The following is a 144,179-nucleotide window of genomic DNA, read 5'->3' as shown; positions in this document are numbered from 1 at the left end:
GTTCCCTGGGCTCTATCTAAGACTCTATAAATGTTTTACTTAGTAAGTTTATTTGTTCAGAAACTTAAGGCATCCAAGACCCAGAGGTACCAGTCTCTCTAAGAACATCAACCAGGTCATTCCTCTTCCCCATAAGGTCAACCCCCCTTCCCAGCACAAAGAAGCTAAAATGGTCATTGTTCAGATATCCCTGAAGACTGGGAGAGTGATCAGATGAGAGGGAGGAGGTGTAGCTGAGAAATTACGATTTGGCAAATGATTATGACTACTGACTCAATATACAGATATTTCTTTGTAGTTTCTGGTCTATTGGAATAGTTAGAGGGAAATACCTGAAATTGTTGAGCCTGTGATCCTGTGCCTTGATCTTTGATAATGACTGTAAAACCATGTAGCTTTTGTCATGTGACTATAAAGACCTTGTGACTGACACTCCCATTGCCCAGCGTATGGATAAATGAGTAATAATATAAAGACAAATATATATATATATATATATAATGGGTGGTGGTGGTTAAAGGGTATAGGATGTTTTAGGTGTTCTTTTTATTTTTATTTCTTTATTTGGAGTAATGAAAATGTTTTAAAATCGATTGTGGTGTTGAATGTACAACTATGTGATGATGCTGTGAACCACTGATTTTATTTTGCTGGTTTGAAACTGTTGTGTACCCCCAAAAAGCCATGTTCCTTAATATTCATTCAATATTGCTGGGTGGGATCTTTTTTATTATTTCCATGGAGATGAGACTCACCCAGTGGGTGGGACCTGTTGATTAGGTTTTCCATGGAGATGTGTCTCCATCCATTCAAAGTGGGGTCACTTACTAGAGTCTTTTAAGAGGGAACCATTTTGGAAAAACCTTCAGAACCCACACAACCAGAGACCTTTGGAGATACAGAAAGAAAACATCCCTGGGGAATCCTTATGAAACAAGAAGCCAGGAGAGAAAGCTAGCTGATGTTGCTATGCGCCTTTCCAGCTGACAGAGGTGTTCAGAAGCCAAAGACCCCAGCAGATGCCAGCCAGGAAACTTCCTAGCTGACAGAGGTGTTCCAGACAACATCAGCCTTTCTTGAATGAAGGTAACCTCCTATTAGTGCCTTAATTTGGACATTTTCATGGCATTAGGACTGTAAACTTGCAACTTAATAAATTCCCTTTTTAAAAGCTGTTCTTGGCGGTGCAATGGTGGCTCAGTGGCAGAATTCATGCTGGAGACCTGGATTCCATTCTCGGTGCCTGCCCATGCCAAAAAAAAAAAAAAAAAAAAAAGAGCTGTTCTGTTTCTGGTATATTGCATTCTGGCAGCTTTAACAAACTAAAATATTACTTTGGATGGTTTATATGGTATGTGAATATATCTCAATAAAATTGCATTAGAAAAAGATCTTGTCAGGAGCAGGATGTTCCAGGATAAGGGGACAGACAGCATATAAGTGAGGAATAGCTTGGTATAACTGTGCTCTGTAAGGTGCTGTAATTCTGGAGGGTAAAGATCAAGGAGAGGGGAGGTGAAGTAGAGAAGTAAGTGGAACAAGATCATGAAGGATCCTGCATGCTCCATGATGTTGAGGTTTTTCTGTTCTCTGCCAGAGTCATAGGGGTTAGACCAACTTTTTCTATAAAGGGCCAGATGGTAAATATGTTAGGCTCTGTGGACGACAATCTCCCTGACTGTTTGTCTATCCCTCTATCTAAACAACCCTTTATGTGTGTGTGTGTGTGCTGGTTTAAAACCATTATGTACCCCAGAAAAGCCATGTTCTTTTAATAATTCTTGTGGGTATATACTTATTTTGGGTGGGACCTTTTGATTAAGTTATTTCCATGGAGATGTGAACCCACCCAACTCAAGAAGGGTCTTAATCCTCTTTACTGGAGTCCTTTGTGAGAGGATAAAAAGATGGTAAAAGCTGAGAAAGCCTCGAGATAATTTCGAGAGAAAAAAAATACCCGGAGACATTTTGGAGAGAGATATACATACAGAGCCCAGAGAGAGAGAGAAACACCCCAGAGACCCTAAGAGTGGACTTGTAGTGGACACAGAGGGCTCAGAGAGGTGTCCCCAGAGAAGCAAATAAGGATCCGCAGAAGCTAACAGTCAAAGCCCCTGGAATCAGAAGCTGAAAGCAATGCAACTCGGGAGTGAAGGACGAGCAGATGCCAGCCACATGCCTTCCCATGTGACAGAGGAACCCTGGAGGCCATTGGCCTTTCTTTGGAGTCAGTGTATCTTCCTCTTGATGCCTTAATCTGGACATTTTCATGGCCTTAGGACTGTTCATTTTTAATCTCATAAATCCTATTTGCAAAAGCCAACCCATTTCTGGTATATTGCATTCTGGCAGCTTTAGCAAACTGAAACAACATGTAAACACACTCTTAGCTTGCAGGTTGGATTTGGCTCACAGTCACAATTTGCTGACTTCTATGGGCAATGGGAAGCTGTTGGAAAATTTTCAGCAAGAAATGACATGGCTGGAGTCAAGAATTAGGAGAGGACCCTGGTGGCAGGCGGTATGGGGACACTTAGGTGGGAGGGGATAATACCAAGGAGAAAACCTCTTAGGAGGTGATTCTGAGAGTCCAGGGGGAAATGGGGAGGACTAAGAGCAGAGTCATGGCAACGATGGTGCTGCTTGAGAGCTGGTGAATGAGCAGGTGATATTCCTTCCTTTTCATCTCTTATCCCCCAGTTCCTTGGGACAGTTGTCTTGTCCCCTTGGGGTGGCTTGCAGGAGTGGAGGTGCATGGGCTGAGGTCCCCTCTGTCTAGGTTCTTTCTAACTCCTGCAGGACCCCTCCCTGGTGAGCAGCCCCAAATCCTCTGATCCTCAGATTCCCCAGTTCAGTATGCCCGACCAGCCTGGGGTCCCTCTGCAGCCAGTGGCGGAGCCATGTTCACAGCTCAGCTCGCCTGACCCTCACTCAGTCTTCATCCTGGGATGTGCTGACTCCCTCTCAAGCATCTTATTTTATCTTTAAAATAAGCATTTTCACATCTACTAACTCCATGTCTGGGCATTCATTTCTAACTTTATTCTCACAGGCCAGGGTGCTAGGCAGTTCAAGGGTTATGCTTCTTACCCCTTTTCTTTTGTTGACAACCAGGGACAGTTTCCTGTTTCAGGTGTAAAAGACAGGGCAGGGGGAAAAGGGATTCTGGCTAAGGTATAAGTCACGTCTTATCTCTGGCTCAGCACTGATTACATCCTCCCCTACTTGTGGGAAAAGGGCTACCTCCCAAAAGACAATTTGTGTACATAGTCTGAGTGCTTTTTGTCACTTAGATTTCTTATGCTATTTATTGACCCATTTCCCTTTTATCCTGGGTCCATCTCTCCTTCCATTATCTGTTAGCCCTGGATTCTGTAAGAGCCTCTTTCATCTCTCCAGGGTTATCTTTCTCCCCCTAGGAGATGAATACTTTTTTTGAAGTTTTTCTTGCAGTTCCCAGGGTAAAATTCTTGCCCTTTTCACTTTTGTCTCCTTCTCAAATACTTTCTTGCTATTTCTTGAATTACTTTCTCAATAGTGAATTGTTCCTTTTGATGAGCATTTGTTTTTTAAGACTTCTGTGATGAAAAAGGTTTTCTACTTTCCTCTTCTGTGTTATTTTACTTGATAAAAAAATTGTACTGTTGAATTTGGGGATGTAGTTGGGGTCAACAGGGGTGCAGGTTCTATTATATCATATCTGGCCTTCGTTTGGGGGCAGGATTACTGTTACGTACATGATGCGGAATGACTTTCTCCATAGAGAATCCTCTCTCTTTTTACCACAGTTGGATTAGTCAGTGGTTCTGTTCTCTGGACCTTTTTTTTTTTTAGTAATAGTCATCATTGTTTGTGTTGTGTGCTTTGTTTCACTTGTATTATTTATCAATCGGTTTATGACTCCCTCTAAAACCTAAGGGTCTCATATTTGATCTGGGGCCTTACACTCTTCACCTGAGACCACACACGTATGCCAATAGACCTTTTGGGCTCTCCAAGTAAGTACCAAATCTGATCATTTCTTTCATGTCTCCATGGGTGGCAGCAGCATCTGGGAAGGGCACAGTAGGGTTAAGGTTAATAAGGGTTCTCATGGTTTGGAGCTAACACTGACCCGGTGTTTACCAACTGCCAGATACTGTGCTAGGCCATTTATTTGAATTACTTCATTTAGTCCTCACGGAAATCCTTGAGCTACAGACTTTTCAGTCATTCCATTTTGCAGATGAGGAAAGAGACTTAGAGAGTTCAAAGAATTTACCCAAGATTAGAAGACGGCTGGGGGTTCAGCTGTTCTTTGCAGAGCATTTGTTATCAATCTGGGTCACCATAGAGATGGGCAGACAGATAAATAGATAGATGCATTTTTTTTTTTAACATGGGCTGACACCAGGAATCGAACCCAGGTCTCCGGCATGGCAGGTGGAAATTCTGCCACTGAACACTGTCACACCGCCCTAGATGCATTTTATTTAGGCATCATTAAAGGATTTATCCAGGCACATGAATATTAGTGACATGCTTGGATATGTTCTGGTTTGTGTGCTCACCACCCACTGCTCCCAAATGTAGTTCAGGATTTTCCCTGTTTCTGGAGTTCAGCTTCCCTTTGAAGAGACAGTGACCCCCAGATGGCGCCTATGTGGAACCAGCGGCCAGGGCTAACATCCCCATAAGACCTGGGAGGCACTGGGCTGGGGCCCGTGTTATTTTTAGGAGCCTGCAACAATGTAATTTTCTTTGAAAATCAGAAAAATAAATGAACATTGAAATTGAAGCAATGCTTTAATATGTACTATTAATATATTTATCTTTATACCAATGCAGTCGTAAAATATAATGTTATTTATACATTAAAGGAAGAGGCCCACAGAGGTTGTGTGCCCAGAGCCCATGGAAGTCATGCTATGGCCTTGCCAGCAATAGCCTTCTCTAGAACCCAGACAGGGCTCAGGCATGCCTGCTTTCATTTCCACATTCAGTCTCTTCCTTGTGCAGAGTGGGGAAGAAAGAGAAGGGCTTAGGAGTCAGAGCAGTATGTTGGGGCCTTTAAATTGGATGTTGTCTATCTCCCCTGAGCCTCCCTTTCCTCCCTAGCAAGAGGGGATTCCTGCCAATTGATGCTCAAATGAGACAACGTAGGTGGAACTATGAAGACAAAGTGCCCAGGTGTCAGTCAACTGCCATCTCCCACCCTTTTCTGCTTCTTGCAATTGTCCCCTAGTTGTAAGCAATACCTGAAATTCAGAGCACTCAGAAAAATGGTATATGGGTGTGTGTATTTCTCTGTGTGTGTGTGTGTGTGTGTGTGTGATTAATCAAAACATGGCATTTTTAGAGCAACCTAAAGAAAAGCACACCTTATTTTCAGATAGCATTGAACTCTGCCCATGCATTTTTTTTTTTTTTTGGTATGTTGTATGATGGGGCACATTTTATTATTTTTCCATGTGAGTATCTCGTTATTGCAGCACCATTTGTTGAATTTTTCTTTGTTTGTTTTGCTTGCTTGTTTATTTTTGGGGAAGTACATGGGCTGGGAATCGAACCTGTGTCCCCCATATGGCAGGCACGAATTCTACCGTACCCCCTCTGCCCATGCATTTTTAATGCAATTGTATTGAGATATGTTCACATACTATATAATCATCCAAAATGTACAATCACAGTATCATCATTTATTTGTGCATTCATCACCACAATCAATTTTTGAACATTTTCATTACTCCAAAAAAAAAAAAGAAAAATGAAAAAGAACACCCCAAACATCCCATATCCTTTAACTCCCTTACTATTTATTTATTTATTTTTTGTCCTTATTTTCTTAGTCATCTGTCCATACACTGGATAAAGGGAGTGTTAGCCACATAATTTCCGCAATCACACAGTCACACCATAAAAGTTATATAATTATATAATTGTCTTCAAAAATCAAGACTACTGGATTACAGTTCAACAGTTTCAGGTATTTCATGCTAGCTGTTCTAATCTACTAAAAACCAAAAAGGGATATCTATATAATGAATAAAAATAATCTCCAGAATGACCTCTTGACTTTATTTGAAATCTCTCAGCCACTGAAACTTTATTTTCTTTCATTTCTCTTCCCTCCTTTGGTCAAGAAGTCTTCCTCACTCCCACAATGCCAGGGCCAGACTCATTCCCTGAAGTCATGACCCATGTTGTTAGGGAGATATTCAGCCCTGGGAGTCATGTCCCATGCAGCAGGGAGGGCAGTGAGTTCACCTGCCAAGTTAGCTTAGAGGGAGAGGCCACATCTGAGCAACAAAAAAGGGTTCTCTGGGGGTGACTCTAAGGCATAATTCTCAGTAGGCTTAGCTTCTCCTTTGCAGGAATGAATTTCATAAGGGCAAGTCCCATGATTGAAAGCCTGGCCTATTAAATTGGTAGTCCTCAATGCTTGCAAGGATATCAGGTATTCCCCAGGTGGGGAAATTTAATATTTCCACATTTTCCCCCAGTCCCTCAAGGGGGTTTTGCAAATACATTTTTATTCTCTACTGAAATTACTCTGCCCATGCATTTTTTTACCGTTGACTTTGAACAGCTATCTGGGGTAGTGTGTTTGGATGTATTAAATAAATGGGCTCTAAAGACTGCCTAGGTTTGAATTTTGATTAATCTCTTATACCTTTGTGATTTTGGGAAACGAATGAAGCTCTCTGGGCTTTGGTTTCCTCATCTGTGAAGTGGAATAGTCATTGTCACTGCCCTTACTGAGTTGTTTTGAGATTAAATGAGTAAATGCAACTTGAGCTCTTGGAATAGAGCTTAGCATGTGCTGAGCTCAGTAAATCTAAGTGATAGCATTACTGTTATGAAGGAGGATTAGAAAGTAGGCTGTTTTCAGATCTGGGCTCGTCTGTCTTTTCCCCAGTATATATCTAGGGATTCTTTTTATTTTTTTATATTTTTATTGTAAACAACAAACAAACATACAAACATTCTTGACATGCAGACATTCTATACATGGTATACAATCAGTGGTTCACCATATCATCACATAGTTGTGTATTTATCACTATGATCATTTTTTTTTAACATTTGCATCTCTCCAGCAAAACAAATAAAAAAGAAAAAAGAAAAACTCATATATACCATACCCCTTACCTGGCCTCTCATTGACCACTAGGATTTCCATCTACTCAATTTGTTTTAATCTTTGTTCCCCCTATTATTTGTTTATTTTTGTCCATATTATTTTTTCTGTTTGAGATCTCTCAGCCATTGATATTTTATTTTTTACTAGTTTAACTTGTTTTGAACTTATTTATTGTATAGTATAACATATATACAAAGCAAAGAAATAAGAAAAGTAGTAGTTTTCAAAGTACTCTTCAAAAAATGGTTACAGGATGTTCTAGTTTGCTGGCTGCCAGAATGCAATATACCAGAAATAGAATGGCTTTTAAAAGGGGAATTTTAGAAGTTGGCATTTTTCAATTCTAAGGCTGAGAAAATGTCCCAATTAAACAAGTCTATAGAAATGTCCAATCTAAGTCATCCAGGAAAAGATACCTTGGTTCAAGAAGGCCGATGAAGTTCAGGGTTTATCTCTCAAGTGGAAGGGCACATGGTGAGCACAGTCATAGTTTCTCTCTCATCTGGAAGGGCACATGATGAACACGGCATCATCTGCTAGCTTCTTTTCCTGGCTTCTTTTCATGAAGCACCCCAGGAGGCATTTTCCTTCTTCATCTCCAAAGGTCGCTGGCTGGTGGACTCTGCTTCTCGTAGCTATGTCGTTCTGCTCTGCTCTCTCTGAATCTCCAAAATGTTTCCTCTTTTACAGGACTCCAGAAACCAATCAAGACCCACCCTAATGGATGGAGACATGTCGTCACCCAATCCAGTTTAACAACTACTCTCGATTACATCACATCTCCAGGAAGATGATCTAATTACAGTTTCAAACATACAATACTGAATAGGGATTAGAAGAAACAGCTGCCTTTACAAAATGAGATTAGGATTAAAACATGGCTTTTCTAGGGTACATACATCCTTTCAAACCAGCACACAGGATAAATCCCAGAGTTTGTCATGAGCTACCATATGATCCTCTCGTAGTTTTCCTTCTAGCTGCTCCAGTATATAGGAGGCTAGCTAGATTTTTTTGTCATAATTGACTTTTTTCCCCTTCTTTTTTTTTTTTGTGAACAACATATTTACAAAAAAGCTATAAATTTCCAAGCACAGAACTACAATTAGTTGTAGAATATATTCCAGACTTTGACGTGGGTTACAATTTCACAATTTTAGGTATTTATTTCTAGCTGCTCTAAAATACTGGAGACTAAAAGAGATAACAGTTTAATGATTCAACATTCATATTCATTTGTTAAGTCCTATCTTCTATGTATAATTCCACCATCACCTTTGATCTTTCCATACCTCTCATTGGGGTTATTTGGGCAATGGCAATTCTAAATTTTTGATATTGGAAGGGTGTGTCACTAATATGGGGTAGGGAGATGGAACTATATGATGATAGAGAGGCTGGGCTAGGTTTCAGGACTTTCCTGGACCAGGGACCCATCTGGAGTTTGTAGGTTTCTGGCAAGTTACTCTAGTGCTTAGAACCCTTGTGGAATCTTATACATTGCCCTAGGTGTTCTTTAGGATTGGCTGGAATGGTCTTAGTGGGGGGTTGGCAGGTTATGGTAGATAGCAAGGTCTACTTGAAGCTTGCATAAGAGCAATCTCCAGAGTAGCCTCTCAACACTATTTGAACTTTCTCTGCCACTGATATTTTATTAATTATACTTCTTTTCCCCCATTTGGTCAGGATGGAATTGTTGATCCCATGGTACCAGATCTGGATTCATTCCTCACGACAGTGTTCCTTTTTGTAGCAGCACAGCCTTCATTCATAAGTATTCACCATCGTTCGCCATTCTACTTCTCCGTCAGTGCATTCTTTAGCTGCCTACGACCCCTTTTAATCTTATTCATCTTCAATATGGTAATATTACTTCTAGACTTACTAGAGAATCACCTTTGCTCCTGTCTATTCCCTTACAATGGAGTTTAACCTCGTTAGCTACGGTCCACCCATCTCTAGCTTCTATGTATCTCTAAGTCCCCTATATTCTATGTTATAAGTCTCTGATTATACCTTTATGATGGTCATAAAAGTGGAATGATACAGTACCTGACCTTTTGTGTCTGGCTAATTTCGCTCAGCATTATGTCCTCAAGGCTCATCCATCTTATCATGTCCTTCAGGATATCATTTTGTCTTACTGCTGCATAATATTCCATCAAATGTATATACCACATTTTGTTGATCCACTCATTTGTTGATGGGCACTTGGTTTGTTTCCATCTTTTGGTGATTGTGAATAATGCTACTATGAACATTGATGTGCAAATGTCTGTGTCATTGCTTTCAGCTCTTCTGGGTGTATACCAAATAGTGCTTTTGCTGGGTCATAGGGCAGGTCGATATTTAGTTTCCTATGAACCACCAGACAGTCTTCCACAATGGCTGCACCATTGTACATTCCCACTAGCAGTGCATAAGTGTACCAGTTTCTCCACATCCTCTCCAACATTTATAGTTTCCTGATTATTTAATAGTAGCCATTCTTATATGTGTGAGGTGGTATCTCATTGTAGTCTTGATCAGCATTTCCTTTATAGCCAGTGAAAATGAGCATCTCTTTATGTGCTTTTGAGCCATCTGTATTTGCTCTTCAGAAAAATGCCTATTCGTATCTTTAGCCCATTTTATAACTGGATTGTTTGTCCTTTTGTTGTTGAGTTGTATAATTTCTTTGTATATACAGGAAATCAAACCTTTGTCTGATATGTGATTTCCAAATATTTTCTCTCATTGAATTGACTGTCTCTTCACCTTTTTGACAAAGTCTTTTGAGGTGCAAAAGCATTTGATTTTGAGGAGTTCCCATTTATCTATTTTTTCTTTTGTTGCTTGTGCTTTGGGTGTAGTTTAGGAAGCTACCTCCTATTACTAAGTCTTGAAGATGTTTCCCTACATTTTCTTCTAGAAGCTTTATGGTGCTAGTTCTTATATTTAGGTGTTTGATCCACTTTGAGTTAATTTTTGTGTAGGGTGTAAGGTAGGGGTCCTCTTTCTTTCTCTTGGCTATTGATATCCACTTCTTCCATGCCCAATTATTGAAAAGACTATTTTGTCCCAGTTGAGAGGATTATCCATATTTTTTACTCATCTGTTATCTAGGGATTCTTTGCTTTCTGCATCTGTGGTTTACTCACCACATTTGAGATACCAACTTCTGCCTACTCTGCCTGTGTCCTCTCTTGTTATTTATTTTAAATGTCCCAGACCCTTTTGGAGAACTTGAGTCTAAAGATTAGGATTTCAGTGCTGTGGGCCATGAGAACTAAACCTAACTTGGAAAGATTAGAACAAATTGGGATTTTAGGCTGGTTTTACCACAGAGGCCATGGGGTTAAAGTAGAGAGTTCGCCAATGGATAGGGACCATTCAACCAGATCTTATACCATTGTTATTATCTTCTCCATCTTCAGTGCCTTTTCCTCAGCAGAGTGCCAGTGTGGCTTTTGGTTGCAGGCACAGAACAAGAATCTGGCTGATGCAAACAAAAGGGGATTTATGGAGATGTGACCATGGAAGGAGGGGAGTGGGAAATAGCAAGGGACAGAGTTCACAGAATTAATGGGGTATGCTCCTTGGAGATGGTCAGGATCCTCCGACACGCTGAGATGGGAAGTAGGAGGATGGACAACTATCTTAGAATTAGAACAGCCTGGGGGCATGGGCCCATTTCCCCGGCTGTTGCTGCTACAGTGACCTGGCAGAACTCCCTGTCCTTCCTTGTGATTCGGAGTCTTGAGAGTGGGTCCTGTTGGCTGAGCTTGAAGCATCACCAGACCTCTGCATCCTCCAAGCTTTGGCTTTTGAGGTATGAAGCCACACCTGTGGTCCCCCCATGCTCAAAGTTCATAAACCCACAAGAAGGGGAAAGGATGCTGAGATGCCCCCAAAACTAAGAGTCGCTATAGCTGGTCAAACTCATCATGCCATGGCAGGTTTAAACAAAGGCAGTTGTTTCCTTCTACTCAATGAGTCTGAGGGGCAGAGGCCTTTTGCATCTTCTTATTAGTTGTTTCCCTCCACTGATTAACTGGGTTTGGTGATGACATTAAGGAATTGTGTGCACCATCCCATGCCTTAAACCTCTCCTTTAGACAGAGATGATCCCAGATCTGAAGACCTGCTGAAAATTGTTCTTAAGCTCTCAGGTTCTCAACCCATCATTCAATAATCTTCACACTGATGAAACGAATCCATTATATTGAGTAAAAATGCCTTCAGCCATAGTTTAAGAGATGCCCTTTTCTAGAGTTATTGAAGATGAAGCCTTCTTAAAAAAAATCGATTTCTGGTTATTAACACATGATCTGGTTGCCTCAGGATGGCAACTGGAATTAAGAGAGAGAACCAGAGGTAGCAGTGAGCCATCCAACCAGAGGATGGAGGAGGACAGAGGAGTCAGTCTCTTCTGTCTCCATAGGTGTGCAGCTGCGCCGGACAGGAGAAAGTGCAGAGATTCTTGCCCCTTACCTGTCCCCACCCCTAAAGCAAGCCCTGGATTGTGGTTGGGCAGGGGGATCCTGGGCCCTCTCTCTGGAGCCTGCTGATGAGGGTTTGCTGGCTACTTTACTCTTCCTGGAAAGAACTCCAGGCTCTGGAGAAAGCGTGAATACTGGCTTTGTTCTGATAGGCTACTTTTCAGTCTGTCTCTACCCCAGAGCAGCTATGGCCTGAGTTTAAGGTATTTCCCAGAAGAGCAGGGTGGTCTAGTCCAGCTCTCCAGGTCCAGAGCTGTCCCGAGGACCCACATGAAGGAAGCTGAGAGCTCTAGGTTAGAAGGCCAAGGAAAGGAGGTCCTTGAGTTCAGCTACCTCACACTTCTAGGAGATGCTACAGGGCTTTTCCTGAAGTTTACATTTTAAATCTAGTTTGTTAGTGAACACTATTCTTTTCAAGCAGAAGGAGGATTTTTGAAATCATCACATCTAATGTCCATTTCACAGATATGGAGCTAGCAACCAGAGGGATTTGCTCAAGATCATACATTTAGTGACTCCCAAAGCAGGACTTGAAACTCCGGTCCTCTAACTCCCAACCCAGTGCTCGCCACATGGAGACATTAACTTGATGATGCTTAGCTTGCTCCTCTTCTTTTTCGTCATCGAATAATCTGCTTGTCAGCAAACTCTTCTAGCACATTCCTCCTCTGTCTACTGCAGCTCTAGATGGCAACTGGCTCTTTTCTCTTTGAGATGGCACATCTCTTAGCTATAACATTGCCTCTCCTAACTAGGACTTTTTAAAATTAGAAGTTATAATTTTAAAAATGTTTACATTTTCATTCTAGTCCTGCTAAAAACTTCTTAATAATTTTAGATATGTCTTTTCCAGGTGAAGTTTCTTTTCCCAGGTACTGAGATATATAAACTGTTTCTTATAAACATAAAATATACTGGACACAAGGGTGGCAAATGAGCTATCAGCTTCCTTTCTGTGTACTCTGTAAAGGCCATGCTGTCTCTAGGGCTCCCTCAAATGCTCGTGGCCCAGGATGACTCCTTAGCCCGGAAGCTTCTCTCTCCCACCTACTCACTGAGAGCAGCTGCCACCAGAACACCGGAGCAGCCCACCCCCATACTGGCCTGATTCTCTTTGGTTCTGAGTCTAGGGAAACAAATGGAAGCCAGAAGGCATCTGCAGCTGGGGCCGTAATTTGGGTGGCGTCAAAGTCAGGGGATTGGATTTTACTGAGTACCTGAGTTTGCCAGGGCTGCTACAAGCACCACAGGAGGCTGGGCTTAAACAACAGGAATCATTTTGTTCCATGATTTTGACAACTAGAAGTCCAGCATCAAGGTCTAGCAAGTCATGCTTTCTCTGAAGATTGTGGTGTTTTGGGAACGGCTCAATGTACATGGTGATCCATCTCTGTCTCCTCTACTGGCTTCTCCTTCTGTGTCCAATTTCCCAAGGCCTCCAGCCATTTTGGACTAAGACCCACCCTGGGTTCAGTTTGGCCATGCCTTACCTAAGAACTATTTCAAAGATCCTACTTGCAAGTGAGTTCACATCCACCACACTTGGGGTTAGGACTTGGGGACATGGTCAATACATAGCACTGAGGGTTAAAAAGTGATGGGTAGGGCAGTGCAACAGTGGCTCAGCAGGTAGAGTTCTCGCCTGCCATGCCAGAGACCTGGGTTCGATTTCTGGTGCCTGCCCATGCCAAAAAAAATAAAATGTGTAGACAGAGGGTATGCTTATGTATGTATAGATACCCCTTTCTGTTTCTGGTGTATTGGAGTAGCTAGAGGGAAATGCCTGAAACTGTTGACTGTGTTCCAGTAGCCTTGATTCTTGAAGACAAATGTATAACTATATGGCTTTTACGGTGTGACTGTGTGATTGTGAAAACCTTGTGACAGACATTCCCTTTTATCCAGTATATGGACAGATGAGTAAGAAAAAAAAGATATAAAATAAGTAAATAATGGGGGAAGTAGGGGGCATGGGATGCTTTGGGTGTTCTTTTTTACTTTTATTTTTATTGTTTTTGGAGAAATGAAAATGTTCAAATATTGTGATGATGAGTGCACAACTATACGATGATATTGTGGACCATTGATTATATACTTCAGATGACTTTATGGTATGTGAATATATCGCAATAAAATTGCATTACAAAAAAAGTGATGTGTAGAGCTAGCTGACTAATAATGTAGCTTGGCCTAGAGGCCTGCATCCTGAGTAAGACATTTGATTATGGAGCAATCAGAGACTTCTGTCGGTGGGGGTTGGCTCCTGGGATATGGAGGTGCTTGAGAAACTAGCTGAAAACCAATGAATGGAGTTCAGGTATTTCCAGGAATGCATATTTAATATGCCAGTTTTGGTTGAGAAGTGAATAAATATAGCGTATGTGAATGAATGAAGCACTTAGCCAGAGTTTTTCTCAATTGGCAGAGAGTTTGTGGTGTATGTGAGCTTGGAGCTGTTGGGAAATGTGAAAACAAGGAATCCTTTGTGGCGAATTGAGAACACCCGGGGATACCTTCTGTGCATCACACAAGCCTCAGCATCATCGCTCTGAATTCAACACATAGATTGTTTTATTTCCCTGAATTTTTTTTTTTAAACTAACTTGACATGGCCCTTTGACTTAATTTTAGACCTCAATTTCATGGCCAAAGCACACATCCTGGAGAAATAGTTACCTTTTCTTTCCCTAAAACAAGGACAACAACAGTATACGGGCTAAATCTTGTATTTATAAAATGACATTTCCATGTCTGCCATGGGAGTTTCTTTCTTCATCAGGCAGTTATAAAAAAGAGGAAGATAAAAACAAATGAGAAGAAATGGGAGCCATTTAAGTAAAGAATAACTTCCTTTTCATTAGCTAACATGAAACCAGGTATCATATTTATATGAATAGTGTGGAAAATATTTAACCTATTCATAAAGGTTAAGTAACTAACTGATAAGCTTTGTCAGGGAAGTCTCTTTAAAGGCTCCCATTAAATTCAAACCATGCCTGGCAATTTTTCAAATTTTCAATACAGAACCATTAGGACACTGGAAAGAAGTCCGAGAAACAGAAGGAAGTTCTAGTGAACAAAAACAGTTTTTCATTGCAAAAATTGTTGCTACTTCTACATCAGGGCAACAGTGTGAGTCAAAAAGTCAAAATTTCAGCACCTATGGGAAAACCTTGATACAATTTAGTCTTCAGTAAAGGCTAAGATAAATTCCTTCAGCAGCTGGCTGGAGGAAATAAAAGGGGCAAGCTATTTTAGCTGAGGCTCTTTCTCTATAAATACATAAGAAGTGATTAGAGTAGTGAGGTTACGAGCGTGAAGGAACTCTGGGGATGCATGCAGAACTTCTGGAAGACTGGAAAAACCATTCTAGGGATGAAGATTAGATAATAATACCTTTGTGGATTTCCCGTTAAAATAGGGAGACATACAATTTATCCTCCAAATCAGGACACGTTTGGAAGTGAAAGCGACGATATTGATAACTGCCAGGATGACAGGCCCAAACCAGGACTGTCATGGGAAACCCGGAACACGTGGTCACTCTGTGTTTATCTAGTGCCTGATGCATATGGTAGGTATTTGATAAACACACAGGATGGAATGACTGTTTTTCTCATCTCCTCTCTCTCTCTCCACCAGTGAGTCTTCTGCGTTATCAGTTATCTTTCTAAATCACAAATATGATTGTTACTTTCCTCTTAAGAACTGTTGTTGCCTTCTCAACCTCACAACTATTGACCTTTGGGGGCCCAGGTAATAACACTTTTGGGGCCTGTCCTGTGCATCGTAGGATGGTTAGCTGCATCCCTGGCCTCTATCAGTTCTTACATCTAAAAAGGTCTCCAGACCTCAGCAGCTATTTCGTGGGGGGCATGATCTCCCCTGGTTGAGAACCACGGGCCCACAGGATCAAGTCCAAATTCAGTTACCATGCCATTCACGGTCTTGGCCTCCTGTGCCTTCAGCACTTGATTAGTCACGGGAAGCCGGCTGCAGAGAGACCAGTGCACAGTGGGTGCAACTGGGCGTCATGGACCTGAACTTTCACTCACTTCACAGCCCTGTGGGGTTGACCGCGTTGGGGAGGCAGCTTTCCTCCTGTCCGCTGTGTAGGAGCCGGGCAGGCGGAGGCCATGCCATCCTCAGCACTGCATTTCCCAGATGGCCCTGGAGTCACCTCTGGTGACCCTGATGGAAGGAGACAGAGAAGGCAGGGGTGATGGAGACAGTGGGGCCAGGAGCCTCCACATGTTCCTGGCTGGAATTCTGTTACTGGGCAGGCTTGCCCACTAGGGGGGCTGGAAGCAGAGCCTACCTGTGTGCCCAGGTGAGAGGGCAGAATGTGGACAGCTGAGGACACCCTGGGCCCATCTGCTGCCGGTTTATCAATTCAGCAGCATTCTGTCAAGGCTCAGCTCAGATGCCCCTCCCGGAACTAAATTTCCCAGTCTCCCTGATCTGACCTCTTTCACGCCCGTGGGTTGTGCTAAACTTAGTCTGCATTCTAATGTCACTAGTTATGGCATAAAAAGCCGTATTTCCCGTTAACAGCCCAGACAGTTCCAGGTATGTGGTGGGGATTCTCTCTATATTTGTTGGGGAAGCAAAACGAATGGAAACATTTAAGTATGTATTTGTTATTTTATGAGAATGCCTCGAGGACTCACTGATTTTGTTTTTCCTTTGATCTGGAAATCTACACTGATTCAAAGGTGAGACAAGATTATTTGCAAATCTTGCAGAGCACCGAGTATCACCTGAGGCCTTCTCTTTCTTTTCGTGCCTTCTCTCCCGTTCTCCCCGAGGCTGGGGTCCACGGCAGTCCCCGGGTGGTGTCTGCAGACTGGCTCTTCCTCGGGCTTTTCCCATCCTGACACCCTTCCCTCCACACCCAAGTCCCTGTGGACTTAATTCTCCCCAGGGAGATCTGCGTTAAAAAAAGAGCCGATTGTTAATCCCAAAGAATCAGGGACTAGTTAATCATACTGGGGAGGAATTGAAGCGCTGATATAGAAAAGAGCTATCCTCTTAAAGTCTTTTTTTCACCTACATTTGCAATTCAACATTTTTAGCACACCCAATAAAAACTGATATTTTAATGGGAAAAAAATGTCTGCCATGTGTAAATTCTAGAAAATTTTGCCGAAAATGGGAAACTCGGTACCTTAGAAGTGATGTCTCCCTTTCAATCCTGGTTATATAATTGCCAAGGGAAACAGGAGTAAGCCAGGCATGCCTTTGGTGCTTGGTGCTGTTATTAAACAAAACGGGGTAAAAGTGAAAGTGTTTCTGCAGCAAATGTTCAGGGGGTTTGAGCGCCCAAGGCCGTAACCACACCAGCATTTCCTTTTTCAGATCAAGCAGAATTTGGTCCCAAAACATGAATGTAACAGGAGTATTTCTGGTCTTTTTTTTTTGTTTTTTTTCCCTCGAATCCACCGGAGGGTTCCCATGGAACTTTCTGGCAAACCTAGCCCATATACTGCACCTACCAGACCGGGGAGCATTCGGCACCCCTGCCCACCATACTTACTTGGGCAATTCCAGCCCTCACTTTCTCCTCTGCTCAGATGAGAAGCGAAGCTCACAACTGCAGACCGTGTTACAGACGGGACTGATGCAAACCAGCGCTCCCCATAGGTCAGACCATGGGGGAGCCACACGGTTTTCGTCAAGAGACCAGCTACTAGCCGAAAAGGTTTTGATGCTATTGCTAGTCAGACATTAGTAACTAGATCCTGGTCTGGGTTATGCCAACTCTGTAATTACACTGCTGCAGTGGTAACCCCAACCCCCGAGCCAGGGGCAATTTAGAAATTCTAGATCTCTGTTCCTTTTTCCCCTTTGCTTTAATGTTCATTTTTGCTGCTTCTCCATCTTGTCCTTCAAACCTATCATTTTCCTCCATTCCTTCTCACCCTTGGCTCCTACTCTCTGTGACCCTCTGTTCCAAAAGGACAAAGGCATCTTGTGGCCCCTTATCCTGAGAAACTGCGGGCACACGTTGATTCTGGGGGGTGTCTGCTGCTCGGCGGGGGTGTCACTGATTTGCCTGCGGGATGGAAGGTGAACGCGTGGCTTTTTATCCTGCTCAGGCTGCAGAGGTTAGTGTCTCTTTTCTAAGTCAAGGACCACACTGGAGATTCCTTTCTTGAGCTCCTGAGTGCCTTCTGAGTCTGTAACCTTTGTGTACTTGGAGTCCCTTTGATATAGAATTATTGATTCAATTTTAAAACCAAAGCCAGGGCTTCCAGGGTGAAAAATTTCTGGCCTCGCTTGATTTTAAAATCATGTTCTCTATTTTCTTCCCCCACCTGCCCCAATTCTCTTTTTTTTCTCCCTCCCCCTATCTTCCCTCGCCCCCGCTGCCCCTCAACCTCCTTCCCCTTTAAGCTATATTTTGGGATAGTTAAAAAAAAAAAAGAAAACAACCTTTTAAGTATACCTTGAAATCTTACATTTTCATTTCAGCTGAAAGTCATCCAAACCATATGCATTTCAGTTGAGCAACTCCTCCAGCTGGCCCTGTTCTGAGAAAGACCCTTTTTTATACCTGACCAAAATTTTCAGATAGGCTGGAATTATTTTGATTTCTCCAAAGTCTTTAAAGGGATCCACTGAAACCAAATTCCAGATTATTCTTTCCCATGGTGCACTGGCCGTGGTTGTTTCATTCTAGCAAATGTGGTAACACTTCTCCTCTGGAATTGTTCTTCCTCCCTCCCTCCCTCCTTCCTCTTTTTTCCTCCCTCCCTTCATTCCACTTTCCTTCCCTCCCTCCTCTCCCTCCCTCCCTTTTCTCTCCCTTTTTCCCTCCCTCCTTCTTCCCCTCCCTTCCATCCTTTTTCCCTCCCTCCCTCCCTCCCTTTTCCTCCCTGATTTTCCTTCCACGGCCCCTCATTTCATGTTGCTCTGCCTGGGTGGACTCTCATGAACACGAGCCCTCTGCTGAGAAGTCAGCCCGGAGGCTCTGACTCCTGGTGGGCAGGGCAGCCAAAGTGTCCTTCAGGGACAGCTGTTTTCCATTTCAGGAGACACAACATTGTGGCTTTGTTGATTGTCTTTTCACCTCGAGATTCGCTTTTACTCCCGGTTGAAACATAACCAACCGTTTTCACGCAGGCTCTGCTGCCCCGGCCTGCCCTCCAGCTGTAGCCCTGCGTGAGAGCTGCCCGCTGAGGCGACCCCCGCCCGGGGGGGTGGACATTCAGGCCATCGCACTCAGGCTCACTGGTGAGGACAGCTGGTTGATTGGATTATTTCTAAATGGCTTTTCAAATCTTCAGAGAGGGGCGTGGGCACTGCAGATTGTCAGCACCTGGTCCCCAGCCCAGAGATAAAGCCCAAATCCACAGGGGTCCTGGGAGTGGCCATCTTAGAGGGTGTACCTTGGACACCAGCCACAGGCCCCAGGCTCAGTGGGGCTGCCCCTTTGTGCTGAATGTAACTGATTCTTGCCTATTTTAAGTGAAAACATCCCAGGATGGGGAAGCTGATTCCGAGAGTGGAATGCTTTGTAGTTCCTGGTGCTTGGGTGGCAGAACTGGAGTGTTAATAAATGAGAGTGCTACCTCAAGTCCATGGTTTTCTGCTCCTAGGTTGCATTTCCTCAGGGGGCCTAATGCAAAAGAGCTTCATATTTTTCCTGTAAGCAACTGGATCAAAAGGAAGCAGTGCTGTCCACGCTGTGCACACGCCAAATTGGGTTGTACATGTATTAACTCTTGGATAGTCTCAATCACCATGAGATTCTCAGGTATATCCACACATATCTCTATGTTTATATTTATATAGATACACATATATATGTGTAATAGAGGTATACAAGAAGGTTATAAATATACAACCTCTCTGTAATGTATACAAATCTCTGAGGATGTTTTTATAGGCCGGTGTATTTAGTCTGCTTCTGCAACTTCCTGCAAGGGAAAAGTCAGATGCCAAGGTCTCCACTTGCCCATCTCTAAGATGAAGCTGGTCACAGGTGTGCTCTGCGGGGAGCATGTCTGTGTTGGACCATTGTACCCCCTTCTGCAGCACTGGTCCCCAGATGTGGGTGACTCTCACATCAGACACAGATCAGGGCCTGCTCTTCCACCCAGGTCTCCCAAGAGAGCCTAGGGTGGAGGGAACTCTGGTTTCCATGGCACTTGTGGTTTGTAGAGCACTCTCTTGAGCTCATTCCCACTACCCCCAGAACACTTCATAGAGCTCCTGGAGGGATGAGACAGAGCTTGGAGGGTGTTCCATTGAAGTCTGGAAACCAGGATGCCTGGTAGAGATATTTCATTTGAAGAGACAAGCAAAAGGTAATTTCACAAGATTCTTTAAGTATATGATGGAGAGCAGGCATTGAGTCTGTTTCTCCATTGATACTGAGTGTAGAAAAATAGAAATGGTTTGCTAGGGAGGCAGTAAAACATCTTTTGCTGTGTAGAATTGTAAGAATTTTAGGTCCAGTCTATGGTTTAGAAGAGGCTCTGACTAAGGCGGAAATTTGAACACATACCCTCTTTCCCAGCCCCACAGTCCTTTTAGTCCAAAGAATTAAAGCTTTTAAAATAAGCCAGATGGATACTTGACTTGATAAAAATGGAAATGAAGTTTCAAAAACAAATTACAAACAGACTGGTATTTAAAAGTCAATTTCATAATCCCATGAAAATTCTCCTATATTTCTCTTAATCTAGGAAATGACAGTAATATTAAAATTTGTTTGGCTATTGCTCTGGTATGAGTATGTGGTCATTTATGGAATTAGTTATAAAAATAGATAGTAGATGTGGCAATACTTTGACAGTTAAGAAGTCCCACCAAAAGATAAAGATCTTTACTTTTAGAAATCACGTTCTTTGACTTGGCCATTCTATGTAACTAAACCATCAAATAAATGACACTCATCCTTTCCACCTAGAGAGTACATTCTGCCCAAACAATGGATGAAGCATTCCCTTCCCTCTGCTTGTCTTGTTGAGACTTATTGAACCAAACTTTCTCTTAAGTCATCTTTCCTATGGATTCTTGGGTAAAGTTTTTTTCATCACAGTTCCTTTGCCTCCTTTTTATAGGGAGCCCTGTTCTGAGATCAAAGACAACCTCTAGCCATTTATAAGAAAAGGGGGTGGGGTGGGAGAGGGGTGCTAGGTTAAGAGTAGTTCTAACCTTTCCAATCTTCCTGGAATCTCTGACCCCTGTGGCATCAGCTGGGACAAGGAGCAGCTCCCAGGTGTGGGGAGAGGGATGTGGCACTCACTTCGCAGCACCGCTCTCTATCCAGAGACTGGTCCATGATTCCCAAAGCTGGCTGAGCCCACATGGATGCCAGGGCCCTACAAACTACTCCAACTGTCCCCAGCAGCTGTAACAGCATGGGGAACCACTGATCTAGGCTCCTTCATTTCTTCCTCTTCCCTACAGATATATTCACGCATCTCCAGACAAGCATTTGGTTAATCCCAACCACCATGTGTTCTTGGTGAAGAATGAAGGAGAAATTTACAAGAATGAGAAGACTTCCATTAAATTCTTTGGGGAAAGATTTGTCCTTCTTGTACTATTCTCAGGGAGATTTCGGGAGAAAACATGGAGTCAGGGCTCTGGAGTAAAAGGAAGGAAAAGATGAACTTTTATTGCTTATCAGTTTAAAGTGAAAAAACTTGATATTTTGACTACTTCCCCGCGCCTCCCCCCCGCCTCCAAGAGCTGTATCAAGCCATTTTTAGGAAGGTGGATGGTTGGTTTGGGGGGGACAATGAAAAATTTGACATCTCCATGCTATTTCGGTAGAGTGAGAGGTCCACGCATGCTTAGTCTGCTGAGGGTTGTCTTTTTTTCTAATTTGGCTTCACTTGGGTCTGTGACTCTTCACTGGTGATGAGAAGATAATATTTATTCAAAGCTCATTTGTAAACTTCATTGTCTGGACTCTAAACTGCTGTTGTGTCCTTACAGACAGCGACCCAGAGCCTCTGGTTTCTTCCTGAAGCATTTCGAAAGGGATCAGGTTGGGAAACGTCCCCATTAGGGACTCCTCCCCCCACCCCCAACCCCCCAGCCACCCGCTCTTTTTTGGGTCAACTGTGTGCTCTCGCTTTGAAAAGCAAATCCTTATCCGGGACGCCTGGCTGCTGATAAGGGGCGCTGCACGAGGTGGCCCGCTGGTTTGTTTAGAATTCGCAGTGGAATCTTTTCCCCCATGCGGGTTACTGTCGGCGACTGCTATTTACAACGCCCCCTCTGAAGGTTCCTAAGGTTCCTACGTTTCTCAGATGCACGTCCTCAATCCTAGTAAACATCCAGCTTAAATCCCAGCCTTCGTTGCGGGAAAGCAAAGCCCACCTTTGCGTATGTCATGTAAAGGACAGCGACGATGCTTGTGGTCTTGATTTCTAAACTCCCCCGTGGCTTTTTTTTTTTTTTTTTTTTTTTTGTCGTGAGAAGAGACATTTTGCTCCGATTGCCATAACCTCTTTATGGGTCTCTCTGATGGATGGTTATTTTTTTGGCAGGCTCGAGATAAGCCCGGGTCAAGGAAACAGCTTGCACTTGTCTCTTCAAGCCTAGCTCGTCCTTGCCATATCATTTCATTATTTCCTTTCCTGTTATCTTCAAACATTCCCTCAAAGCAGAGCCTGGTGAGAACAGGAGGGTTGGCAAAGTTCTGGCAAGGAGATTGTTTTCCTTCATGTTCTAAAAGGGACGCTTTTCCTCCCTCCCCGCCCCTCCCATTCCACCCCCAACCTTTCATTTTTTATTACCGCCTCCTGGGGCCCTCTCCAAAGCTGATGGAAAAAAAAGCTAAGCAGTCCTTTCCCTGGTTCAAGAAGGGTCTCTAAGAGGTTTCTAATCAGCTCACTGTCAGCCTGCTTCCTCTGATCAGCTTAAATAGGTCCACTTGAAGTTCACAACTGCCAAGACGCGTGTTCAGATCGAAAGCTTTGGAAGCATTTGAGAAGCATTTAGGAACTTGTGTCCGAGATTATCCAGGAGGCTGGGGGTGGGGTGGGGGGAGGGCGTTCTAGTTCAACAGAGCCTTTCTTCTTGATTAAATGAACTCTTCCCACTAACAGGATGAGGAATTTCCATTCCACGAGCTGATCTCTCTTCTCCCTTCCTCCCTCCCTCTCTCACCCACCGTCAAAATGTAAACTTGACTCCAGGGTCCTCAGCCGGAGCTCAGCTTTTGTGAATGGAGTACCCTGAAAGCTGATCATAAACGTCTTGGTAGAGCGGAAACTTTTAACCTCTCAGGGATGGTCTTCTGTCTTATTTCCTACATGAAAAACACACACACACACATGCACATACACACACACACACAGACACAAACTCCGAGATAGGTTATCTCTGGCCTCTGTGGACGTGTAGGGTGGAGAGTGTCTCTGGCTGCCCAGTTCCAGTTTCTATCCGAGCTTTCCCTGCTCTGTGTTCAGGAAAGAATGGCATTGTTAAACATTAGCCCCTGACGTGAGTGTGTCCATTTCAGCAAAATTAATAAGAGAGAGCATTTTTCTTCCCTCCACATCACCCCTGTCAGTAATTAACATCGCCTTTCATTACTCAACTTGAAAGCCGTCGTCATGGGGCAACCCTCTGACCTTGCCCTGGCTTTGTTTGGCTGTGGCCTCAGCCTGGGAGAGACCTAAACACAGACAAAAAAAAAAAGAAAGAAAAAATCCCCAGACGCTTAGGGACGTGCCCCCAAAGGATCGTGTCACGAATGTCTCCTGTGGGCCTCCATGGGAGACTGCCGAGTGGAATCAGACCCAGACCTTGATGGAAAGGAAACTGGGAGAAGACGTAAGAAGGGGTTTGTTGAACACAAGGTTTATGTGACACAGACAGAGCTGGCTACTGAGGACAAAGGGTTTCGAGAAGTTTGGGGAGCCGGGCAGAGGGGGCCATGGAGCTGGGGTCTGGGGCCACGGCGGAGGAGGTGACGTTTGAGGGGAGCATAAAAATGGTGTTCAGAGCCAAAAAGGGATGTGAAGCGTCAAATGAGCTTTCCTTATTCTTTAGAGAAAGGGGGAAACAACATTTTTGTAGGGAATACATATGTTTAGGACCCAAGAGGGAATGTCTCCCCTTTCTGCTGGGTCATTTCCATGTGAGTTTGACCGGCAAGGTGTTAGGGGCTGGACTTTTAATTATGGTACCTGATTCTAGAGTAGCTAATGCCCCCAGGTGTGTGTAAAATATTTCATTATTTTCTATGTCAGGTTTACAGCCCAGGAGGATTCTTGATCACAGAAGGAGAAATGTCACTTTATGGGGAGCCAATTTAGGCTCCACGTTCTGCATTTCCTTCGCCAGGAACCACCAGAGTAAAATGGCCAGCAGGACAAATCTAAATGCCAATAACAGGGGACAGATTGAATAAATTATGGCACAGCACATGATGGGATCTAATTGCAACTGTGAAGGCGCAGATATTTTATGGTTTGTGAAAATACAAAAATGGTCGTGATTTTTGGGGGAAGCATAAAAATATATACATTGGAAAGTAGAGACTAAAAGTATAAACACTAAAATGATAGCGTGATTACTAGTGGGTGCTGGAATAACATGTGATTTGAATTTTTCCTCTTTGTAATTCTTAGTATTTTCCAAACAGTTACATGTAGTATTTTTGTCAGTATGTAAAATGCTATCGAAAAATAAAGATGTGGAGGGAAATAAAGTACTTCTTTACTAAGGTGAAACTTTAAAAACAGATGATGAGAGGGTACTGTCCCTCATCCCCGATGCTCATTGAATAGTCAGTTTAAAAAAAGAGGAGGGAAAAAAACATACTCTGAAATCAGAACCAAATACAGGAGTCTGTTTTAAATAGCAATGACTGTCATTCAATAAGCTGGATGGGAGACTTCCCTTTTAGTTTTGTTTTTTGAAAATTTATCAGTTGATTCTTTTAGGAATTTTTGTATTGAAGGAATCATTTCTTTCTCTGCCTCTGATGGGTTTTAGTTTCTAGTAGTTTCCCTGAATTATTCAAGGGTCAAAAACCCGCAGCAAAGCTTGTCCCTTTTATTTTTTTCTCGTAAATCCTTTGTTATTGTCCTCTAGCTCAAGCCTAACTATATAAAAATTTAAAGGTCAGTTATTCACTAATTCACCTTCACAAACATCAGTAAACCTCTTTATTTTTATCTCTTGTTCTGTAGTTTCCTTTTGCTCAAGTTACACAAATCAGATAAGCTTATTTATTTCACAATTGGCGGTAAGTGTGGAAAGTTGCTCAAATTGTGATGCAGCGCAGTGGCAGGTCCTGAGAGAGGAAATAGCTTCTGCTTTCATTCAAATCCTGTCCCTGATCATTTGCAATGGAAAGCTAAGCTGAGGGTAGGAGTGGGGGGCAGTGGAGAGGGAAAGGGACTGCAGAGAAAGAGAATAATGCAATCTCTTACTTTAGGTTAACATCACTTCTCAGCTTTGTTTGGCGTTTTGGGTCACTGAAATCTCAAAAATGTGAGGATTCCCTAATTGTGGAAACAGCCATTCCCACGGGGGTCCCCTCCCACAGACCTAGGTCATTTTTGACATCTGAGTCACTCCGAACTGTGGGGCAGAGGCATATAAACAGAATGAGAACGCCGTTTGCCATAAGCACGCAACTTTTACAATGACCTAAGTCCTTGGAAGCAGGCCCCTCCCCTTTTTCTCCCTAAAATGCTCAGGGAAATACAAAAAGGAACTCAAGAAAATGCTTCTGTCTTCATAATGAAGGGATTCGAGGTCTCCGTTTGCTGTGGCTTGACAAGAGCTCAGCTGCTTGCTGGGAAGTCAGAGGTCACTAGGACAGAAGGAAAGCTCTAGAAGCAAGGAAGCTGGTAGCTGATTTGAAGCAACCTGGTCCAGCCTGGCCCTAGGCTGGAGGTGGAGTGAGGGGGGAGGGAGGGAGGGGAGGGGGGAGAGGGAGCGGCCGTGGTGGGGGCAGAGTGATTGGCCTTGTTTGGGAGTCGCAGGAGTTTTCTGATCTGTTTTGCACCAACAAAGTGTCCTGGATGTTTAGAGATGTATTTTCTCCACTCATTTCTTTGTCTTGTTTCCCAGGATTTCATGCAATTTTATAGGAAATACAGATTAAAAATGTAAACAAAAACAGAATCAGGTATATGGGAGAGAAGAATACAGATTTGCTGTGGTTGATCAAAAAGGTTACCGCTGCACTTTCTGGCACAAAAAAAGAAAAAAAAAAGATGGAGGTGTGGGAAGGATACAGAAACTTGCTGTTTCTTGCATAGTGATTGTCCTTTGTGAGAAAAAAGCACATGGCCACCGGGAAAGCAAAGCCTTGCCTAGTAAAGACATTTCATTTCAATGCCTTATTTGACAGACACTGAGAAATGTGGCTGAAAATGTACTCAAGAAGTTCATCTAAGTACTTGACTTTACTTGTCCACTTTTTGGCTCACCTAGCCATAAAATCTTGGTTGTTAAAATTTATTCACACATATCTCCACCCTCTAGCTTCTCCTACAAGGATTAGCAATCTAAAAGTCAATAATTTTGTCTGTATACCTACAACAGACAAATAGAATTGCACAGACATTAGTAATCTGGTGTACTCTCAATCAATAAATTAGAAGTAAATTTAAAAATGTCTTGAAAATATTTTAATTACAATAGCGAAAAATATCTAAAAATAAACCTAGTAGGAAAAAATGATACAATTTTATTGAAGGACAGAAGAAAATCTGAAATGAAGAGATACATAACATGTTCTTGGATGGGGAGACCTAAAAATATGAACTTGCCAGTTCCCCCTTAAATAGTCTAGTAATTAAATGCAATTCCTGAGAAAAATTATAACAGGATATTGTAAGAAACTTGCCAAGCTAATTTGCCAGATTATACAGAATAGAAAATCCACAAGGTTAATTGATCAAAAGATTATTGAAAAAGAGTTGACAGTGTTAAGAGATTTGAAATCAAAGCATATTTTAAAGTGGTAGTAATTAAAACAGTGTCCTAAACAGGGAATGGAGAAATCAATCAACAGAACAGAATGGCCTATAAATGGAGCCATGCAACTGTACAGGGGAATGCAATGTCTAACACAGCACATCCAATCATGAGGAAGTGATGATCTAGTCAGTGAATAGCACTGGGAGAGAAACAAAAAGAAAATTTCAATCTCACAGCAAATATAAAAATATCTCATATAATTAGAGAGCTAAATCTGAGGGGGAATATCTATAAATGTATTTGGAAAAGTTAAAAAACTTTTAAAAATAATTTTTAGATGGGCAATGTCTTTTTAAGCAGGATGCAAAACAAATCATAGAGTATAATTTTTTTAAAGTTATATTTAAAAATATGTATGAAATAAAATATATTCTATATTTTATATAAAAATAATAGTGATGTAAAATATAAAATGTGAACAATAGCTTTAGACAAAATATTTGCAAGCTTCATGATAAATAAGTGTTTTCAGCTGTAATATCCTAAAGAGCCCATACAAGTAAATTTAAAAGAAGGAAAACAGTGGAAGATGGGCAAAAATATACAAAATAACGCAGTCGAATAACAATGACAAAATTACATATCAAAAGATGCTTAATCTCAGTAAATAGTGAACAAAAATCAAAGTAACAGTGATAATGTAAAAAATCCTACTACATCCAAAGCTGGGGGAGCATGAGATGGGAGAGCCCGTTGGTGGTTAATTCAGCAGTTTCTATCAAAAGTAAAAATTCTTCGAGCCATCCCTTCCACTTCTAGATTTCTGTCTGAGAGAATTCTTTGCACATGTGTACAAAGAGGCACCTATAAGGATTTTCAATGCAGAATTTTTATAAATAGCAAACCATTAGAAACAGTTTAAGTGTCCATCTTTAGGGAAACAAATTGTGATCCAACCAATACTACATAACAATAGGGCAGCAGTCAAGGGTAATGAGGTAGGTCTATGGTACTGGCCTAGAAAGGTGTATCTATTTTATGTGCAAAAGTAAGCACTGAACAATACGTACGGTTTAGCTTATGCGGTTGGTATAAATCACACCTCTTGTGTGTGAGTGTGTGCACGCACGTAGATGGATATACACAACTACACAGGAAAAAAGGTCTGGAAATGTCACACCCAAACTAGTTCATTGTGGCCACCATGTGGGGAGGGGCTGCAGTTGGGGATGGGATACAGGCCACTCTTTTGTGTATTCAGCACACTTCTGTACCAGGTGGACATTTTCAAGAATTCATTCATTACTACTTAAGTAACTGAATGTTGTTTTCAAAAACGCAACATATAACTAGCTGGTGAGTGTTTTTCATAAAGATGGCATTCTATTCAGATTCGAAATAAGGTAGAAGGCCTCAGAAATGCATAGTCATCGGGGTAGAGGGAGCCTGACTCCCCTTCTAGAAAGGAGGATTTATTTCCCTAAATTGCACAACCTCTCCCTTCCCAGTAAGGGTGAGGAAGGCTCCTCGGAGACTTGCTAAGAAGCTCTGTAGAAATGGAGCAGGGGGCGGGGATCAGGAGAGCAGAGACAGCCTTAAACCCAATGCGTGGACCTTACATTTCGGCCGATGTTTTTACTTCCGCACAAGGTAAGCTGATATTAGAAAATCTGACGTGTCCTCCCCTCCTCTGCTCTTCTCCGGGTTAGGCAGTCGTAGGAAGCAGGCAGAGAGGAAAGGGATTTGGACTATTCACCCAGAGCGGTTAGTTCCTGGTTGATTGGCAGCTGGCTAGTTGAATTTCATTCTCCAAAAAAAAAAAAAAAAAAAAAAATCTCTTAGGTGGCCTGGTGCGTAAATCAATATCTGACAAACTTCTCCCTCCCCAAAATGTGTAATGCTCCCAAAATGAGACACGTCTGTAGGCCACTTGGGTATCTTTGTTTGAATGACCTTCTTTTTTTTTTCCTTCCTGACCTGTTCTCTCCACACTGTATATCAAAAACCAGAAGCTTTTATTTCCCCCCTGTAGGAAATTCATTTGTGTTTTACTCATTCCGCGGAACCCCTGCTTCGGTGTCCTAAGCGGAAGAAAGAGTTTAGTGTATAAAAAATGGCCCTTGAACAAAGATCACCAAAACAAACAGCCCGCTCTTCCTCCAGCCCCCACCCTCCCCGCCGGGGTGTTTCTCTTACGGCTTACCCACAGTCATTAAAAAGCAGAGAATTAGCTGATCCAATATCCAATAAAGTCACAGTTGATTTATGTCCCTGTGAAAATGCTTACCCAAACCCTTCCAAATGAATTTTTAAATAAATGCTTTTGCAGGGGAGTGTGTGTGTGTGTGTGTGTGTAATGGGGAACTTCCTTTAAACATATTGAAATGCCTGTCACAGTTTTAGGGGAATTATATACAGATACAACATCATGATACCAATTGTATATCAGAGAGAAAAGCATTCTTCTTACATTAGAACAAAGCTCTGGGCAGCAGCTATCTCTCATTATTCTAACTTGAATGGTCCCTGCCTTGCAGGACTGATTCCTGCACGCTGTGTAGGTCTCATGAGTCAGTCAACGGAGAGGCTGCAGCGCCTTCCCACAGAAGGTGGGCCTGTGACCCAAGCAGGCTAGAAAGAAGCTGCTTTCAGAGACTAATATGGGATGCTGAGAGGGAGTGGTCTCTGCAAGTGCAGAGCCGCGGGGGGTCATCTTTCTCACAACTGGGGTCACCTCTTGGACTTCCCAATGATCTGAACCATAAATTTCCTCTCATGCTTAGCTAGTTTGAGTCTATGCTGTTGAATGACTACAGTGACTGGTCGTTCCTGAAGGGCCCCTAGAGCTCTGTGCTAATTTGCAGGTTCTGCATTTCACACTGGAATCCAGGGTTGTCTTCTGCTTTCTAATGCTGCTGAGGGAGGAGGGCAACCAGGCACCAGAGCCTGACGGCCATGACCCAGGGCAGAGGGAGGCTGGTCCTGGGCTGAGACTGTGAGATACAGGCCATGACACTTCACATGCAGGCCAGCAGCACTGGTGGAACGTATGGGAAGGTGTGTGGGGAAAACAGGGGATGGGATGTATTGCTGACGTCCCTTTCAGCTGGAGCTGGTCTTAATCAGAACTGCTCCGCCCTCCCCCGCCCCAGCAGCAATGCAATCCTCCCTCAGCTTAAAGTATTTAAAATGTTTTACAACTTCCCTTTGCCCTCTCCTCTTCCAGTCTTGCTCTTCCCTCCTTATCTATTCTTTCCTAGACTTAAAAAGCCAGACAAACAAACCTCAATGGTATAGGGTTTCTTTTCCCTTTCCTGCCCTGGCCAGCTGGAAGCACATTTCTTAGCATACTTACCCCATCCAATTCTCTCTGCATCTGCCGCTAGCCTTGCCTTTCTTTCCGTGTCTCTCTCCCTCCCCCTCCCCCTATGTCCCTAACTCCTACCCTTTTCTCTGTTTTTCTCTCTTCCATCTCTATCTCCATCCCTTGCATCACACCCCTTCCCTTCTATGTATGTTATAATAAAATACAGGATCTGAAAACCCAGGCTATTTTATCTTCAAACTTTGCAGACAGCAACCTGTTTTGCTCCAAGAGAAATGAAATGTTTTCTTATCATTTCAATTGCCATACTCCTCTGCATCTTCTCAAAAGCATTTTCCAGAGTAAAAACAAAAAACATGCATGATTCTATTTGTTTTGACTTTTCAACCATGGGCAGCAAGTATAACTTTTTTCCCTTTTGAGGAATCATTGTTAACTTCATCCAGTTTTGAACCTATCCACATGCTTTTCTTAAGTAAGAGAGCTAGATTTTCCCTTAAAAGTTCTATTTTTTCAAGAGGGTGGGGAGTGGGGGCGGGGAAGACATCCCCTTATGGATGCCGGCCAATGGGGCAGACTCTCTGGGTTCTGCTTTTTAAGGTTATAGCATTATGGCTTTTGTTTGAGGATGCAAAAGATGGTGGGAATAGAGTTTCTTTCCTCAGCCAAAAACTGTTTTGACCGATTGTCTATGCAGGTACCCGTTATCCATCCATTCCTTCACTATTTGAACCATAATTTATTAAGTGACTCTGTAAGGGGAAGGCTGTGTTCTAGACACTGGGGGTACTGAGAGGTCCCCCCCCCCCAACTCCTGGAGCACATACCCTTCTTGGGGGAGAAATCAGATGACAAGTAAATGAACCCAATGTTTGCAGGTGGTGGCATGCACTGTGAAGACAGCCAAACCAGGTGATAGGTTCAGGGTATGGAGTGGGAGGGTGGCTTAGATGGGATGCTCAGGAGAGCCTCTCTGCCCAGGGAAAAGCAGGTACCCTGAGTCTCAGAAGAGAACCGGAACATTTGCGTATGTTTATTTGGGTGGGGGATAGATTGGAGAGAAGATCAGGAGTCTTTGGAAAAAATTTTCCCAAAGGTGTTAGAGTGAATTTTACTTTGTTTTATCAAATGCTCTCTTCCTCACTTTAAACATCATTTTCTTACTACTGATGGCTCCACGTGCAGGGGCTCTCTTTGCTGCGGGGCGGTTTACCTTGAAGAGACTACAGTGTGTTCATAGGTCACTTGAATGAGTTTTCTGCCCGAGGCCAAGTTGATGTGACTTTTAAGAAAGTAAAACCAAAATTGAGTCTTTCTCATAGTTGATAGTTAAATATTATGCAAGGATATAGATGATTTGAACAGCACAATTAACAAGAAATATGAAATTATATATATATTTTATATATATATAACTGTACCTAGCTCTACTGGAAAATACACATTCTATTTAAGCACATGTGGACTAGTTCAAATTAAGTACTTAATAGACTATAAAATAAGTCTTACAAATTTCAAAGTCTCTAGCCACAATGCAAATGAACTAGAAATGAATAGCAAATGAATAATAGTATGATTCACAAGAGCCAAAAAAGTGGAAACAACCCAAATGCCCATGCCAATGAATGGATAAACAAAATGTGATATATGTGTACAATGAAATATTATTCAGCCATAAAAAAGAATGAAGTACTGATAAATGCTACAGCATGGGCAAACTTTGAAACTACTAAGCTAAGTCAAGGAAGCCAGACACAAAATGCCATATACTGTATGATTTTATTTACATGAAGTGTTCAGAATAGTCAGATCCATAGAAACAGAAAATAGATAGGCCATTGCTAGGGACTGGGGCAGGAAGGGATTAGGAGTGACTACTGGGTACAGGGTTCTTTGAGGTGTGTGTGATGAAAGTGTTCTGCAATTAGATAGTGGTGATGGTTGTACAACTTTGTGAATGTACTAAAATCTGCTGTAGTATATAATTAAAAACATGAATTTAGTATGTGAATTATATCTCAATTGAAAAAAAATCTAGGCAGGCCTTGCCCCTTCAAGATGGAAAAGTGAGACAATTTAGGGTTCCATTCTCTCACAGAATCTTTGAATAACCAGCAAGAACTGTTTATTCATTGGCCAGCTTGAGAACTAAAATATCTTTCTCAAAGTAAGGGACTACAGTAAGGACAGGGTGAGAGCTGAATAGAACTTTAACATTCCATGATTTTTGTGGCACCCTGGCGGACCTTTCCCCCTGCCCGCACAGCTCCATGCAGAGCAGGCCCATGTTTTCAGTGTGGGCCTCTGGTCCCAGCTCTGGAGGGAGCAGAGTAACCCTCATGTACATACTGGGAGCATGTATATCTGTCCCAATCTGTCTGGTAGTGGCCTGAGGGACTCACTGTCTCAGAACTTGCCCTACATGTAGAAGTCAGTTCACTGAGGGTCTCCTGCAGATCAGTGTAGGGAGAACAATCAAGTTGTCCTGCCTGAGGTAAGAGATTGCTGGCTGTTGGACGTATAGTGCAATGTCCCAGAATGATGAGGAAACTTTCCTAAGGAAGACAAGACATTTGTGTTTGTATAAATAGGAGAATTCCTAGGGCCACACATATGTGTCCAAGACAAGACACATGCACAGAAAGGAAGGGCGGGGGTGTGGTGGGGGATGCTATACTCTGGCCTAGAGCTATTCTCTAAACTCAGGCCTGGATAAGTTCTGAAGGAGAGCACTCACACAGGTCAATCTGCAAAGACTGGGAAAGGTTTTTCATTTTTCATTTTATTTTGTTAACTCTAGGCATTCAAGAAAAGCTAGATACAAGTTTAAGGAACAGTTGCCTCAGAGTCTAGCTTCTGGTGATAGCATATCAAAAAAGTCAAAATGTCCAGGTTTCAACAAAAGATTAGAAGACATATAAAGAAACAGGAGGTGATGGCCTAGGCAAGTGAGAAAGTTAAAGCATTAGAAACCATCAATGAGGATGACTAGATTTGGAACTACTGCCCAAAGACATTTAAAAAATGTTCCTAAATATGCTCAAAAAGTTAAAGGAAAACATGGACAAAGAACTAAAGGAAATCAGGAAAATGATTAAAGACCACAAAGAGAATATCTATATAGAGATGGAAATTATGAAAAAGACCCACACAGCTGAAGATAACAGTAAAATAAATAAAAAATTCCTTAGAGGTGTTCAACAGCAGATTGGAGCTGGCAGAAGAAAGAACCAATGAACTTGAAGATAAGACAATTGAAATCATTCGGTCTGAAGAGCAGAAAGAGGGAAAAAATAAGAAAAACGAACAAAGCCAGAGGAACCTGTGGGACACATCAAACGTACCAATGTATATATTGTGGGAGTCCCAGAAGGAAAAGAAGGAGAAAGGGAAAGAAAGAATATTCAAAGAAATAATAGCAGAAAACTTCCTGAATTAATGAAAAACATGAATATACACATTAAAAACACTCATTGAATAGCAAACAGGAGAAACCCAAGTAGACCCACCCCATGGCATATCATATTCAAACTGTTGAATGCTGAAGATAAAGAGATAGGTTTGAAAGCGACAAGAGAGAAGCAACATGTTACAAACAAGGGAGTGGCAATAAGATTAAGTGCCAATTTTTCATCAAAAACCATGGACGCAAGAAGGGAGTTGGATGATACATTTACAGTACTGAAAACAAAAAAATTGCTAACCAAGATTTCTATATCCAGCCAAACTGTCTTTCAAAATATGAGCCAGAGAGTAAATCATTCTCAAATAAATAAAAGCTGAGGGAGTTCATCACCACTAGACAGGCCCTAAAAGAGATGGTAAAGAGAGAAATGCGTATTGAAAGGAAAGGGCAATAAACAAAATGGTTGAAGCCACATGAAGAAATAAAGGTCTCCAGTAAGAGTAATCATGGGGGTAGATATAAATGCCAGTACTATTGTATTTTTTTGTTTGCTATTTCACTTTTAACATCCTACAGGATCTGAAGGCATAAAATACAATGAGAAATCAGTGGTGGACTAATAACATATAAACAGGTAATTTGTGACAAGAATGATAGAAAGGTGAGGGGACTGAGGGGTATAGGAACATAGTTTTGTATACTATTGAAGTTGGTATCTAAGCAGATGAGATTGTTACAGATTTAGGATGTTAAATTTAAACTCCCTGATAACTACAAGGAAAATTTCAGAGGATATGCAAGATCTTGAAAGCAGAAATCACAGTACTGAGAGTAATGGTTGCCAAGGGGTAGTGGGAGGGCAAATGGGGAAGTAATGGAAAATGGTATAGGACTTCTGTTTGGGGAGAGGGGAAAGTTTTAGAAATGGAAGGTGGTGAGGGTTCCACCATATAGTGAGTGTAATTAATCCCACCAACGATAATGCTTGGGAGGGGGCGAGATGGGAAAGTTTGTGTTGTTGTATGTTCCCACAATAAAAAAAAAAAGAAAAGAAAAGAAAGAGCCACTTAAGAGACCATGACAATTAAAGGCAGTACATGATCCTGGATGGAATCTAACAAGGGAGGAGAGAAGGCTTAAAAAGACATTACTGGGGGGCCAGTGCAAGGGTAGTTCAGTGGTAGAATTCTTGCCTGCTATGCAGGAGACTCAGGTTCCATTCCTGGCTCATGCACTTCCCCAAACTAACCAACAGGCAAACAAGCAAACAAAACTTCAACCAATGGTGCTGCAATAATGGGATTCTCACATGGAACAAGAACGAAATGTGACCCTACCATACAGCATACAGCATACACACACAAAAAGACTATTGGGACATATGAAAAAATGGGAATAAAGACTGTAAGTTTTATATCAGTGTTAAATTTCTTGAACTTGATAGCTGCACTTAAGGTGCACACATAAGTGACTATCCTCTTCTTAGGAAATGTAAATGACACTATTAAGTATTCAAGGAGCATGATGTATTTAACCTACACTCATGTGTTCAGAAAATTGATTGACAAATAGAAGGATTGACAGAGGGATTGATAGATTGGTGGATAGACAGAATGATATGGCAAAGGTAGAAAAATGTTAAAATTGATGAATCTTGGTATCTGGGAGACAGGGCTATGTTGGAATTCTCTGAATGGCATTTGTATTATTTTTGTAACTGCTTTGTAAGTTTGAAAGTATTTCAAAATAAAAAGTTTAAAATTAAAAAAGTACCTTGGCAGGCATGATAAAGTAATGGCTCCTAAAATTTCCAGTCTTATGTGCTCATATTAGAAAAGAAGAAAGGCTCACAAAAAATGATGCACACATCCATCTTAAGAAGATAGAAAGCGACAAACAACTGAATAGGCCCAGGAAGACTAAGAAGGAAAGAAATAATAAAATAAGAGCAGAAATAAATGTCATAGAAAACAAAGACACAGGATTACCAAAGCCAAAAGCTGCTTAAAATGACTAACTTCTAGCAAGAAAAAGGAGAGAAGTCCCTAACAATATCAGGATGAATGAAGTTTGTGACTAGAGATGCCCAGAGATTAAATTTTAAGGGACCATTACAGTCAGTTAGATGCCGATATAGTTACATATTTAGTTGAAATTGAGAAATTTCTAGAAAAATATAAATGATTAAAATGGACTTAAGAAGTAATGCAAAGCTGAAGGTCTGGTAATTCTTAAAGAATTTGAATCAGTAGTTAAAAATCTCACAAATAAACATGAGTCCCAGATGTTTTGAAAGCTAGTGTTCATTATATATTTAAGACACAGAGGGTTCCAAACTTACGCAAACTCTTTCAGACAGCAGAAAAAGAGAGCACACATCTCATTCATATGTGAGACTAATATATTCTTGATTCCCAAAGCAGACAAGGACATTTAAAAGGAAGAGAAATCCCAGACTAATCTTACTCATAAATCTAGAGGCAAAAATCCTAAGTAAAGTAAAATATTAGAAAACTAGAGCCAGCAATGACCCAGGAGGGCTTATTTCTGGCATGATTAATTTAACATTCAAAAACGTATTAATGTAATCCATCACATTGATGGTTGAAAGAAGAAAAATAGTTGAAAGGAGACAGAAAAAGATACGATGAAATTTGTCAACTATTCGTGATAAAAACCATAGCAAGCTAGGTTAAGGATGGAATTTGCTTTACCTACAGCAAACAGCTTATTAGTGGAGAATCATAAAAAGCAATACCCTTTAAATTACAAAAGAGACAAGGGTGGCTGTACTGACCACTGCTAACCAACATTGCCCTGGAGTGCAAACCTGTGCAATGAGACAGGCTGTAAAAAGCATAAGGGTCAGAAAAGAAGAAAAGGAAACATCAGCATTTGCAGATGATATGATTACCTACATAGAAAATGGAGAAGAATCTCTGAATGATGAGAAATTTCACACACTACCATGTGGTCAGGATCTCTTTGGGAAACAGGTGTCCTCTTCAAATGCACAGTTCAATGACTGGGAAGGGACAGGTGGGGTTATGGGAAGCCAACAAAGACAGTGAAGTCTCCATTAATGGCACTAGAGGGTCCCTAGGCACCAGAGGCCAAGGATGGGGAGTGCAGTGGGTCAGGAGAACCTGGAGAGAGTTGCGGTTGTAAGAAAGGGCTGCAGATGAAGCTGTGGTCCAGTAAAGGAGCACTGGTCAAGCCAGCTGGCTGCCTGGAAGGGGGGTCAGGGGACTCACTCCTCCTGCCCTCGAAGCTTCTGCTGGTGATTTCTGTCTTGTTCTGTGACTTGCCTGTTCAAAATTCTTTACCCTATAGTGCTTGTCTTTTCCTTATTAATTTGTTATATATATATATATATACACCAATCCTTTGCCAGTATATGTATGTTGTACGTGTTCTTTTATATATATTATATACAAAAAACAAAAAGATTAAACAAACAGAATAGATCAGAAGGAGAAAAGGCATCCAGTTTAACTTCGTTTCCATATATTATGATCATTCCTTGTAAATCTTATTTCCTTCGTGTTATGTCTCCAGGTATTTAACTATCTTTACAACATTTCCAGACCATTTATCTTTCCCACTGCCTAGACCTGGGTCTGTAGCATAGTAGACACTCAATAAGTAGCTTTTATTATTGAATGAAGCAACCAAATAACCAAATGCAAAAAGGCTCAGTTTCTCCAGTAGTTAAAAACACTGTAAATCAAAGCAAGATTTCATTTTTATTAAAAAAATTAATTAAATTAAAAAATCCAGGTTAGTGTTTGGAAGCATGTGAGTGATTCTTTGTTCACATATTATTGGTGAGAATGTAAAATATAAATGGTGGCTAATTTGGCAAGTCCTAAATAAAGTCTTTTCCTTGATGTAGAAGGTCTACTTGTAAGAGTTTATTATCATAAAATGGGCACAGATGTATGTAATAATTCAAATTATTACAGTATATAATACCATTGCAAAAAAAGGTCCACATTTGACAATAAGGATTTGGTTAGATAAGCTATGGTACACACGTACATATAATGCAATAGTATCGAACTATTAAAGTGGTGTAAAATACATGATGAAATAAAATATTTATGACATTTTTTAGTAAAAATCAGGTTAAAACTCTACATATAGAATGATTCCATTTTGAAAGATATGCATATTTATATATAGACAAAGGATAGAAACGATATACATAGCCCCTCACTCATAAGAGATGCTAAATAAATAAAGGACTAGTAAATGAATAAAGTAGTGTTACCAAAATGGTAACTATGGTTACTTTTGTGCTAAAATTATTGTGGATGACAATAATTTCTTCTTCTTTTTTTTTTTACATATACATACCCCCCTCTAATATCTTAAGTAACGCTCATGTATCACAGTCACAGTAATGAAAGGATCTGAATGATTACAATTAAAAGCAGGCACTACTATCTATATATAACCGCCCTGTTTTGCATCACACGGAGTACAATGCCACCATTTAGGAGTTTATTGAATGTCTTTGAAGGAGAGGGTGATGGTAAAATCTGCTTCTTTCCAAGCTTCTTCGATATTGGTTTATTTCGCTATCCTGTAAAAGAAATGATTATGTGCTCCTGCCCTGATCCAAAAATGCCTGCTTTAGGGTAGCACTTGGCCAAAATGTAACCAGTTGGCCCTATGGCTGGTCTCTGTTGTCTGGAACTGCCCGCCTGCCTCAGCCAGGAAGAGAGGCCAGGCAGGCTCAGGGCTCCAGCTCTGGATTTGCACCTAAAGGCTGCAAAGGGCCTCTAGGACTGCGAGTTTCAACCCAAGATCCCAAAGGTGATGGGTCTCAACCACTTCCAGCTGCTGAGCATGAGAAAGTGCTCACTGGGCTACGCTCAGCAGTGGGTCTTGCTTATGTCACTTACAAACTTTTGCTTTAGGTCCTACATTTTCTTAAACTCTCTAATGTGGCTGTTCTTCTAACCACCTGGCTCTGTCTTTCCAGATCTGATTTCTATTAATGTAGCTATTATTGTTTTTAAATGTATTTAACAGCAAGACTTAAAGCAATGTTTGATTCTTGTTGAGAATCATGTTGGTAGAAACATTTCTCTTCTATTAGAGATACGTAGCAGGAAACTGAGCAAATCCTTCTGGATCTCAAGGTCAGTCTCGCTTTTCCTACAATGTCCTATGCACATCCTTGGGTGCAGCCTTCCTTCTGGAGCTTTTGTGGGTTTCAGGCAGGACCAAGTAGTCCCACATCACCCACAGGTTTCATGCTTATTAGTTCCACTATAATTTGAGCCTCCCAGCAACTTACTTAGGAAGAGAAGGAGGAAAGGACAGGGGCTCTGAGATGCTCAAGATCCCTGATTGTCTTGAGTGATAGGAATTTACGAACCTGAAAGGGCATTATTGTTACACGGTTTGCTAAAATATGCTGAAGGTTGGAGAACCATCAAACGCTTCTGCCTTTGAAGGGTTGCACTTGTTCTAAAAATATCTCAGAAAACTTGACTTTCCTTTGATGCTTTTAGAATATCCTCCCTGGGACTTAGAATGAATCCCTAATTTGAAAGCCAAACTGAAGTGAACCCTTGGAATCCAGTGATAAATTCAAATCGGTGCCTAACAAATGCCTTTTGGAAGATCTACGAATGTTCTGTTATTTGCATAGGCATGGAATGATTTTGGACACGATGGAAAGAGAACTGCTGTAGACAGCCTGGGGAAAAGCACAAGCTGAAAAACACATTTGTCTTACAGGAAATACTAAAAACATGAGCCAGAAAACAGCACCAACACCAGTGGCCAAGCACCCCGTAATAACTTGCTTTGGTGAGTGTCAGGAGGAAGAAGTTGGAGTCTTGAGGGATCCTGGTCATCCATGATAATAATCCAGGATAAGCACTGCATGGGTCCATGGGGAAGGGAGACCTTTCCAGTGGGTTTTGTTTTAAGAACCTAACATTTAACAGATTAGCCTAGTAACATGTGTTGAAGCACAGGTCTTATGGTGTGGTCTCATATCTTTGCAGGCCCATGGGGGAACACAATTAAAGCCAGTTCAATTAAACTACGACCAGGTCCTGCTGAGATCATCCAGTGAGGAAGCATTGGAAATGAGAAGGCCTGGAGACGTGGTGACACACAGTTGATTATCTTTAGATGCCTAAAGAAGTGGTGCTAAGGAATTACATGTCTCTGCTCACGGAATTGAGGACGGCAGCATGAATTGAATTCTTCACTTTTCCTTTCTAAAGCCAGGGCCATGTTTTACTTCCGGTGGTTATTGATGTCTATTGAAAAAGACCCCACAGTTGCTTGGCCAATCTGGAAGATAGGAGCTCGGGTTTTGCCTGTAGGCAGATATTTACAGCCACATCTGGCTTTGCTTTGCCATATTGTTAACCTCCCTTTTCCCTGCTACATTTGTTTTCTTTTTATTAAATTTCCCGTCTGGATCCTTGCGTCTGCATTTCTAATGTCAACAACTGCTTTTATCACAGATAATAACTTCCTTTTACAAAAAGGCTGTATCATCCTACATGCATTTCAAATTACATTTTATGAACAAACACTGAAATACAGTATTTGGCAGTATGTGCAATTGAGTATATTTATAGTAATCTAAAGCTAAGCTAGAGGAGCCAGGAGCCAAGTGGGTTGGAGTTCTCTTAATAATCTATTTCTTGACAGTGTTGTGATTTCTCACCAGAACTTAATTAAGTTCACGTTGGGTTGTTTATGAAGTAAATTATGTGGTATGCCCAAACATGCCATAAAAGCAATTATCAAAACATCAGCAATTCTTTAAAGCTTCAGAGCCTTCACAACCGAGACCATTAAAAGTTCCCAAATTGGTTGTTTGTCAACAGACAGGCTGGAATAAAATTATGAGAAAAGACTGAGGAATTAGAAGAAAACCTGGCTTTTGCCAGTCTCCCAGGTTCCATTACCTTGATGGGATTAAACCAGTTCTGGGGTTTTTGGTGTTTTGCCTGATTTATTGTTTTCTCATGGTTGGAAGTTGGGACACAGAAAGGCTCTGGATTCGAGTTCTGAGCTCTGCCACTTACTTGTGGCTTATTCAAATCTGTCTGATCCTTGTTGACCATTTGAACAGAAGTCGGGGATATGTAGGGAGTTAGTTGTCAAACTGAAATTAAATTTTGTTTCTTGTCCCTATTACTAAAGGTATTGAGTGTTTATTTTATATTACATTTCACCTAGTGAACAATCCTTTATAGCCTTGCAAGGCCACCTTCATTTCACATTGAAAACCGAGCAAATGATGGAGAGTTAAAGTTGAAAACTTAAATGATGACTTTTCTGACCCTTCTAGTTTTGAAATGGAGCCCAGCTGGGTGATGATCATGTGGCAAAAGTACACAGTTGGCAAAACTGATTACATGGTTTCGGATTGATAGAATAATAGTTTAAAATTCGGGCTTCTATTTTCATTGGTTTCTCCATTGTGTGAAATTTGTGGAAAAAATGTTTGGGTACGTGACACCGGACTGCTGCAGCTTCAAACACCAGTTCTATTTAAGATGAATTGTACCTCGAGGGGGTTATATTATAGAGCTTGGACTTAAGTTTCAACAGTGATCAGGTTAGTTCTCAAACCAGTTTGAGTGGGAATAGTTTTTAATTTTAAGGTCTCATAAATAAGAATTGGTTGTATCACTCAGTGGTACATTTTTACCAGTCTGTCAACCACCCAGAACTACTCAGAACACAATGGCTGGAGTCTTAATAATTTCTTTTATTGTTTATTCAGGGTAAATCTTTACTGGGGTAGGCTGGTGGCTGTTTGCAAGATAATTGTACAATGTTTACTGTAATGAAGGCTTGCAACAGTGACAGAATGTTTATTCACCCAGAACTCAATCTCTAAGGGAGAAATATCTTTGTTCTGTTCCATTGCATTTGTAAGGTACCTTCTTATCTCTGCTTAGCTTCTTCTACACCACAAAATAACCTAGTTAATGAACTTTATGGAATATTCATTTCAAACAGAGTTCTGAGTTGGGTATTGTAAGGAGAAACAAACAAACAAGCAGACAAAATAGATGCAGCCTATTCCTTCAAGTTTCTACCACCTAGTAGGAAAAGGCAAAGAAGCACATGTGAAAATACATAAAAATACATACCTCAAAAAACAGCACCTACCCACCAAACCACATATGTAAATGTTGTTGGGTGCTAGATTGGAAAATTTAAATCAATCAGGTGAATCAGGAAAGAAATTTGATAGAAGGAAGGCTTAAAAAAAAACAAAAAATATTATAGGGACATTGTTGAAGGAAACCTACAGGTGAAGGTATGATGCATGAATAAATCAATGTTTTAACTAAGAGTTTATTCAGTAACTGTAGTTGCTGATTGAACTTGATTTAATACCCCTGAAGATGCTCCAAGTTCAGCAGCTAAAGTAGCAGGTGCTGCAGTGTCTAGGTGCCTGGTTGCTGAGGTGACTGTGAAATCTCATGTTGGCCTGAATCTGTCTGGACTCAAAACTTTCTTTTCTACTACTGGGGAACTGTAGGGAATATAGAGTCATGAGCCTTGGGGTGACCCAAGCATCTCCAAAGAAGAAGCTGGCTCTTGACTGCTTGCTTAGCCCAGACTAAGAATCTCAGCAAGAGTTATTCTTCAGCTGTTGGAAGTTAATCATCTTGGAAAACAACCAAGCAAGAGAGAAAAGGCAAGTTGGTGACCAGTAGGTCAGGGATGGGGGGCAAAGGACACACTCCCCAGCAGGTCCTGCTAGTTGTTCCTCTCAACGTCACTGGACAATTTCCATAAACTACAAATTAGGGTTTATGTACATGGAAGGATCCCCGCAATTGGACGTAGCTTCAAAGGCCTTCTGTGATCCCCATCACTCACCACATACCTGAACTTTGGCAATTAGTTACTCATGTGAACTTCAATTTCTTCAGCCGCCCAGCTCCTGGGGTTGTTGCAAGCTTCAGTGGAGATGGTTTATTTCCTTTCAAAAAATAGTTTTTGTGGAAACTCAGGTGCTCCTGGGAACGTGTGTATAATTAGAGTCAGAGAGATGAACAAGGCATAGAATTGGTCATGAGCTAAAGGACACAGGCTAGTGGGGGAGACAGAAGCTCAACAAATTCTAACTGTCCCATGCAGGAGCACAGGAGGAATTGGCCGACTCTGTTTTGAGATGACAATGTGTATTAAAACACTTTGCAAGACCAGACATGAAACACTGTTAATGTACAGACTGTCCACATATGTTGATTTCATCAGGTTATTTTACGGTTATAAGAATGATTCTCAGCATCAGGGAGAAGATGGAAAATTTTCAACTCAGATGATGCCTATATTCTGGCAGGGATTTGTGATGAATCTATAGAAACAGTTATGGTAAACCCACTCTGCTGTTTTAGATCAAAACTTGACCCTAGCTGTGTTCAATCCAAGAACTACCCAGAGGAGAGTTGCGGGGTGGGGTGGGGGTGGGGGGGGACTCTATCCTTTTAAAGTAATCACGGTATAGCTTTTGAGTTTCTTACAGTGTCTCCTTTAGCTGGGTCTGGTGCTAAACCCAGCAGGAACACAGAGGTTGGTTCTTGAATTAGAAGTCTGAAACAAGGTCTGGGAAGTAGGAAGGAACCAACATTTGTGTCGTCATTTTCTCACACACACACACGTATACACATCCCTTGCCAAGGTATCCATTAGTGAAATGGTATCAGATAATAGCTGCAAGGGGAAAGACTCAGATCACCTGGATCCTTTGGTCAATCATCCAACAGGAAGACTTATTAATTTAGAAAGTGGATGCTCAACTATGGGCTGGTTGGCTCTTTCCTCTTTCGCAGAGATACCCTGAACTCACTGGGAGCATTTCCTAGGATGGGTCATAGATTGGTCTTCAGTGAGCATGTTCTAAAGACTGTGCAGCAACAATATTGGGGTCAAGGATACTCAGGGCAGCAACGAGGGCCGTGACAAGTGTCTCTCATCCTGCCTGGGAAGAACTGAGAAGTTGTGGCTGGGTTCTGATGGGAAGTGAAGACACTACTGCTGGCAGCAGAGGGACAATAATAATGAAAGCTTATTTGGAATTTTCTGTTGTTCCTGAGCTCTCCTGCTGGGACAGAATGTGGGCTAAATTTACACTCCCATATTAATGAAAACAAAACAAAACAAACAAACAAACAAAATGCACAGGGGAGGCCAAGCAGTACAGCATGGAGAAAATAAGAAAGCAGGGTGATCAAACAGTGTTCTCTCTCAGAGCTGCTGCCATCTCATCAGCCTCATTTAATTATGGAGGCAGCAAATGAGCCACTGCCAAAGTAAACGGTTCTGGGCACAGACAGGGCTTCTTGAAAAGGGTTACATTTATCTGCGCGAAGAGCTTCTCAGAGAAATGTGGAATGACTTACTGCCGGAACCTGAGGCCTTGGAAAACCACGTCCACTCAATCTGGAGCTTGTTTATGGGAAAGTCTGCGGATCCTGTTCCTTCAAACATTTTGGTCGGTGCTCACACTGCTTTGCCTACTGATTGAACAGATGTAGAAGCTGGTTTCCTATAACCGAGAACCAAAGGACCCTCAGATATATCTCCTGGAGATGGAGTTGTACTGCCCTTCTTTTTTGTTACCACCACCCTGAAGTATAAATGATTTTTCCAATCCTTTCAGTGGGGAATTTTTAAAAACTTTTAAAAAATTGTTAACTATAACATATATACAAGGAAAAGGAAGAAAAAGCAATGATTTTCAAATACAGTTTAACAAGTAGTCACAGAACAGATTGCAGAGTCTATAATGGGCTACCATTCTATTTTTTCAGATTTTCCTTCTAGCTGCTCCAAAACACTGGAGGCTAGAAGAAATACTTGTCTTTCTTTTTCTAGAAAAATGACATATATACAAAAATGCAATACATTTCAAAGCATAGCACAGCAATTAGTTGTAGAACAGATTTCAGAGTTTGGTATGGGTTACAATTCCACAATTTTAGGTTTTTGCTTCTAGCTGCTCTGAGATATTGAAGACTAAGAGAAAGATCAGTACAGTGATTCAGCAATCATACTCATTTGTTAAACCCGACCTTCTCTGTATAACTCTCAGTGGGGAATTTTGATACCAGGTGAAGAGTGTTCACCATCATCATTGGGAAGAGACGCAATTAGACCTTTCTCTACTTGCCTGTTTTAGTCAAATTCAGGGCAAGACTCTTGGAACCCATTCCCTGGGTTCTACACTTTTGCAGGTGCTGTAGGGTTTTGGGGAGCCCACGCTTGAGGTGAGAGAGGCAAGACAGACACATAAGTGCCTAGTCTGAACTTTACCTTTGGAAATGTGCTCCTTCCCCTCAATTATTAGTGTTTTTAAAAAATCTTCCATATCATGTGTGATGTATACATGGAGGAGATTTGTTCCTAATGATTAATGGAATTGAGGGATGCCATTTTATGATAGCTTTTTAAGGCAGATCCACTGAGAGATTATTTTTATTCCATAAAGTTAGTTCTTAATTTATTAAAAAATTTATTGTAAGGACACATATACAACTCAAAATTTTCCGCTGTAACCACTTTCAAGTGTATAAATTTGGTGGTATTGATTACATTCATAATATTGTGTTACTGTTACCAACATCCATTATCAAAACTCTTTTTACCCCCTTTGCATCCTTAAGCAATAACTACCCTTTCCCCTTACCCCCTGGCTTCTAGTAACCTCTCATCTACTCTTTGGGTCTATGACTTTGCTAATTTTGGGTATTTGATATAAATGAGGTCACACAGTATTTTTCTTTTTGTGTCTGGCTTATTTCACTCAATGTGGTGTCTTCAAGTTTCATCCATTTTGTTGCACCCATAAAATGAATTTTAAAGTGATAGTTACCTTTTCCTTCAGAAGTTGGATAAAATCAACTCTCATATTCTCTGTTGGACCTGGGCAGAGTTCATGGGATGAAAATGGAGTGTATTTACTTGCTTTACTTTGTGGTTTTTGCTTTAATGATTAAATAATTTTTCATGACTTGAAAGCCCCAAATTGGTTGACTGTGAGTAGTTAAGTGTTTATCTCTCATGGCTCCTTGGTACATCCTACTGCCTTTGTATGCATTTGAGTGGTGGAAAGAAGTCATCTGTGGGAGGGCATATGTTAACCCCATGACCTACTGGAATTTTGTTTTGCTCGAGTTTCTGAGGTTAGTCCAAGCAAACACATGTACAGTCTTGAGATGACTGTGTATAAACTAAAATATCTTTTGTCAAAATTGTTGATAATGTCCTTCAGACAAAAGCCTAAAACAGTGAGTTTCTTAAAATTTTAAGGGGAATTAAAGTGCTTTTGTGCTGCTTCCCATTTCCCCCTTTGTCCTTTTAAGTTAGGTAGGGTGGAGGTCCTTCCCTTTGCCCAACTTAAGTGCATTATATGGTCGTTTGCTGCAAAGAGACACAGTAGTCTGAAAACTCTAAAGTGCTTTGTGTTTCTGCTCATACTTAAATATTCCAAGATAAGCATTAATTTGGTCAGCCTATCAACTATTGCACATGGCAACATAAAGTAGAAATATTGGGTTTCAAATGAATTATATAAGCTAAATTTTCTATATGTCTATGAATCTAATTAGCAGACTAAGATACAAAAAGTGTTGAGCAAACTGTTTCCTTGGGGGAAGATATTAGATATAACTTTTAAAATCGAACTAATACTGTTCCCTACTAACTTTTTTTTTTTTTTTGGTAGCACAATATCTGTATTTCCAGGATTTACTGTTCATACTTTAGGGTAGGGAAGAATTTATTTAAATGAAAAGAAAGACTAACTACCAACTATTCTAGAAATCACATTGTGGTAGATTGAGTTATGTACCCCAAGTTACACATGTTCTGATGTTATTTTTAGGTAAAGTGTGGGCCAACTGAATCAGAGCGGATCTTAATCTGGATTACTGGAAGCCTTAGAAGGAGCCAGTTGTCAGAAGTCAGCAGCCATCTGGAAAGGAGAGGACATCGCCATGTTATGGGAAAACCAGGGAACCCCAAGAATTGCCATCAGCCAGCATCAGAATGATTTTTGGGGAGAAAGCAAGCTTTGCTGATATTTTCATGCTGGATGGTTGGCATCTGAACTTGTGAGTCAGTAAACGCTTGTTGTTTAAGCTAACCCCTTGGGTGGTATTTGTCAGAGCAGCACAGAAAAATATGACCCATGTACATAGATTGTTGCTAATGGCTGGCTTCAGTATTTGAAAAATAATTTAGAAAAGTTTTTAAGTATGCTCTCTCCATATCAATTGTTAATTACAACAGTCGGAGCCATATTGTCTACGACAATCTTATTCTTTATAAATCATATGGAAATCTGAGGCTTTGTTGATAAAACCAAGGCACATTTTCAAAGTGGGCAGTGGAAGGGCACTGTCCACTTGTAAAGGTTCAGCTGGACTTAGGAACCCCTATTCTAAGCCTTAGAATCCCCTTTTCTCCTGGGATTTCTCTCAACAAAGTTGTTGTGAAGCTTCCTTGTAGATCTTCACACTAAAATGAATCTGCCTAACTCACTGGGACAACCAGCAGAATCACTCAGAATTCCTTGCTTTGTCTCTATCATTTTGTAGATTATATTTTTGGGAGTACTATGTCTTCCATAGGTTTTCTTCAAGTTAAAGCAAACTGCTGCCAGAAAGAAATGGCCCCTTCTTTGTAATTTTGTAGCCCCAGGGTGCTGTTTTAGCACCAGTGCAGAATATACAATTCCATCCTTTGTTCTCTGACTACATTCTTTTGCTCCTCAATTACAGCAATTTTCTACTTCATATTTATAGTTACTTGTCTACTTGCCTTTTCCTCTACCATATTGTAACATCTTCAGGATAGACACCGTTTCTTATTCGGTTTCAAATCTTCCATAGTATGACCTCAATGCTTTAACATAGTGATGTAATGAATTTTGTTGAATCCCAGGTTGAACTAAAAGTAGTTGCTTTCTCACATTCAGAAAGGGTGCATTTATAGTCTCTCTATTAACAGAGGGGACCACTCAGGGCTTGGGGTCCAGAGAATGATGCCACATGTTTCTTCTCTGCTTGGTTTAGGTTACCGCCCATACTGAACACAGTCCACCTTGTACTGGCACTCAAAAGTCCTCTACTGGATTCCCACCCTTTGCAGAATTACCTGTCTGTCCTTCCTCCTGGGCACTGCTGCTGTTCCTTGTTCTTGAGACCTGTTCTTAGCTGCATCGATAGAGTAGTACAGTCTTCAAATTGGACCACTAAAATAAAGCCCACAGGTATTTTTATTTTTCCTTTTGTTAACGCTGGTAAGCTACAACAGAAGAGCTTTGAAGCAATATTATGCCAAATGGCTTGATCTCTACTGGGAAGAAAATGGGAAGAATAAATAATAAACATGATAAGCAAATTATATAGAAAGTTAGAAGGTAATGAGGGCTTTGCAAAACAACAACAACAATAAAGAAAAGAGAAAGTGTGGGGGCAGTGTAAGGAGAGTGGAGTAGGGGAGGTACAGGGTGAGGAAACAGCAAGTTTAATCAGGGCATAGAGAATTGGTTGGTGAGAATGGGAGGTTTGAGCAAAGACTTGACAGGGGAGAGGGAGAAGCCACGTGGACCTTGGAGGGAAGAGTGTTCAGGCAAAGCGAGTGCTTCAGTTTTCTCAAGCTGATGAAATGCAATTGTTCTAGTTTGCTAGCTGCTGGAATGCAATATACCAGAAACAGAATGACTTTTAAAAAGGGGTATTTAATAAGTTGCTCGTTCACAGTTCTAAGGCCGAGAAAATGTCCCAATTAAAACAAGTCTATAGAAATGTCTAATCTAAGGCATCCAGGTAAAGATACCTTGGTTCAAGAAGGCTGATGAAGTTCAGGGTTTCTCTCTCAAGTGAGAAGGCACATGGCGAACACGGTTAGGGCTTCTCTCTCGGCTAGAAGGGCACATGGTGAATACGTCATCTGCTAGCTTTCTCTCCTGGCTTCTGGTTTCATGAAACTCCCTCGGAGGCATTTTCCTTCTTCATCTCCAAAGGTCACTGGCTCGTGGACTCTCTCTGCTTCGTGGTGCTGCAGCATTCTCTGCTCTCTCTGAATCTCCCATTCTCCAAAACGTTTCCTCTTTTATAGGACTCCAATAAACCATTCAAGACCCACCCAAATGGGTGGGACATGTCGTCACCTAATCCAGCTTAACAACCACTCTTGACTAAATCACATCATGTAGGGAGATGATCTGATTACAGTTTCAAACATACAGTATTGAATAGGTATTATTCCACTTTTATGAAATGGGATTTTGATTAAAACATGATTTTTCTAGGGGGCATACATCCCTTTAAACCAGCACAGCAATATACCAGAAATGAACTTGCTTGTCTTAAAAAAATATTTTTATTGACAAATCTTCACACACATGTAGTCCATACATGGTGTACAATCAGTGGCTCACACTATCATCACACAGTTGTGTATTCATCACCATGATCATTTTTAGAACATTAGCATCACTCCAGAAAAGAAAATAACAAGCATACCTTTCCCTCTCTTGACCACTAGTATTTCAATCTACCCAATTTATTTTACTCCTTAATCCCCCTATTATTTATTTTTTATCCATATTGTGTTACTCACCTGTCCATATCCTGGCTAAAAGGAGGGTCAGACACAAGGTTTTCATAATCACACAGTCACATTGCAAAAGCTATATCTTTATACAATCATCTTCAAGAATCAAAGGTATGGAACACAGCTCTACAATTTCAAGTACTTCCTTCCAGCCACTCCTATACAGCATAAACTTAAAAGGAATACGTATATCATGCATAAGAATAACCTCTAAGATAACCTCTTAACTCTGTTTGAAATATCTCAGCCACTAAAACTTTATTTTGTCTCATTTCTCTCTTCCCCCTTTTGGTCAAGAAGGCTTTCTCAATCCCATGATGCTGGGTACCAGCTCATCCTGGAGTTCTCTCCCATGTTGCTAGGGAGCTTTATACCCCTGGGAGGTATGTTTTATGTAGGGGGGAAGGCAGTGAGTTCACCTACCGAACTGAGAGAGAGAGAGAGAGAGAGAGAGAGAGAGAGAGAGAGAGAGACAACATCTGAGCAACAAAAGAGGTTTTCTGTGAGTGACTCTTAGACATATTATAAGTAAACTTAGCTTATTCTTTGCAGGAATAAGTTTCATAGGGCAAACCCCAAGATCAAGGGCTCAGCCTATTGAGTTGGTTGTCCCCACTGTATGCAAGAATATCAGGAATTCTCCAAGTGGAGAAGTTAAATATTTCCTTCTTTCTCCCCAGTTCCCCAAGGGAACTTTGCAAATAGTTCTTTAATCACTGCCCAAATTACTCTGGGATATATCAGGGCATCACACTAACCTGGACAAACCAATAAGCTCTCACACCCTATTCAAGATTCCATGTACTCATGGTGTTCAACTAAACTGACTACACAAGTTAAATTAGGTAATGTGCCACCCCAAATATATATTTTGCACCAAATAAACATCTCTCCCTTTGGTCTCACACAGAAGTTGAAGTTTTAAAATATGAATGATATCATCCTTTCCCCTGTGTTCTGATCTACCCCAGTCCTATTCAGATCAGCTTCCTTCATATCTTCAGTAGAAGTCTGATCCCTTTTTCAACTTTTTAAACAGTTCCTGTATGGGGTACTGCTGACTTTCATAGCTTCGGAGCTCTAATTCTGAGCTGCAGGTATTACATAAATACCCAAAGTTTACCAGAAATGGATTTGCTTTTAACAACAGGGATTTATTGGCTTAAAAATTTACAGTTCTAAGGCCATGAGAATGTCCAATTAAGGCATCAACAGGCAATACTTTCTCTGAAGACAAGGTTACAGGTGAGCTTGGGCTCCTCGATCAGTGAGGCACATGGCAACGTCTGCTGGTCTTTCTTTCTTGGGTTTTGTTGCTTCAGCTTCTGGCTTCTCCATCTGTGGCTTTTGCTGTAAATTCTCTGGGTGTTTCCCTGAATTTCTATCATCTTAAAAAGGACTTCAGTAGGAGGATTAAAATCCTCCTTGGGGTAGACTCAAGTGAAATCACCTAATCAAAAGGTCCTACCTATCATAGGTTTGCAGGAATGGATTATATACATAATATAATATTAGGTACTATCATAATGTAAATATTATGAGATTTATTAAAGGAATTTGCTCACATGATTGTGGGGATTGGCAAGTCTGAATGTCATCAGGCAGGCTGCAAGCTGGGAACTCCCCTGAAGGTTTTTGATGAATTCCCAGGAGAAGCTAGATGGCTGAAAGAGAAATAAAAATCCTTCATTTTCACTGCTGAAATCATCAGTTCTCCCTTTCAGGCCTTCAACTGATTGAATGAGACTCTCTCATTGCTGAAGGCCATTTCCTTTGTTGATTGTAGATGTCATCAGCCATAGATGCAATCAGCTGCTTGATAATTTAAATCCATGAAATATCCTGACAGTAACTGTCAGACCAGTACTTGCTTGACCAAACAACTGGATATCATAACCTGGCCAGGTTGATGCATGCACTTAACCATCACAGTTATATCTTACTATGGTTAATATTATGGGAAAAAGAACAGCTCTTCAGAAATCTTTTCATATCTTAAACTCAGAGTTTCTGGGCCTGGAATCTAATCCATCACATTTTACTACTTGAGTGAAGCCTTGCCCCCCAAATCACAGGATGCCAAGGGAGCCTAGGAAAGTACAGCAGAGGTCACTGTGTTCTGCTCAAGACGGCAACTCCAGGAGTCATCCCTAGCTCTTCTTTTGCACCCTGGTATGAACACTGTCCACCCTTTCTTGGTAACTGCAAATTTCCTAACAGAGCTAGCTGTGTCCACACCCCACAGGGCACCCAACACAACCGCATGAATGACTTTTAAGGTGAGGTCAAATCCTGTTACCCCTCCATGAAATCCCTGTGCTCCCAGTGCTCTGTGTTGGGTTGCCCGGGACTTGGCCAGCTCTGCTTTGTTGCCTGGGTGTGTCCTTCCCAACCCTGCTTCTCCCTGTCTTTTCAGAGGCATCAGGTCTGCACCATGGTCTGAAAGCCTTTCTTACCCAACTCTGATCTACGTCTTCATCTTTCACAAATGTCACCTGCATTCAACCTCTGTATGCCCAACTGCATCATGGCAGCTGCTTCCTGAAGGCCCCCACCTTATACAGTGGTACTAAAAGCTGTCCAAGAAAGAGGTGGTAAGAGGGTTTGGGGACCGGATCACTCACTCAACAGGCAATGAGGATCCCATCCTGGATGAGGATGACCCTGTGGAGCAGGGATAATTTTTGGCACCAGGCACTTATACAGTTGTTAAAACCTTCCCCACTACACTTCACTGCAGGGGAAAGTTGTGGCTGGAGAGATGATTCAGGCATCTGAAAAGTCAGAGGCAAACAACTTTACAGGAACAATGGAATTGGCTGGTTGTTAGTAAGTTGCATTGATTTCCTGCAGTGGGATAATGGAAAGCTGTGTGCAGTTAATCAACAATTGGAAACTAAGTGTGAAGCCCAGAGGGCCTCTTGGAGAGCTTTCGAAGAGGCCAGCATCTACCATAGTCAGAGAATAGAAAAAGCAGAACAAACTCAAGATTTAGTAGTCTTTCTAACTTCAAAGGTGGTTGAATCATTTATGTCAGGTTCTGTGCCCTGGCCAGGAGATGGGAAAGGGACACTGGGTCAGTGGCTCCAAGTATTTTGACTTCCCAGACTTCTCTGAACCCTCAGAATGTGTGGAGGTGACTTAGGGCTCCCTATTAACAGCTAGGACACTTCAGAGTCTTCTCCTCACAGATAAGAAGGGTCTCCTCAGAATGCCCATTACCTTTCTTGGTTTCTAGGCCAAGAACTATGGGTATGACACAGCATAACCAAGCCAGGAATGTTGTGCTGAGCTTGATAAATTGGGAAGGGATTACGTTTTCCCAAACTGAAAAAATTAGCCAGCATGTACTGGCAGGAATTGGGACTGGCGTGATGGCAGTAAGGGAGGGAGGCTGAAACCTAAAACTGGATAAGCATGAATTTATGGATTTGGGAACACTTTCTCAGGATATGGGATTTAACACCCTGACAAAGACCCCAGGTGATGGTGTAGACTTGCTTCTGGGTGGGTCTGAAGGAAGTTGAAAAGTTCAATGGCATGGCCAGTAGAGGAAGGGGATCAAAGGTTCAGGGAAGTGAACACACTGGGGAGATGTGTCACGTGAGACCTGGACACCTGCCAGAGGATCGCATCGTGTGGGAAGGTCCTGAGAGCACACTATTCACCAAGCCATCAGGAATTCTGTGGTGCCATCCTCTGTGAGCTGTGACTCAGGATGTAAAATGTGTCACATACCTTAGTCAATGCATAACAATGATGATGGGGCACCCAATCCACTGAGGGTGAGTGTTAGTATACTTAATCAAGGAAGGCAAGAATGGATGCACAGGAGGGTGAGGGTGGTTGCTCTGCAAAACTATGAAATTCTTTTTTGTCTACTTCTTGAATCTGAGGCACCTCTCAAACCTGGACCTGGACTGAAAAGGAGGCTAGGTTCCCAAGAGGAAGAACATAGCAACACCACAGCAGGTATATAAAGTAAGAAAACCCTTCCCCTTCCCTAAAGACCATTTATTTGGGTGACTGTTCTCTGGGGAAAGTACCAGACAATTTGAGGATTGGGCACCGGTTTTGAGTAGGCATTGATAACTTGGAGACCTGGCATGCCTTTATAACCCCACTGTTTAGGGGTGACACACAGGACCCAGGTAATAAATGAAGTTCTGGCTGAAGTCTGGCTTACAGTAGGTTTACTGGGTCCATGGACCCACCCAGAGATTGTTCCTCCAGTCTCTGAATGTATACTTCAGCTTGACATACTTGGCAGTTGGAATAACCTTGCCACTGGGCCCTTGGTTGAGCTTTTGTCATATTAGGAAAGGCCAAGTAGATGTTCCTTTTGGCTATAGTTGTAAATCTGAAACAATATTGCATCACAGAGTGGAGTGGTGGTGGCAGTTGATGTCACCTTTGGGGACTGAAGGATTGAGTGGTGGGAGCTGCTATCATATCTCCAGTTATTTCACTAGGTTGTCCTCTGCCAAACTGGGTGAGTCTTGAAGAATGACTGTGGACTATCAGAAGCTCATCTAAGTCATAGCTCAATCAAAGCTGTTTGTGTCTGATTTGGTATCTTTTCTACAGCAGAAGAATCTCACCTCATATAACTACTGTGCAACCACTGATAAGACAAATGCCATCTTTTCTGTCTCAATCAAGAAAGAGGATCAGAAAGGGAAACTATTCACATGGAAGAGCTAACAGTATATACTTACTGTGTCATCCCACTTCAGCAGGAGGTAGCTAGAATGCTAACAGCCCTGATAAGAAACATATGTTCCTGAGGTTGAGAGAGAAACCTCTGAATCTCATAAAGTTGGAGAAATGCCACTTCAGTAAAATTTTTAGGAGTATAGTGGTCAGGGAATGCTGGGAAATCCCCTTCAAAGTAAAAGACAGATTGCTGCATCTTACATCCCTTACCCCCACAAAGGGAAACACATTGCCTGGTAAGCCCTCTCAGATTCTGGAGACAACACATTTTACATCTAGGAATATTGTTCTGGCCCGAATAGCAGGTGGCAGGAAGGTCTATGGACAGGGCATTCAGCAGGTCCATGCTATGGTACAAACAGACCTGCTGCTTGGGACATAAGATTCAGAAGACCTTATGGTGCTGGAAATGTCAGAGGTGGGAAAAATGCAGTGTTGAGTCTGGGGAAAGCCCCAGTAGGAGAATGGCAATGCAGGCCCCTGGGGTTCTGCACCTAGGCCATGATCTTTACAATGAAGCCTTTTAAAAACAATTCCCAGAGTCGTGGTAAAGACTGGTTCCTAAGCAGGGGAATAACATGGCCAATTGACATTAGATAGCCTTTGTTATCTGCTACCCAGGACCTGGAATGATGGGCCATGGATGAAGTCGCTATGATGGCAGAGATGGAGGAGGTACTTGGGGCTAACATCACGGACTCCCACTTACCAAGACTGACCCAGCAACAGCTGTTTCTGCCAGCCATAGAGAACAATGCTGAGCCCCGTACATGGCCTGCTTCCTTGAGAAGACCACCTGGCCGCTTTGTGGCAAGATTACTTTGGTCTCCTCTGTCCTGGACGACAGTGATTTGTTCTCCCAAGAATAAATACATATTTTAGCTGTGGACTTACCTTTCCTGTCCATAGAGATTCCGTTAGTACCACCAGCTGGTGGCTTATGGAATGGTGCATCTGCAGGCATGGAATCCCACACAACAGAGCAGACATTGTGGAACATCCATCAACAAAGGAGGTGCAGAGATCAACTGGTTTTATGACATACTGCACCAACCTGAGCTGCTGACTTGGCTGGAGCTCCAGCTTGGAGGCAGTATTCTGAGAATGGTGTACTATTCTGTGAGGATAGGGTGCTGAGAGTACAGGGACCTTCTGAATCAGAGATCTCTAGCTGGAGCTATGTCCCAAAGAGAAAGAATCACATGGATTCACAGGAGCGGCTTCACTCGTTTTCATTCCTAATGACCTACAGGGGATTTTTATTTTCTGGTTTCCAGAACTTAACTTCAGGGTGAAAGATCCCAGTCTCCAAAGGGGTTGCTTTCTTGCCAGGAAACACACAAAAGTCCTATTGAACTACAAGCTATGGCTGCTGCTTGGACAAGAAAAAGAGTCAGCGTTTTGGCAGCGATGAAGAGCCTGGTCAACAGAGAGAGAGGTAGGGCTGCTGCTGCTACACAATGTCAGTGGAGAGGAAGATGGGTAGAACTCAGGAGAAGCAGTGGGTCTCTGGAGGGGTTGCTCCAAAAACATCAATGGAGAAGTGAGTCCATACAGTTCATGAGTGGACTGTGGCAACCAGTGAGATATGCCGCTCAGATTGTCATTTGAGAGCAAATGTCTGGTCAGCTGACAGCCTTTCAGCCGCAGCATTTCCAGTATCTGCTTCAGCTTTTGAACCACAATTATACTTTGCCTGGCAGCTCTCAGCTAATGATGGAGTTTGGTGCTGGTGGTGGTGGGGAACTAAGGCCATCTCTGTCCAACAGGACTCCTCCAATGGGCAGGCTTCACTCCTATCAGTTTGGCTGTCTGAGACTCTCTTCTCCCTATCTTGTTTCTTACCCCTTTCCCTTTCCAGGTGTCACATCTTTAGATCTGAAGGCTTGCCCCACCAATCTTGATTCTTCCCTTATGTTTTTCACAATGCTGCTCCCAACAAACAAACAAACAAATCTCTTGCACTTCTAACTCAACCTCGCCGTCTGCTCCCCTTAGGTCCCGACTGACACAGTGCTCGTCTGGTCAGCTGGTTGCCTCTGTTTAGCCACAGATAAAGGCAGTAAGATGCAGTCTAAATGGCTAGCAAAGGCATGCCAACACATGGAAATATTTATGCCCATTTAAAAACTTGATTCACAAAGTAGTACCAGATTTTCTTATTACAGATTTTTTTTTTTCAATTCAGGGGCTTTTACAGTTAAAATATTCTGGAAGTTGAACAGGAAAACTAAATTGAAGATAAATCTAAGTTAATTATAGATGCAAAACTTCTGTCTTAAATGTCAGCAACTACCCCACTTCCTTTACCCAGAGTTCAGTTAGCATTCTGCGAATTGCACGCAGACTTCTTGCTTATTACGGAATTTGCTCTTTCTATTTCTGAAGAAGCTAAATTCAGGGGTAACCAAACCAAACAGGTCTCCCATTTAGATTAAGTACCTTCTGTGGCTGAGGCACTTCCTCTTGAATGCTTGACAGTCACCCCAAATTAAACAGGGTGGTGGAAAAAATCCTTCCTTTCCCTTTCAGCTCTTCCTTGACTTCCTGATTTCTTAGTACTATTTGGGACAATATGATGTGGAACATTCACTAGATTCAGACAACGGCATTGTTTTGACTGCCACTCTTTTCTCTGTTGGAGATCCTCGAAGATAGCTCAATTCTTTGGGTTCCTGACAATGCCTTGGATAAGAGAGTAGGAGCAGACAGCTTTTCTTTCAGTTTCTTCATTCAGGCCCTGCAGATGAAGTAAGTCTGCAAAATAACTTTCACGAAAAGAACATAGCAGTATACCTTGGATCCTTTCACTGGCTTCCTATCATCCAATCTTTTGGTTTTTTTCTTTAAAGCTTCAAGAAATGGGCTTTGAAATTTGTTGCAACTGTATCCACAATCCCCTCACTTTTCTTTATTAACTGGTCTTTTGGAAAGCATCTTCAACAACCTTTTCAATATATCCTGCCCTCTTTCTTCTTGTGAGGATGAATACTACCTGGTGTATTTCCCAGTCTACCTTGTTGTATCAACGCCTCTTTCAGTGCTCAGACACCTTCTTAAGACCCATGTCCTCCTGAAGGCCATTCTAACTGCCTCCAAAGGATTTCTTCCTTAGTCATTGTCCCAACACTTCCTTATTTATTAGCTTATTTTGATGACACATACTACATGTAGAAAAGCAACTAGCAAGTGCATCAATTTCTTCTGTTTTATAAACTGTAGTTAAACTACTCTGCTTTTATTATAATCACAAGTGTGCAAATAAACGAAAATTTGCTGGAAGATCACCAATTTTATTTGTAGATTGAAGGAATCATTTGACTTCTTTGGGATTTTGCTACTGTTGTTTGTGGTCAGAATGAAAGGTTTTATTTATCATTCCTAGACTGTTGAAATTCAATAAATGTTTGCTTTTAAATTTTAATTTTTGGTCTTTGTTTCACGTAACACTCAGTTGTTCCTCAAGAATTGTTGAAAGAAATGCTCAGAATCTTCTGAAAGTCAACTGGAAGTTTCACAGTGAGGCAGGAAATCTAAATCCCAGTCCATTACTCACAGCTATAACATCTGCATTTTGGGAGCAGAAGGTGAAAGTTTTAAACTATTCTGTCATCTGCAATGAAATGGAATGATCAGTTATTCCTAAGGCAGTTATGTGATGATGGCTCTGAGGCTGGCTTCTGGGTGACAGCAATTCACATGTTCCTTTCCAGTTTGTTCTCCTTTCAGTAAGGAGCTCACAATCAGACTGCCGTTTAGCATAAGCTGCTAAATGGTTCTCTTTGCTTTTTTTGTCTATTGTAATAATCAAGACTGGTTTTGGCAACAACATATTGCATTAGGCAAGGATTAAATTGGATTTGTGTGTTGTGATTTGTTCCAGAGGAGGAGAGGAAATGTTTTGGTCTTCCCCAGAATCACCGCTCTTTGAGTCACTTAAATCCTCCAGTAGACAAAGCCTGGGAGAACATTCCATAGAGAACTGTTTTAATAGGTGCTCTGCCTCTTTTTTTTTTTTAAATCTAAATTAACATCTAGATTATAAAGTGTGTCTCTATTTTGCAGCCTTCCAGCTCCAGACTGCTTTTAAATCCCAACCTCCAAATCCTAATGAGACCAGATAGTCTTTTACTTTTATAAGTATATTTATCAAAGCTGTTCCAAATCTTCTATATTTCACAGACCAGTAAATTTACAAAAAATGTTTGGAACCCTTGCTTAAGGTTTCGATTTTTTTATTTTGCCAAGTAAGAACAATTAAAAAAAAAAAGACTATCAAACCTGTAGTCTTTTTTTTCAATTATTTATTTTTAATTAAAAAAATTAACGACAAACAAACAAAAACAATATATGATCATTCCGTTCTACACATATAATCAGTAATTCACAATATTATCACATGGTTGCATATTCATCATTTCTTAGAACATTTGCATCAATTCAGAAAAATAAATAAAAAGACAACAGAAAAAGAAATAAAACGAAAACAAGAAAAAGAGATTATACGTACCATACCCCTTACCCCTCGCTTTCATTGATCACTAGCATATCAAACTAAATTTATTTTAACATTTGTTCCCCCTATTATTTATTTTTGTTCCATATGTTCTACTCATCTGTTGCCAAGGTATATAAAAGGAGCATCAGACACAAGGTTTTCATAATCACACAGTCACATTGTGACAGCTCTATCATTATTCAGTCATCCTTGAGAAACATGGCTACTGGAACACAGCTCTACATTTTCAGGCAGTTCCCTCCACCCTCTCCATTACATCTTGAATAACAAGGTGCTATCTACTTAATGCATAAGAATAACCTCCAGGATAACCTCTCAGCTCTGTTTGGAATCTCTCAGCCATTGACACTTTGTCTCATTTCACTCTTCCCCCTTTTGGTCGAGAAGGTTTTCTCAATCCCTTGATGCTAAGTCTCAGCTCATTCTAGGGTTTTTCTCAATCCCTTGATGCTGAGTCTCAGCTCATTCTAGGATTTCTGTCCCATGTTGCCAGGAAGGTCCACACCCCTGGGAGTCATGTCCCAAGTAGACAGGGCGAGAGTGGTGAGTTTTCTTGCTGTGTTGGCTGGAGAGAGAGGCCACATCTGACCAACAAAAGAGGTTCTCTTGGGGGTGACTCTTAGGCCTAAATTTTAAGTAGGCTTGACCTATCCTTTGTGGGGTTAAGTTTCATATGAACAAACCCCAAGACTGGGGGCTCAGCCTGTAACTTTGGTGGTCCACACTGCTTGTGAGAATATCAAGAATTCAACTTGGGGAAGTTGAATTTCTCCCCATTCTCACCATTCCCCAAAGGAGACTTCACAAATACTTTTCCACTCACTGATCAAATCGCTCTGGGATTCATCGGGGCATCACTCTGGACAAACCAACAAAATCTCATGTAAACCTATAGTCTTTTTTCTAGAAAAATTTATTGTGGAAGATATTACTCCTTTCTTTCTTGCTGGCAAAATTATGATTTTTGTTTCAGTGTCTACCCCTGCCCCCATGAATTCAAGTTAAATCTTGAGTAGTCTAATGCTCTAAGCCAAATGTTCATGGAAGTGGTTGGTTTAAAAGCAAGTATGTCAAAAAAAAAAAAAAAAAAAAGCAGGTGTGTCATCCTTCATTGGATGATGGTGTCCATGGGGCAGTATGTTAGGGGGACATGCTGGTCATTTTCCATCTGTCCATCTCCATCCAGAACCATAGTCTGTCTTTTTCTGCCTATCTCTGTGCTCTAGAAGGCTTACTTCAAAGGACTGCCACAGCCAGGCTTTCCACTGGGTCTGGCTAATGGAGATATTGCTAGGAGATCAGAGGGTGGCAGGAGGGATTGCTTAGAGGAGTCATTACTCTTTCCTCTCCATCCCTTTCTTCCTGCTCTTGCCAGGCAAGCTCGCTCCTTCTGCTCCAGCTCTTTTTTTGGGCAGTGAGGATGTCACAGCTTCTTCCTGCCCCTTCAGGGCCAGGAGCAGTGTTGGCTCTCTCCTAATGCCAACCCCTTGGCCCTTTACCATCACTTGTTGGTACCCTTAACTCTGCCTAATACTCTTTAAATTGCCTCCCACCCCATGTGGTGGTTTGAAGTTGTGAGTACCCCAGAAAAAAATAGTATTAAATTTAATCTATTCCTGTGAGTGTGAGCCCATGGTAAGTAGGACCTTTGATGAGGCTACCTCAGTTAGGGTGTGACCCTCCTTAATCAGGATGGGTCTTACTCTTATTAGTGGAGTCCTTGTAAGTGGAATGAGATCCAGTCAGAAAGAAACAAAGCCACAGGAAGTAAGAAGCTGAAAAGGTACTGTTCTATGTTGCTAGCTGCTGGAATGCAATATACCAGAAATGGAATGGCTTTTAAAAGGGGGAATTTAATAAGTTGCAAGTTTACAGTTTTTAGGCCATGGAAATCTCCAAACTAAGGCAACTTTATAGAAATGTCTGATCTGAGGCATCCAGGGAAAGACACCTTGGTTCAAGAAGACTGATGAGGTTCAGGGTTTCTCTCTCAGCTGGAAGTATATATGATAAGCATAGTGACCTCTTCTAGTTTCCTCTCCAGGCCCCTTGCTTCATTAAGTTCCCTGGGGCATTCTCCTTCTTCATCTCCAAAGGTCACTGAATGGTGGACTCTGTGGTTCTCTTGTCATCCTGTAGTCATTCTCTGCTTTCAGAATCTCCTGTCATTTGTTTCATAGGATTCCAATAAACTAATCAAGTCCCACATAGAATGGGTGGAGACATCTCCATCTAACCAAGTTTAATACCCATACTTGAATGAATCACATCTCCCTGAAGATAACCCAATCAAATTTCCAACCTATAACACTGAATGGGGATTAGAAGAAATGGCTGCCTTTACAAAATGGGATTAGGATTAAAACATGGGTTTTCTAGGGTACATACATCCTTTCAAACCAGCACAGGTATCCAGAACAGAAGGAAGAGACTAGAAGATGCAACCATGTGTCTGACCATATGAAGACCTAAGGACCAAAGGACACTAGCAACCAGCCCCAGAATTGCACAGTCTTGAAGAGAAAGCATTGTGTTGATGAAGCCTTGATTTGGATATTTTCCTGGCCCCAAAACCATAAGCTAATAAATTCTCATTATTTAATCCAATCCATTTCATGGTATTTGCTTAAGCAGCCTAGGAAACCAAAACAGATTTTGGTTCCAGGAAAGTGGGGTGCTGCTATTGCAAATACCAAAAATGTGGAAATGGCTTTGGAGTTGGGTAATGAGTAGAGTCTGAAAGAATTGTGAGACACTTGATACAAAAGGCTTAGATTACTTGGAAGAGACTGTTGGTAGAAATATGAATGCTAAAAGTAATGCTGGTGAGGCCTTAGACAAAAATAGTGATTGTGTTATTGGAAGCTGGAAGAAAGGTGATCTTTGTTTTAAAGTGGAAGAAGACAGTAAAATTGAGTTTTGATATTGGATGGAAAGCAGAATTTGAAAGTGATGAGCTTGGATATCTAACTGAAGAGATTTCCACATTAAGTGTGGGAAACGAGCCCTGGTTTCTCCTTGCAACTTATGGTAAAATGCAAGAGGAAAGGGATAGATTAGAGCTGAAATGTTGGGTACAAGGAAACCAGAAACTGATCGTTTGAAAAGTTCTGAGTTTCTAAATGCAAGTCCTCAGAGAATAGTGCTCCAAGTGAGGGCTTAACTGAACATGGATACAGTCAGCCATGTCCATAGAACTCAGGATTTGAGGTATAGTTATCCAGGTAGGATTTGTGGAAAGTCTTAGAGTCTGATGGAACAGAACCTTGTGTACTACAGGTGAAACCAACACATTTTTTTGGTGGGAACTGTATGAATGGAGACTGGACTGAAAGGGACAGGAAAGAGACAAAATCAAGGAAAAAGCACTTCAAGAGCTAAACCACAGAAGTTGAGATCTGAACCAAGGGCATCTTCTTGGGTCAAGAGAGTGGGTGGAAAGGATGAGTCTGCCCTGGAGCTTTTAAAGGGCGTGCCTTCTGCCTGTGAAGAGTACTGCTGCCCTAGAGTTCTCGAAGGTAGAGCCTGTGTCCTAGGGCTTGCTGAATATGGCTGCCACCCCAGTGCTCTGTGTGGGTGGAGACTATCCCCTGGTGTTTGTGGACAGCCTGGCAGCCATCATTATACTTGGGGAGGGTGGAACCTTCACCACCTTCCAGTGTTCTGGGAGAGCATGACTGCTGCTTAAGCCCATGGAAAGAGTGGGGATGCTGCTCTATCAGGCTTGGGGGATAAAACATCATTCCATAGATGACTCGCAGATGTTGAAATCTAATGGTGTATGCCCTGCTGGATTTTGGAATTGTTTGGGACCCGTGACCCTGTTTTCCTTCCAATTTCTTCCTATAGGCATAGAAATGTTTATCTTTTACCTGTCCCTCCATTGTATACTGAAAGCAGATAATTTGTTCTCTAATTTTCACAGGTCCACAGCTGGAGGGGAATCGTGCTCCAGGACAGACCATACCCATAACCAATTTTGATGAGACTTTTTGCTAAACATTGTTGTTTCAGAAGCAATGGCTTTTGAGATAATGTGATGGAATCGATGTATTTTGCATATAGAAAGAACATGCCTTTTGGGGATTCATAGAGTGGAGTGTGGTGGTTTTAAGCTGTATGTACCCCAGAAAGGCACATTCCTAAATTTAATCCATTCCTGTGGGTATGAACCCATTGTAAGCAGGACCTTTTGATGAGGCTGCTACAGTTAAGGTATGACCCACCTCAGTCAGGATGGGCTTAGTCCTATAACTGGAGTCCTTATAAGTGGAACAAGATTCAAACAGAAAGAAATAAAGCCACTGGAAGCAAGAAGCTGAAACAGAAACCAGAAAAGAAAGAAGAGACAGGAGACATTACTATATGCCTGGTCATGTGTCAAGCTAAGAACTGAGGGTCACCAGCAGCCAACCCCAGAATGCCATAGTCTTGGAGAGAAAGCATCACCTTGATGATGACTTGATTTTGACATTTTCCTGGCCTAAAAACCATAAACAAATAAATTCCCTTTATTTTACTTGGCCCATTTCATGGTTATCTGCTTAAGCAGCGTAGAACACTCAAGTTCACGTAAATTCTGTGACTGTACCAACTCTTTTTTGTTCAAACCCTGATGATATTGAGGAACGTGGGGGGATGGTTTTTAGAAAGAGACATAGAGGTAGATTCAGTCCCTCTTGTCCTGGAGGCTGCTGTGGCACTTTGTGACATCAGGAACTTGGTGGCCACCATCTTGAGCAAGGTGAGAGAGCCTGAGTGAAGGTAGACTGAAGATGACAAAGCAGAGCAACACAACATCTCTTTCTGTGATGCTGCTGTGACTTTGAATGGACCAGTTCTGAGACTCTTTGCAATGGGACATCTTGCTCTATGAGCTGATATATTCTCCACTTTGACTTATATTCTTGTGTTCCTTGAGGTTGGGAATTGTTTTGAGTCTAAGAAAGCAAATGGACAGGGTACAGTAACAAAATGATGGGGTTGGGTGTGAAGAAATGTACAGAGATACATTTGAAAGGACTTGGGAAATGAAAAGTCCACCAGGAGATGAACACATGGAAAAACTACCACTAGTACTTCAAAAACGAAGGGCATTTTCACACCAAAAATGTAGAAGGAACACAAATTGAGAATCAATGGTCGCTTCAGAATGTAAGCAGAATATTTTTCTCAGTGTATGGTAAGCCCCATTATCAGTAGTGACTTATCCATGGTTTATAGACAAGAAACTTCTCTGGATTTACAAAATACATTGTCGCATGCAGTTTTTGACTACTGCAGCAGGGAGGTGATTAAGCCATTTTGACAGAGGAGGAAAGTAAGTAAAGGGCCATCTTGGCCTCTTGTGCTTACAAGACTGCCAAAAGGACTGAAGTCAGGTTCCACAGGAGAGGCTACAGGGCCCAATCCTGCCACCCCATTCTGGTCCCTGCCTCATCGTGCTCTGGGTGGTTTTGTCCTGACCCTGGTCCTAGGTCTGGACTCCTCTTCCAGATACTACCCCATCAGGCCACTTTGCTTGGTTCTCTGATGTCTAGGGCTTCATATTTCCCCTTCTTCCATATTTTTCTACCTGTTTTTGTTCCCCTGAAGACTCTTCAGAGTGGATCCTCTCTCCATCTTTGAATCTCTATTCTTGAGATTTTAGTCTTACAAAGTCCTTCCCTTTGGAAAAATATCCTAACTTTAAAAAAACCAATCTTAGTTAATCTGTTTTAAGACCACTTTAATTAAAAACCTCTTATGTATGGCATTGTTTTTGCTCAGTTCTGAATGCTGTAACCTCCGACTTGATGTCATGCTTGCCCTCACTCTCCCCTCCTCGCTCCATGCTTTCTCTCTTTTTCTAAAGGCTTCCATTGTTTGGCATGCCTGTGCTTCTTTCTCACTTCTTTGACTCTCTGTCCTCTCCCATCTCACTCTCTGTAGCCTTTCCCTACCACACTCAAGAAGAGAAGTGGGAAGGAGGAAAAAAAGATAATATAAGCAGAAAGAGGCCAACATGGTCATTTTCCAATAAAAGAAGGAGAGAATCAAGAAAAAACACTTTTTGAGGCTTTCTGTTTTTTGAGTCCATTAACCTAATGTCAGAGAGGAGGGAGTAGGGTGGGGTTTGTTATTTCTTCTTGGGTGAGCTATTTGCATGAGTGACTATGGATTTGGAGGCCTCTCCCATAGATGAAAATTCTTCTATGAAAATTATAGAATAATTTCCTGACTTACTAAGTCGAGGGGGTAAGTCAGAGAAAATGATCAACTTATCCCTTGAAAATAAATTCTTTCCTTTGGCCGATGGTGAAAGGCATAGGAAGACTCTAAATAAAGGCGTTCTGAAGATGTGGGCATGGGCCAGGAGCCATCGAGGTCTTGAGGTCTTTCCAGCTGCGTGGTTTGAGAGTTCTTAAACAGGAACACATGTTCTGGGAATCCACATCGTCACATATTTTCACTGTAGGGGAAGATGTTTGAAGGGCATGGCTCTAAAAATAAAGAACCTTATTCCTTTCAATGCATAGGAAACATGATGGAGAGCACTCAGGACCAGCTATCAGAAGATCCTCTGCACTGTGTTTTCAGACCCTTTTCCTTGGCTCTGTGACCTTAGGGAATTGACGAAGCTTCTCTAGGCTTCCAGCGTCTTTACCTATAAAGCTGAAATCACCCCATGCTGCCAACCTTGCAGGGTGCCAAGGATCAAATGCTACAAATGAAAGCCGGCTGTGGAGTGTTGTGTTCTACACATACACGAGGTATCTATCTTCCAGGTGTTACTGTTGTTTGTGACCCAGTTACAAGGTTACCAGGAATTGTGAACTCGCTGCCCAGGACTTCCTGCAGGGGAAGCCTGGAACAAGGTGGAATTCTGGCTCTGGGAGATTTTGTTTGGCTAGAAGAAATCACTTAGCCAGACTTTGTTCCCAATGCCATGCTGGGAAGTGAGGGCAAGTAGAAGGATGGTTCCACCAGGCCATTTAGAGATGCCTGCTTTCCCTGTCAGACCCAGGAAAGGACACTAAGTTGAATATCTTTGATAACATAATCACCTGGCATTGTCAAATCAAATAATGTTAGTTTAAGGAAGTTATAAATAAATATGGTTTTGATTTAAATTTGATTGGTTTCTCCTCCTGTGAATTTCGTAAATCCAACCACTTCTACCTACTACTTTATTTCAGGGCCCCATCTCCTCCTGCTTGGATGATTGCATCAGCCTTTATCTCTTTCCCTCTAGTCTCCAGTCTTTCCCCCATAATCAGATGTCCATGCCCATCCAGAATGAGTCTTTAAATCTCCAGCTGACTGTGTCACTTCCCTGCTTAACATTCTCCAGTATCTCCCCGTCGCCTTCAGGATCAAGTCAAAATTCCATATCGTGGTGTGTAAAGCCCAAACTTTCCTCTCCAGCAAGGCTACTCCCCACCGTACCCCTAGCCTAAGCTCATCCTAGCTTGGAAACATCTCGAGACCCTAATTCCAAATAAGATCACATCCACAGGAATGGTGGGTTAGGACCTCAACGTATCTTTTTGGGGAAACAGATTCAATTCTTAACACTTTTGTGTCTAAATTGCCATAAATTACTGTTTGTTCCACTTCCAAAATGTATCTTGAATCTGTCCACTTAGCTCCATCTCTTCTCCCGTTACAGTCCAAGTCACCATCAGCATCTTTATTGGTCCTCTGCTTCCACTTGGGTCCCCTCTGCTCTATTCCTTCCCAGTATCCTCCTGCATAAAGCCTCCAATGGCTCCCCATTGTGCAGTTCAGAAGGGCTTCCTGAACCTGGGGCTTGCCTTTCCTCCAGCCCTCCTCTCACTGTGTTCCTCTTTTCCCTCATGTCATTCAACCCATGGCTAACTCTCATGTCTACTTGGTTCACCAATATCTACTCAGTGTCTAGGAATGGCACATGCCATATAGTAAGTGCACATAAACACTTGAGTTGAGTGTTGAATTTAATGTTACTTTCTGTCCTACAGTAACTAAAATGAACTAAAGAAAGTCCCTGCCAAACAGGAGCTCTCAGTGAGGAAGACAAGCCCATACACAGAAAATATGGAGAAAATTCACAGTTCCCGTAGCATGTGCAATGGGGCAACCAGACAGATTCTGGTGGCTGGAAGAAGGCTGGGAGAGATTCCTCAGGGAAGGGGACATTTGAATTGAGTTGGTGAACCTCTAACTAAATCTAAACCATTATTAAAAACAATAACTTTAAGAAGCAGAATGATGGGAAAATATGTTAACAAATTAATAGGGGTGGCCCCTGGTTTTTAGCTTTTTGGAAGCTTTTACTTTCCTATTTTAATATTTCCAAATACTCCATCATGAATTTATTACTTTTTAATAATGAAAAACAAGTTTAAAAAATGTAAGGGAATGGTTCTTTCACACATGCACATATACATATATTCTCACCCAACAACCTTGCTATCTCATTGTGAGTTTTTTTCATCTGTTCTGGAAGCCAGTTACAGGTGCTGGGAATGAGCTCTTGAAAGAAATTTCCCCCAAACAAGAAAAAAAAAAAAAAGAAGAAGGAAAAAATGAGTAAAAGGATGAAAAATGCTAAAAGGCTTTTAGTCAGTTTATGAGCTAAATGCAAAAGGCAGGCAAAAGGCAGGCTGGAAGAGAAGGAGAGGAAATAGGATTTCCTTGTGATGCTCTACTTGTAAAAGTCAGTGGAGTTTTTTACAGGTACCAGCTCATCCTTCTTGAAAATCCTCTAACGGGGACAGGCTGTGAAGCAGCAATTGGAAAGATAAATGCTTTTCTTGGGAGTAATTTTAGCGCAGTGTGGAAATGCAAAGGGAAAAAAATTAAAGATTGAATGGAAAATCCATCCATGGGCCAACCCACAGCACAGAAGGGCTGAGGATGCTGTGTGCTCATCAGTGCCTTGTCCAGGGAGCCTCATTGACAGAGACCTTACTCAGGCACGGCCCCTCTCTCTGAGGGGCAGCTTGGACAGAGGGCATTTGGTATGGTACATACTCTCAGATTGGCTATTACTTTGGGGGTGCAGGAGAGTTGGAAAGTATAAGAAAATAAGAGCAACAAACAGTGATGTCCCCCCCCTTCATCAACAACACAAGTGTATTCTTCTTTAATGGGTATTTTGAAACATAATAGATAAATTTTTCTGAATGGAGCTGTTAGTGAAGAAATTGTCTTCAGTCTCTGATCCATCTCCAACTCAGTTCTTTTTCTACCCTATCGAGTCCTCTTGAACTAATGAAACAGGTCCCACAGCTCTCACTAAGACTTGTGTCTCCTCCTTTTTATCCCTCTCCCTGCCTCTTCCTTTTTATCTCTCTCCCCATTTAGTACTCTGCTGAAGTTGAGAATTTTCCAGATTCCTCATGGCAAGCTTGAGTGTTTTCCATTGCCCTGGCTTGAAGTCCCTAACCCCAGACAGCTGTGGGAAGCTGAAAACGGAGTGGCGCTGTATTGATATGAACTCTATTAAAAGTGGGGACCCACAGCTTTCTCCCCTCACCTTTGCCCACCTAGCTTTTCTCTCTATAGAAGTTTTGAAGTTAGAGAAGCTGAAATGATAGAGCATTCTGAATATATTTACTGTGGCCTCTGTACTTGGACCTTCTTAAGAGAAACATGGGTGACTGTAAAATCCTTCCTGGGACTGGATCACCAGATGATACACTCCTTTTCCAACAAGGATAACCAATGGCTAAAGATGAAAATCATGTCCCATGTCTAGAGCCTTAGCGTTTTGAGCTCTGAAGTATTTTTCTTCCAGTTATGGAAATTTTCATGCCCACAGGTGAACTGTGAAGCCCAATGGTTGACTCAAGACATTGAAAACAAGAGGGTCTATAGGAGTAATTTCATATTTAATTTAAAGCAGGAGATGGTTCAAAAAGACTTAACATAAAGGAGACGTTCCTTGGCCCAGTCTTCTTTAGCCACCTGTAGGAGGTTCCAAAGTACTTTTTCGGGTCCAGATTGCCCAACAAGTAGCTGGGACTATTTACTCCTCTTGTTTTCAATCCCCAGCCTGAGGGTCTGTCTGCTTCTTCATTTTAATAGTTGTCCTTTGAGGCTTAGATTGGGTCTTGTTAGATTTAGAATTAAATTGGAACCTGGGTTGGAGAAATTTTGTTTTTTTTCCCCTTTGGCTATAATTAAACATGGCAGCAGGGGACCAAAGGAGTGTAGACAAGATCACTCATTTTGTCCTCTTGTGGCCAAGAACCTGACTTGAAAAGCAGTGATTTTTAGATCATTGCTTTGGAGACCATAATGATCACCAGAATACTGTCTTTCCCAGCTGATGTATTATGACTATGATCCTGAGTTGAACCAGGACTGTCCCAATTTTAAAGCTAAAACTCCTGAGTCTTGGGAAACCCCTCAGCCCTGGGAAAACTGGGTTGGTTGGCCACCTATTTGGAATTAAAGTCTGAATTGATCGAAACAATGAGATAACCAGGGAGACATAGTTAACATCTGGTTTTAGTTTTCTTTTTGTGTGTGGGATGGACACTGCCCACAATTGTTTTACTGAAGAGCACTGGAATGGAGAAGGCAAAGAGATCTGGAGAAAGGGAGTATAGATGGAATATATATTACAGTGAGGCTCTAAGCTATCAAGGTAGCTTATCTTTAATGGTGACCAAGTTTAGTTCATAAGTGATACATGTGATAGCACAGAGATTGGACCTAAGTTAAAGAAAGCAATTTCTGCTCAGAAATATGGGATTGAGAATGAGACTCAGTGTAGAAAATCTTTCTGAATTCTCAGGCAGACATAGGTACTTTTGTCCTTGTGCTTCCATTGCATTTTGTACCTTGTTGTGTATCAGCAAATATCATTATATCTTAAATTTATTTGTGTGCATATAAACTCCTGGTGAGGAAAGTCTATGCATTTTCATTTTGGTGTTCCCAGCGCTAGGCATTGCACTTAATAAATAATGGATACTCAATAAATTGATAAATCAAATAAATGCAATCCTAGAGAAACGGGAATGAATGGTAAAGGAGACTGGAAAGTTCTCACCTTTACTTCCCCAAATTCATTGTGGAACAAGGTATGAACATTTATCCTGTGGGTTTTATTTTTATTTTATTTTATTATTTTATTATTATTTCCTGAGATACCATTAAATGAAAACTCAATTGTTTGTCTTTTCTTTGCTGAAATAGAGAAAAATCATTTGCCTATGGAAGGGTGGGGAGATTGGGGTGAGGGGTAATGGTGAGGGCATTTTTGAAGGTCAAAATGCAAATATCTGCCCTGTCTTCCAAGAAAAGGGGATTAGGCAATTATGCACCCATCTGAAAACTGACCAGCCTTCAGTACTCTTATAAGTTGACCTTCCCATCTTCCTGTGAAAGTGAAGGGACTTGTTCTGTTGTCTGCAAGTGTTCTTGGTAGCTATCCTTCTGGCTACCATCACCTTCTAGCTGCCCCATGAGGACCCATTTCTGCCATGCTTCCAGGACAGGAGCATGTGCCAAGGAGAAAGAGGGATACAGACTGCTCTCATGCCTTGATTGGGGAATTGAGGTGAGTGCACTGGAGACCCCTGAGCTGGCACAGTGGGCTGTGCATACCTCCCTGGATACTTCAGGAACAAATATTTCTTCTTCTACCTTTGCCTCCAGGTGAAGACTAGACCCATGGCAGGACTGGAAGGCTGGATTTTTGAGTCCTGAAATTCTCTACTCATTAGCCAACGTCCCTTCTGTCCTACTCCCCACCATGACCCTCTGGAACCACTGTTCCTACTAATTGTTTTGTCTATGGGAAAGGGATTTGTTAAGACTAGATTCTCCAGTCTTAAAAAATGCTGAGGATCAAGAGAAAGGATATAAAAATAAAGATGAACATGGAAGTAAATATCCAACTTTAAAACAATGTTATTGCATTTTTAGACTGACATCTCTCCATGGTTGTCTCCCATGGAGAAACAGGGCAGTGTTCATTTTTAAATTCTTCCTCCTGGAAGGAAACCCCAACAGTTGATGGACTACCTGAAATAGAGACTCAAGAGAGTGAGACCCAGAGAGATGGAGGTGTTCCTTCCCGTTCCTGTCTCAGAAGCATCTCCAGAGTTCTATGTTATTCCTGAGGTCCCTCCTCTTCCCCAATACTGGAACGTCCACCCCATTTAGGGAAAAGTTCACTCACCCTTGGGCTTGCCCTGTGTCCTCAATAGGACGAGCATTAGACTCCAAGACAGCAAGCTGGATGGCCACCCGAAAGGTGCACAGCTGCATTGGGGATGGGGTGACGGGGGGGAGTTGTTTGTAAGACAACTTTTTCTAGTTTCTAGAATGGTGGGTGCAGATTTTTAAAAACAGAAACCAAGAAACGCTATTGCTGTGCATGTGTAATGCTCTGTTACCAAGTAGTTTATCCTTTCCTTGTGGTAAAATGACACAGATGACATTGTCTTGAGAGGTTGCCAAGATTTACAGGCCCTCTGAACAGACTGTGGAGGTCTTCCCTGGGGAGACCATTTCCCAGAGGATTAGTTTCTGGATGACTTATGAAAAAAAGGCACCAGGCAATGACCTCAACCCACACAAAATGAGGAGGCCCTCGTGGCCCTTGTTCTGGGGATGTCTGCTCTCAAGATGGTTTTAAGTTGACTTAAAGGTAATAAAACTGCACTTCAAAATATTAGGCAGCCTTTGCTTCACTGATCAAAAGGAGCAAGGAGTTGCTTTTAATATTTAATCTGTTTTATATTGCACAGATCTGCTTGGACCAGTTATTTTGTGTTCTAATCAACATGTCCAGAGACTGAAGGGGTCCACTGCCTGAAAGAAGAGCAGCAAAGACCTCAAAGCTGAAGTAAATCTGACACCGAAACAGATTGCAGCAATGTAAGAAGAGAAAAATTCATTAAGCCAGACGCATTTGAACTGTGGGGACTACCAGTGGAACCGCAATGAAAGGAGACCAGACAAAAGCAGGCAATTTCTCTATTGGAAAATCAAAACTGCCATTTATGAGGATAAGTTGCAGTAATATGCTCATTACTCTGACTAATGCCCACTTTTGATTTTGAAGCAATGACAAAATGGTAGGGTTGTTTGAGATATGAATGAACAAACACTAAGTTTCCAAGAAGTTTTTGGTGATGTAGTTCATTAAAAAAATTGGATGGTACTTAAGTGTGGTTCATCTCAAATGTGCTTCCATAGGGACAATTCATTTTTATACAGCAATGCCAAACAGTTCATTTTAAGACTAAGTGACATGGCTCAGAATCAGACCATAAAGTTAGTTACAGAATATACGTATATATACATATATATAAACAAATAACAATTTTTATCATCACAATTGACTTTTTTTGCGTGAAAAGTAACATATATACAAAAAAAAAAAAACCCAATAAATTTCAAAGCACATCACAACAATTTGTTGTAGAACAGATTTCAGAGTTTCGTATGGGTTACAATTACACATTTTTTTCAGCTTTTACTTCTAGCTGCTTTAAGATACTGGAGATTAAAAGAAATATCAATATAATGATTCAGCACTCATACTCATTTGTTAAACCCCTACCTTTGATCTTTGTCCCACATTCTAGGGGTATTTGGGATAATTCCATTCTAAAATTTTCAAGTGGGAAGGGGCTCTCCATAAAATGGGATAGGGGGATGGAACTAGTTGATGTTCTGGAGAGGCTGGCCAGGACCTATCTGGTCCAGGGGCCCATTGGGAGGTTGTAGGTTTCTGGAAAGTTGCCCTAGTCCATGAACCTTTGTAGAATCTTATATAATGCCCTAGATGTTCTTTAGGATTGGCTGGAATGGTTTTGGTTGGGGTTTGGCGGGTTATGATAGGCAGCAAAGTTTAACTGAAGCTTGCATAAGAGTGACCTTGAGAGTACCCTCTCGACTCTATTTGAACTCTCTTAGCCACTGATACCTTATTTGTTACACTTCTTTTCCCCCTTTTGTTCAAGATGGCATTGTTGATCCCATGCTGCCAGGGAAACATTCACCCCTGAATGTCATGTCTCAGGTAAGGGGAGGGCAATAGTTTCATTTCCAGAGTTGGACTTTGAGAGAGAGAGGCCACATCTGACCAACAAAAGATGTCCTCTGGAAGTAACTCTTAGGCTTGCCTATAGGTAGGCTAAACTTCTCCATTACATACATAAGCTTCATAAGGGCAAGCCTCAAGATCAAGGACTTGGCCTATTGATTTGTGTGTCTTAATGTTTGACACAGGATCAGGAGTTTCCTTGGTGGTAAAGTTTAATAGTTCCGTATTTTTTCTCCCATCCCTCAAGGGACCTTGCCAATACTTTTTATTTTTAAATATTTTTATTGTAAACAACAAACATACCAACATTCTTGATATATAAACATTCTTCACATGGTTATCATCAGTGGCTCACAATATCATCACATAGATGTGTATTCATCACCATGATCATTTTTTTGAACATTTGTATTTCTCCAGCAAAAGAAAGTAAAAAGAAAAAAGAAAAAAGACCCTTATCCCTCCCTCTCATTGACCACTAGTATTTCAATCTACTCAATTTATTTAACTTTTGTTCCCCCTATTGTTTGTTTATCTCTTATCCATATTTTTAATCATCTGTCCATACCACAGGTAAAAGGAACATCATATACAAGGTTTTCACAATTATACAGTCACATTGTGAAAACTATATCATTATTCAGTCATCTTCAAGAAACATGGCTACTGGAACACAGCTCTACATTTTCAGGTACTTCCCTCTAGCCACCCTAATACACCATAAACTAAAAATGGGACATCTATATAATGCATAAGAATAGCCTCCAGGATGACCTCTCAACTCTGTTTGAAATCTCTCAGCCACTGACACTTTTTTATCTCATTTCTCTCTTCCCCCTTTTTGTTACAGAAGGTTTTCTCAATTCCTGGATACTAAGTACCAGCTCATCCTAGGATTTCTGTCCCACGTTGCCAAGATGGTTTATACCCCTGGAAGTAATGTCCCATGTAGAGAGGGGGAGGGCAGTGAGTTTGCTTACCGTGTTGGCTAAGAGAGGGAGGCCACATATGAGCAACAAAAGAGGTTCTCTGGGGGTGACTCTTAGGCCTAATTTTAAGTAGGCTTAGCTTACCCTTCGCAGGGATAAGTTTCATAGGGGCAAAGCCCAAGATGGAGGGTTTAGCCTATTGATTTGGTTGTCCCCACTATTTGTGAGAATGTCAGGAATTCTCCAAATGGGGAAGTTGAATTTTTCCCCTTTGCCAATACTTTTTATTATCTGCTTAATACACTGTGAGATGTATCCAGGCAATACATTAAGCTATACAGGATTAAAGGCCCTCATTATTATGCTGGGTTCCCTGTGTTTGGATTGTTCAAATGAGCTATACAAACAGGTTGAGTTAGATTATGTGCTACAGAAAATTTAGGTCTGGACAAAATAAACCTTTCTTTCTTTGGTCTCAAAAATAGATGAGGTTTGGGCTGACCACAGTATCTCAGTGGCAGAGTTCTTGCTTGCCATGCCAGAAGACCTGGGTTCGGTTCCTGGTACCTGATCATGTGTAAAAAAAAAAAAAAAAAAAAAAAAAAGAGGTTCTAAAATATAGACAATGCCTTCCTTACCCCTGTATTCTGAATTACCTTAATCCCAACATGATTGGCCTCATTTTTATCTCTAAATATCAGGTTATACATATATAAAAACAGCCTCTAAAGATCCAGAAAAAACAATTACCAGTCTGGACTAAATGTGATTGCTGTAAGAGCTTACAGTCTAGGCCCCTGTTTTCTTATAAGTATTTTCTAAATGAGACCATACAATATTTGCTCTTTTGTTTCTGTTTTTTTTTTTGCCTCACCAAATGTTCCACAGGTTAATTCACAATGTTGCATGCTTAACAACTTTGTTCCTTCTTGTAGCAGCACAATATATGATCATATGTTTACACCACCATTCACCAATCTTCTTCGGCCATCTCCATTCATTGGCCATCGAGTATAATGTCCAAAGTCAACAGTCCATCAACACTCTGAATTTTAGATAATTTCATTGTTCCCAAGAGAAAGATAACCAATAAACACACCCTCGCCAAATAGAAAATCAAAACCTCCTTTGTCCTCCCCTCATTATTCACCTCTGATACTGCTGCTGTACTGCTGCTGTTTTCCTATTAAACATCATAAACATCCACAGCATCTGTATTAGTTAGGGTTCTCTAGAGAAACAGAATCAACAGGGAACACTTGCAAATATAAAATTTATATAAGTGTCTCACGTAACCGCATGAATGCAGAGTCCAAAATCCACAGGGCAGGCTGCGAAGCTGACAACTCTGATGGATGGCCTGGATGAACTCCACAGGAGAGGCTCACCAGCCAAAGCAGGAATGGAAACCTGTCTCCTCTGAGTCCTCCTTAAAAGGCTTCCCATGATTAGATTTAGCATCACTAATTGCAGAAGACACTCCCCCTTGGCTGATTACAAATGGAATCAGCTGTGGATGCAGCTGACGTGATCATGACCTAATCCTATGAAATGTCCTCATTGCAACAGACAGGCCAGCACTTGCCCAATCAGATAAACAGGTACCACAACTTAGCCAAGTTGACACGTGTCCCTAACCATGACAGTCCACCCCTTGTCAACTTGGCACCTGTATATATATCGCCTTAAACCAAACTTAATTTCCAAATGAAAACAAATAAGCACACATTTTTTCTTTTACCTGACAATACTCAACTGTCCTGCATAAAACTGGAAATATATTACATCTCTCCAGAATAGGGTGCAAATCCTTGGGCAACATTCATTCTTAAACTTGATATCTTACAACTTAAATAGTATAACATGAACAAAACAGCATTACAGTCCTCTTTTCTGTAACTGATCACGTGGTTGAAGTTCATATTTATCACTTCCTTCTTCCACTACCCATTCCATGTTCCCTTTCCCCTCAGCAAGCACTTCAGCTGGCCATGGTTCTTTGCCTGGTGGGGTGACCCAAACCTTCATTCCTGAAGTTCCAGAGCCATTAGTAGTCCTGCCTGGATTGTGTTGTTGCAGTTTTCCATTGATTTTAATCACAGGGCATGGTAGTACTAATAGACACCCCAGGGGATCTCCTATATTCCAAGAAAACTCTTCTTTACCTCCATTATGTAGTTGCAGTCCTACTTCCTTCTGATAGTCAGGGTCAATTACCCCAGATAATAATGTAATCCCCTTCTTGGCTTGTTGATCCAGAGGCATAAGTAGCCCAAAGTGACCAGGTGGCAATGTTAACTTCCAGTTCAGTGGTATCACTGTTGTTTCTCCTGGAGGAAGCACACCCTGTTTTGGAACTAAAACCTGTAGACCAGCAGAACTCAGGGTAGCAGGGACAGGAAGCAAAAATTTTCCTAGTGGATCACTAGGGGTAATAGTGAGTGGTACTATGCCCATTTCCTCCCCTTGGTTTCTGGACCCATGGATCCTGGCTATGGGAGAAACAGCACCATACAGCGGATGCTGATTCAGAGCATACACAGCTTCCTGGAGAACATTGCCCCAGCCTTTCAAGTTTTTACCACCTAGTCAGCACCGTAATTGAGTTTTCAAAAGACCATTCCACCATTCTATCAATCCAGCTGCTTCTGGATGATGGGGAACACGGTAAGACCAGAGAATTCCATGAGCATGTGCCCATTCCCGCACTTCATTTGCTGTGAAATATGTTCCTTGATCCGAAGCAATGCTATGCGGAATACCATGAAGATGGATAAGGCATTCTGTAAGCCCACGGATGGTAGTTTTGGCAGAAGCGTTGTGTGCAGGGAAAGCAAACCCATATCCAGAGTATGTGTCTATTCCAGTTAGAACAAATTGCTGCCCCTTCCATGAAGTGAGTGGTCCAATGTAATCAACCTGCCACCATGTAGCTGGCTGGTCATCTCGGGGAATGGTGCCATATCGGGGGCTGAGTGTGGGTCTCTGCTGCTGGCAGATTGGGCACTCAGCAGTGGCTGTAGCCAGGTCAGCCTTGGTGAGTGGAAGTCCATGTTGCTGAGTCCATGCATAACCTCCATCCATACCATCATGACCACTTTGTTCATGAGCCCATTGGGCAATGACAAGAGTTGCTGGGGAAAGAGGCTGACTTGTATCCACAGAACGGGTCATCTTATCCACTTGATTATTAAAATCTTCCTCTGCTGAAGTCACCCTCTGGTGTGCATTCACATGGGACACAAATATCTTCGTTTTTAGCCCACTCAGAAAGGTCTATCCACATACTTCTTCCCCAGACCTCTTTGTCACTAATTTTCCAATTATGGTCTTTCCAAGTCCCTGACCATCCAGCCAAACCATCAGCAACAGCCCATGAGTCAGTATACAAATGCACCTCTGGCCAGTTTTCCTTCCAAGCAAAAATGAACAACCAGATGCACTGCTCGAAGTTCTGCCCACTGGGAGGATTTCCCCTCACCACTGTCCTTCAAGGACACCCCAGAAAGGGGTTATAATGCTGCAGCTGTCCACTTTTGGGTGGTACCTGCATATCGTGCTGAACCATCTGTAAACCAGGCCCGAGTTTTCTCTTCCTCAGTCAATTCACTGTAAGGAACTCCCCAAGAGGCCACAGCTGTGGTCTGAGAAAGAGAAGGTAATGTGGCAGCAGGAGTGGAAACCATGGGTATTTGTGCCACTTCTTCATGTAACTTACTTGTGCCTTCAGGACCTGCTCTGGCTCTATCTTGTATATACCATTTCCATTTTACAATAGAGTGCTGCTGTGCACGCCCAACTTTATAGCTTGGTGGGTCAGACAACACCCAAATCATGATAGGCAACTCAGATCTCATGGTAACTTGGTGGCCCATGGTTAAGCGTTCAGTCTCTACTAAGGCCCAGTAGCAGGCCAAAAGCTGTTTTCCAAAAGGAGAGTAGTTATCTGCAGCAGATGGTAAGGCTTTGCTCCAAAATCCTAAGGGTCTGCATTGTGATTCTCCTATAGGGGCCTGCCAAAGGCTCCAGACAGCATCTCTATTTGGCACTGACACTTCCAGCACCATTGGATCTGCTGGATCATACGGCCCAAGTGGCAGAGCAGCTTGTACAGCAGCCTGGACCTGCCGCAGAGCCTCCTCTTGTTCAGGTCCCCACTCAAGATTATCAGCTTTTCTGGTCACTCGATAAATGGGCCGGATTAGCACACCCAAATGAGGAATATGTTGTCACCAAAATCCAAAAAGACCAACTAGGCGCTGTGCCTCTTTTTTGGTTGTGGGAGGGGCCAGATGCAGCAACTTATCCTTCACCTTACAAGGGATATCTCGACATGCCCCACACTACTGGACACCTAGAAATTTTACTGAGGTGGAAGGCCGCTGTATTTTTGTTGGATTTATCTCCCATCCTCTGACACGCAAATGCCTTACCAGTAAATCTAGAGTAGTTGCTACTTCTTGCTCACTAGGTCCAATCAACATGATATCATCAATATAATGGACCAGTGTGATGTCTTGTGGGAGGCAGAAATGATCAAGGTCTCTGCGAACAAGATTATGACATAGGGCTGGAGAGTTGATATACCCCTGAGGTAGGACAGTGAAAGTATATTGCTGACCTTGCCAGCTGAAAGCAAACTGTTTCTGGTGGTCCTTACTAATAGGTATTGAGAAAAAAGCATTTGCCAGATCAATAGCTGCATACCAGGTACCAGGGGATGTATTGATTTGCTCAAGCAATGATACTACATCTGGAACAGCAGCTGCAATTGGAGTTACCACCTGGTTGAGTTTACGATAATCCACTGTCATTCTCCAAGACCCATCTGTTTTCTGCACAGGCCAAATAGGAGAGTTGAATGGGGATGTGGTGGGAATCACCACCCCTGCATCTTTCAAGTCCTTAAGAGTGGCAGTAATCTCTGCAATCCCTCCAGGAATATGGTATTGCTTCTGATTTACTATTTTGCTTGGTAGGGGCAGTTCTAGTGGCTTCCACTTGGCCTTTCCCACCATAATAGCCCTTATTGCACGAGTTAGAGCACCAACGTGGGGATTCTGCCAGTTGCTCTGTATGTCTATGCCAATTATACATTCCAGAACTGGGGAAATAACTACAGGGTGGGTCCGGGGGCCCACTGGGCCCACTGGACCCACTGTGAGACAGACCTGAGCTAAAACTCCATTGATCACCTGGCCTCCATAAACCCCCGTTCTGACTGGTGGTCCAGAGTGACGTTTTGGGTCCCCTGGAATTAATGTCACTTCTGAACCGATGTCTAATAATCCCTGAAATATCTGATCATTTCCTTTTCCCCAATGCACAGTTACCCTGGTAAAAGGCCGTCGGTCTCCTTGGGGAAGACTTAGAGGAAGATTAACAGTATAAATTTGTGGCAGTGTAATAGGTTTCTCCCCCATAGGGACCTGGCCTCCCCTTCATTCAAGGGGCTCAGGGTCTGTAACCTGTTTCAAGTCTGGAAATTGATTAAGGGGCCGTGACTCTGTGTTTTTGTAATTCAGGTTAGACTTCTGTTCCCTTGACCTAGAACTCTTTTGTTTATACAGCTCCAACAAGAATTTAGTAGACTGCCCTTCTATTGTATTTCTAGGTACCCCATGATTTACTAGCCAATGCCACAAATCTCTGCATATCGTATAATTCTGAGGCCTCCTTTGAGTTTGCTGTCTATTATAATAGCCGTGTCTACCCTGTCTTTGGTGATTAAGTGCTGCCACCTGGCTTCTGCCAACTCGGGATCCTGTCATCCCCATTGTGTTTAAGGATTCCAGCTCAGTGACAGCAGTTCCTACAGTAATATCTGACCTACAGAGAAGTGCAAGCACAGAGGTCTTTAGGGATGATGGTGCTAGTCTCACAAATTTATTTCTCACTGGTCTGGTAAAAGGTGCATCTTCAGGACATTCCTGGGGTGTAAGAGCAGGCTTTGCATGATAAATCCACTCTAACATTCCAATCTCTCTAAGCCTCTGGATCCCCTCATCTACATTATACCAGGGCAGTTCTGGCATTTCAACCTCAGGTGATGTCAGCCACCTTTTGATCCATGTTTCAACCAACCACCCAAACAAGCTGCTAACACCTTTTCTAACTGCTCGAGCTATAACATTGAATGCAGAATCTCTGCTTAGTGGGCCCATATCAATAAATTCAGCCTGATCCAGCCTTATATTCCTCCCACCATTATCCCACACTCTTAAAATCCATTGCCACACATATTCCCCTGATTTCTGTCCATATAAATTGGAAACTCACACAGTTCTTTTGGAGTATAACATACCTCCTCATGTGTGATACTTTGTACCTCACCTTTAGGGGTCTGTTGGGACTTTAGTCTAGTTATAGGTCAAGAAGAAATGAGGGGGGCGGGCCGCGGTGGCTCAGCGGGCAAAGTGCTTGCCTGCTATGCCGGAGGACCTCGGTTCGATTCCCGGCCCCAGCCCATGTAACAAAAACAAAGAAACAAAATACAATAAAACAAGAAAATGTTTAAAGATGTTTCCCTTTCTTCCTTCCTTCCTTCCTTCTATCCTTCCTTCCTTCTCTCTGTCTTTCCTTTAAAAAAAAAAAAAAAAAAAAGAAGAAATGTGGGGTGGTGGGGGTGGGTCATGAAAAGAATTAGAAATATCTTCCAAGCCATTTGCTTCAAGGCCTTCATTTGCAGTTTCATCTGGTGAAACAGGAATAATCACTGTAGGGCTAATCCCTTCAGGAGGAGGCTGGGTGGCCAATTCCTCAAGGCAGGCTGGAGGTGGGGCAGCTATGTCCTCAGGGCAGACTATTACAGGGTTATCTAGAGAAGACTCAGCATGGCCTAGGGTTTCAACCTCACCCCCAACATCATTATCAATCCATATGTCACCATCCCATTTTTCAGGGTCCCACTCCTTTCCAATCAATGCCCTCACTTTAACGGCAGACACCATGCAAGACTGAGATTTCAGTTTATGTGGTAAAGTTGCTACTCTAACAATAAGATTCTGAGTCTGATTTTCAGAGATCTCAAGTCTATGGCTACAGGAAATAAGATTTTCCTTCAGGATACTCATAGAAACATCTACATCTTTCAGACGGGGCTTAAGCTTCTCGTTTGAAGCCTTAAGCCCATCCCTTTCACCCCTTAATGTAGACAGTGTATCTAACAACAACCAACCAATACCTCTATAACTCTTATTTCTACAAAACTCTGTAAAGGTGTCAAAAACATTATCCCCCAGAGTCTGGCTTCGTACAAGCGAAGCATTAGGAGAATCGAATGATGATATTTTTATTATCTCCTTTGCCAACTCACTCCATGGATTGGGAGTGTCATTCTGATTATGGGAATCAGAGTCCTTAGTGTCTCTGAGTCCAGTCAGAGTAGAAAACCATTCATAAAAACCCATTTTTAAGATTCTGTTTCTTAAGAACCACTCCTGGTACCAAGATGTATTAGTTAGGGTTCTCTAGAGAAACAGAATCAACAGGGAACACTTGCAAATATAAAATTTATAAAAGTGTCTCACATAACCGCAGGAATGCAGAGTCCAAAATCCACAGGGCAGGCTGCGAAGCCGATGACTCCGATGGATGGCCTGGATGAACTCCGCAGGAGAGGCTCACCAGCCAAAGCAGGAATGGAAACCTGTCTCCTCTGAGTCCTCCTTAAAAGGCTTCCCATGATTAGATTTAGCATCACTAATTGCAGAAGACACTCCCCTTTGGCTGATTACAAATGGAATCAGCTGTGGATGCAGCTGACATGATCATGACCTAATCCTATGAAATGTCCTCATTGCAACAGACAGGCCAGTGCTTGCCCAGTCAGATAAACAGGTACCACAACTTAGCCAAGTTGACACATGTCCCTAACCATGACAGCATCTAATAGTAGTTTTCTACTGAATGTATACACTCTTTGTACAAGAGTCATACCTTTGCAGTATTTCATGCAACAACTTATTCATGTTTGAAGTGTTAATCAGCGGGACACATGGGTCTATACAACCCCTTTCAATTATGTTCACCTTCAATATGGTAATATTACTTATAGACCCACTAGTGAACTGCTTTCACTTCTATTTATTCCCTCACATTTGAGTTCAATCTCATTAGCCAATCGTTTACCCATCTGAAGCTTCTATGTATTGTTAAAAAACCTGTATTCTGTATTATAAGCCTCTGATTTTACCTTTATCATGGTCATAAAATTGGAGTCACACAGTATCTATCCTTTTGTGTCTGGCTTATTTTACTCAGCATTATGTCCTCAAGAGTCATCCATCTTGTCATGTGCTTTAGGATGTTATTTCATCTTACTGCTGCATTATATTCCATCTTATATACCACACTTTGTTAATCCACTCATCTGTTGATGGGCATTTGGATTGTTTCCATCTTTTGGTGATTGTAATAATGCTGCTATGAACATCAGAGTACAAATGTCTGTTTGTGTTACTGCTTTCTGCTCTTCTGGGTGTATACCGGCTAGTTGTACAGAGAGGTCATAGGGCAACTCAATATTTAGTTTCCTAAGGAACTGTCAAACTGTCTTCCGTATTCCCACCAGCAGTGCATAAGGGTCCCAATTTCTCCACATCCTCTCCAACATTTGCAGTTTTCTGTTTGTTTAATAGCAGCCATTCTTATAAGTGTGAGGTGGTATCTCACTGTAGTTAGTTTTGATCTGCATTTCCCTTCTAGCCAATGAAAATGAGCATCTCTTCATGTGCTTTTGAGCAATCTGTGTTTGCTCTTCAGAAAAATACCTATCATATCTTTAGCTCATTTTGTAATTGGATTGTTCTTTTGTTGTTGAGTTGTATGATTTCTTGATGTCTACAGGATGTCAAACCTTTTTCTGATGTATGATTTCCAAATATCTTCTCCCATTGAGTTGGCTGCCTCTTCACCTTTTTGACAAAGTCTTTTGAGGTGCAGAAGCTTTTGATTTTAAGGAGCTCCCATTTATCTAATTTTTCTTTTGTTGCTTGTGTTTTGGACACAAAGTTTAGGAAACTGCCTCCTATTACAAGGTTTGAAGATGCTTTTCTACATTTTCTTCCAGGAGCTTTTTGGTACTAGTTCTTATATTTAGGTGTTTGATCCACTTTGAGTTAATTTTTGTATAGGGTGTAAGGTAGGGTCTTCTTTCATTCTTTGGATATTGACATCCAGTTCTCCTATGCCCATTTATTGAAAAGACTATTTTGTACCAGTTCGGTGGATTTAGGGACCTTATCAAAAATCAGTTGACCGTAGATTTGGTGGTCTCTTCCTGCACTCTTGATTTATTCCGTTGGTCAATACTCTTATCTTTGTGCCAGTACCATGCTGTTTTAACCACTGTGGCTTCATAATAAGTTTTAAAATCAGGAAGTGTTAATCCTCCCACTTCATTCTTCCTTTTCTTAGGATGTTTTTTTAGCTATTTGGGTTCACTTTCCCTTCCAGATGACTTTGGTGGCTAGCTTTTCCAAGTCTTCCAAGTAGGTTGTTGGAGATTTGATTGGTACTGTGTTGAATCTGTAGATTAGTTTGGGTAGAATTGACATCTTAACTATATTTAGCCTTCTTAACCATGAGCAGGAAATGTTTTTCCACATATATAGCTCTCCTTTGAATTCTTTTAGCAATGTTATGTAGTTTTCTGGGTACAAGTCCATTGCATCCCTAGTTAAGTTCATTCCTAGGTACTTGATTCTTTCAGTTACTATTTTGAATGGATTTTTTTCCTCAATTGACTCCTCAGTTAGGTGATTGCTTATGTATAGAAATATTACTGATTTTTGCAAATTAATTTTATATCCTGCCACCTTGCTGAATTTGTTTATTAACTCAAGTGACTTTGTTGTAGATGTCTCAGGATTTTCCAGGTATAGTATCATATCGTCTTCAAATGATGAAAGTTTTACCTCTTCCTTTCCAATTTGGATGCCTTTTATTTCTTCTTTCCTACTTGATTGCTCTAGTTAGAACTGGTAGTACAATATTGAATAATAGTAGTGACTGAGGACATCCTTGTCTCATTCCCAATTTTAGGGAGAAAGCTTTCAGTCTCTCTCCATTGAGTACAATACTGGGTATGGGTTTGTCATATATGCTTGTGCTGATTTGAAAGGATTTATGTACCCTAGAAAAGCCATGTTTTAATCCTAATCAGTCTTGTGAGAGCAATGGCTTCTTCTAATCCCTATTCAGTACAATAAGTTGGAAACTTGACTAGGTTATCTCCATGGAGATGTGACTAATCAACTGTGGTATTAAACTCGATTAGATGGAGACGTGTCTCCACCCATTCTACGTGGGTCTTAATTAGCTTATTGGAATCCTATAAAACAGGAGACATTTTGGAGGGAGTTCCTTCTGAGCATAAGGAGAGAGCCACTGAACCACGACAGAAGGATGAGAGAACCATGAAGTCCACCAGCCAGCGACCTTTGGAGATGAAGAAGAAAAATGCCTCCTAGGGAGCTTCATGAAGCAAGAAGCCTGTAGAGAAAACCAGCAGGCACCTCCGTATTTGCCACATGCCTTTCCAGCTGAGAGAGAAGTGCTGAACATCACTGGCCTTCTTGAACTAAAATATCTTTCCCTGGACACCTTAATGGACATTTCTATAGACTTGTTTTAATTTGGACCATTTCCCAGCCTTAGAACTATAAACTAGCAACTCATTAAATTTCCCTTTTTAAAAGTCCTTCTGTTTCTGGTATGTTGCATTCTGGCAGCTAGCAAACTAGAACAATGCCCTTTATCATATTGAGGAAGTTACCTTTGATTCTTACCTTTTGAAGTGTTTTTATCAGAAAAGGATATTGAATTTTGTTGAATGCTTTTTCAGCATCTATCAAGATGATCTTGTTTTTTTTCCCTTTCAATTTGTTAATGTGCTGTATTACATTAATTGATTTTCTTGTTTTGAGCCATCCTTGCATTCCTGGTATGACCCCCCCACTTGAATTTTTGATGTCTTGTTAATTCTTTTAATGTGTTGTTGGATTCGATATGCTTGCATTTGGTTGAGAATTTTCGCATCTGTTCATTAGGGAGATTGGCCTGTAATTTTCCTTCCTTATAGCATCTTTACCCAGTTTTGATAATAAAATGATGGTAGCTTCATACAATGACTTAGGTAGTGTTCATTTTTCCTCAATTTTTTGGAAAAATTTGAGCAGGATTGATGTTAGTTCTTTTTGGAATGTTTGATAAAATTCCCTTGTGAAGCCATCTTCCCCTGGGCTTTTCTTTGTAGGAATATTTTTTTTTAATTAATTAAATAAAAAAAAAGAAATTAACACAACATTTAGAAATCATTCCATTCTACATATGCAATCAGTAATTCTTAATATCATCACACAGATGTATGATCATCATTTCTTAGTACATTTGCATCGATTTAGGAAAAGAACTAGCAAAACAACAGAAAAAGATATAGAATGATAATATAGAGAAAAAAATAAAAATAATAATAAAAATAAAAAATAAAAAAATATATAAAAAGAAACAAAACAAAACAAACAAACAAACAAACAAACCAACAAACAAAAAACAAAAAAAACACTATAGCTCAGATGCAGCTTCATTCAGTGTTTTAACATAATTACATTACAATTAGGTATTATTGTGCTGTCCATTTTTGAGTTTTTGTATCTAGTCCTGTTGCACAGTCTGTATCCCTTCAGCTCCAATTACCCATTATCTTACCCTGTTTCTAACTCCTGCTGGTCTCTGTTGCCAATGACATATTCCAAGTTTATTCTCGAATGTCGGTTCACATACAGTATTTGTCCTTTAGTTTTTGGCTGGACTCACTCAGCATAATATTCTCTAGGTCCATCCATGTTATTATATGCTTCATAAGTTTATTCTGTCTTAAAGCTGCATAATGTTCCATCATATGTATATACCACAGTTTGTTTAGTCACTCGTCTGTTGATGGACATTTTGGCTGTTTCCATCTCTTTGCAATTGTAAATAACGCTGCTATAAACATTGGTGTGCAAATGTCCATTTGTGTCTTTGCCCTTAAGTCCTTTGAGTAGATACCTGGCAATGGCATTGCTGGGTCGTATGGCAATTCTATATTCAGTTTTTTGAGGAACTGCCAAACTGCCTTCCACAGTGGTTGCACCATTTGACATTCCCACCAACAGTGGATAAGTGTGCCTCTTTCTCCGCATCCTCTCCAGCACTTGTCATTTTCTGTTTTGTTGATAATGGCCATTCTGGTGGGTGTGAGATGATATCTCATTGTGGTTTTGATTTGCATTTCTCTAATGGCCAGGGATATTGAGCATCTCTTCATGTACTTTTTGGCCATTTGTATTTCCTCTTCTGAGAGGTGTCTGTTCAAGTCTTTTCCCCATTTTGTAATTGGGTTGGCTGTCTTTTTGTTGTTGATTGAATAATCTCTTTATAAATTCTGGATACTAGACCTTTATCTGATATGTCGTTTCCAAATATTGTCTCCCATTGTGTAGGCTGTCTTTCTACTTTCTTGATGAAGTTCTTTGATGCACAAAAGTGTTTAATTTTGAGGAGCTCCCATTTATGTATTTATTTCTTCAGTGCTCTTGCTTTAGGTTTAAGGTCCATAAAACCACCTCCAGTTGTAAGATTCATAAGATATCTCCCTACATTTTCCTCTAACTGTTTTATGGTCTTAGACCTAATGTTTAGATCTTTGATCCATTTTGAGTTAACTTTTGTATAGGGTGTGAGATATGGGTCCTCTTTCATTCTTTTGCATATGGATATCCAGTTCTCTAGGCACCATTTATTGAAGAGACTGTTCTGTCCCAGGTGAGTTGGCTTGACTGCCTTATCAAAGATCAAATGTCCATAGATGAGAGGGTCTATATCTGAGCACTCTATTCGATTCCATTGGTCAATATATCTATCTTTATGCCAGTACCATGCTGTTTTGATCACTGTGGCTTCATAATATGCCTTAAAGTCCGGCAGCGTGAGACCTCCAGCTTCGTTTTTTTCCCTCAAGATACTTTTAGCAATTCGGGGCACCATACCCTTCCAGATAAATTTGCTTATTGGTTTTTCTATTTCTGAAAAATAAGTTGTTGGGATTTTGATTGGTATTGCATTGAATCTGTAAATCAATTTAGGTAGGATTGACATCTTAACTATATTTAGTCTTCCAATCCATGAACACGGTATGCCCTTCCATCTATTTAGGTCTTCTGTGATTTCTTTTAACAGTTTTTTGTAGTTTTCTTTGTATAGGTCTTTTGTCTCTTTAGTTAAATTTATTCCTAAGTATTTTATTCTTTTAGTTGCAATTGTAAATGGAATTCGTTTCTTGATTTCCCCCTCAGCTTGTTCATTGCTCGTGTATAGAAATGCTACAGATTTTTGAACGTTGATCTTGTAGCCTGCTACTTTGCTGTACTCATTTATTAGCTCTAGTAGTTTTGTTGTGGATTTTTCCGGGTTTTCGACGTATAGTATCATATCGTCTGCAAACAGTGATAGTTTTACTTCTTCCTTTCCAATTTTGATGCCTTGTATTTCTTTTTCTTGTCTAATTGCTCTGGCTAGAACCTCCAACATGATGTTGAATAATAATGGTGATAATGGACATCCTTGTCTTGTTCCTGATCTTAGGGGGAAAGTTTTCAATTTTTCCCATTGAGGATGATATTAGCTGTGGGTTTTTCATATATTCCTTCTATCTTTTTAAGGAAGTTCCCTTGTATTCCTATCTTTTGAAGTGTTTTCAGCAGGAAAGGATGTTGAATCTTGTCAAATGCCTTCTCTGCATCAATTGAGATGATCATGTGATTTTTCTGTTTTGATTTGTTGATATGGTGTATTATATTAATTGATTTTCTTATGTTGAACCATCCTTGCATACCTGGGATGAATCCTACTTGGTCATGATGTATAATTCTTTTAATGTGTTGTTGGATTCGATTTGCTAGAATTTTGTTGAGGATTTTTGCGTCTATATTCATTAGAGAGATTGGTCTGTAGTTTTCTTTTTTTGTAATATCTTTGCCTGGTTTTGGTATGAGGGTGATGTTGGCTTCATAGAATGAATTAGGTAGTTTTCCCTCCACTTCGATTATTTTGAAGAGTTTGAGGAGAGTTGGTACTAATTCTTTCTGGAATGTTTGATAGAATTCACATGTGAAGCCGTCTGGACCTGGACTTTTCTATTTAGGGAGCTTTTGAATGACTGATTCAATTTCTGTACTTGTGATTGGTTTGTTGAGGTCATCTATTTCTTCTTGAGTCAAAGTTGGTTGTTCATGCCTTTCCAGGAACCCATCCATTGTAGGAATATTTTTAATGCCTGATTGTGTCTCTTTTACTTGTGATGGGTTTGCTGAAGTCTTCTATTCCTTGTTTCCAGGAATTTGTCCATTTCGTCTAGGTTGTCTACTTTGTTGGCATATAGTTGTTCATAGTATCTTCTTGTGATTTTATTTTCAGTGTCTGTGGTAATGACCATCCTCTCATTTCTGATTTTGTTTATTTGCATCCTTTCTCATTTTCTCTTTGTCAGTCTTGCTAGTGGTCCATCAATTTTATTGAATTTCTCAAAGAGCCAACTTTTAGTTTTACTGATTCTTTCTATTGTTCTTTTGTTCTTCCATTCGTTGAACTCTCCCTCTCTCTCTTTTTTTTTTTAAACAGGATCTGCAAGCCACATTTATTGATCTATTACTGGACATATACCAAGAAGTGTGATGGGAACAGGTAAGAATTTGAAGAAGCAAAATATAAATGTTAATTCTAACTATGGAAGAAGTACAAATTTGTCCAACTTATGCATTATAATGAAATTATGATGTTTATTGAAATGATAAGCTAAATATTAATGCAATAAAATTTTGTTAAAAATTGTGTTTAGCATAAAATTACCCTAAAATGGGTTGGTAAATGCCTATATAGTATCAATTCTTTTTGTACACATAGATTTCATGAATACTACAAATACTTTGACCCATAGTTGAGAAACTCATGGTTGACAACATACACACAGTTCCTCTAAGTAACATAATACCATTTGCATTAAATCCATTTAACCATTAAAGTCCACCTTATTTTTGGTTTAGCTTTCCACCAAGTTCTCTTCAGAATAGTTTATTTCTCTTTTGTCTGGTCATGTTCTTCAAAGTTTCTGATTTCATTTTTCAAACAGTTTATCATTTCATGACTTGCTTTTACTCTCTCTTTAAGGTCTGCAATTCCAAAGCTTATTGTTTTCTTGGCAACTCCTAATTTTTCTCTAGTTTTCACTTCAAGTTCTGCAAATTTTGTTTCATGCTTATAGGCTCCTAATGTTAGTTGCCAAGATGTTAATAATTGCTGCATCATTGCTGTTTGATCTTGAAATATCATTTCATCATGAAACTCTGAAGCCACTGTCTTTTTCCCCAGCATTGCATTAGTGTCTGATTTAAATAGCTTTAATAAATGATACAGGGTTATAGGTCTCTCACCTGGGCCAATGAAAAATGTTTTGATGATTATTTCAAATTCACCCCCTCCTGCTTCAGTAATTTCATATGGAGGCTTAGTAACAGCTCTTAAAGGATTTCCATAATTTTAGGCAAATTAAACGACTTTTATCACAGAAGTTGACATATCAGTTCTGAGGCTGAGAAAATGTTCAAATCAAGGCACTATCAAGGCAATGGTTTTGGAGATCCTGGTCTCCTGTCACATGGTAAGGCACATGGCAGCATCTGCTGACCTCTCCCTTCTCTTCCAGGTTTCACTGGTTCCAGTTTTTGGCTTCCATGGCTCTCTCAGTTTCTGTGGCTTTAGTCTTTGTTATTTCTCCTCTTCTATTTGCTTTGGGGTTAATTTTCTGTTCTTTCTCAAGTTCTCCCAGGTGAGCAGTTATGTCCTCGATTTTTGTTCTTTCTTCTTTTTATTAATATAGGCATTTACGGCAATAAATTTTCCTGTCAAACAGCCTTTGCTGTATCCCATAAATTCTGATACATTATATTCTCATTTTCATTCATCTTCATCTCCAGATAGCTACCAATTTCTCCTTTGACCCACTGGTTGTTTAAAAGTGTGTTATTTAATCTTTATATATTTGTGAAAGATCTTGTTCTTTGGTGATACAGCTTCATTCCATTGTGATCAGAGAAAGTGCTTTGAATAATTTCAATGTTTTAAAATTTATAAAGACCTGTTTGTGCCCCAGCATATGATCTATCCTGGGGAATGTTTCATGAGCACTAGAAAATAATGTATATCCTGGGGTGTTTGTGTGTAACAACATATATATGTCTATTAGGTCTAATTCTTTTATCAAGTTGTTTAAGTTCTCTATTTCTTTGTTGATCCTCTGTCTGGTTGTTCTATCTATACAGGAGAGTGGTGTATTGAAGTCTCCTACTATTATTGTTGAAACAACCATTACTCCCTTCAGTTTTGCCAATGTCTCTCTTATGTACTGATGAACTCCTTGATTGGGAACATAAACATTTATGATTGTTGTTTCTTCTTGGTGAGCTGTCCCTTTTATTAATATATAGTGTCCTTCTTTGTCTCTTATGATGTCTTTACATTTAAAGTCAATTTTGTCTGATATTAGTTTAGCCACTCCCACTTTCTTTTGGTTACAACTCACATGGAACATCTTTTTCCATCCTTTCACTTTTAATCTATTTGTCTCCTTGTGTCTAAGATTAGTCCCTTGTAAGCAGCATATAGCTGGATTATATTTCTTAATCCATTCTGCCAATCTGTATCTTTTTTTCATTCTGGGTGCATATCTGGGAATCAAACCCAGGTCTCCTGCATGAAAGGTGAGCATTCTACCACTGAACCACCCAATCTGTATCTTTTAATTAGTAAGTTTAGTCCATTAACATTCAAAGTTATTACTGAAAAGGTGTTACTTGAATCCACCATCTTATCCTTTGGATTTTATTTGTCAAAACTATATATTCTTTTCCCTTTTTCTCTTTTTATCCTTTAAATTACCTTTATTGGTCCTCTTAAGTTCTGTGCCCTCTTCCAGACCTCCCTCCCCTATCTTTTTTTTTTTTTCTTCAGCTGGCAGAACTCTTTTTAGTATTTCTTGTAGGGCCTGTCTCCTGTTGACAGATTCTCTCAGGATTTGTTTGTCTGTGAAAATGTTAAGCTCTCCCTCAGTTTTGATGGACAATTTAGCTGGGTACAGAACTCTTGGCTGGAAGTCTTTCTCTTTCAGGATCTTAAATATGTCATACCATTGCCTTCTCACCTCCATAGTGCCCAATGAGTAGTCCTAACTCAGTCTTGTGTGGTTTCTTTTGTATGTAGTAGATTATTTTTCTCTTGCCGCTTTCAGAATTTTCTGCTTCTCTTCAACATTTGACAGGCTGATTAGTATGTGTCTTGGGGAAGGCCTGTTTGGATTTATTCTATTTGGAGTTCGTTGACCCTCTTTGATTTGCATATTTATGTCCTTTATAAGGGTTGGGAAGTTTTCCCCCATTATATCCTCAACTAATCTTCCTAGCCCTTTACTCTTCTCTCCTCCCTCTGGGACACCAGTGATTCTTTTATTTTGTGCTTTGTTTTATCCATCATTTCCCTGAGATCTATTTTAAATTTTTCCATCTTTTTTTTTTTTTTTTTTTTGCTATTTGTTCTTTTTATGGCTTCAAAATTAGTTGTTCCGTCCTCTAGTTCACTGAGTCTTTCTTCTGCCTCTTCAAATCTGCTATTGTGTGTCTCATATTTTTTATTTTGTCTATAGTATCTTTCATCTCTGATATCTGCTATTTTTCTATTTATGCTTTCAAATTCTTCTTTATGCTCTTCTGGTGTCTTCTTGATTTCCTTTATGTCATTAGTCACCCCTTTGATTTTATTTAGTAGAGTTATATGAACATCTTTGTTTAGTTGTTCCAAAGTCTGTGTCTCCTCTGGTATTTTAATTTGGTTGTTAGGCTGGACTATGTCTGTCTGTTTCATGATATGCTTAGTGGTCTTCTGCTGCCTTTGAGGCATATAAATATCTTGATAAGGTTACTTTGGAAGTTGATTTTCTTCAGTAGTCTAAAGCTTTGTATTTGTGGGATAGATGTGGTGCAGGATGTGGGGTGTGGGATGGGCACAACAGGGCAGTGATAAGCTACAGATCAGGTATAGGCATGGGTTAGGGATGCTATGCTGGTGCCTGTGAGCATGGGGTGCAGGGTGTGGAGTTGTAGAGGTGTGATGGGAGCCGTGGGGGTGGGTTGCAGCTCAGGCAGGCCTTGGAGCACAGGAGAAGAGTGTGACATGGGGGACACATAGTTATGGTGTGGTGGGAGTGGATGGAGGGAGCTATGCAGATGCTGAGGGCTGGTGTGCATGCATGAGGGCTGGTGGGCAGGCAGGATGTTAGTGGGCACGTGGAGAATGGGGTCGTAGGTATCAGGGTGTGGGGCATGGGGCACAGAGCTTGTGGCACAGGGAGGTCAAGGGTATGTCCTTGCTTAGGAAGAGGGGGGCACCTTGCGCAGGTGCAGGGAGCTGTTGGAGCAGGATGCATGTGTGTGTAGGATGGGGCTACATAGCACAGATGTGCACAGATGTGGGAATAGGGCACTTTTGCCAGGTGATGGGGCAAGGGTGTGCACGTATGCAGGGTGGGTGGGGTGGGGTGCAGGGGTCAAGAGGTTGGGATATGTGGGTGCCTGGAGGAGAGGATGTGACTGTGCACTTGTGTGGGTCTGGGGGGTGGGGCCCTGGTGTGCACATGTGCAGAGTTCAGGGGCAGTGGGCTCTGGTTGTGCCTGCATGGGCTGGGGGCTGGTGTGGCCCAGATGTGCAGTTCAGTGCTTGCCCAGAACGAGGGGTTGAGGCAGGGTGCCCGCATGTGAGTGCTCGGATCTGGGGGGGAACCCTGATGTTCATGTACACATGCTTAGAGCTCAGGGGGTACAGGGTGGGGTTGTGCAACTGTATGGGTTGGGGGTGGGGGTGGCCTGGGCATGAAGGTGAATGCCCACAGCCCTAATGTGCAGGCAACTGCCTGCAAGCGGCAAAGAGGGGAGGTGGGAGTTGAGGTACTGGTCGTTGGTGTGAGGTCTTGTGAAGGGCAGGGCAAGACTGCATGCTTGCATGGGAGAGGTGGGTTGGACTGAGGCAGGCATGCACCCATGTGGGTCAGGAGTGTGGGATGGGGATTCATGGGGGGGATGGGTTGGGGTCAGGGTGGGGGTGCTTGGAGCAAGGTGGAGTGGGGACAGGTGATGGAGTTCAGGTGAGTGGGGTGTGGGGGGAATTATGGTGGGAGGGCAGCACACATGAGGGTAGTGTGTTCAAGGAATATGGCTTAGCTTACTTCCTTGTCTCTGTCTCCCTGTCCATGCTCCTGAGGGCCCCAGGCTTCTGTTTAGAAAGGGACACGTTTGGCTGTTTGCATTAGCTGGATGGTCTCCAGTTCTTTGCATCTCAGTTCTTCAGCTTTTGCAACCAGGGCCTCCCTATGTGGTGTAGAAGACAGCCCCCCCAGGTCACTTACACCCTGGAATCTCTGACCCAGTCCCTTTCCCATCCCTTCTCTAGCTGTTCCTTGGAGGAGGGGTGAACTCGACCTATCCTATTCCACCATCTTCCAAGATAAATAATTTAAAAGTGTAAACCACTTTTAATTTATAAGTGACCACTTTGCGTAATGATTTGGTGGGGATAAGGCAGGAAAAAAGCCTACCTGTGGGACTCTTCTTTAAAAAAATAAATGTAATAATAAAATTGTTGATGAGGATGATGAGGAAAGATACTTTAAAACAATCTTGAAATAACCAACTTCATGGAATTTCTTGGCAATCTTAGGAATTTGCACATGGGCTTATCACAAAATCATGCATTGATTATTATGGGTGAATTGGAGCACCAAATACCAGACATGACTAAATTCTAAAATGTCTTTCTAGGATTCCTGTGATAACTTGTTAACATCATCCTACTTCAAATAATTGGTTATTAAATACATCCTTAGGTTGTGCAAGAGTAATGCATATAACATCATTATGAATAATCTTCAGAGGAGTATGACTGACAATGTTTTGTTCTACACACACAAAACCCTATATGGTTTTTCCTTCAGGGCAGGAAGATTTTCTCTCCAGATGATTTAAGAAATGGAAGCTTTTGATTTGCTTCAAAATGGGAACCCCTGGGACAAGGACCCAGTTTTTCTAACCCCTGGATCAGTGCTCTCTATATTTTTGGGATCAAAAAAGACATTTCTGGATTTGGTTTGCTCTTGGATGGGGATGGAAAGATTGAAAAGACTTTTAGCCTAGTTCTAGGTTGGGAATCAGCACATCATTCTTCCTTGACATTTGCCAGCCAGTGAATGCAATACTATTCTTCACTACAATATCTGAATTCTAAGCACCATTTTGTGTTCTATGTGTGGATTTGCCTGACTCATTTTGTTTGGGTTACATTTCAACCTGAAGTGATGCACAAGTTGCTTTTATGAACAACGAATAGTTTTTCAGTCATTATCATTTATTGAGAACAGTCCAAGGCAGGTAAAGTTGGTGAAGACTTGAGAATGAACTTCATATATTTAAAGAGCTTTTAGAGTCATGGGAGTTCTTATTGTGAACGGGACTGTTTGCAAGTTATTTTTTTCATCTAAAGAGGTTCTAGTTCAAGGCAGTGGGAAACTAAAGGCAGCATGGCATTTGGGTGAAGGTCTGGGCTGGAGAGATTAATTTGGCAATCATCAGCATGGGGATCAGTCATTTGGGTAGTATGGACAGGAAAGGAAAGGGGAGGTCTAAGAAGCGCAGTTTAGCATATGCTGATGTTGGAGCAGGGGCCCTCCCCTTGAGTGCACTATAGCATCACCCTTAGAGATGTACAAACACTCAGTGATATTGGGGCTTATACCCCAGGGGTCTTGGCTCAGGGTGTCTGGCATAGGACCTGGCATCAGAGTTGTGTAGATGCTTTCCCCATGACTCTAATGGGGAGCTGGGGCTGAGAATCAATTTAATCCTGTTATTTAAGTCAACTTGCATGTGATATTTGTCATAGCAGCCCAGGCCAAAATTTGGACATTTTTCTGTCCTCAAACTGTCAGCTGATAAATTCTCACCGTTTAAGCCAACTCACTTTATGGTATCTGCTTTGAGCAGCTTAGGAAACCAAAAGAGGGGTGATCTGGAGATAAAGGAGGTGATGTTTAGAAAGCGGGATGCTTGAAATTAAGATGTGGAAGTAATAGTCATGCTGACAGGATAAAGTTTGTGATCATGGGGGTGGATAGCTGAGAAGTGTTGGAAGAAAAGTTTCTTGGGAGGTAAGAAGGTTAAGGAAATGAGGAGACAAAATATTGGAAGAATTGTTTCCATAGATATGGGAAGGGAGAAATAGTGAACCAAGAGCTCACGTTTTCAAGGAATGAGTGGGAGTAAATGGAAGGTCTGTAGATGCCTAGCAAGGAAGACAGCATATCTGATGCACTCTGTATGTAGCCTGATGCCAAGCTCTTCAGAGGAGTGGGGGGTTTTATGGAGAAGAAAGGCATGATGGTCTGGAAGCAGCGATAAGGAAGAAGAAGGAACCTAGCTCAGCCTTCAGCCTGGTGGTGCAATGGGCATGGGAGAAAAATGGTCATGTCCAGGTTCTGGTTTGAGCATGAGAGTGAAGACAACATTCAGAGAAGAGGTGAAGATCTAGAAGATTCTGCTATTAAAGGCCAGGAGTTCCAGAAGGAAGAGTGGAAGCACTGGTGGGGTCTGAGATGAGTATGACATTGGGTTAAATAAGAGGTGTACGGTTAGATGTGGATGAGAGTCCACGCGATGCAGGATGACCTTAGGACCTTGGGGTCACCAAGGAAAACAGCATTGTAGGTCCTGCTGTGGTCAGTCCTAATATTTCTTAGGGATAGCCCAAGATTCAGGTTGACTTAGATTATGTTTCTGGAACTGATGCTTCAGATTTGTGGTCACAAAGTAGGGAGTGTTGGAGAGAAAAGGGTTTTCCAAGGCCGTGCAAAACAGTCTTGCCAAAGACAGTATCATCACCAGAAAAGGTGTAATGTTACCTTTGTAAGTGGAGCTCCATGGACCTCTTGTAAGTCTTTCATTTCTTTTCTTCAGATAAAATTTTTAGAGGTGGGAAGTGTCAGGTCAAGGGTTTTTGATACTGTAGCAGTTAACGTGGTTAAGTCCTTAGTAACCATCTCCCTTCAAATAGTGGTAACTCCATAACTCAGACCAGCGACTGACGGAAGACTAGACAAGTGATTTGAGAGAAAGTCTGATGCAGACGTGGGGAGCTGGCTTGAGGGAGACTTCTGGGATAATTTTCCAGTACTTAAAAAATCACTTAAGAAAGTGATGCTTCCTCTTCTTTCTCCGGATGCTTTTGATTGTGTGTGAGACCTAGTGCAGCCTCACCCATCTTGCCAGTCAGTCTGAGGTTGAGGCCAGTAACCAGAGGAGACCAGAGTGGGGAGAAAGTCAGGGAAGTAGACCTGGGAGATAATACATTTCCTTAGTGTTAAAGCAGGCTTTTATCTGGGTTTTCTTGTTACCCCAGCTGAAAGCATCTACCTGATACCAATAAGTACCCACAAATTACTCTTTGGAATGCTATGCATTCCCTATACCCACATCTTAAAAATATCATGTTATTTATAGTAATAGCTAAATGCTGTTTGTTAATGAGCATGAATGTGAATAGGACTTTGGTCAAAATTAGTGGGATCAGTTTTCAGGGGATTGCATATATCAGGGGTTCAAGAAACACACCTAGATGGATATATTTACTGCAGTAGTTATGGCCAGAGTGAAGGGTCCTCTGGGGCCTCAGTCCTCGGATAGAGACTGGCTTTATGGAGCCTCTGTGTGGAAGGCAACACAATCCTTTGATGATTCACATATTGAAACCAGTTCTTAAGCATCTCTTGCAAGTTTTTCCTCCTCTTCTTTCCAACTTCTACTGCCTTCCTTGACCTTTTATTACATCTTCCCTGGACTCTATCTAAGATATTCTCACGTGTTATTCTCAAACTTTCCATTTCCCTGCTACAAGATAGAGCTGTACTTCTAGTTCTCTCTCCTCTGGGGTAAAAACCCTTGCCAGATGTTGGTCAGTTCCCTGTAAAAAGAAGCAACTTTTTTGAGGTGCTTTTCCTGTTAATTCCGGCATCTCTTCATCTTCAGGTTATGCATGCATTAGTACTTCAGGCTGGCTACAAGAGGCACTCAATCCTCCTGGACAACTGAATAGATAGGGCAACTCAGCAGCATGTGGACAGTTGTCTGAAAAAGAAACCAGCCATTGATCGCTCAGGACAGAAGCTGAAAGCGGGAATCTTGGGGACTGAATCATGTTGATAGACACGTTTCCTTCAGTAGGTTCTGACTGGATTGCCAGAATAAGACATTGGGGAAGTTGACAGTAGCAGACCACATGGGTCTCTTCTGGCTTCTCTGAGCACCACTGGGCTCATCTCCAAAGAGCAGCAGTAAAATGGGGCCTCCCCAGGTGCCCGTGTGTTCTTTAGTTTGACTCGCTCCTCAGCGTTTGTTTCCAGCCCAGGGGGCTCAGCCACAGCTAGGAGTGCTCTGGGGTCTCCAGTTCTCTTCTTTTATGTGTTCACAGTCTGAGGCCTCTGTGGAATATGTCAGAGGCTGTTAGCGCCCTGGGTTTGGGGAGCAAAGGCCTAGGGCTACCCTTTGATGCCACATGCTTCCTCTTTTCCTGCCATAAACCAAAAGTTGGGCCCTTGGCTTCTGGTTTGAGGTCAGTCTTATTCTGTAAGCTCATCTTACTTTTCTGGTGTTGAGGTTCTTATTTGTAGAACAAATCATCTGGATAGATGTGTGAGAGGTCCTTGATTGTCCACAATTGTAATAAGTTGATCCTGAAATGCCTCTGTGTGTTTTACGTCCCCATCCAGAAGGATGAGGACCTACTCTGGCAGGTCCCTGGCCCGCCATGGTGGATAATGGCCCCGTCACCCTCCTGTTAAACTTAGTGATGAAGGGAATTTCTGAAATACCAGACGAGCTCCCTTGGGGTATAGCTCTGTGGAAGCTGGAGAACACACACACAACACTTGATACTTTTCATTAGGCTTAAAGAACTCTCAAGTGTAAGTGGCAGAGTTATGTTGATGTATGATTATGGTAGCAACACTGTGCTTTTTTGTCTTCAGAAGAGGCTTGCATGGTTGTGGCTTGAACTTGACAGCCAGATAACAAAGCTGCCTGATTACATTTAATAAGAAAATTGAATAACCCTCTTATTGAGTACTTTTGCCGTGGCCTTGGATTAACCTTTAACAAATGAAGCTTTCATTGCCATATGGCCTCAAGAAGGTCCTCTCTGTGGCAAATATATCCAAATCTGAGTATAACAGAGGCCCCTGGGGACTGGGAGAACCACATTGTACTTGGAACAACCACCACGAAGCTGGCCATATGGAATTGACAATGCCAAGATTCTAGGAATGATTTCCAGAGCCCAGAGCCTCCTAATTCCTTTCTTCCACTGAACTCCACAAATAGAAGCCCATCCCCCGGATATCTAAATGCTAGGCATATCTAAACAAAGAATAGCTCCCCAAAGATTTCTATATAAGCAATTGTCTGCTTAAGAATTGAATTATGGTTAACTGTAGGTCACAGCAGTTTGAGGGGATGAGTTGGTAATGTCTCTGAGTATTTGGTGTTGTCATGGAAATTAATCCATATAAGAGGGATAGGGAGAAATAGATTAAAAATGTCCATATTTCATGTGAGAATCTCATAAATGTTATGAAATGGCACTTATTTAAGCATCAAGTGGAAGATACTTCAGATGTATTAGCCTGAGGAGAATTTGAAAGAAAACCTGTAGTAAGAACAGGTAATTCTGGAAGGTCTTTCCCAAGATGCTGTTTGGTTTCCTTAGATGATATGACCACAAGGTTCTCTAGTGATTTTGCCAAACTGCTACCTGAAGAGCAATGCAAATTTTGATTTATTTTTCTTTAATATCATTGATGATGGTTTTGAAGATATTTTAAAGATATGAATATGTAATGTAAATCTGCATTCTTTTGGGTTAAATTGGATAAGCAAAAAGTTTGGGTTATGTTTAGCTCCAATATCATCAATGTTATGACTTTTTTCCATTTTCAGGTAAACCTAGCATTTTATGATTGATATAAAATGATGGCATGTACTTATTACATGCTTTAGTAGATTTACATGTGATGATGTATTTTTAGTTATTAAAAATGTTTTCTCTTATATACACAATTTAACACCAATTGGTTCTAACAAAACCTTATGTATTATGCATTATATCTATGTTCTAAATTTTCTTTTTTTTGTAGTATTGTATCCTTTGGAAATCAAGGTCCTTGGCTTCCAGATACATTTTTACTTGGAAACAGAGCTGGCCTTGGCATTCTGGGGCAATTAGTTTTGACCGTGGTAGATGCTCCTGGAGCATTCTGCTCCCCTGGGAGGTGATTAGTGAGACTTGGGGTGAGGCCAGGACAAAGGTTCTGTGCCCTGGGGTGGCGGGACAAGTCGTCCTCATGTCAGCCTCTTCCCAGAGAGCCCTGCAGTTGTAGGCCAGCCGGACACCAGGGAGGAGATGGCCTGGTCACCAGGGGGCTCGTGTTTCTTTGTCCATGACATGCTGGCAGGAGAGGCAACTCGTCCAAGGCTGGACAAACCCCGGGGCTGAAGCTCCCCTTTACTTCGAGGATCAGGGTACGCCTCCCTGGCTCTAGGGAAATCCAGAGATCTGCTTCTACATGCTGAGCCGAGTAGACATTTTCCCCATCCCATTTGTTCCCTGCTGGCAAACGTTAGCACAGCCCTGAAGGGAGTGTGAGAACCCACGGTAGTGCTCCAAACAAGCCAGACGTCTTAGAGGAAAAGGAAGATAAGGCCGTCACAGGTGCTCGTTCGTACCTTTGGGGCTCAGTGTTCTGTAGAAGGTGGAAGTAGAATGGGCACATATTCTAACCCCACCACGACCTTGTCCAGGACTTGGTGGTGTCATTGGAAGGGGACTGTATCTGGGGCTGTTAAGGGCCAAAATAAAGGCAAAGTCTTTCAGTGCTCAGAGACACGTTTGCACCCCCGCATTGGGGTGAAGGGGTTGTCCATGATGGTCTCCCATTCGGTGGGATGTCGGGGGTTGCCAAAGGCCTACTCTTCTCATGGGTGTATTTATTCCCCCGACTTTGCACCTCCTGTTGTTTCAGGTCACATAGATTAATATAAAACTCCTAACCAACACCTGCCTGCTCTTTGACTTTTTCAAAGAACTTTCACTCCCTTGTCTAAGGACCAGTAAGGCCAGATGTGATGAATAGGTATGAGGGGTAAAGTGTCATATCTTACCAATAAAAAGGTCCTCAAGGCAACTTCTCTGTGAATCTGGGGGACATTGTCACAGGACTACAGGGAGTTTAAGCCCAGATAGAATTGTCTGGAGTTATTAAAATTGTCTGGAGTTATTAAATGGAGCAATCATGTTCTCTCTGTGACCCAAACGCTTCCTTTCCTATGGGATTTGGGCTGTCGCTGCCTCTAGTATTCAGTATCAATCTAACATTGCCAGGTCCTTGGCCACCTATCTGTGACCTCATGACTGGGGCCGGGGTCAGGGGTAGAAGTGGAGCCCCCCAGTGCCCTTTGGGTGCTGTCTGTCCCTACCCAGCTCCACTCAAGCTCATTCCCCATTCCTCTGCTCTTTATTAGACTGTGGAGTAAAGAAAGCATGGGGGTGGGGGTGGGGGGAGGGGGACAAACAATAATCTTATTGGAGCAGAATGTATTCACAAGTTGCCAGAGTGTTGCTGGAGTGTTTGGTCCTGAGGTGGCCGAGAGAAGAATAATGAAACAAAATGAAAGGTCAAAGTGGACATAAAACAGGGATTAAATTCATATTAAATTTATATTTATATTAATTTACATTTATGTTAAATATAAATATATATTTATGTTTATTTAATTTATATTTCTTTGTAGCCATGCTATCTTTTGGTTGTTATGGATACTTAACGTAAGCTGACTTAACAGTTTAAGGTGAGGGATTCCAGAGACTCAGCTTTAGAAGATATTGAAAAAATATCCCTGTCCAATGGGAGTGCTTAAATTTACAAGGCTGATACTACAGTTTTATTTCAGCTTTTAAAAATGCTTCTTTTTTAAAATCACGAAAAGACCATGCACATGAGTGGAAATGCTTTAGAATCGTTAGCTATATGATGAGGCATGCTGGTAATTCAGAGATTAAAATAGTGCAAACATTGTCAACAACTGTATAGAATATATATAGAAAAGCAGCTGCATTGTTAAAGAACTGCTGTTGATGTGGTCAGATGCAGTTAAAGCTTAATTAATGTGAGCTAAGCCCCTTAAGTCAATAAAGTCTCCCATGGGGACTATGAATTGAGGGGGTAGCTAATTAATCGCTAAGTAAGTGGCTACTCTTTTCTTACTATATCATTTTGTGCATACTAACGATGAAGAACGGCTTTGATTTCTTTTTTCATCAAGATTTAAGGTAAGTGTTGCTTTGGATAACTGAGAGTAACCCATATATCTTTCATGGGAAATATGTTTTTTTTTTTTTTTGGCTCTCATATCCTTTTTTAAAATTTATTTTTTTATTGATATATATTATATATTCACATACCATGTAACCATCCAAAGTTCACAATATCATCATGTAGCTGTGCATTTCTCATCACAAATGACTTTTTAATTTATGAAAAATAACATATATATAAAAAGGCAATAAACTTCAAAGCACATTGCAAAAAATTAGTTGCAGAACAGATTTCAGAGTTTGGTATGGATTACAATTCCACAATTTTAGGTTTTTACTTCTACTTGCTCTAAGATACTGGAGACTAAATGAAATATTAATATGATTCGATAATCATACTTATTTATTAAACCCTACCTTCTCTGTTTAACTCCAACCATCACCTTTGATCTTTTCTCCTACTTTTTAGGGGTATTTGGGCTAAGGCTGTTCTAACTTTTTCATGTTGGAAGGGACTGTCGATAATGTGGAATAGGGGGATGGAACTAGCTGATGTTCTGGAGAAGCTGGCCCCTCTGCATTTCAGGACTCATCTGGTCCAGGGACCCATCTGGAGGTTGTAGGTTTTGGAAAGTTACCCTAGTACATGGAACCTTTGTGTAATCTTATATAATGCCCCAGGTGTTCTTTAGAATTGGCTGGAATGGTTTTGGTTAGGGTTTGGCGACTTATGATAAGTAGCAATGTCTAACTGAAGCTTGCATAAGAGTGCCCTCCAGAGTAGCCTCTCGACTGCATTTGAACTCTCTCAGCCCCTGATACCTTATTTGTTACACTTCTTTTCCCTCTTTTTGTCAGGATGGCATTGTTGATCCCATGGTGCCAGGGCCAGGCTCATCCCTTGGAGTCATCTTTTTTGCATTTTTAACATTTTAAAATTAGTTATGATAACCATTTTTTGTTTGTTTTGCTTTTTTTAAAATTCAATTTTTGAATATTTTTTTATTTTGAAATATAATATATACACAAAGAAAAAAAAGAAAGCAATAATTTTCAAAGTATACTTCAACAAATAGTTACAGAACAGATTTCAGAGTTTGTTATGGGTTGCCATTCCACTATTCCAGGTTTTTCCTCCTTGCTGCTCCAAAACACTGGAGGCTAGAAGAAATATCAATTTACTGATTCAGCAGTCATACTCATTTGTTACATCCTATTTTCTCTGTTACAATTCCTCCTTTCCCTTTGATCTTTCTCCTAATCTATAGATATCTTTAGGCAATGCCAATTCTGACTTTTACATGTTGAGAAGGTGTGTTGACACTAAAGGATAGGGGAATGTAAATAGTTGATAATTTGGGTGAGGCTGGTTTTATCTGGGTTTCAGGATTTATCTGGGCAAGGAACCCTCTGGAAAATACAGGTTCCAGGAAGGCAAACTTAGTGTGTGAAACTTTCATAGAGTCTCAGTTAGAGCCCTAAGTGTTCTTAAGAGTTAATAGGAATGATGTTGGTTAGGGTTTAGCATACTACAGCAATTAATACTATCTAACTGAAGCTTGCATAAGAGTAACCTCCAGAATAGCCTCTTGACTGTATTTGATCTCTCTTAGCCACCAGTGCCTTATTTTAGTACCATTTTTTCCCCCTTTTGGTCAGGAAGGCATTGTATTCAGTATCAACAGTGCCAGGGCCAGACCCATCCCTGGGAGTGACACCCTACATTGTCAGGGAGCCTTTCACTCCTGAATACTATGTCCCATGTAGAGGGGAGGGTAGTGATTTTCCTTGCACAGTTGGGCTTAGAGAGAAAGGCCATATCTGAGCAACAAAGAGGTTTCCTGGAAGCAACTCTAAGGATTCATTATAGGTAGTCTTAGCTTCTCCACTCCTGAAATAAGTTTCATAAGGGCAAGCCTCAAGATCAAGGGCTTGACCTCTTTTCCTGGGAGCCTCCAGTGGTTGAGAAGGTATACTGGGTTTCCCAGATGGGGAAGTTTAATAGTTCCATTTTTTTTTCCTTCAGAGCCTCAAGGGACTCTACCAGTACTTTTTTTTTTTCGCACGCACAGGCACTGGGAATCAAACCCGGGTCTCTAGCATGGCAGGTGAGACCTCTGCCTGCTGAACCAAGTGGCTCACTCACCAATACTTTAAAAAAAAATTTTTTTATTAATTAAAAAAATTACAGGAAAGAAACACAAACATTACCAATATGTGATCATTCCATTTTACATATATAATCAGTAATTCACGATATCATCACATAGCTGCAGATTCATCATCATGATCATTTCTTAGAACATTTGCATCAATTCAGAAAAAGAAACAATAAGACAACAGAAAAAGAAAATGAAAACAGAAAAAAAACCATACACACCATACCCCTTACTCCTCCCTTTCATCAATCACTAGCATTTCAAACTAAATTTACTTTAACATTTGTTCCCCCTATTATTTATTTTTGTTCCATATGTTCTACTCATCTGTTGACAAGGTAGATAAAAGGAGCATAAGACACAAGGTTTTCACAATCACATGGTCACACTGTGAAAGCTACACCATTATACAATCATCATCAAGAAACATGGCTACTGGAACACAGCTCTATATTTTCAGGCAGTTCCCTCCAGCCTCTCCATTTCCACTTAGATAACCAGGTGATATCTACTTAATGCATAAGAATAACCTCCAGGATAACCTCTCGACTTTGTTTGGAATCTCTCAGCCATTGACACTTTGTCTCATTTCACTCTTTCCCCTTTTGGTCGAGAGGATTTTCTCAATCCCTTGATGCTGGGTCTCAGCTCATTCTAGGGTTTTTCTCAATCCCTTGATGCTGAGTCCGAGTTCATTCTCAGGTTTCTGTCCCATGTTGCCAGGAAGGTCCACACCCCTGGGAGTCATGTCCCACGTAGACAGGGGGAGGGCAGTGAGTTTGCTTGTTGTGTTGGCTGAAGAGAGAGGCCACATCTGAGCAACAAAAGAGGCTCTCTTGGGGGTGACTCTTAGGCCTAATTTTAAGTAGGCTTGACCTATCCTTTGTGGGGTTAAGTTTCATATGAATAAACCCCAAGATTGGGGGCTCAGCCTATAGCTTTGGTTGTCCACATTGCTTGTGAGAATATCAAGAATTCAACTTGGGGAGGTTGAATTTTCCTCCGTTCTCACCATTCCCCAAAGGGGACTTTGCAAATACTTTTCCACTCACTGATCAAATCACTCTGGGATTCATTGGGGCATCTCTCTGGACAAACCAACAAAATCTCATGTCTTACCCAAGGTTCCATGTACTTATGTTGTTCAACCAAGCTATCTACATAAGTTATATTAGGAAATTCACTAGTCAAAATATAAATTTTGTGCCAAGTAAACATTTTTTGCTTTAGTCTCATACATAAATTGAAATTTTAAAACATTAATTACCATCTATTTTCAGCACCCTGCAGTAATGGCATTCCTTTGTTCTTCCTCATGCAAAAACATTTTTTAAATTTGTACATTTAGTCACTGTCATTATACACTCTAAGCAATCCTAGATTGTACCATCTCAATCTTTGTTGTCTATCTTTCTTTCTGATTTCATTTGTGCCCCCAGCCCTCCTCCCTCTATCATTCTCACATTCAGCTTCATTCAGTGTTTTAACATAATTGTATTACAGTTAGGTAGTATTGTGCTGTCCATTTCTGAGTTTTTACATTCAGTCCTGTTGCACAATCTGTATCCCTTAGGCTCCAATTACCCAATATCTTACCCTATTTCTATCTCCTGATAGTCCCTGTTAACAACGAAATTATCCAAGTTTATTCATTAATGTCAGTTCATATCAGTGAGACCATACAGTATTTGTCCTTTTGTTTCTGGCTAATCTCACTCAGCTTAATGTCCTTAAGGTCCATCCATGTTGTTACATACTTCATAACTGTATTCTGTCTTACAGCTGCATAATATTCCATCATATGTATATACCACAGTTTGTTTAGCCACTTAAGTAAGAGCTACTTAAGTAAGTAAGTGTTCTTACTGCCCAGGCTTTTTGCCTTTTGGCTTTTATATGTCCTTCTAATTTTCCTTCTTTTTACCTTTACTCATGGTCTTCCTTTCTACACTCTTCTCCGCACCTCTCTCTTCTGTCTTTTCATATCTGTCTCTAGTTCTCCCTTTAGTATTGCTTGCAGAGCTGGTTTCTTGTTCACGAATTCTCTCAGTGATTTTTGTCTGAAAATGTTTTCATTTCTCCCTCATATTTTGAAGTACGGTTTTGCTGGATACAAAATTCTTGGTTGGCAATTTTTCTCTTTTAATAATTTAAAGATATCATCTCACTGTCTTCTCGCCTCCATGGTTTCTGCTGAGAGATTGGAGCATAGTCTTATTGGGCTTCCCTTGTATGTGATTGATTGCTTTTCTCTTGCTGCTTTCAAGAGTCTCTCTTTCTCTTTGACCTCTGACATTCTGATTAGTAAATGTCTTGGAGTATGTCTATTTGGATCTATTCTCTTTGGGGCACACTGCACTTCTTGGATCTGAAATTTTAATTCCTTCATAAGAGTTGGGAAGTTTTCTGTGATAATTTCCTTCATTAGTTTTTCTCCTTCTTTTCCCTTCTCTTCTCCTTCTGGGACACCCACAACACATATATTCATGTGCTTCATATTGCCCTTCAGTTCCTTGAGTCCCTGCTCATATTTTTCCATTTTCCCCGTATATTTTCTTTTTCTTGCCAGATTTCAGATGTTCCATCCTCCAGTTCAGAAATCCTATGTTCTGTCTCTCAAAATCTACCATTGTAGGTTTCCATTGTTTTTTTCATCTCTTCTACCGTGCCTTTCATTCCCATAAGTTCTATGATTTGTTTTTTCAGATTTTTGATTTCTTCTTTTTGTTCATTCCTTGCCTTCTTTATATCCTCCCTCAATTCATTGATTTGGTTTTTGATGAGCTTTTCCATATCTGTTTGTATATTCTGAATTAAATGTTTCAGCTCCTGTTATCTCATTTGAATTCTTGGTTTGTTCCTTTGACTGGGCCATATCTTCAATTTTCCTAGTGTGATTTGTTATTTTTTGCTGGTGTCTAAGCATTTAATTACCTTAATTAGTTTATTCTAGAGATTGCTTGCACGTCTTTTACCTAGGGTTTTCTTGCCGGATGAATTTGTTGTCTATCTGTTCTTTGACATTCAGTTCAGCTTTTTCTGGACCTCTAGCTTAGGTTTTGTTTAACATAGGAGAATTTTTCAGTCTTTGTTTTCTTGTTTCTTGCCCTGCTTGTATGGTGCCTCCCCCCCCCCCCCCCCACACACACACTTAGAAAGGTCTACATAAGTATTATAGACCCCAGTTGGATTTTTCTAGACCAAACTGGCCTCCTATCAGGAGGAAAGAGTCACCTGCATTGGTTTTCCCTGAGGGTGAGACCCAGCAGGTCGACAGACTTTCCTGTGAAGTCTCTGGGCTCTGTTTTTCTTATCCTGCCCAGTATGTGGTGCTTGTCTGCCTGCAGGTCCCACCAGCATAAGATGATGCGGTACCTTTAACTTTCGCTGGAGGCGTGGTAGAGACAGAGGAGAGGTTGTAGGCTGGTTTTAATGGCTTCAAATTACCAAACCCTGGTGTCTGAATTCCTTGATGGAGGGATTCCACTGAGTTGGGCTTTACCCCTCCCCTGGGGAAGGCACAGGTTCCAGACAAGCCCTCAAAACGAGTTTGTTTCTGCCTATGCCTGGGGCAGTTGCAGCCTGAGGAGCCCTGCCGCTGTATCCAAAGGCAGTCAAGCCTTTGTAGAAACACAGCCACAAAAACCTCTGTTTCCATCTCTTTTTTTCCTTTTTCTATCAGCCCTGCCCCCTTGGCGCCGGGGCAAAAATGAGCGACCTCCGCTTTGACCAGGTTCTCCTGAGCTGGGGGCCTATTTTTAGTAGTCATAATTTGTTAATTAATTCCACAATTGGTGTTTGGTTGGGCTCAGCCCCTGATGCGGGTAAAGTCTCTTTCCTTTCCCTATGGTAAGCAGCCATGGGGGAGGGGTGCCGGCTGCCGCAGCTTTGGGAACTCACAGTTCTAGGGGGGCTCGCAGCCTGTCCAGCTGGTCCAGACGGGGGTACTCTGTGTGTCCCATCAGTGACGTGGCCCCAGGAGCTGTTCTGTATTGTTTCTGGTTATTTACTAGTTGTTCTGGAGGATGAACTAAAACGCACACATTGTAAGCTGCCATCTTGGCCCAGAACTCACTCGCCAATACTTTTTAATTATCAGCCCACCATAGTCAGAGATGTATCCTGACATTACACTAAGCTATACAGAATTAAAAGGTTTTATTCCCATTCTGGACCCCAGGAGTTTGGGTTGTTTAAATAAGCTGTCCAAACAGGTTGATTTAGATTGTGTGTTACAGAAAATTTGGGTTCTAGACATAATAAACCTCTCTGCCTTTGGTTTTATACAGTAGGTGAAGGTCTAGAGTAGATACACTATCATCCTTTATCCTATATTCTGATTTACCTTAGTGCCAGCCAGATTGGCTTCATTTTAACTCTAATTGAGGCCTGATCTCATTTTTGATTATGTTAACTGTTATTATATATAGCTATGCTAACTTTCAGGGCTGCAGCACTCCATTTCTGGGTCTTAGGTGTCACAGAGTTACTCAAAGTTCCAGGGAAATACCAGCTGACACACATATAGCTCAGTGTCTCAGAATCTAGAAATACATTTACAACTTTAGACTAAGTGTGGCTGCTATAAGGGCTCACAATCTAGCCTCCCATTTTCTTATAAGTATTTTCTGAAAGAGATCTTAGCCTATTTTTCTTTTGTTTCTGACTTATTTTGCCCTACACATTGTTCTCAAGGTTTATTCAGTTTATTCCGGGCCTCTTGATGCCCTTCCTTTTGTAGCTGCACATATTCCATCATATAAATGTATCACTGTTTGCCATCCTGTTTCTTAGTCATTGTACCCTTCAGCTCCCTCCATCTATTGAGCATCATGGATAATGTCCAAAATATACAAACCATGTCTTACAATCAGCAGCACTCTCAATTTTAGACAATTTTCATTGGTCCTTAGTGATGAAGAACTGAGAAACACAGTGTCACCAAATACTAAATCAAAACTATCCCTTATCATTTGTGCCCCCACCTCCCAATTAGTTGTCCCTGGTAGTGCTGTGATACTGTCGATGACTTCCTGTAAACTATTAGTCACAACACGCATTTTTAGTTTTTCCCCTATACCCCTCTATATTGACTCTTTGTTCACTATCTACCCATTGAAATAGTTCATGTGAGAATTTATTTACAGTTGTAGATTTAATCAGTGTGATACATGACACTATAATCCTCTTCCAATCATATTCACCTTCAATATGGCAATGTTACTTATAACCCCACTAATTAGTTACTGTTACTTCTATCCATTCCCTTGCATTTAAGTTCAGTCTCATCGGGTAGGCTTTTCTCAGTCTCTAGCTTCTGTGTACCTCTAGGTCTATTATCTTTACCAGAGTCATAACAGCAAAATCATACAATATCTATCATTTTCTGTCTGATTTATTTCACTCAACATTGTGTCCTCAAGGTTCATCCACGTTGTCATATGCTTCCAGACTTCATTTTGTCTTACTGGTGCCTAACATTACATCGTGTGCATATATACATTTAGTTTATCCATTTTCTATTGATGGGCACGTTAATTGTTTCCATCTTTTGGCAATTGTGAATAATACCACTATGAACATTGGTGTGCAAATGTCTGTTCATGTCCCCATGAACAAAGCTTTCAGCTCTTCTGGTTATATGCTAAGTGTTGGCATTGCTGGATCGTAGGGCAACTCAATATTTAGTTTTCTAAGGCACTGCCAAACTGTTTTCCACAGTGGTTGCACCATTATACATTCTCATCAGCAGTGAATAAGTGTTCCGATTTCTCCACATGCTCTCTAACATTTATAGTTTTCTGTTTGTTTAATAGCAGCCAGTATTAATAGGTGTGAGGTGGTATCTCATTGTTGTATTGATTTGCATTTCTCTTATATCTAATGAAAATGAGCATCTCTACATATGCTTTTAAGCTATTTGTATTTCCTCTTCAGGAAAGTGTCTATTCATTTCCTCTGCCCATTTTATAATTGGGTTGTTTGTTCTTTTGTTGGTGAGCTGTATAATTTCTTTATGTACACAGGATATGAAGCCTTTATCTGATATGTTGCTTCCAAATATTTTCTCCCATTGAGTTGACTGCCTCTTCACCTTTTTTGTCAAAGTCCTTTGAGGCACAGAAGCTCTTGATCTTAAGAAGTTCCCATTTATCTATTTTTCTTTCACTGCTTGTGCTTTCGGTGTAAAGTTTAGGAAGCTCCCTTCTATTACTAGATCTTGAGGATGATTCCTTGCTTTTTTTTTTTTCAGATTTTTTTTTTCTATAACAAGTTTATAGTAGTGTACAGCAGTTACAGACATTTATTTTACGATAAGAAAAGTACAACCATTTGTTGTACTTGAGGTGGACAGGGAAGAGGGAGGACAGGACATCTCAGGAATGAATTCTCAAACTAAAGCTCATAAAAGGTGCTCGAGGAAATGAAGCAGACACCCTCTTCCCAAATGGCGGAGCTTTCATTTTCTAGGGATAAGTGGGAGAAGGAGTGGCCTTTATAGCAGTGATCTTTTTTGCTCCCTTTCCAGTCTTAATCACATGGCTTCGAGGAATCAGGAATGATCACTATTGCCTGTAAGTTCTTATTTGAGTTGAAAGTTATATAAGGAAGCAAAGAGGAGGGATAGTGGGAGCAGCTGCTCACATTGTGGGGCCAGAAGATGGGACCAGAAAGTTAAAAAAAACCTGTGGGAAGGAATCCCACCCCTGTCCTCAAGTAATTTCCTCATAAGTTAATCATTATATCTTAACTTAAAAATAAGGATAAAACTGTGATGGGAAACTTGTGTACTACTAATACTAGGAAATTGGATAGAAGAACTGAAGAGATGCGCTTTGTCTTCCATTTTCCCCTTTACCGTCACTCAATCTTTTTCCTTTGTGAGCTACAGGCAAAACTTCTGCCACTATTGGCAGGTAGATACTGTCAACAGCCAAGCAAGCTTTGAACAGACGGCCTTCATCTGATTTCTGGGCAGCTTAGACCCTGAAGCTGATGGTGACAGAGAGGAGAGCCAGGATGAGGTAAGACACCACGCTGATGACACTGAAAGCTGCCAGGGAAAGCAGCATGATCAGCATTGTGTCAAAGACAAAACCAGTCTACTTCAGGTGTCGCTGGAAAATCAGGTCATGCACTGCACAGGAGGAACCACAACTCTTTGTCCCCAGGCGGACAGGCTCCTAGGCTCCTGGGCTCCCAGATTCTTGCTGCCACTTGGTGAAGAGGGGTCAGCCCCGGAGAAGATGGACGCTGACTGAGTGGCCACTGACAGTTCCACCGTGGCTGTGTGAGCATGGACGGGAGGGGGTGAAGAGAGATGTGGGGCAGGAGAGAGGGAAGGGAAATAAGATTATCTGTCAGCTGGCTCTCCAAAGCCCCTTCACTCCTCCTACTCTGTGGACAGACTCCTACTGACTCTTCCCTGCATTTTTTTTCTAGAAGTTTTGTGGTACTGGCTCTTACCTTTAGGTCTTTAATTCATGTGGAATTAATTTTTGTATAGGGTGTAGGATAGGGGTCTTCTTTCATTCTTTTGGCTATTGATATCCAATTCTTTCATGCCCATTTACTTATTTATTTTTCAAAATATTTTTATTGAGATATTTTCATGCACATACAATCCATCCAAAGTATATAATCAATTGCTCACAATATCACCACATAGTTGTGTATTCATCACCATGATCATTTTTGGAACATTTGCATTTCTCCAACCAAAGAAAGAAAAAAGAAAGAAAAAAACTCATGCATGCCATACCCCTTATCACCCCCTTTCATTCACTACTAGTATTTCAATCTACTCAATTTATTTTAAGCTTTGTTCCCCTTATTATTCATTTATTTTTTAATCCATATTTTTTACTTATCTTCCATACCACAGATAAAAGGAGCATCAGACACAAGGTTTTCACAATCACACAGTCACATCGTGAAAACTATATCATTATAAAATCATCTTCAAGAAGCATGGCTACTGGAACACAGCTCTACAGTTTCAGGTACTTCCCTCTAGCCACTCTAATATACCATAAACTAAAAAGGGGATATCTATATAATACATAAGAATAACCTCCAGGTAAACTTTCGACTCTGTTTGAAATCTCTCAGCCACTGACCCTTTATTTTGTCTCATTTCTCTCTTTCCCCTTTCGGTCGAGAAGGTTTTCTCAATCCCTTGAGGGTGAGTCCCTAAGATTTCTGTCCCACATTGCCAGGGAAATTTACACCCCTGGAAGTCATGTCCTACGTAGAGAGGGGGAGGGCAGTGAATTCACTTGCCACGTTGGCTGAGAGAGAGAGAGAAAAGCCACATCTGAGCAACAAGAGAGGTTCTCTGGGGGTGACTCTTGGGCTTAATTTTAAGTAGGCTTAGCTTCTCCTTTGTTTGGATAAGTTTCATAGGAACAAACCCCAAGATGGAGGGCTCAGTCTATTGATTTTGTTGTCCCACTGCTTTCCAGAATATCAGGAATTCTCCAAATGGGGAAGTTGAATTTTCCTTCTTTCTCCCCATTTCCCCAAGGGAACTTTGCAAATACTTCTTTATTTACTGTTCAGACCACTCTGGGATTTATTGGGGCATCACACTAACCTGGAAAAACCTCCAAAATCTCATGCCCTATTCAAGGTTCCATGTTCTCATGGTGTTCAATTAAACTGTTCATATAAGTTAAATTAGGAAATGCACTAGTTAAAATATAAATTTTGTACCAAATGAACATTTCTTACTTTAGTCCCACACAGAAGTTGAAGTTTTAAAATATGAATGACAATCTATTTTCAACACCTTGCAATAATGACATTCCTTTGTTCTTCCTCATGCAAAAACAGTTTTTCAATTTGTACATTTAGTCACTATCATTGTACACTCTAGGCATTCCTAGATTATACCATCTCACTCTTTATGGTCTATTTTTCCTTCTGGTTTCATATGTGCCCCCAGTCCTTCTCCCTCTGTCATTCTCACATTCAGCTTCATTCAGCATACTTACATTATTGTGCTATACTCAGGTACTATTGTGCTATCCATTTCTGAATTTTTACAATAAGTCCTATTGCATAATCTTTCTCCTGATAATCTCTGTTCTTAACTGAAATTCTCCAAGTTCACTTATTAATGTTAGTTCACATCAGTGAGACCATGCAGTATTTGTCCTTTTGTTATTGGCTAATCTCACTCAGCATAATGTCTTCAAGGTCCATCCACATTGTTACATGCTTCATGACTGTTCTGTTTTACATCTGCATAATATTCCATCATATGTATATACCACAGCTTGTCTAGCCACTCATCTGTTAATGGACATTTGGGTTATTTCCATCTCTTGGCAATTGTAAATAATGCTGCTATAAACATTGGTGTGCAAATGTCCATTTGTGTCCTTGCCCTCATGTCCTCTGAATAGATACCTAGCAATGGTATTGCTGGATCATATGACAATTCCAAACTCAGCTTCCTGAGGAGCTGCCAAACTGCCTTTCAGAGCAGTTGTACCATTTGACATTCCCCGCAACAATGGATAAGTGTGCCTCTTTCTCCACATCCTCTCCAGCACTTGTCGTTTTCTGTTTTTTTTTTTTTTTGATAATAGCCATTCTGGTGGGTGTGAGATGATATCTCATTGTGGTTTTGATTTGCATTTTCCTAATAGCCAGGGAAGCTGAACATCTTTTCATGTGCCTTTTGGCCAATTGTATTTCCTCTTCTGAGAAGTGTCTGTTCATGTTTTTTGCCCATTTTGTAATTGGGTTGCTTGTCTTTTTCTTGTTGAGTTAAACAATCTCTTTGTATATTCTGGATACTAGACCCTTATCTGATATGTTGTTTTCAAATATTGTCTCCCGTTACATAGGTTGCCTGTTTACTTTCTTGAGAAAGTTCTTTGATTCACAAAAGTGTTTAATTTTGAGAAGTTCCCATTTATCTATTTTTTCTTCAATGCTCGTGCTCTCAGTGTAAGATCTAGGAAACTGCCTCCTATTACAAGTTTTATAAGATATTTTCCTGTAGTTTCTTCTAAAAGTTTTATGACAACCTTTGGTTCTAAGTCCCTTGTGAAGCACTTGAGAGTTTTGAGCAGCTAAAGAATTAGTAGAAAGATAATTCTGGGAGCTGGGTTGAGGACTCTGCACTAAGAAGGACAGGGTTGAACCAGGAAAGCTAATTAAGAAGCTGTTGGAATAAACCAGGCAACAGCTGTGACTTAGAGATGGTTGAAGATAGTCAGAATCTGCATACAGTTTGAAGGAAGAATGGATAGGATTCACTATTGGATTGGAAATGCATGAAAGAGAAAGAGAAGATACAAGGATGACTCCAAGGTACTTGGCCTGAGTAAGCAGAAAGGGCATTTCCTTTGGATGAAATGGAGAAGAAGAGCAAGTCTGTTGGAGTGGGGAGAGATTTGGAATGTGGGATATTCATGTGTCCTTTTGTTAAATTTTCAATTACATTGTAAGAAAGAACCATGGAAAGTTAGAAGAAAAGGTTAAAGGTAATGGTATTTAAATTCAGTACTTTTCTTGGATAGTTTCTTTAAGAATCCAGATTTGGCCTTGAGGATATTGGCTGCAAATATTTTTTTCTGTTTTATATGGCACCTACTTAACTATTTTGATATTAATTTTATGATCATCAGTTCAGATTTCTGACTTCCATAAACAAGTATCCTTTAAAAGAGTTTGGAGATTGATACAAGATTGCCAACTTCTAATTTTTTCAACGCTGTTTTATAAAAAAATTATTACTTGCTTTTACCATATTTCATGGAAGGATTTTTTTTTCATCAAAAAGAAAATAAAACGAGGAAGAATTTGGAAGAACAAAATGTCATACATCCATTTAACATATGTGACGGCACTTTAACCACAAATGCTCAAAAAACAAAGACAAAAGAATGTGGGTGGGCTGATGTGATGTTCCATTGTTCTCCTAGCATGTGTATACTCCTTCAGGTATACTCAACCATAGAACTAGTGATCTTTCTAACGTTGTAGGAAAAATTGGCTGTGATTGGGTTCATTAAGAAATGGTATATTGAACTTCATTTTGGTGCTTTTTAAGGGATTTTGAGGGGTAATTTTGACTACGTGCAGTTTTTGCAATAGGAGATGATTTTCTCCCATGCTAAGACATGGTTCCTGTACAGTATCAGAGCAAAGGATGGGCCTTGAAATAGAATATTTCAGCTTTATTTTTCCCATTTCCCTGTGGATAGGTAAAATTTCATTATGGATAGTCATCAATTCCCAGACCCACAGTTAAATATCACTCACTGATTTAAGGGAATAGTTCAGTGTTTCCACACGTGTCTTCTTGTGAAGACCCTTGGAACCTTGGTGCTTGAGTTTTTCTCCTGATTCAGGGGCTCAAAAGTGGTAGTTTCATCTCTCCAGGCTCCAATGCTCTTTGGAAACAGAATTAAAGAGAGAACATGTGTAAGGGATGGAAACGATGCTTGTTGTAGAGCTTGGGACAGGTGTGACTTCCTTTTCCATCCTTCCCTTCCTTGTTCCTAAATGTCATGGCTAGGTTACGGGTTGCTGTGGGTAGACTAAGAGTTGTGGCCTGGTGGAGAGAGAGAGAGAGAGAGGCAAACCTTGAGTCTAAACTGAGGTTGTCCTGTGATGTCAGGGTGGGGAGCCTAGGCAGGCTCTGGTCTGGAAGGTGAGTTGGGCTGTTGTGCTGAGATATAAGCCTTGTTGGCAAACATGGGCAAGAGAAGGACCAAGTGATGGGTGGTCGCTGGTGGTACAGAGTGTTAAGCAATAGGTGAATGATGGAAATCAGCTGAGAACAGTAGTTCCAATCAATTCAACAAATATTTATGGAGTTGTCCCCCCCCTCCCGTATACAATGACAAGTTCAAAGATTTCTGAATTAGGAGCAGCATAACTGATGATGCTCTGGTACCTTCTAGGGTGGGGCAGATAAGGCTGTCAGTTTGGGGGGGCAATCCTCATTCCTGGGTCTGTCTCCCTCTGGTATTGGGTTTCTTTGGTTCTATGTGTTTCTAAAGCAGAATTCTTTCGATTTGATTATACTACTCTGAGATCTTAAACTATAGTTGGCTTGGAAGGGCCAAGAGGGCAATGCTGTTAGAGTTTGGGGCCATGTGGGGGAGACAGTCATATTATTAAGTTCTGCTTTTTTGCTGTATGTGCATCTCTGCATGAAACAGCCATTTCCACACATTATAGAATATAATACACTTGGGAATAAAGAACCCTGTTTTCAATATTTTCTTTTCTTCTTGGGTCAACAGTTAATCACTGAAATAATCCCATGAAGAACTGGCATTGGGTTTCGGGGTGCCTCAGATCCAACAACCTCTTTTATATTGTGTGTTTGTCTAGGAATTGGGGCTAGAGAAGCTGAGGTGTGGTATATGTCATGTTTCAACTAAGAGTAATGTCATAGATACTAGAAAGTTTGCACAGAGCAAAAACTATTTTCACTAAATGATTAATTTAATAGGAAAAAGATCTTTGAATGGATGGAGACTGGAATTGGATTATTTGAAATTCTGCATGCAGAATTTTTATTCAGAAGCATTCCTTAGTCTGAGAATTTGTTTCTAGTAAGAAACCTAATGTTCTAAGGTTGCACCTTAATTTGAAAAAACACAATTGTGCGCTTGCTGTTTATAATGAGGAGTGCGCTCACCCCCAATCACATGTCACAAGGGTGGGGTGGGGTGGTGGGGACTGACCAGCCAAGGAATGGAAGCTCAATCACTGGACCTCAAGGCTTGGGGGCGTCCCTGGTGGAAACTGACTTTGTTTTTGAGGACAGGGAAACATTTGCAAAATCGGAAAAGGAACCAGCCCACCAAATTCAAGATTAGGGAAATGAAATGGAAAGAGGTGCAGTTGGCCAACAGCTAACTTTTGGGAGAGGGAAACCCCTCCTGTCCCCTCCACCCCCACCCCCACCCCCATCCCCCTCAGAGGCGCAGAGAGAATCTCAGGGTAAGACCCAGCCTGCTTTGGATGTGAGATTCTGTCCTGGAAACCCAAGGCTCCTGGTGATACAAGTCACGGGGTGGGGGTGGGGGGGCGCCCCGGGTGTGCGCCCACGTGAATCAGTCTCTTTGGGAGCAAGCAAGCATCACAGCCCCCCTCCTGGGGCTTCCCGGTGGCCAGGCCTGGAGCGCTCTTCCAGGGGCGCTTCCTTTTCTGCTTGTTTCTATTTTAAAGCCTGGAGACAATTAGAGACCAGTGTCTTGGTGCCAGGATGTATTTTTTTCCACAGCTCGCGCTATTCTTAGAAACAGTTGAGCCAAGAGTGGCAGAGTCAGAAGGCGTTGGAATCTTTACCTTCGTGTGGCAACAACTTTTCCTGCCTAGGCTCCGTGGTGCTGTTCTTGAGCTCTGCAGTGAGGCCGCTGAGGTTTGGTCTGCTTTCTCCCTTGGAGCGCGCATACGGAACCTCGGAAAAACAAGTAGGAAGGCAAGGACCTGTGGCAGAGAGAGAGGACAAAGCAGGAAGGTCTTTCATAGGCAGCTGACTTATTTATACCTCCTAAAATGGTGCTCCTTCAACCAGGCAACACGTTCAAATATGGCAACTGCAGCCAGAAAAACCACTTGTAATTTTTAAAGTATTTTTAACTGTCCATGAAGTAAAGGTTGTATTTTGGCAAAAAAAAAAATGGGCTGCTTCCAGTGGTCATTTGGAACTTAAAAAAAAAAAAAAATTCAACCAGATTTTGTTGAGCACTTCCTATGCATGACACAAAGTTAAAATACGGTTTTTGTCTTTAAGGAAAAGAAAGAAGACTTGCACATGGATTTTTATTTAAAAATAACCAGGGAAATTATCACCAAAAAGTACAAATTAAAAGGCCCTATTTGCAGATGATGTTGAACTAGGAACACTCCGGAAGGATTCATTCAACATGAACCAATGTTTGCTTTTGTAAATATTTGAAATCCTCCATAATAAAAATTAAACATTATAACAATGAAAAAAACATAAAATGTGAAACAATTGAATTTGCACAGGAATAAAAATAGTCTACAAATTAAAATCTATAGAGTGATTAAAGTGTTAGAAATCTCTATCTCCTTTTCACTGGATTATACCTAAAACATCCAAATGAAAAATTACTCTGTTCAAATGACCTCTAGAGAAAAAAAAACATTCTGAAACCTCCCTCTATAACTCACTCCTATGCATAGCAACCCTGAGATTAGATGTTTGAAAGTGTGCTTCCTGTATACATTAATGAAAGGATCTCTAAACATAAAATATGAAAAGCTATGTAATATGCAAAAGGCCTCTCATTCAGAAGAAATCAGAAAGCACTTAACTCAAAAGAACATTTTTCTTACGATGCAATACTTACAATAAAGGATAAAAAGAAATACATTTCCCCTCAAGATTTTTTCATTAATCCCTAGAAACTCAATTAACTCAAGAAGAAATTTTGTGTAGCTCTGCGGAGTTTTGAAAAACAAAACAAAAGAAAAAGAAAAAATCCTGCAGGGTACAGCCCAGATGATACTTTAAAAGCAGTTTGTAGTCTTTACTAGCATATATTAGAAAATGAGAAAGATTGAAAATTCACACACTAAGTGCTCAAAACAATACAACAGAAAAACAACCGCAGAGCAAGCAGAAAGCGGAGGAAGGAAGTAATAAAGATAAGAATAGCAATTAATGAGCTAGAAAACAAAGTTATATAGAAAATTAAACAAACTGAAAGCTGGTTCCTTGAAAAGAGTGATAAAGCAGCCCCTGGCCAGAATTGCCGAGGATGAAGGGAGAAGAAAGGATACATAACCACTGATGAAAATTTAAAAACATGTAAGAGAATATGATGGATAAGTTTGTGACAATACGTTTGAAAACTCAGAGAATTAGGACAATTTCCTAGAAAAGCAAATTACAAAAATGGATGAAACAGAAAGCCTGAATACGTCTATAATCAACAAAAGAAGTGACTCAAGTTAATAATCTACAGCCTTTCCCTGGCCTCATCGCCACTTCCCCCAGAAAGCAGGCCCAGACATGGCCGAGTTTATAATATCTCTAAAATACAGATAAGCCCTAAGAGTAGAAAAAGAGGGAAACTCCCCAGATCATTTTAGGAGGTTAGAATAAAACCTTGATAACAGAACTGTACAAGTACAGTAACACAAAGCAAAATTATAGGCCAATGTCAATTATGAGCATGATCTTAAATAAAATATTAGAAAACTAAAACTATTAGAATTAAAAAAAAATACATATACACTTCTGTACCAGTGTTGCAGAATGGTTTGACATTAGGCAATCTTTTAATGTAATCTGCCAGATTTGTACATGAAGATGTCCCGGCTTTACCTTTCTCTGAACTCTATCTAGTACATTTGCTGACTCTGTGGCTACCCGAGTGCCCTAACCCTAACCCTTCTCGGTTTTGGGAAGACCTTTGGGATTGGCACAGAACTCTGGGTCTGTGCGCCAATCCCAGATCTTCTCAGCCACGTGCACTTGCTTACGCTCCCTACTCTTTATCCCCTTCATTTGTAAAAGGAGGTTAATAGCGTGGACCTCTCAAAGCTGTGCAAGCATCAAATGAGATAATGCTTGGACCCAGTCTGGTGTCTGCTTTACAGGCATGATATCATGATTCTTGAGGAATTTTGGCGTTTTTCGAATCTTTCACTCTGCTTACAATAGTAGCTGTTTTTCTGCCTATTCATGTATATAACCTATCTATCTATTTGTCTGTCCATCTATCCATCCATCCATCCATCCTTCCATCCATCCATCCATCCTTCCATCCATCCATCCATCCTTCCATCCATCCATCCATCCATCCATCCATCCATCCATCCATCCATCCATCCATCCATCCATCCATCCATCCATCCATCTATCTATCTATCTATCTATCTATCTATCTATCTATCTACTCTATATATCATCCATCCATCCACCTATCCTGCCTACCTATCATCTATTTATCCATTGTATATTTATCACTTCTACTTGTTGGTTCCATTAGGAAACACAGACTCCTTGAACGTATAACATAAAACTTCCTGTCCTTCAGTGTTTGGTACAGTTTGTACAAAGGGGTGTTTGATAAATATCAAAAGTGGATTGGATAAAGAAAAAAAGTGGATTGGATCCCCAAGCTATTCCCAGACATAGGTTCATGCTTTTTAAAGACATTATACTTAGAATTACTTATATTTTGGATAATTAACCTTCCATGGAAACTTTCAGTTATAGTAAAAAGTTCTTTGGACAACCTTTTCTGATGATGATACAGCTCCACGCTGTCCTCATTTTATTTATTTGATCTATTCTTGAAGAGTGTACTGTGAACTGTTTATGGCAAATACTAAGATTTCAAATCCTGTGTCTCTATTATAACTTGATATGTGCTCCTAATGTGTTTTGGCTCCACATATAATAAAAATCACATTTTTGAAATCCAAATCTTATCTCAAGGGAGATTTCTGCTCTTGTTAATGAAGAGTTTGTGTACATTGAACTCTTCTGAAAAGTTTATTCAAATCGTCCTCAGCCCTTAGACTCTTCAAAAACACATTAACATGCATACTAAATACAAAACAAACAGCAAATCTTTTTTTATTAAAAATTCTCCCCAAGGCTGAACTAGTTGACTGTTTAGAAATGATACTCATTCTGCCACGGCTCAGAAAACTCAACTGTATTGGTAAACATATTTCAGATATTGTTTTCCCAGATAGCAGATATGACTAGGTATACAGCATTTTCTTGCTTGTACTCAAATAACTCAAATTAAAGTACTGCCACTTTAAATGACATCTTATCCCCTATAAAGAATTTAGTTATCTAAGTATATCTCTTAAACCTCTCCTAGTACTCAACATCTTGATTCATGTGGGTGCTTGGCCCCTCACAGTCTCAAGGATATGTCTGGAGATTTCCAAAAATATTTAAAGTTTTTGAACATTACTCCAGCACAAAATCAATCTTTATTCAATCTATGAAGAGTTCTGCCACACATATGCTTTTTTTTTTTTTAAGAATAACTGAAAATCGGTTTGAAATAATGAAATGGAATATTCTAGATTTAAATTGCCTTTAAATCAGCCAGCTTGTGTCAACAAGATAAATTCTGAATTCTTTGGTTTCTGATGGCTATAACCGATAGCTTAACAAGATCATGATTTTTTTTTTTGAATGCCAACCTATTCAAAGGAATGACTTTGGTACATAATAACTTCTGGACTTGCTTGAGATGGTAAGGATTAATTTATGTAATCTAAACCCCAGGCTCCTCAAAAGGAAGAGCAGGCTATGTGCTGGGAGTTGCACATAAAGACGGGAGAAGCCCTGATGCTGCACCAGCCTTCCATCCCCGTGTCTCTTGTCCTTTGTGACAGGAACATTCTCTGCAGGATGATGGTACCTCTGGACCTATGAGCCTTTGGCCTTGACTTACCTGTTCCAAGCACCCATGATTTTGGATCCTTTTTCTTGTCTTAGAAGAAAAATATTCAGGGATGAGTTGGGTCTCAAAGCTTTAGTTGAGCATTTGGCATGCATCAAAGTTGCCTTGCCCTTTGACTAAGACTCCACTGTCTTTGTGTTTTCTTGGTCTCTTCCCACCCCATGTATATCCGCCAGCTGGAATTCAAAGGAAGCTTGGAGAAGAAAATGATCCCGCAAGAAAATTTCCCCCAAGAAGTCAATTTTAGCCTCTTCTGAGCACTCACAAGTGAGCTTTCTCCTGTAAGAACCACTTTAGCTAGGGAAGTAAACCCTGTTGCCTTTGTATGTATTTTGTATTATGTAAGGAGAACTGGGTTCTAAAGTTGTTCATCCGATTCGGGGATACAGCATCAGTGTATCCATCACCTGGGGTCTCACTGAAAGGTGTGTATGGCTTCTTGGCTGCCTCTGGAAACATGTTTCCATGGAGAATCATCTGTTTGCACTCCATGTCTTCATGCCAGAAGGACCCCACATTTTCAACTTTCACTGCAATTTTCTCTCTCACTCAATGAACAATTTTTTGTACTGGTTGGACAAGTTACTAAAGCAGTTTCCCAAAGTGCTTTTTCTTATGTGAATGCAAAGGATAAACTGGATTCCTTTACAATACAGATCTGAATTAATTGCAGAGGTTTACATCCTACTCTTTAATTCTTGACTCCTCATTAAAACTCATAGCTTTCCTAGGTATCTTCACCTCTTTGATTATCGCTAATATTAGTACTGATATTTCTCTCAAAAACAAGTAAATTTAGCCATTTTAATCTATTTGAATTGGGGCAGTTTTATTCTACTCTCGAAGGACTTTGCCAATCCAACATACTGGATTTGGTCATCTTTAAAGAAAATCATAGTGTTTGAGAGCTGGACATTCTTTCAATTATTCAATTCATATGAAGAAACTTAGTATCTCAAAATGATGAGCTAGAATTCAGATCTTCTCATTCAAATTCAGGGCTGTCCCTGTCCGTTTAAGGTGACCTGCTTTCCTCAGCAGTTACCATAAGAGAACCTCCTAGTTCATTTGGTCAATGTTGACTGTATTCTCAGCTAGGGTTGTTTTTTTTTTTTTTTTTTTTGCTGCTATATCTGGGAAGAGGGTTGGGGAAGTATAGCGATTATAACACACTATTGACCTGTAAACTGGAAGCAGAAGCAAAAGGCTACTATAGTCTTTAGGAGCTGGTGGGCATTGGAGTATGCTCTTGGTCCCTCTTGTCTGGTCAGATTGGCCAGGTCTGGGCTTCCAGTGACATTCAGGTCATAGCATGCCTTGGCTGGGGAATTCTTATCCTTCACACACTTTGGAAACTCTTGCCCGTGGCAACACTGGAGGGCTTCCAGGAGCTCCAACAGGACCTTGTGGGGCTTGAAGTGGAGAATGGGTTTCCCTGCCTAGGGGCTAGAACACGTTCTGTGGCCCCTCTTTGATTGCTTAGAGCAGGCTGAGACCCTGAGGAGGAGGGGGCCACTGGGTGGTGGAGATTGGGGCATGGAGGTGCCCAGTGCCCCTTCTAACCCCAGATACAGGGCTGGGGGTGGGCGGCGGGGTTCTCTGCTTACATTCAAATGTGGGGGGGTGGGGCTGTGGCCTTCAAACTCTTCGTGAACATTCCCGACAACCCCCGTGATGGGGAACCATGTTGGCACCCACTTTCCTGGATGACTCTCAAGTGGTTTTGTAGTGCAGGGCTCAAGGTGGGCCCACACCGATGGGGGCACGTGGCTCTACTTCAGGTGCTGACTTCTCTCATTTTTTCCCCCCCATTCCTTTCTCCCAGCTGTTCCTCTCCTTTCTCTTGGCCACAGTGTCAACAGGGGGTGGCGTCTGCAGGGCTGGATTCCCACTCCCTTCCTCCATGCTCATTGGGGACTGTGACATCACTGGGGGCCCAACACCGTGAATCTGGGTGCTCTACCTGGACATGCCCACGAAACTAGGCCTGGTAGGAGCCCGGCAGTTGCCACCCACCAAGGTGGTGTGGGGCTTGGGGCATGGGTGCCAGCAGGCACTGCTGCTTCTGCCAATGTGAGGCACCGACAGGCAGGAGGGACAGAGAAAGGGTGGCCAGGATCAGGGAAGCAAGCTGGGGAGCCAAGCTATCCCACTGTCCCTCGTGATGTGAAGGAAACACCATCCTTGGGACACTTCTGCGCATGAAGGCGATGCTTTGCTGACAACTGTAAATGTTCAGTTTAGGAGAAAGGGAAGGAGAAGTTATATATGAAGTTGTTTCCACTAATTTTGTTTTCAAATCTGTCCTGAGTGTAAGATGTATGCAAGCATTTGCTTGTCAATGTTGACAATGTTAAAACTGAATTTTCCCTGGAATGACCACAAAAGGAAGCTATGACTGATTCAGCTTTGAGGATTTTATGATCCCTGCCGTGCTTTCCTGAGGATCTTAAAGAATCACCACTTTTTCTCTGAGATACAATTTTTTCCACCACCTTTGTGCCGGGTAAGAAGCCTTTCACTAAAGCACGTAGCACAGTTTTAGGATGCAGAGGTGAGCTAAAGTGAAATGTTTCTTTTACTAACATTAAAGCAAAAAACTGATTTTGCAAAGCATTTCTTTTGGAGACGGCTCCAGATTCTTTGTTACTGGGTCAATTCGCAGTGGCTCTTTGGCCCCGGAAGCTCCTCTTTCAGCATGCAGGGCGGAGTGTATCCTGTGTTCACCAGTTATGGCTTTTGAGGTGATATTTAAGAATGAAATGTGGCTTCCCAGAGACTCTGGGAAACTGAGGGTATTGATTTGCCTTTCCCGTGTGGTGCAAAGTGTTTGACTTATTTATCTTTTTTTTTTTATTAATTAAAGAAAAAAAAGAAATTAACATTTAGAAATCATTCCATTCTACATATGCAATCAGCAATTCTTAACATCATCACATAGATGCATGATCATCATTTCTTAGTACATTTGCATCGATTTAGGAAAAGAACTAGCAAATTAACAGAAAAAGATATAGAATGTTAATATAGAGAAAAAAATAAAAATAAAAATAGTAAAAAAAAAAGAAAAGGAAAAAGAAAAAAAAAAGACAAACAAACAGACAAAAAAAAAAAACCCTATAGCTCAGATGCAGCTTCATTCAGTGTTTTAACATGATTACTTTACAATTAGGTATTATTTATTTATCTTTTTAATCTAAAAATCTTGGCACGAATTAAAGGTGGCAAGATAGGTGAGTTTTTAAATGACAGTTTTGATTCTGTAAGACAGAATAGCCAGGGTGCTCTTTCCATCCGCTTCTGGATGGTGCTGGGATAAGGATGGGAGCGGACAATGGGGGCAGACCCCTCCTCGCTGTGGCAGGGCCACCCCAGGGTGGCTGGGCAGGACCGGTGGGAGAGCGCAGGGGACGGGAAGGTTCAGTTTGGAGGGTGGTTTGTGGGCGCAGGAGTGAGAGAAGCCATTCTATGTCTAAGTTTTCCCCCACTAAATCCCATAGGGTCTGATATGCTGAAATTTGAAACTAAATCCTCTAGGGAAAGGACCTTCTTCTCTGGGTCCTCACCAAAGGGAAAGCAACCCCAATATTGAAATATATTAAGTTGCTGGCACTTTACTATGAATTTATTTCTCCGCCTGAACACCTCAAGATAGAACATATTTCCAAATTTGTCAATGAGCAGCACCCTGGTTTTGTAAAGTTTTATTGGAACTGTTTACAGCTACCTTTGCATTATAGTAGCAGAATTATGACCAAACTGCCTGGCCAATAGAGCCTAAAATATTTAGTATCTAGCCCTGTACAGAAAAACTTTGCTGACTCTTCTGAAGTTCTACATACATTTATTTAAATTTAAATTTATTTAAATGCAGTATAATGAAAAACGCATTCCTTATTTGTCCTAGTCACATTTCACGTGGTAATTAGCACAGAACCTTGTGGTTACCATATTGGACAGTGCCGGTCTAAGAGAATAATTTCCTTTACATGAATCCCATCACAACACAAATATATCAGGTTCCTTGATCTCTATTACCCTGTCCAGTCAAAGATAAAAATCATCTCAGGGATAAGTCAAATGCATTGCTAGGCTGCACATTGTTTTATGAATAATCATCTGTACAAAATTCCCTCCAGTGTATCCATGATAGAGTTGGTGAAAGCAGCCCTGTCATATATGAGGCTAAAAGGTATTGGGGTGGGGGTACAAGGGGAGTTCAGTGGTAGAATTCTCGCCTGCCATGCGGGAGACCCAGGTTCGATTCCCGGCCCATGCACTTCCCAAGAACAAACAAACAAGCAAACAAAAGAAGGAAAGAAAGAAACAAACAAAAATTCAACAAATGGTTCTGCAATAATGGGATACTCAAATGGAAAAAGAGTGAAATGTGACCCTGCCATACAGCATACAAAAAAGAAAAAAAGGTATTAGGTATTTTGGTGGTTCCTGTCTATTTCCTTTCACTGTGCCTACACAGTTCCCTCCTGGCCTCTTGTTAGGAGGTGCAGACCCTCTGAACTGTGGAGCAGATTTCCCTCACTCAGATGGGACGCCAGGCAGCACCCAAGCCCGAGAACCCTTGGCTGCTGCCTTAAAATGAGAGTGGCAGCTCTTCCAAAGAGAGCACCGAAGGGGCATCAGTGCAGCTATTTGTGAAGTGCTTCCCTGAAGAAAGTTTTGGAGGCCAGGGGGATCATTGTCCCCAGTTTTGGCAAAGGTTTGGATTTCTGCAAAATTGTGTATGATATGTTAGCTGGTAAAGAAGAAGATGATACATATGTTTTCTGATCTATGCTATGAGAATCTTTTCTGTAGTAGTCAGGGCAAAAGGCCAAGCTGCTGTAACAAAGAGCCCCAACAGTATAGTGAATAAGGAAGTTTCTTTCTCTCTCATGTAACAGTTGGAAGAGAATGTTCCAGATTCAGGAGCTCTGTTCCACAGTTACTTAAGGACACGGGTTCCTTCCAAGTTACTTTTCTGTCCTTCCCTCCTCTCCTGCCACGTGGAGATGCTGGTGTCTGCAAGGCTGAAGTGGGGCTGCAGACATGTCCAAATTTCCACTTGTGAGAAGGGTAAAAAGCACAGAGGAGGTAGGTCCACTCTCTGAAGGCCCAAACCTGGATATATCTCTCATCATTTTGCCTACCTTGCACTGGATTGGACAAGGGCACACCTTCCACAATGGGGGCTGGGAAATGCAGTCCAGAGTTAGGCTCAGGAAGAAGCAGAAAATGGATTTTGTTTTTGGTAGACAGATAATATTCTCTACTTCTTTTTGTTTTTTTGAGTTCTTGGTATTTTTTCCTTTTCAAGCACCAAGACTCCATACCCACTAAGAAAAAGTTTTGATTCTCTTCTTCACTTCCCCTTTTACTCCTCCCTCTTCACCTTTCAATTTTTTTTTCTAAGAAGAAAAGAGAATTCTTTTTTTCAACCTTTCTACTCTTGTTATGAAAATCGCAAATCCGAAATGTGTACACTGGGTTGGAGCTACAGTACATTTCTATAAGGAGAGAATCTTTTGTATTTAAATGCTAAGTTCTCCAAAATGGGAAATAGAGATACTTAGAATCTGTTGGGGCTCAAATCACGTCCCCCCAAAAAAGACATGCTCAAGTCTTAATCTGCGTTCCTGGGGGTGTGAACCTATTTGAAAATAGGACCTTTGAACATGCTATGATTAGGTAAGGCGTGGGGTCATTTGTGAATAGGATCTTTGAAGAGTCTACTTATATGAGGCCATATTGAATCAGGGGAGCTTTAATGCATATGCATATAGTTTTTTATAAGCAAAGGAAATTTGGTTGCTGTCAGTCCGAAAAAGCCAGAGAGAGAGAGAAAGCCACGTGACAGAGGCTTGCCACCATTAGAATGGACAGATTTTGGAGAAAGCATGACCTTGACTGGGAACTTCTAACCTCCCAAACTGTGAGCCTTTAGCTACCCAGCGTGAAGTATTTCTCATAACAGCCCTGGCAAACTAGCACAAAATCATATGTACTGATGTTCAAATCCTCATTGTTATTACTATTGCCATGCTGCTAAGTAGAGTGACAGTTACAGTACTGTTAATGAGGTATCTAAAAATGGAAATGTCTTCTTGCATTTAGGAACCATAATGGGGAATCTTTTAAAGTAGGAAGAAAATTCCGTTTATTTTAACTCTCACCATAGATATAATTCTTTAAGAGACTATAGCCAATTCTGAAATTATAGAATTGGGGAAAAATAGACAGTGCTTAATTAAACATGGCTTATTATATTTTCCAAACCAGGTCATTTCTTGGTGGGCTTTAAATTGTAACTAGGTGAACTAAAATTAAACCCCTGACATCAATAGCATGACCACCTGTAAAATGAATGTAAATATGTATCTGGGAACTTTCTATATCAGCTGCTGCCTGGTCTCTGAGATAATATAGTTGTTTAACTTAGGGAATGGACCAATTTGCAGGTTAAATGAACACATTTTTCTCCATTACTGCCTACTTCATAATCTAGAATTTAAAGATCTCAATGACATGAAATAAATTAATGTAAATAGTTTGGCAAAGGGCCCTTAAATTGTTTTTTTGCCCCCCTTTTCCCCATTGTATATTCCCATCTTATACCACTGTACCTGGCACACAGAGGGAATTCAATGAATATTTGTTCAGTAAGTGAATGCATAAATTTGGGGAAAATTTCCTATAATGTCTTTGCAGACCTCAGAGTTACATTTGATAAAGATCTATGAGACCAAAAAGATGGAAAAACTCCAACCTATATCTCAGGACTAAGGGAATGGAATGTTTTAGTGTCATCTAGATAGAGTCCAAGAATGGTTTCCAGTCATGGAAGAGATTCAGCTACACTTACTTGGAGTTTCTAGAGAAATTCAGAAAGAATGAAATGGAATCTACATTTCAATCCTGTTTCCCTCTGAGCTCCAGAGTTTAATATACCTGTTGTGACTGAATGACACTTGTTTGTTCATTATTTATTTGCAAATATTTGCTGAACACCCACCACGTGCCAGGCACCATGCTAAGGGTTGGAGGTTTGGGAATGAATGGTCCATGTCCTGCACTTCATTTAGGAGTCCCAAGGGACAGAAACACACATGAAGTGGCCCAGTTACAGCACGGTGGAGAGCACATGAAACCTGCAGCCCAACTCTGGGCCGTTCTAGCCACGCTGCTCTGACTAGATGCTCACTTAGTTTCCTTATCTTCAAAGTGGGCAATGAATTACCAGGCTAGTGCTAGTAAATTGCATAATTGGACTCTGTTCTCTTGGATTCCTGAGTCCACTGTGTCCTTTCCATTGGATGGACTCTTGATGTGAGCCAAGCCTGGGAATTCTCTTTGACCACAAAGTTGGAGTCCTTTTCATTTCACATGGGTTCCTCATCACTCTTTTACCCAAAGGACTCCGGGAGTCTTGTCGCCTCTTTTATGCATCACTGCTTCTTGTTGCTTTTCATCAGGATTTCTCTCTTTCTCATTTAATTGTGAAAACAGAATGTGATTTTTGTACTACTTTCCTAGCCTAGATCTGATGCAGAGGCACAGCTTTTTGGAAATTTTCCGAGATTCTTTTTCTCAGCTTCTGGAAACAACAGCGAAGGAGGTCTTGTGTGGATGCGCATGTGTATGTGAAAGTTGAGTGCGAGAATGGTCTTCCTTTTGGGTTGCATCTTTTGGTTTTTGCCTACGTGTTCAAAGTTTTTCTGCTACAGATTTTTGGTGCTTTGTACAAAGAAAGCTTCAGGTACATTTCAGAGGAAAATAAGGCATCATATGATGTCCTGGGGTGATGAGCATTATAGGATGTGTGTGTGAGTACATGTGGGTGTGTGAATGAGTGTGTATGTGTGAAAGTGTGTGTGAGCTTATGTGAGTTAAGTATATGTTTGCATGTATGCTTATGTATGTGAGTCTGTATTTTTGTGTGTGGGAATATGTATGTTTATGTGTGTGTGGGTGTGTGTATGTTTGTTTGATTGTGTGTATGTTTATGTGTAAGTGTGTTTGTTTATGCGTGTGTGAGTGGATGTTTATTTGTAAGTGGATGTTTATATGTGTGAGTATATGTTTATGTGGGTGAGTGCTTATATTTGTGTGTGTGTGTTTTGTGTGTATGAAAGTGTGTATATTTATATGTGAGTGTGTCTATTTGTGTGTAAGAGTGTGTGTCTATGTGTGTGTATATTCGTACGCCTACATGTTTATGTGTGTGAGCATGTGTATGTATGGATGCATATGTTTATGTGTATATGTAAGTTGATGTGTGTGAGTGTCTTAGTGTTGTAAGAAGACTTGGGAAGAGAGGGGCTTGAAAGGACTTTAAAGGATGAGGTTGATAAGTGTGGTAGTTTAAAAATATTACTATGAAGTTTTGATACTGCTCCTTGGAAAGACAGGGTCTGTGTTCTCTCACCTTAGAATTCGGTGGGCTTGTGACTTGCTTGAAGCCAATAGAATACTGCCTGGTTTTCATGGCAGGTCGTAAAAGACAATGCACTTTCTCCTTGTTTCCTGGAACGTTCCCCAGCAGAGCCCAAGATGGCCATTCTACAAGGAAGCCCAGGCCACATGGAAAGGGACAAGTGGGTACTCTGGCTGACTTCCTCAGCTGAGGTCCCAACTGATGGCAACATCAACCATCAGACAGTGAGTGAAGAAGCCTCCAGAAGATTCCAGTCCCTGGTTTTGGGCAGATGCAAGCAATTCCCATTGGATCGTACTCAATTCCAGACCCAAAGATTTGTGAGCAGAGTAAAATAGTTGTTCTAAACCATAAAGTTTTGGGGTAATTTTTAATGTGGTTGATAATAACAGGAGCCATGGGGGCTGAGGCTAAGGGTGAGGAGCAAGAGGGACATCCGATCAGGAGGCATCACTCCCCTTTTCCTTAGTGGCCATATTCTTCCGATGCTTTTGCCCTGAACAAACTTTGGGGTAAAGCAAGCAGATTGGACATGAGGGTCCAGAAGAGGACTCAGCATCAATTTCAAGGGGAAGGACAGGGGGACACAGAGGAAGTTCTCATGGTCAACTGATTCAGGCAGCCAGTTTTAGCAATTCAGTGTATGTCAGAAGTAAATAGACAGTGGCTACCTCTTAAGAAGTTATGTTGTAAGGACGAAAGCTTTGGAGACGGGGATTCTGGTTTTGTAAACTCAGAGATATAAATCAGCTTCCTGGTCATGATTTTGTATAAAGGAATACTCTATGGACTGTGGAAATGCTTACATTCTTGTGTAGCTGATGGGAAAGGGGAATGGCACAAATGAAATAAAACCAGAATACTGTGTCCAGGGCAAAGTTAGGTTCATTGAACTATACTTAGGAAACTGTCTGTTGTTCCAATCCAAAGCTGGCTGAGCCCTTGCTCTCCAGGAATTTTCAGGGAATTCTGCTCCAGAACGTGGCTCTCCCAAGGCATTGAGATACAGTACTGTACAAATGCAGAGGGCATAGAGATCAGGTGCTCTCTGCATCCGCTGTGAGCTTTTCCCCTAGGATATAATTTATAGATTAATCTTTTTTCCCTAATAAATAAAATGATCTCAACTAGGGGAGAAAGGTTTCCTACCCAGTAGGATTCTTATACGGTTTCTTATGAATAGAGTGTTTTTCTAATTTCTTCCCTAAGTTTGTGTATGATGTATTATTATACCAGAATCTGAAACCAGCCAAATGAGCCCCAGGAAAGAAATATGGCTCCAAAATAAATATAGGGGCCTGGTTAATACTGCACGATCAGATATCTTGGAAATAAGACGCACAATTAAAGTAACACTGTATAGGACATTGGGAGTTAAAGATTGTTTGAGATAGTCCCACCATACTAAAGCAGAAATCTAATATATTTGTTGAACCTCGAGAGGAATTCTGGGAAAATGGAACTTTGAACCTTTCTAGGGAGGAGAGGCTGATTATGTAGACATATGGTCGAAAACTAGGGGCCTCAGAGGAACAAAGCAGATCATAAATCTGTAATGGTGAGCAAATGTTTAGCAAACCTTGTAGCTACACAAAGGGATAGAAAATTTGTGAAAATGGGACGACTTTCAAATTTTATTTAGCATCAGTCAGAACAAACCCACTAGGTTAAATTCAACTAAAGCATATAAACTTAAAAGTACTTCTCATAAAAAAGGAATCCAAAGTCAAACAGTGGCCCACATATCTTAAGGAAAGTAATGAATCTCCATTAAATAAAATAATTAAGAACAGGGTGTATTTTTTTCAAAACTCATTGTAATGTGATCTTACGTCACAAAGTACAGGATATAAGAGATACAGGAAGAAATTACCTTTAATTAGCGTCAGAAAAATAAGTAAAGTGTAGGAAAATGGAAACTGCAAGCCAAGAAACAATAAAAGAAACTCTGAGGGCATGTCTCATTTCACAGCTTGAAATTAAATCTTTGCCTTGGATTGAAAATTTTTGTTATGGTAAAAATGTTTTTACTGTGATACGATTTTACATTAATGGAACAGCTTGGACAACTCAGGATATATCATTAGATAAAAAGTCAGGAGAAGATTTAAGTGTCTTCCACTAAACAAAGATTATTAGGCAAAAAAGGGAGATTCAAAAATTTCCCTAAAAATCTCCTAATTTTTTTGGTTTGCTTTTCCAGTAGGGGGAAGTTTAATGTAAATCCCTCCTTTTATGGATCATAATCAGCTTTGATCTTTGCTTAATGAAGATGGAGCCCTGCTCTCCTGATGTGCTGCGTTTTTACATATTTGATGTTTTTTTAAGGGACATTGAAGCTTTTCCTTTTTTAGGGTTTTATGAACAATTGATACTAGTACAGCAAAGTTGCAGAAGTGGGTCTTAAAGGAAAGACTGAAATGGAGCTAATTTCCTACAATGCTCCCACAGCTGGGGGGATTAACTAAGGAGGAGAATGCCACTTATTGTAATTTACTGAAGCAATTAAAAATAAAGCATAGCTCTCAACAAAACGGATGTGTCAGCATGACACTAAACATATTTTTTGGCCTTGGGAGAAAAAGTAACTTTATCCCTCCCTCTTTTTTTATTTTGAAATAACCTCAAACTTATAGGATAGTTGCAAAAATAATACAAAACTCAATCAGAGAATTCCAACATGCCCCTACCAATATACTCCAATGTACCAATTTTAACATTTTGCCACCTTTGCCTTATCATTGTTCCTATGTATTTATGTATGTATCGATCTCTATCTGTCTATCTATCTATCGATTGATCGATCGAGCGATTGATCTAATCACCTACTTTCTGAATGTTTGAGTGCAGATCGCATACACCATAATCCATGAAAACATCATACTTCCATGTATGTTTCCTACAACAAGGATATTCACTTATATAATCACTTTAAGTAGAATTGTCAAGTTCAAGAAGTTTAACATTGATATAAAACTTACATTCTACATTACAGTTTTTTCTTGTGTCTCAGTAATGTCGTTTGAGCCTTTTGTTCTTTGAGCCATCCATACTGGATAGGAATCAAAGAACATTTAATTGTCATTATCTTTTTAATTTATCTTTCTTGTTTTTATTGTGGAAACCTATACAGCACGTATCTTCTCATCCCACCCCCTCCCAAAGCACACCATCCTGTGAGCTGAATCGTATTCACAGTATTGCAGTAACCGCTCCCCCCATTCATTATAGAACATTCTCTTCATCCCAGTGAGACATTATAAACTAATTTTGTATCAACTCCCTGTTACCCCTGCCCCTCACCCTTGGAACCTGTGCTCTACTTTCTGTCACTAAGAGCTTGCATATTCTCTGATATTTTCTTTGTGATTCCAGGGGAGCTTAAATTTAACATTCTAATCTATAACAATCTAGTTTGCTTTGATATCAATTTAACTTCAGTAATATACACATCCTATGTTCATGCATCCCTCCATCACCCGCCTTTATTAAGTTCTTATTGAAAATTGCATATTTATACAGCATGAGTTCAAAACTATTGATTTACATTATATTTTGTGCATTTGCATTTTAGATCCTATGGGAAGTAAAAAGTTGAGTTGCAAATAAAATATACAAAAATACTGATAGTTGTATTTACCCTAGTCATTGTATTTCCAGAGATCTTTTTATCTCTTCGTCACTTCTCTAGTGTCCTTTCCTTTCAACCTGCAGAACCCCCTTTAGCATCTCTTGTAGTACCTGTCTAGTGGTGATGAACTCCTTCAGCTTTTATCTGTAAATGTCTTAATCCCTTCCTCACTTTTGGAAGACAGTTTTGATAAAGAAATATAGAATTATCAGTTGGCAGTGTTTTGCTTTCAACATTTAAAATATGTCTTCCTACCATCTTCTTGTCTCCATGGCTTCTGATGAGAAATCAGCATTTAATCTTACTGAGGCTCCCTCGTACATGACATGTTGCTTCCTTCTAACAGCTTCCAGAATTCTCTCTTTACCTTTGGCATTCAACAGTTTGATTATAACATGGTGCAGCTTGGGCCTATTTGGGTTTGTCCTGCTTGGAATTCATTTAATATTCTGCATGTTTATAGTCATGCTTTTCATTAAATTTGGGAAGTTTAATGCCATTGTTTATTTGAAGACTCTCTCTGCCCCATTCTCTCTTTCACCTCCTTCTAGGGCTTCCATAATGCATTACTGGTGTGCTTTATGATGTCCCACAGGGAAGGAAGAGGAGCCAGCCAGAGTGCCACAAGATCCTTTTCCTTTGAAGTAGACTTTTTCTCGATTCAGCGCTCTCCCTGTCACTGAAGTCCTTTAACTGTTTTCTGAAACTTTGAGAGATGTTTTTGCTAGTTCTTGCTCATTGTTGATTAGTCCCATTGTGTTATTAGTGAATAGCAATTAAAAGTAATAAAGGGATGCCTCTGCAAAAGCATGTTAATACTAGATGGTCTTTTCATTGAAATTGTGACAGCTATATATCCTAAGTGCCTGACTTCCCCACAAAAAGACCAATCTGTGCCCACTAGCATTTGTAACTAGGAAACTTCCTGGACAACTGTGGAATGGAGAAAAGTTGAGGCTTCTCTTTTCTTCTGCTTTTTTACATCTGAACTTCAGATGTATGCTATTTTACATCTGAACTTCAGAAGAAAGACCGATGCCTTTGCTCTGGTTTTGGCTCCCCAGATTGGTTTTGCCTTTTGATAAGTGGCAGAATTACCTTGTTAACTTCCCCGAATGGATGTGACCATGGTCCGAGCATGCGCTCTGGAAACTTCCCCTCCCGACCTCAGGCCATATCTCCTCTTCTTGACTGAATCTTCTGTGGCGCTGAATGAATAGCTGCCATTCAACCAGCTCTTAAAGGAAAGTAGTCATCGGGAGGAGGCAGGTGACCGCGAATGAGGCCATGTGATGATGCTCAGTAGCTCCTGGGACTCTGAGGTCCGCCTACATGGCACCCGTGATGCTTTTCTGAGACACCCCAGCTCCTTCTTGTCGGGTCCGCTTGGTGCCCAGCTGTGCCTGTCTTGGAATATGGTGCACAGTTTTATTGTATGAAGCAAAAACAAAAAGACAAATGAAAACATTTGCATCCTAGTTACCGAGTTAGAGTCTATATTGGGCCAAAAATAATTGCTTGCATTAAGTAGGGGAAGAAAATCAGTGCAGGAACCCATAAAACTGCTCAGTTGAGCAAGTAGAGCCTCTGTTGTCAGACATGGCGTAGGTACTTCAAGAAACGTGGCTTCACTGCCCCTCCCCCCAACAACAACAACAAACAAGGAAATCGAGCAAGCACAGAGTTTTCAAAATATAGAAATTATCCTGTGATAAAATATACAAAGGAAGGCGTGTTCTTGAATCGTAATAATAAGGGACTGGAAACAAAAAGACTGTTTCCTCTAAAAAATCACCCTGAATTTGGCAAGAGTAATATTAGATTTACCCTCCTCTCACCTCATGCCTTCAATTTAATGCTTAATGTTATACCGAAGCTTAGGAAAATATATTCTATGAACGGGCCTTGATTTCAAACCTTCAGAAAGTTCAGATGCTAAAACAGCAGAGAGGAAGGGGAATCAAAGAATTTCTAAAAGACAGATAACTATCAGACTCAAAACATTCAAACTGGTAATTAAATTTCTATATTAAAACAAAGCTACCATTTCGCTGTGCAGAGATATTTTTCCTAATGTAACAGAAAAGTTCCCAAAGGGTTGTGTATAAATCAAGTGTCTGTAAGTGCAATCACATGTTAAATGTCTTTGCTTTTTGAAAGGAATTCCGTGCTGCATGCTTCACACAGGAAATGATTAATTTTTAATGAGCAAAACTATCACCAAGGTTTTTATCTTAAAAAAAAATTCCCCTGTACCAAAGCTTTACCAATTGGGTGACTGTCCCTTTGATATGTGGTCATTCATTTCTATCAATTCCTTACCACTAATTCAGCCTAATATTTATTTCAGTTTTGGTTATGGTTAAGACATCTCACCTCTGTAGAGGTGAGGAGGCAGGGGCTGTGCCTCAAAGGAACTGACAAACCTTAGAAACCACAATTCATCTTCTCACGTTCACTTTATGTGTGTGTTTCTACGGATGCCTGTGGTGGGTTCACACACCTTTAGGAACCAAATTTTAATCTGTAAACTCTGTATTATTAAAGAAAAAAGGCATACAATGATTCAGTCACTAGGGGGACTGTATGTGAATACATGGGTAAGTTGATCTTGTCTAGATTGTCAGTGCTATTGCTATACATTTTGAGAGGATTTAGAAATCAACGTAATTAGTTCAAAAGCCAATAAAACTCAGATCGTGGGAAATCAGAAGAGACTTGTGCACATTTCTCAAGCATACTATGAAAACTTGAGCTTTGGTGAAGAGCTCTTGGGAAACGTTTCCATTTAAAACCAGTGGCCTGACCTTCCCAGAAGGCATTGGACGAGGTTAGGGCTGGAAAGGAAGTAGAGTGCTCGCTGCTTTGGGGAATCTGGGTGAAGTGCCAGCACCAGGGAGCCAGGTCCTTGGGGTCTCATTGAATAAAGCAGTAAGTCCCCAGACACTTTTAGCCTCCAAAGTGGCTGAGCCATGGAAGCTTCAGGTCTGGGGCCAAAACCACAGAGTCTGACTCTGCAAAGAGAGGCCCCAAACCACCTTGAGTTAATATGTGGAAGCCATCTTCTTTACTCCCTTCAGAATCACAGCTTCAATGGGAAGAGAAGTCTGTCCTTTCAAGAGATTCTGGGTGCAGTGCATTCTGTTCGATGGAATCTTAAAAAAAAAAATCAGAATCCCTGCGGTAGGTATCAGTCATTGCTTTCCAGTTACTCAACCTTTTTACAAGTCTTAAGGATCCTATAAACTCTGAAAGTTGTAGTAAAATATTTATAGAGCAAGTCAAAGAAAAGTATAAAACAGTATTCTAGGTGAAGTTTTGACATGACTAAAATTCCTCTCTACCTCTCTTACTTTTTGATTCCTAATGATTTAAGTTTCTGGCCTGGTGAAAATATTAACTCAGTTCACCCTGTAGTCCCCAAATAGTGTGATTTCCAGAGTTGTATATTATTTCATTTCTCTTCTTCCTAGTGTGTACTTTAGAAATCCAGGAGACGACGTTGCTGAAAAATGACAGCTCAAATCCATGATGGTGTCATAGCTGAAATCCCTTAGATCGTTACTCTTTCTGAATTTTCCTGGGAAAAGGCTCTGAAGCCACTTTTTCAATATATATATATGAGAAACCCTAGAATAGCAATTGGTGTTTCAGGCTTTTAGGGGAGACATAAAATGCAATCCTGACTAGTAAACTGTGCCATCCCTCACCCCAAGGTCCTTTTCATTCAAGCAGGCATAGAATACTTGTGGAACTCCATCTGGAGCCATCACATTTTTTTGGCCTTTATGCCTTGGCTTCCCCAGTTCCTACTTAGGATTATTCCCTTCCTGGCCAGGGAGGCAGGGGCTTTAATAATGGGGAACTGTCAGACAGCTGGAACATCACTAAGCCCTGGGGTTTGGTTTTAAGCGAAGGGATTCAGGGTTCACAACTGGGCATGGGGCAGGAAAATGCTTTCACATATAAATATATGCAATATTATTCCAGGAAAAACATATGAATGTTTTGGAAGTCATTGGAGATTTCCTAAATAACTGTGGTATATGGTAGCCAAGAGATTTTTACTAAAAAAATAAGAAGCTTAAGATCGTAACTGTAAGTGCATTGCAAAGACAAGAAAAGGTCAAAAGCCAAGGTCAAAAGTAACATCTTGCTGGATCCTGCTATCATAAATCTGGCGGTGAAATTAAGTTCTTGCTCTTTTATTCGAAAGTAAGAGGGTAGTTAACTCAGCAAATAATATCTGGATGAATACATCTAAATAAATGTTATGGCCTTCACATTAGCCATGGGGAGAACTCTGATTACTATGACATATGCTTGCTTAAAACATTTTCAGAGATCCTTGTTTAACCCTTTTTCTACCCCAGATTGGGGTATGCACTACTCCTTCTGAGATTCTCAAGATTTGCATACATTGCTATTATAAATATTCTTATTTAACATTATAATTAGTTATTTTCTGGGTTTGCATCCCACACAAGAATGTATCCTGGCCCGAAGTTATAAAAAAAAAAAGGAGTTTTTAGTGAATGATCTTCAGAGGTAGTTTATAAGCCACACAGGAAAACTTGCTTAATATTTTATAGTCACACCTTGTTCTGTACCAAAGCAATACTAGCCAATTTGATCTGCTATATTCACCAGATCTGTTTTGAAAGTGATATTTGGTTGATTTTAAGAATCAAATACACCTCCTTGGTATAAAGACTTATAACCGTTGAGAATATTTTAAAAGAATGTGCTCTTGGCTCTGGAAACAATTCCAAAGGAGGAATTTCCAAAGTATTTTGTGCTATGACTGCAGCATTGTGTATAGTGATGCCCAGTGGAAAAATATTTTTTTGCTGTGGTAGAACTGTTCTTTAAAAGTTACTAATAGTTTTGTTTTTAGAGGCTGAGAAATGAATTCACTATTGTGGAAGATTTTCTTTGTTGTAGGGAAAAATTAACAGAATGGACACTTCAGTTTCTTCAAGAGCTGTCATCCCTGTAATGAAAGTCACCATAAATCTGACTAGATTTTTGTAGGTAGAGATGCTGGGTGTTCTATTTAAGACCAGTCGAGTCTATTTTTACTAGGACACTGGCCTTGCTGAGTCCCTGGATATGGGTTTAAATTTTAGCAATTGTCTTTGAAAATAGTTCAAGGAAGATTGCATTATCCATGTGTGTAAGCATGAACGTGTGCAAGGTTCGTCCAATTATTCGTTTAAGGACATTGAAAAACCAGTGCTAACTCAGACTGTGAAAAGGAGTTGAACAAAGTTTGGCCTAGGTTGTCTGGACTGTCAGAGTCCCAGTCATGGCATTGCTGAGACCTGGAGATGGAAAGGGACTACTGCCTATTGCAATCGGTGGTTTTGGCCACAGAAGCTGCATTGCAGCTTGTGGGTGATTTGAGGGCTCCTCTCATAGGAAATGGGAGCTCCCACCCCCAGTCATCTTTGGGTGAAAAGAAGCAGGCTTGGCTCTGAGACCTGGAGCTGAGTGGGCTAGAGCTGGATTCAGAGGTGGGAGAGAAACCTGGAGACTCTTGGCGAGGAGGCTGAGCTGGATCTGTTATGTGAAAGTCAGCCAAGAATTAAGCAAAAGGCCTGAGGTTTGCTTGTGAAGTTGCGGACCTTTAGAGGAACCACTTTTAAAACCATGTAAATGTTTCTCTGAATTGAAATGGTGTCAATTCAAAGCCTTCAGTAAAATGTTATTAAATAACCAGGACTGTACTTTGGGGAATTAACAGCAGAGGCCATGTCTGCACTTGGAGTGCTTTTTTGTGAGGAGGGTGGAGCAGCCTCAAAGGATCTTATAAAGCTTTAGGACAGCAGCCTCTGGGGATCAGGGCAGAGGGAGGACTGTCAAGCGACCCTGGGAATGGATGGATGTATGCATGGAGGGATGGATGGGTGGAGGAATGGATGGGGGCATATCCATCTTTCAGGAGTCCTTCAAGCTCTCTGTGGAGGAGAACCAGTGGAAGGAACAGCTTGCCTGAATTATGGCATTGGACCTCAAATTCATGGTAATTTGGATAATAAAGGAAACCCAATTTTTTGGTAATTATAGTTTGGCAGGTTTGGGAACACGTTGGTCCTCATTGGAATAAGTGCACAGCCTTCAAAGGTGATACTTTTAAGGACACAGCATGACTATACCTATATGGTGCCCATGACCTAAGGGAAAAAGGTAAACCTGAAAACTGAATCAATGAAAATCCCCTATGTTTTGCATGTATTTAGAGGCTCTCATGATGTGGATAAAACAGTCACAAACTGAAATTTTAGTTTCGTTGAGGTGTGTGATCTATTCAGCCTTGTCCTCAGCCTCACTCCCGCACATCCTGTCTATCTACAAATCTCCAGTGTACCAGTTTCTCAACTCTGCCCGTCTCTCTCTACATCTCTTACCACCTTCTAATCTAAGTCTTCATCCTTTTTCCATGGCCTCTGGTAAAAGTCTTTTAATAATCCAGTCCTCACTGGCCAGCCTGAGAGAGCTTTCAAGAATGTAAATCAGATCATGTCATTCTCTGCTGAAAACTGTCCAGGCTTCCCATGGACTTGGGGATAAAACAAAGCAACCCTTCCATGGTTCCAAAAGTCATTGTGAGGCCCCCATGGGATCCACAAACTCTCCCTGTGTTCCTGTGTTACAGCCACACAGGCCCCTTTTCTGATGTTATTTTGTCCCTAAACTGCTTGCAGCAGCTCTCCCTCTTTCTCTAGCTGGAATGTTCTTTTTTGGTTTTTTTTTTTGGCAGGAGTGTGGCTCCTTCTCCTCAATCAGATCTCATCTTCTTTGTCACCTCCTCAGAGAAGTCTTCCTTGGACACCCTGTCTACCTTCTCTTCCCCAGCTCCTTCCTGTCACACCACTCTGCTCTGCTCAATCAGAGAATCTGGCATAATCCCAATTAGTCGGTTTTTTTGTTTGTCTATCTCCTACTTATGTAAATTCTATGTGTGCTAGGCCTTGTCTCTTCTGTTTTATGCTATGCCCCTGACATGTAATATGTGGTAAGACCCATTTAACAAGTGGTAAATAAGTTAGTCTGTGAATGGACACACGGACCTTGGAAAGGCAGGGTACTGGAGACCCTTACAAAGTAAAAACACTTAGTGCCTCCTGAACTGGAGACCCTTACAAAGTAAAAATGCTTACTGTCTACTGATCAAGGGTATGCTTGGGGTTACAGAGAGTGACTAAAACATATAGTCTGGGAGGGTGGGCACGAGAAAGACAGACACATACACACAACTCCTAGCTTTAGACTCAAGTTTTCTACTGTAGTCCATTCAGGTTCATGTTGGGTGGACATTGGGGTGGACATCCTCCACCTCAGTCAATGTGCCTGACCTACTTCTCGATGCAGTGTGGGTTTTAATTCCCCAGTGTCTGGACCTCCTTGGGGGCTCTGCCTCTCTGAGCCCATCAGGAAGTCTCTTCCTGGTGAACTCCCACTTTAAGACTCTCCCACAGGCCCATCAGCGTCTTGAAACCTTCTGGTCTGCTCCATCTCTTGTTGTTTGGGGCCTTCCTGTTGAATTCCGTTGTCTCTGCTCCTCTGCTCTCACCCCTGGATAGAGCTGGGGGGTTCAGCTCCAGATCACTTTTGGGAGGATGGAGATGAAGGTGAAGGGAGTCAACTTTCACCATTCTGGTCTCAGTGTTAATCTATAAGACCTTTGGACTTCTCCAGCCCCCAAGGCCTTGGTGTGATTGCACTCAGCGTCTGTCTTTCTTGTCCATTTTAACTTGTATTACAAAAGGCTGCCTCATGTGACATGGAGAGGGAAAAGTCACTGACATAAACACAGAATTCCTCAAAGGTGGGGTGACTTTTTCATTTTTTTTTAAATCCCCACAAGTATTGACCACTCACTAGGTACTTCACAGAAGTTATCTGACACATTGCCCATCTTTGTATCTCCAGCTTATCTACCAGGGCTGAGGGAGGTTTTGCATGCTACTTTCCCTCCCCAGCCCTAGGGAGGCGAGTTAGTTACCATTAGGCTAGGGTCCAAGTGGGAAAGATTGTCAGCAATTTTCTAGAGGGTAGGTTCTCAGTCAGGGGGCAGTTTGCATATCATGTTACTGATCTGATTGCATTACTGAATCTGAAAATGTACTATTTAAAAATAAAAGAGAAATAAAAGAGAATTCAAGCACTTTTTTAATTTTAATTTTAATTTTTTCACTATTTGCAAGACATCCCTCAAGAAAACTATATTCTAGAAAGGGCTCAGGTGACGCAGGTCTGGAATTATACCTGGTGCCTGTCTACCACCCTTCCCTGAAGTGCCATATGACGCACTTTGTGGCCCCAACCTGTCCACTGCAGGCAACGACGTGGGTGCATGGACTCCCCACTGCCAATGTCCCACTCAGGACCTTCATGTGCTACGTGATGATTCCCAGGAACACCGACTTCCTAAAAGCATTCCTCTCACTCAAACCGCCCATTAACCTTTCTAGGTTGGCTAATGATTAATGTCATTAGCTTTGGATGGGATGACAGTGCCCCCGTGGGCATGGCACCCACGAAGCGGTGGGTGGTAAGAGCTCTGTGAAGCTAGCCTGCTGTCCTCAGTCTGTCTGGATGTGGAGATAATGGCTTTACCCCCTCCACCTGCGATTTTATTGTAGTCATAATTATGTCTCTGTTTGGTTAGCACCTGCCAGACTAGTGAGAAGAGAGAATCCAAATAGTAATGTCAAGTTTACCAGACTTAAACAGTCTGATATCACTAATGACATGATGACTTGTGTTTGGGAAGCAAAGGTCTGGGTTTGGGCCAGGAAATAGCCCACGACACTGTCTCAGGGTCTGTACCGAATTCCTGGTTGTATCATGTTCAACCCCTTTGAAACTGCCATTTCTGTAGGTCAAAAGTGGCTAAAAACCAGTTTGATAGGGTTTGACCCCATATCTTTTGTTCTCATTTCTTCTAGTCACATGAATCATAGATAGAAGGTGGGAAACAAGGAACATAAACTTCTCAAGTGAAAAATTTCAAAATTAGCAATAGTATATTTTTAATTCAAATTTGGCTCGGTGCAATTTTTATGGTTGCTGTACACTTGTACATCAATATTATATGCACACGGCTCTTTGAACTATTTCTGCTTCTTGGGTGAATTCATGAAGTTTCATGTCATGATAGCCTGGGAATAGTTTTAATGGTATTTTTATTACTTTATGACGGATGACTGGGAGGCATTGCAAATAATGAAAGTGGACTGCAGACAGGAAGCATTGTTTGAATTCATAGTGAAATTCTGCACTACAAGACAGCAGAAATTACTGCCTGTCCCAGTTGTTTAGAGATGGGTGGGTAAGTGAAATGAGGAAGGAACACGAACTGGCATTAATTCCCTACTATGCAACACATTTTTACATATATTTTATCTTTCAATCCTCATAAAAATGCAGTGAGACAAGCATTATTGTTTCCATTTCATAGACGGAAAAATCGAAGCTCAGTGTGGTGTTAAATGAATGGCCAAGTGCACATCTCTAAACGTTGGCAGGGCGTCGGTGTAAGCCCAGCTCAGCCTTATTCAGTCTCCTCATTTCCTCATTCCTGGAATGACCAGGTGGCCTGGTTTCTGGCTCATCTGTGCTTATGCCCTTGCTCCTAGCATGCTCGAAGAGGCCCAGTTTGGGCGCTATGTTTTACAGTCTTCCTGACTAGACCATGCTTCTGGAGCTTTCCTTCACATACACTTAAGCAGGCCTCCCCTGGTAGAAAGCACCGGGCTTTAGGGTTGCATTAGTGTTTTGCCTCCAGGCAGTGCTGTTTTCAGGGTCCTGTCTTGAGGTGTTGCTACCCCCAGGAGTGCGTAGAACAGGGTAGTCAATGAAACGCCTTCTTTTGGTGGTGGCTCTGATGGCCTTATTAGCCACATTTTCTTGTCAAGAGTCCAGGATGAAAATGGTTTCTAAGTCACTTTTGTACAAGGCAGAATGGAGCTTTGTTGGAACCTTAAACCGCCAAACTCTTTTGGCGTCATCTGAGAGCTGTAGGCTGATGAACCATTAAATCAAGTAACAATTATACTGGGTTCTCGAGAAGGGGGGGTGGAAGAGGGGGACCAAATAGTTTTGATGTTGGCTTTTATGGCTGTGCTGACTCTCAGCGTGCTTCTGTTGTAATCAGCTCCCATGGAAAAATTCTTGGATAAATACCACTTTCACATGTACACACAAGTACTGAACTTGGAAATAATGAGAACTAATGCAGTAATTTAATACATATTAATCCGCCTGCTTACTTACTCTGCATCTGTCACAGCCTATAAACCTCGACAACCTGGAAGCTGCTAATTCCAACCCGTGGCTGGACACGCAACATAGAGAAATGCCAAAGAGAAAGCCTGGAACTGTAGCTGGTCCTCAGTGGCTCACAATAGTTTGTCCCCTCAGTATATTTGAGTTTGAGTCAGCTGTTAAACAGAATTTCCTCAGGGAGAAGAAAAAACAGCATATGAAAGGAAGCATTCCCTTGACATTTTAAGGCATTTGCTCACTGAATGACTGTGACAGACTCCAATAGATTCAGTTCAGCCACTGAGTACAGAGCTTTTTTGGGGGGCTTAGTAAACATTGTAATGAGTATTTGCTGAGCTGCTCTCTTGATGTTAGCCAGAGAAGAAGTGTGAGACCCTTACACTATATTTATGGAATGTTGGACATAAATGAAATAATGAAGCATGAGGCATTTAGAAAGCAAGACGAGAAAGATTATAATAAAGCAATGAACAGATCATTGGAAAGAGTCCAGGATGGAAACTAAGCTAATTGCTACAGATCTTCAAATAATATTGTTTGTTGGGGCTCGCTGTCCTATTTTGGACGCGTTTCACAGAGCTGAGCTGTAGGGTGGGAAGCTGGCAGCTTTATGACTTGGGGTTAGTCATTTAGCTGTTCAGAATATTAATTTCCTCCTCTTTAAAATGCGGCTAACAATACTCACCTTCATGGATGTTGTAGAGCTCAGACATCATGTGGAAAAGTCCACGGATGACATGGAACCCAGAGCGGGATTCACAGATGGAAGCTTCAACGGTGAGGTCACTATGGAACAATGAGAACTGAAAATGGACCTTGGAGAATGGCTGGAGGTTGGCCAGTGCAAGAAAGGGTGAAGGCATCAATCTGTTGAAGTGTAGACTTCTGGTTCATTTGTTTTCGCACTGGGCAATCTTCCATTTTATGGATATTCCACAGTTTATTGACATGTACTTGGAGGATGCATATTTGGTTGTTTCCAGCTTCCAGTTATCATGAACAATAGCGCCTGCTTCCTGGTGCATGTGTGGCCTCCCTCCATGTAGATGTTCTTCTAGTGGGATCTGGTAGGATCCACTCTAAAAAATAAGCCATAGAGCTTTTCCAGTTAGTTGCGCCAAGTTACACTCCTACAGGCAGTATATAAGAAGAGTTCTTGTTGCTTTACCTCTTTACCATGAACTGATGTGGTTGGATTTAAAACTTTTGCCAAGTGGTCTATCCAAATGGCTTACCTTGCCTCTTCCTGATTAATAGTCACCATTTGTTTTTCTCCTTTGTAAGATACAAAATATTTCTTTGTCGGGTTGTTTGTCTCTTCCTCAGCTTTTCATGGGAATTTTTGTCTGTTACAAAAGTCATAAGCATATCCTTCTGGTTTGTGGTTTGTTCTCCCCCTCTCTTTATGGGGATCTTTTGATAAAAAGAAGTCCTTAAATTTAATGTAGTGAAATTTATCAGTCCTTTTCTTTAAGGCTGGGGTTTTTGGTGTATCAAGCTATCCTTCCCTACTGTGAAGCCATAAAGATCTTACCCTTATTTTCTCTGGAAGTTATTTTTTTTTTGACAAGGACAGGCACGGGGAATCAAACCCAGGTTTCTGGCATGGCAGGTGAGAACTCTGCCACTGCACCTCCTCAAGTTTTAAA

The 144,179-nt window shown here is 41.0% G+C and overlaps 2 long non-coding RNA genes across 3 annotated transcripts; one reads left to right on the top strand and one right to left on the bottom strand.

The window, feature by feature from the left end:
* The first annotated feature begins 38,997 nt into the window (after positions 1-38,997).
* LOC143688217 (uncharacterized) lies at positions 38,998-39,697 on the top strand. The gene is made up of 2 exons (XR_013177883.1): positions 38,998-39,071; positions 39,272-39,697. It is a non-coding gene; the product is annotated as an uncharacterized LOC143688217 (long non-coding RNA).
* Positions 39,698-47,424: 7,727 nt separating this feature from the next.
* LOC143688211 (uncharacterized) lies at positions 47,425-143,331 on the bottom strand. Of its 2 annotated transcripts, XR_013177882.1 has the most exons (5): positions 143,216-143,331; positions 116,052-116,192; positions 114,009-114,139; positions 50,441-50,539; positions 47,425-47,508 (listed from the first exon to the last, which is right to left on the bottom strand). It is a non-coding gene; the product is annotated as an uncharacterized LOC143688211 (long non-coding RNA). The 2 variants fall into 2 exon arrangements; XR_013177881.1 differs by lacking the exons at positions 47,425-47,508; positions 50,441-50,539 and having other exon boundaries at positions 113,923-114,139.
* Between the last annotated feature and the right edge of the window lie 848 nt (positions 143,332-144,179).

Source organism: Tamandua tetradactyla, chromosome 1 (assembly GCF_023851605.1).
Source record: "Tamandua tetradactyla isolate mTamTet1 chromosome 1, mTamTet1.pri, whole genome shotgun sequence".
Lineage (NCBI taxonomy): Eukaryota > Metazoa > Chordata > Mammalia > Pilosa > Myrmecophagidae > Tamandua > Tamandua tetradactyla.
This window is presented reverse-complemented; position numbering and strand designations above follow the sequence as displayed.